Source organism: Varanus komodoensis, unplaced genomic scaffold (assembly GCF_004798865.1).
Source record: "Varanus komodoensis strain SLA01 unplaced genomic scaffold, ASM479886v1 scaffold5, whole genome shotgun sequence".
Classification (NCBI taxonomy): domain Eukaryota; kingdom Metazoa; phylum Chordata; class Lepidosauria; order Squamata; family Varanidae; genus Varanus; species Varanus komodoensis.
This window is the reverse complement of record NW_025336087.1, coordinates 43,178,111-43,321,777: the sequence shown is the minus strand read 5'-3', so window position 1 is coordinate 43,321,777 and position 143,667 is coordinate 43,178,111. Positions and strand designations below refer to the sequence as shown.

The 143,667-nt window shown below is 40.6% G+C and overlaps 2 protein-coding genes across 6 annotated transcripts; both read right to left on the bottom strand.

Annotated features, from left to right (window-relative positions):
• Positions 1-23,774: 23,774 nt before the first annotated feature.
• Positions 23,775-36,385, bottom strand: ISCA1 (iron-sulfur cluster assembly 1). Its single transcript, XM_044446374.1, has 4 exons — positions 36,213-36,385; positions 28,031-28,084; positions 26,952-27,057; positions 23,775-26,256 (listed from the first exon to the last, which is right to left on the bottom strand). Exons 1-4 carry the CDS (start codon positions 36,291-36,293, stop codon positions 26,108-26,110), a joined length of 390 nt encoding a protein of 129 aa, XP_044302309.1. The 5' UTR covers positions 36,294-36,385; the 3' UTR covers positions 23,775-26,107.
• Positions 36,386-39,475: 3,090 nt separating this feature from the next.
• TUT7 (terminal uridylyl transferase 7) lies at positions 39,476-86,263 on the bottom strand. 5 transcript variants are annotated; one of them, XM_044445935.1, is made up of 30 exons: positions 86,071-86,263; positions 85,122-85,296; positions 82,842-83,354; positions 80,275-80,453; positions 78,616-78,732; positions 76,610-76,787; positions 76,353-76,441; positions 75,830-75,881; positions 74,766-74,835; positions 73,203-73,329; positions 68,413-68,532; positions 66,621-66,755; positions 65,305-65,485; positions 61,677-62,797; positions 60,501-60,651; positions 59,651-59,737; positions 57,602-57,702; positions 56,360-56,417; positions 55,019-55,122; positions 53,566-53,655; positions 53,372-53,485; positions 53,192-53,269; positions 50,297-50,474; positions 49,103-49,150; positions 48,919-49,010; positions 47,231-47,346; positions 46,280-46,605; positions 45,318-45,391; positions 44,285-44,348; positions 41,050-42,039 (listed from the first exon to the last, which is right to left on the bottom strand). In XM_044445935.1, exons 3-30 carry the CDS (start codon positions 83,332-83,334, stop codon positions 41,972-41,974), a joined length of 4,611 nt encoding a protein of 1,536 aa, XP_044301870.1. In that variant the 5' UTR covers positions 83,335-83,354; positions 85,122-85,296; positions 86,071-86,263; the 3' UTR covers positions 41,050-41,971. The 5 variants fall into 5 exon arrangements, with proteins under 5 accessions (XP_044301872.1, XP_044301871.1, XP_044301870.1 ...); XM_044445936.1 differs by lacking the exons at positions 41,050-42,039; positions 85,122-85,296 and adding an exon at positions 40,128-40,199; XM_044445934.1 differs by lacking the exon at positions 85,122-85,296.
• Positions 86,264-143,667: the final 57,404 nt, after the last annotated feature.

Here is a 143,667-nt window from a genome sequence, read left to right as displayed (position 1 = left end):
GGCAGGGAGGGAAACTGATAAATTTAGGAAGAAATGGAAAGTATAGCAGGAGCTCTATTGATTTCCTGGTTGGTTGCACAATATCAGAAAATGCTAGCTAGTCTTCTCAGTTTTACTTATATTTTTTAAATGGTGCAAAAGTCTCAAGCCGCTAAGGCACTGTTGGACAAAAAATGATCAATGAATAACCAAAAAATGCCTTTGATGATTTAATGTTTGTAGCAATGGCGGGAAGAGTGAAGAGAGGCCAAGGTTCCCTGGAGCTGCCACAGTTTAATTATAGATTTAGACAGAGAACTGTGCCTGTGGGGCATCCCCTAGAGTTCCCAGACAAATTCAGAAATTATGCATGCCACTTGAGGCTTTCAGATAGCTGTTTCTCAACATTTTGGGCTCCTCCCTCAAACTGGAAGACCACAACTCATAGGGAGGTTTGTAGCGTGCTGATGTGGCCTTGCAGGTCAAACAGCATTCCAGGAGCTATAGAATCCAGTTTTAGGACTCAGTGAGCAGTTGATGACAGTTGGTACTGCTTTTTCTCTGGGCACAAAACGAAATGGACCTCTCTGGGAAAACACAACATAAGTTGGTTTGATTTTTTAAAGCTGCAATTAAATATAAATTATCACAAAACTGTAAAAATTCTAAATCTGTTCATTTTTTTAAAGCTTCATACTTGCTCTTCAGATGGAACACACACAGAATTGCTTTGGAAAGTTTATACCTTCAGGATATAAGGATGGGATTTCCCCCCTGCTGGATAACTACTGGCATACATTTCCTGATGGCAGGGTGTTACATTGTTTCCTCCTCCGTAGATCAGGCAAGGCTTTAGCACATAGTGTTGTGCAAAGGTTTTGACACGAATAGAAATACAGTTTGAGTGATGGTATCCACAGTGTTGAACAAGTCACCTTTTTATTTAGGCAGCCACTAGATCATCTGGCTGAGTCACCAGGAAGATTACTAGAAACTGCCTCACCCTCAGGGAAGAATACAGAAGCCAATAAAGCATCCAACAAATTAACCAGAGCAAAGCTGCTCAAAAGCCTCATGTACAGCTGATATCTGGCTTTCCAACCAATGTGCCTGTAGACACTTCCCTTCACTCATATCAGGTTCTCTGCCCTTCCTAATTTTTAAGCTTTTATTTTATTTTATTTTGAAACAACTGGGCTCATGCAGCAGAGAGTGTCCATCTCCAGAATGGTTCCATCTTTATTTCCAAGAATAAAGAGCTCCAGAGGTATTCCTACAAAATGAAAGTGAGGGATGGCTGCAGTCCAGTGTTCCCTCTGTGAAATAAATCTCAAAGCACGAAGTTGTGGGTTCAACAGATTAGTTTTGTGTTTGGAATTCAGAACCCACCTCTGCTTTCTACTTGGGTTCTTAAAGTTGGTTTTCTTTTCTCCTCATGTTTGCATTCTGGGAAATCAGTGTTGGGTGACCAGCCATCCCCAATACAGCAGTCATTTTGTGAATAGGAAGCCCCTCTCATGGCAGCCAATTTGTGAGAGTATCCATGAGATGCTCTCCACATTCCAGCTTTGCCTACGAGTTCAAACAGATTACGGACCCACACAAGCCCATGCCTGTCTACTCAGAAGCCCCATTAATTCAGTAGGGCTTGCCACCTGCAAAATGGTGATATGACTGCAATCTAAACTAGCTTTATTTTAGCAAGTTTAGGGCAGAAGGCCATGCATGTTTAGACACAAGAATCCTAAAAATCAATTCAATCATGCATAGATTGAACCCTAGAAAGCCTTCTGGCATTTTGGGGAAACAACTGTATTATTTTCATGGATTTTTTTGTGCCTGTTGTAGAATATCGCATTTAAAGAACATTATATTAGCATTGTTACCTAGCTTGTTACACAGCAGAGGTACTTCCAAGCCAACAAAACTAAACATTTTGTTTTGCTTGGTTCATACTAGTAAGTCTTTGAGGGTACAAAAACAATCTGAGTAGTATCCATTTAAAGAAAGAAGCAAAATTACTGCATGCAGGGATTACAGCAATATAGGGATTCATTTGCAAACTGGGAGGAATACAAAAGGGTTTTGTGGGATAGGTTTAGGGAACAGTGAGCTATTTGTGTAATCCTTATTTTAGAAAGGTGTATGTGGTATGTGTGGAATGTGGCTCAGCTGGAGAGCAACAGAAGTGGGATCTGCAGCAAAACTTGCAGCTCAGGGTTTTGGCCAAGGAGCCATGGCTTCTTTCAGGATCTCCTTTCCATTTCCCCCTCCTGGTTCTCCTTGTTTTTGTTTTTGTTTTTCTTTTTAAAATCCCACCCATCAGCTGAGCATCCCAAGTCTACTGTGCATGCTCCATCCTCACCGGGATGCTTTTGGGTCATCTCGGGATCCTCCCATGCCACAAGATGCTTTTGTTTGGCTTGGGCCCTTTTGTTTGTTTGTACTAATATAAATCTTTAAAAACTCCCAAACCTGATATCAGTATTTATGTACCGATTTACAAGATTATATGCCACTCCATATTCCAGTGTGGAGATTTTGGAACCATGAATGATGAAAGATTAACACAGACAAAAAAAATAAAATAAAACAAAATGTTACGAACATCAGTAAAAATGTTGTTTGGGCCTTTATGGAGAGTGTTGTTGTGATTTCCATAAAGGACAACACGTGGAAATGTGGGGCTGGTATTCACATGTAAAATCTGCCATAGCCAGACTAGGGAATTTGTGGTCTTCCAGATGGTTTCGCCCTACGGCTCCTATCATCCCTCACCATTGGCCATACTGGGTAGGACCAGGGAAGGTTGTAGTCCAAAACATAAGTTACGTCACCTTGTCCATGTCTGTGCTCACATTCCAAGCCATGTTCTAGACTTAGTGGCATATCCAGACTACTGCTGCTTGAATTCCTGCACCTGCTCTGTTTATTATTTTTAAATCTTGCCTTTTTCCTTCCAAGTCACGCAAGGGGGCTTACATAATTCTCCACCTCCTCTCAATCTTATCCTGACAGCAACAACCCTGTGAGGTAGGTTGGGCTGAGAGCCTATGACTGGCCCAGAGTCACCCAGTGAGCTCCATAGCTGATTGAGGACTAGAATCCAGATTTCCTGGATGGATATGTATTTCTGGTGGCACAGCAAGTCCCCCAGTCAAAACTGCTGAGCTTTTCTAGGTGGAGGTTTATAGAAATAAGAAAAACACTTTGCAATTTTGAACCTGACCTTGGGATAGCTCAAATAGGAGTAGGATGCTATATTAATGTATTATACAATATAATGTATAATTATATACTACTGGTAGTATGAGTATAGTCAGTCCTGTCTTTTTTCTGTCTTGTATCAGTTTCTCCTGTTTTGCCTGTCTATGGGACCCACCACTTCCCCTGTCTAAAAGGATATTCATGTAGATTCGCAGAGTTTCCTGCATGTATCTCATGACCTTTTGGAGATCCTGGAATCCAATCCTTCATACCACCTGGATTGTTTCTTTGCTTGTTTGTCTGAATGTGAATCAAACATATGTTCATGCCGGTTTGTAGTTACTCAGTGATGAGGGGAATACATGCTAGAAATCAGCTATTCCTTGTAGCAGTACAAGTCTAGATACAGACCCTGGTCTCAGGAAGGCTACTCTTGTCCCCCATATTTCTGCACTGGTTTGCACCATTCCATTTCTTATTAAAGGAAACGAAGCCACACTGACCTTGACAGTGATTTCCCCTTGCCAGTTTCAGCAGAGGGCAGGATGCTAAACATAGTGGCAAAGAAGCAGATGGGTAGGTGTTTGTTGAAAGGCATGGTTATAAATATAACTAGGCGAGGCAAACCTTCATAGCAGTGAGAGAATAGTGCCATTTCATACTAGAACATTGTGCAGCCATTGTATTGGAAGCTTTAAAAGTCAAAACAAATTAGGGTTTGAATAACATTAATGATGGATAACAAAGAAATCACAGAAATTAATATAACAGCTTGGCAGAAACAGTTTGATTCTCAAAACAAAAAATCCTTGAGGGAATGCTATGATTATCACAGAAACGGTATGGAAACATTCTTTGGATGTGTTCCCAGAACAGGTGGAATCATTAATGTGGGACTCAGTTCACTGTGAGGATCCATGCCATATCTGGATAGCCATTCCCACAGTCTTGGGAGTAGATCTATTGCTTGTGAAGGGCTCTAGCTTTGCACTTCAAACACAGACAGGCAGCTTTCCCAACTAGTGTATCTGGGAAGGAGAGAGCCAGGTCTTAGTATTTGTGCTAACAGGAAGGGAGGTTTTCCCCAGTACAGATTTGATCCTACTTTGGCACAAAGGAAACTAGTTGTCAGTTGCCTGGGTTTTAAGTTGCTATATAATGTTGTATTATTGTTATACATTTTCTGTAAACTGCCCAGAGAGCTCCCTGGGCTGTGGCATGGTATAAAAATGTAATAAATAAATAAAATAGATGTACCTTAATGCCATTTTTAAGCCAGTTCTATCCCCTGAGTCCATGTGGAACATGTTCTTCAGGCCCTCCTTCATGCTCTTGTCATCATGAGACATGGAATGGCTAAAACAATGCACAAATTTGTCTTGTCATATCAGTAGATACTCAATCCCAAAGAAGCCTGCATCTGTTGACAAAAGCATCTTGTAGGTAAGTTTGTGTGCTCAAAGAGCCTATGTGTACCCTATATAGCAGATCCTTGCCTTCTGGGGAGGCCTAGATCTACTTCCTCAGTCAAAAGCTTCAGTTTAAACATCTCACTGAAAAGGTCTGAAGCTGTGAATAACCAAATACTTTTTTGGGAATCCCTGAGATGTCTGTCCATTGACACACCAAAGGAACTCATATTAATGGAGTAATTTTAAAAATATAATTTGAGGCTTACTCTGGGGATACTAATTCTTGATGTAAATTAAACATCTCTAAAGACAAGAACCAGAATTTAAAATCCTAATCTAATCCCTTATGTACAATGCTGATGTCAAGGCATCTGCTCTGCATCCCCAGAGAAACTGATGCTTTAAGATGTTCCTTAAGATCTAAATATAATCATAGTCTTGGGCTAAGTTGCTGAGCATTTGTGATTAGATTTCATATACTATTCTGCTGAGCAGCTATACCACCTTGCTGCCACTGCTGGATTGGTTCACAGATTGTCACTGCACTGTTTGGACAACCTTAGTATTGCAAATAGCATAAGGTGTGTCTTGCATGTTTGCTTACTGGCTTTGCCGGAAAAGGGAGCAAAGGAACAGCTCACAGTTAGACACTGCTAAATTGTCCAATCATTTCGATTTAAGACAAGGTGACACTTGCTCTTTCAAGAAGGATCTATAATGGGCGGATTCCTAGCTAGTCCGCCTGTTACTTCAATTCCCTCACTTTAAAGGCATTTTGGTAGGCCGTTTCATTTCAGTTGAAGATGATAGTCAAGCCTGCTAATAAGTGTAGCTTTTGGTATTTAATGTTGAACTAGAAAAGTGGCAAAAACTATGGGAAAGAAACATTAAACTAACATTAGCAACTTCATATAAAGAAAATTTATATAAAATGTTCTATAGATGGTATTTGTCACCAAGTCGATTAGCTAAGATGTTTCCAAATATGTCAAATAGATGTTGGAAATGTAAACATAAAGTGGGTCCATTTTATCATATGTGGTGGACTTGTGATAATGTAAAAAAGTACTGGATTAAAATACATAGATGGATGGAGGAAATATTACAGAAACCCTTTGTTTTTAAACCCGAAGTTTTCTTGTTAACAGACAGGAAATGTATCTGATACTGCATCTAATCACAGCGGCGAGGACTGCATTTGCTCAATATTGGAAAAGTGAGGAGCTGCCCACCGATGGATTGATTGTAAGAAAGCTCTTGGACTGCGCAGAAATGGATAGATTGACTTTATCGTTGAAGGAGAAAGAGGATACTGATTTCTATCGAACTTGGGATTCTTTCTATAATTGGCTGGAGAAACAGGACCTGGCGTAAACTTAGAGATGTTTTTTAAACTATTATAAATTGATTTGAAATTTGACTTTAGAATGTTAAATAATATGTAGTAGGAGGTTGACCTAGTAAATCCAGTGTTTGTCATGTTTGATGTTTTTTAGTGTTAGTTTAAAATGTTAATAAAATATATTTTTTAAAAAAGTGTAGCTTTTGGTGAGAGAAACGTAGGTTGCCCTTTAGTCCAGTTGCTATAGACACTCCTTTTCATACACATGCACTCGCTTTCACTCAGACACACACACACCAGTGTTATTTGCGAAAGCATTACGTTCAGTTCAGTAAAATCATCTAATCTGCTATATGCAATGTCATTTGTAAGCATGTACACTCAAGTATGGTTAGTGCGGACGGGCATCACCCTTGCCTTAAACTCTTCTGGGACAGAACCCATCACAGCTGCTCAGGCCTGGCATCAGGTTGGCATGGGTGGATAGCAGCCAGCAGCTCAGAACCTCAGAGGACCCTGCTTGTGCCTCCAAGGCCTGCTGCCATGCTTCACCTGGCTCACCACCCTGGCAAGCAAAGGGAAGCATTGGGGCCAAGCTTATAGGCTCCATGGCATCCCATTGTAAAATAGCTATTTTAACTTAATTTTTGAGTGGTAGTGACTCAAGCCAATCAGATGCTACTTTCAGGAGTGAGAATACAGTCAATAAGGGCCAAGCTGGCTCAGATCACTGCAACTCAAAATGTAATTTAAAAATGAAATAAATCGCACTCCATGGGGCCTGCAAACTTAGCCATCTGGGTTTTGAATGGCTTTGCCAGTTGGCTGGTCAAGGAAAAGTAGCAATTGCCACCCCTGACCAGATAAAAAGACTATCACAGGAAATGTTGACTGGCTAGGTAAATGGTAGCCTTAGGCGGCTAGGCTTGGGAGGTGATGGACAGGGGTGGTCAGTTTTGACAGTGGGCAGGAGTCTTGGGCAGATGGAGGGAGTGAGGGACCCACTGGCATGCTGATGGTCTGCAGGACTATGGTATCAGCCTTGTACATAGATGGATGTGGTTGTTGCAGATGTCATCTTTGTGCCCCATTCTAAACAGGGTATTTCCCACCAACATATACTTTAGCCCACTAAGAGGAATGTGCACTGGGGATCCAAAGAACAGGATGAATTACATCCTTAGTAAAGACAAGACTGGAAATGTGGGCTGCCCAGCAGGCTCACTGCCTCTTTCACAGCCCTACATCTGTGACATATGGTGCAGGGACCGTTCTTATTCCTCAGTTTCTACTTCCACTGTGCCTTCCTGCTTGGTGCTTACCGAATTAAAAAGTCCGAAGATGAGCCAAAAAATGAAATTTGCCTAAGTGAGGAAACAGCACAGCAGCTTCTTCTAATAGGCCATAAAATCTGGCACTTGTGCTATTATTCTTCGTGCACATGTAATTACTCTGTTGCTGACTTGTTCCTCCAGTCTCTGGCATGCCCCCTCCTTGTCCTCTGAACGGTACAAGACTTTGCACCTTGTACCTTTGATAGAGTTGCAGGATCGGGAATCACTGCAGCATTCTACATATTTTGCTTCTGGCCCAATCTACTGTAGTAGGTGTGTCTCTTAGCCCACTGTGTTGGATTCAGACTTGTTCATACTTAGAATAGTCTGTTGTGGTCTATTAAGCTGATCACTTAAATCACAGTGGGTTTGCTCAAAGCATATCTAAATCTGCATCCGAGCCACAGACTTCCTTGGGCTTAGGCACCTGACTGCATATGATCAGGCTGAGTACTGAGCCATCCTGAGTACTTGTTGGAAGGACAGGATCTAAATATTTGTAATAAATAAATAAAATAGAATAAGTACTGAGCCTACAACACCATTCTAATACAAGTTAGAGCCAGTGTGGTGTAGTGGTTAAGAGCATGGGACTGGGACTCAGAGGAACTGGGTTTGAGTCCCCACTCGGCCATGGAGCCAACTGGGTGACTTTGGGCCAGTCACAGTCTCTCAGCCCAACCTACCTCACAGGGTTATTGTTGTGGGGATAAGATGGAGGAGGAGAGATAACGGAAGCTGCCTTGAGCCCTTTGTAGGAAAAAGGCAGGATATAAATTGAAAAATAAATAAATAAGTTCTTGAGAGGATACAGAACAGAAAGCTGTTTTTGCATAAGTGGCTGCTGCCATCTTTTGGCCAGTTTAATAATGCAGTTACTGAAATATGATGCCCTGAGGCATGATAGACAGACATTGGTCTGTTATGTTCCTTATTGTGTTACAGGTGTTGGTTAATTTATTTGTCCTTTTTTGCTTTGTATTTGTCCTTGGTACCCATTCCATTACATTTTATTGCCGTACAGGGTGTATTGCTAGGTAATAATACAATCACAGACATACTCACTCAGTCACTAGTAAACCCCACTGAGTTCAGAGGATTTATGCCAAAGTAACTGTGCAATAAGATTGCAGCTTGAAGCAGCGGCACATCCAAATAAAAAACCTGCCCCATTGTCAAAGCTTAACAGAGCCAGTGTGTTATGGAAGATTGGACCAGGGACCTGAGAGATCTGGATTCTAGGCTTCACTTGGCCATGAAACTCACTGGGTGACTTTGGGCCAGTCCCTCATTCTCAGCCTAACCCTACCTCACAGGGATGTTGCTGTAAGGATAAAATGGAGCTATGTAAGCCACTTCGGGTTCCTCAACAGAGGAAGAAAGGTGAGACATAAATGCATAAATAAAAATGTAAAAATACATGAAAGGCCAATTGAACCATATTTGATCATGAAAGGATGATTAAATGTTAAACCCTGGATTGTGTTAAAAGCTGAAATTTCAAGACTATAGGAGAATATTAATCAGCATACTTTAAGCATGATAAACACTGAGACATCAACATAATACAATAGTAATTTGCATGCTTCTCCATTTTCAGACCATCTGCAATATACTTGCTTGCTGTTAGTAATAAAGGAAAGCAAAACTTATGCCACCTATTCCTTTCAAATGATATGTACTATTTTTTACCAAAGTTTTTTCTTAAAAACTTGGGTGAAACAACACATTGATTACATGATCACTAGAGGAAAAGAAAGCATGGTAGCCTCTTTCCCCGCACCTACCCCCATGTGCTAGTCTCTTGCTGTTGTTGTTGTTAGTCGTGTCCGACCCATTGCGACCCCATGGACCACAATCCTCCAGGCCTTCCTGTCCTCCACCATCCCCCGGAGTCCACTTAAGCTCACACCAACTGCTTCAGTGACTCCATCTACCCACCTCATCCTCTGCCGTCCCCTTCTTCTTTTGCCATCAATTGTTCCCAGCATTAGGCTCTTCTCCAGGGAGTCCTTCCTTCTCATTAGGTGGCCAAAGTATTTGAGTTTCATCTTCAGGATCTGGCCTTCTAAAGAGCAGTCAGGGTTGATCTCCTCTAGGACTGACCGGTTTGATCGCCTTGCAGTTTAAGGGACTCACAGGAGTCTTCTCCAGCACAATTCAAAGGCCTCAATCCTTTGGCGCTCAGCCTTCCTTATGTTCCAGCTTTCACAGCCATACATTGCAACTGGGAAAACCATAGCCTTGACTATACGCACTTTTGTTGGCAGGGTGATGTCTCTGCTTTTTAGTATGCTGTCTAGATTTGCCATAGCTTTCCTCCCAGGAGCAAGTGTCTCTTCTCTTAATTTCTTGGCTGCAGTCCCCATCTGCAGTGATCTTGGAGCCCAGCAAAATAAAATCTGTCACTACCTCCATTTCTTCCCCATCTATTTGCCAGAAGTGAGAGGACCAGATGCCATGATCTTAGTTTTCTTAATGTTGAGTTTCAAGCCAACTTTTGCACTCTCCTCTTTCACCCGCATCAAGAGGCTCTTTAGTTCCTCTTCACTTTCTGCCATGAGAGTGGTGTCATCTGCATATCTGAGGTTGTTGATATTTCTCCCAGCAATCTTAATTCTAACTGGAGATTCATCTAGCCCTGCCTTTCTCATGATGTGCTCTACATATAAGTTAAATAGGCAGGACGACAGTATACAGCCTTGCCAAATTCCTATCTCAATTTTGAACCAATCAGTGGTTCAGTGTCCAGTTCTCACTGTTGCTTCTTGACCCACATATAGGTTTCTCAAGAGACAAATAAGATGGTCTGGTGCTCCCATCTCTTTAAGAACTTGCCACAATTTGTTGTGATCCACACAATCAAAGGCTTTAGCATAGTCAATGAAGCAGATGTTTTTCTGGAACTCCCTAGCTTTCTCCATGATCCAATGTATGTTGGCAATTTGATCTGTAGTTCCTCTCCCTCTTTGAAATCCTGCCTGCACTTTTGGTAATTCTCAGTCCACATAGTGCTGGAGCCTAGCTTGTAGGATTTTGAGCATAACTTTGCTAGCATGTGAAATGAGTGCAATGGTGCGGTAGTTTGAACATTCTTTGGCATTGCCCTTCTTTGGGATCGGAATATAAACTGACCTTTTCCAATCCTGAGGCCACTGCTGAGTTTTCCAAATTTGCTGGCATATTGAGTGTAGCACTTTAATTTGCCTAATAACCGTTGTAATTCAGTTTCCTGAGTTGCTGAAACCTAGCAAGGTATGTAGGAGAGTCTGGCTTTGAAACCACCCCAGAATCTTACAAGCCATGGTTGATCTTGCAAACTGAGCCCTTAGCAGTAGGCAGAACCACGCTGGACATTCCTGTTAAGCCCTCAGGACAAACCACTGCAATTCAACCCCTCTGGCTCACTAAGCTTCTGCAAAATAGAATTTGGCCCCAAGGCTGAAAGAGGTTCAACAGTCCTGGTCTACACAGGACAACTACTTATACCAGGATGAAATGGTTTTTCTTCTATACACGGCCACTGAAACTGTTCAAGTTTTACTGCCACTCAAGTGCTTTGAAAAAACCTACACTGCTTGACATTCCTGGAAGCAGTTAAATTCATGATATAGTGTTAGAACTTCATTAATATTTCTATTTAATTTTGATAACATCTTAGAATCAACATTTTTCTACCCTTCATCCAAAAAGGTCAGGACAGCATCATTAGTTCTATCCCCAAATTTATCTTCATAACAGCCCCATGAAGCAGGTCAGGCTGAAAAAGATTGATTGGTCTATGATCTCACATAAGAGGTTTCATGGCTCAGTGAGACTGTAAACATGGGTATCCCCAGTCCTAGTCCAAAACTCACACCAGTACATTACAAAAGTGTTCAGGAACCACCAAGGTAAGTATCAGCACACCAAGGCAAAGCACCTTTACCCTGGAACAAGTTGCACTGATCTCAGTGAAGCTGACTTCCAAGTAAATAGGCTTTAGGCAAAGATGATCCTTGGCAGAAATTCTGTTTCGTCCCCTCCATTGTGAAAAGCCTATTCCAATTAACATGCTTGCCTTAAAAAGGTTATTTGACCACATTCTTAATTTCTTATTCCTTTTGGGGGGGCGGTATTTCTATTTCTACCTTTTCCCTTAGAAACAGAAAAAAACACCCCACTCACAACCTGCCAAGGATCTCAGCCCTTTGGTTTCCTGATTCATGCTTCAAATACAAAACAGGACCTAATTGTGTAGGTGGGGTGCGGGGAGACCAGTGGCTATAATTCCAATCAATATTAATCCTACAACTTTATAGAGATGCCCACCAGTGATCCAGTCACTCCCCACATGTTCACTTACCACAGGAACTCTGTGGTTACTTTGAGGAAATACACTTTTATATTGCAAAATATAACTAAATACAAGGAAAATCAAAATGAAGTTGCAGTCTAAAGCACACTTAATGTTCAGACAAGTGGATGAATGTTTAGACAAAATATGCTTGGTGTAAAAACATTAATGTAACATATGTATCTTTCAGAAATCTAACATATGGGGCAAAGGTACTCTTCCCAAAACTCCCAAAAGTTAACTTAGGGCACAAACCTGCAAGTCCCAGCATCCACCTTAGGTCAACCATTCCATTCTCTGGAGGGGAATTCTCCTTTGTTGCAGCTACACTGAAGATGGATATAGCCTTACACTAAATAACCTAGAATGAGACACTTGATGATAAAAGAATGCAGTACACAAAGAGGCAGTCAGGTAGTCCAAGAGACAATTGTTAATGGAAAACCATCATAAAAGGCTTCAACAGCAAAAGCAGCAAAGGATTTACGCTTGCTCTGGGGCAGATGCCAAAAAAGCATGCAGATGCTTAATGCAAGCAAATTGCTTCTTAGCATTTTATGCTACACACCTAGCACAGCAATGATTGTTTTCCTAGAATGTCAGGCACTGCTATTTGTTCAGCAATGAGAGTTGTTTTGTAAAAGGAAATGTGCCATTTTCTCTGTAAACCTGAGAGAGTCGTCAATGATCCAGTCCTTGGGTATCAAAGGAAGAATGTATTCCTCAAACTGGGGAATCAGTACTGCTTCATTTTTAAGACATGCTACTTCTCTCCAGGTTCCTGTTGTTTTAGGTTTCCGCTTCAACAGGCCTCGGTATATCTTCCACTGTAGATCCCTTAGGCTTTCGAATGTTACATACTTTGCTTCTGGAAATCACAAAGAACATCAGGTGCAAACAATGTGTGGCACATTATATTACTGGAAAACAACAGTATGCTCAGGGGAACTCCAAGGATTTCATAGATACAATTAAAAAATTGTATTTCCAATTAATCAAGACCACTTTTAGAGCCAATTAATTGATTTCAAAATATTTTGGAACAGATAATGATTAACAAATGCCACTGATTTCAATGCCTCTACTCCAAATATGACAAAATCTGGATCCAACCCTCAGCTAGTTGCTTGGTTTTTAAAATAGATGTGAAGACATGTCTGTTTAATTTAGCCTTTTGAATTATGCTGGTGTTTTAATGTTATACTGTTTAAAACAGTCTTATTTGTATTGTTTTAATACAATACAAGCTGTGCTTGTACTGACTTCTTAACAGCGCATTATATTAATAATAAATGTATAAATGATCTGTATGTAATTAAGAATGAGCAGTAGTTTGCTGAGGACATTGAACTATTTAGAATGCTTAAAGCAAACACTCTAAGCAGATGCCTCCAAGCTGGGAGAATGGGTGACAGGATGGCAAATGCAGTTCTATGCAAGCAAGTGGAAAGTAATACCCCCTGGGGCAAAAAAAATCCCCAATTTTAATTATATGTTGATGGGATCTGAGCTAGTGGTGACTGACTAAGAAAGGGATCTTGGGGTTGTAGTTGTCAGCCTGATTAAAATATTAATTCAGTGCATGACTGCTGTGAAACTCCATTTTAGGCATAAATAAGAAAGGGATTGAAAATAAAACTGCCAAAATCCTATTTCCCTTATACAAACCTATGGTGCAATCAGGCTTTAAGAAAATTGTGTACCCTTCTGGTCTTTGCTCCTGAGAAAGAAAATTGTAGCATTGGAAAAAGTGCAGAGAAAGCAATGATCAATGGCTCGGAGCAACTTCTCTGAGGAAAAATGGCAACAGCTAAGGTTACTTAGCTTAGAAAACAAATGAATACCTGGAGACATAACTGATTTTCAAAAGTATGCATGATGTGAAGAAAGCAGAGAGGAAGACATTCTTTTCCCCCTCCTGTAATCCTAGAACCCAGGGTCATCCCATGAAGTTAACTGGTGGGAAAATTAGAATAAAACCTGGGTCCTCAAACTACGGCCCACTGGCCAGATCAGCCCGCCAGAGAAGTTTTGGACTAGCTGTGTGCACACATGCACGTGCGAGGTGAGGCAGGGCTTGCTTGTGCGGAGATAATGTTGGACTCGCTCAGAGAAAGCGATTTGGTGAGTGAGCCTCTGCCTTGCCGCATGCGCATGCAGACGCGCGCCCTCCGCCCACACCGCCTTGGCAGCCCGCGCCCATCGCTGGCACCTTTCAACGGGCCCCCTCAAAAGTATGAGGACCCCTGGAATAAAAGGAAAGGTGCATAGTTAGACTATGGAATTCACTTCCACAAGATGTGCTGATGGCCACCAATCTGGATGGCTTGAAAGGTCTTTGGACAATTCATGCTGGAGAAGGCTATGCATGGATACTAGTCTTGATGGCTACATGCTACCTCCAATATCAGTGGTAGTGCACTTCGGTAAACCTATGCTTCTTTAAACAAGTGGCAGGAGAAGACTGCTGTACTCATATTCTGCCTGCGAGATCCCTTCGTTTGCCACAGTGTGAACAGAATGCTGGACTAGATGAACGGCTCCAGCATGGCTTTTCTTATGTTGGCAGCTACTTAAGAATCCTATCACTTCTACAGCGTAATAAAAAGATGCAAATCACTTCCAGTAGTGAGATTTATATTAGTCATCTCTCCTTTTTACCCACAAGTCATCAGTGATGGATAATATTCTTGAGTAATTTTGGCATGCATTTTAAGATGTAGGCCCATAGATGTGTTCTTAAACAGAGCACACACAAACCTAGGTATGATAATTATATGGAAGCAGTGATGTTTGTAGTGCAGGGAAAATTGGAGCATCTGTTCTGCAAGCAACATGGCCAGTGACTGACACGGAAATCAAAGGTAATGTAATATACTGATAATAACTGGAAGAAAATCAAATGATGCAGTCTTTTCTTTTTAGTATGGGATGTTTCAGGCACATTCTCAAGATAATCAGTGGAAAGTCAGATATGTTTCCAACACCTCCTGAAAATGTCCTTGTTCACCCAGGTTTTATGGCTTGTAATTAATTGGATTTAAGCATATGCTGCTCCATTTTCCTTGTATTGTTACTGGAATTGTCCTTAGTAGTGTATTTTAAATGTTGTTCACAGAGAAAGATGCTGTGAGACTTACAATACTGGACAGTGGTAGGCTTTTTACAAAACTGCTTCCAAGTTGGAGCAGTCCATCTGGTTTTCTTCCCTGCTCTCACTATATATATATATATATATATATATATATGTATGTATGTATGTATGTATGTATGCTGCGTATGTACAAAGAACTGTTGACCTGCCATTGTGTGAAGGCAGACTGCAGTTGTGTTTTGAGTGCTCCAACTCACTGCATCTCTTTGCCAGCTCACCAGCTTTTGGAAAGTTTCCAAAGGGCTGTCTTTGATACTAATTTTTAGAAGATGCTCTAAGAGTCTTTTTTTGGGGGGGGGGCGCTGAAGAGCAGGCAAGAAGCAGTAATAATAGAAATTATAGAAAATAATAATAATAAATTATCAAACAACATTATATTCAACTTATGACCTATATTTGCATTCTGACGTTATACCTTTGAGTCTTAAAGGCATGGCAAGTCACAAGCTGCACATGGTGCTGGACTATTCTAGAATATCACACAAACTGACCAATAGGTCAGTTTCTCTCCCACCCGCAACAAGTCACCACAGTTGATGTTCCATTACTTCAGCATCAACATTCAAATACTCCTGAGCACCCCACCCTCAGTCAAGCCAGAGTGAACCTCTTACAACAGGCACATGCTCTGAACTGAAGCTTCCACATCAGCCATGTTCCATTTCCTATCCTGGGACATGTGCCCTGTCAACAAAGGTTACTCACCACTGAAAACAGTGCTACACTTTGCACAGATGAAACAGAATCACTCAGCGCTCCTCCACTTACTGCCATTTTTACTTTAGCTACTGACTCCTACGCAGCACTTCCCATGGTCCTATTTAGGCATTTCAAACATGATGGGACTCCGCAAGCAAGGGAGGCACACACAAGCCCCACCGCCTCCTAGCTCACCTTTATGTGGGGAGAATGATGGGAAGATGAGAGCTCCCTCTGTCCACGGAGGCTCTCCGTGAGAAAGAGGAACGGGGCTAGCACACTCCCCTACTCACTGTTTGAGTCTCGTTGCCTTTGGAATGCTTTCACAGGGTTCATATATCTGCATTTAAACAGTATCTAGAAAGCATCACAAATGCATGGATTTAAGAGGATTATTAATTGGATTGCTACCCATTCAGTATGACTCCCAACTATAGCAGCCTCATTTCTTCTAGCATAAAATGATACTTATTTCAAACTTCCTTCATAGTACACAGCTTTCAAACACAGCTGTCCTATTCTGGAACTGTTCATTTTATTAACCTGTCTGCTATCTCACTTCTAGACTAGACATGTTTACTCATTAGTATGTCCCACCAACTTCCAAGCAAATCTATTTCCTGGTAAGCATGCTTTAAATTGCACCCCCAACTACACCTAGTACAGTGACCCACTTAAGCTGCCATGCTTTCATTTAATCTCCCCCAATTTTAACAGTCTTGCTCATTCCTACTTGCACCTGAACACAATTTGCCAACCTTTTGTTGTTGGTATGGGTAGTTTTGCTGGTTCACGCTCAGGTGGTAGTTTCTTCTTCTTCTTTCTGTGCTTCAGGGTAAAATACTGTATCCTGCACAGTATCTCTCCTGTGAGACATTTTCTTTGGATGATGGGAAATGACAAGTTAATGCAATTCTTAATTAGAACCAGATAAGGAAGCAAGCCTGCTGATGGCAATTCACCAAGACTGTATTTTTTTTGCATACTAACATGAGTGCTTTTGCTTTTTGGCAGGTATGGATATTTAGAATGCACCAGTGTACTACTCTTTTTGGAATGCACAAGGGCACAGGCATCTTTGTCGTATTGTGTGTTTTTTGTTGAATCAGTAACTTCATTTACAACATCCACCTTCTGAGGGACACTGATGCAAGTATGATCAAGTTGCTTGACCTCCAAGAGTACATCTTTAGCACATTCTGCAGTCTTCCTAAACAGTTTTATGACTGAATGAACAGCATGGAAAAGGGACGCATGAGAGTCCATAAAAGCCTTCCCACCATAGTGTTTCTTCTGTACCTGTTTAAGGTTTGCATGGGCCAGTACCAGTTCTGATACCTGCATAAAAAAGACATTATACCTCTGTGGTCAAGAAGCAGCCATTAGGATTTATTAATTTACTAAATTATTTCAATCTCAGCATTTGGTCTATGGATATACACAACTTTAAGAACAAATAAACACTACAACACACAATAAAATCATATCAATAAAATGAATAATGCACAACAAGAAGTATCATACACAACAAAATTAGAACCATCAGCAATAATCGCTCAGCCTCAGAAAGAGAACCTCAGTTTCCCTGGCACCTAAAGAAAGGGAATTCCACAGCTCTGGTGCCACTGCTGAAAAAGCTCTGCTCTCCGTGGTTCCTTTAGCACACATGGCAATGGGATGCATACAGTAGCCCCTTGATGGAAGGTCTCAGTAGGTACGTTTGTATGGGAGAAGCAGTCCTAAATGTATATTGGACCCACAGCAGTATTGGTTGGACTGACTGGTTATATTCACACAGATGGTAAGCTGTCTAATTCTGCCTGGATTTTCTCATCTTCCCATAACAATAAAAACCCAGGTTGAATGGGTTTAAACCCTTGAATGACCTGTTGAATCCTTTTACAAATAAGAATTCATATGCCAAGAAGGGAGCAAATTCACTGTGTGTTCCAGCACATACAAGAGTAAGTCAGAATCCGTGTATTGTTCTGTGTGAAAATGGTCAGGCCTTCTTTCTGTGGCTTTGATGTAAAAGTAATAGTAATGCACACACAACAATAAAGATTTTTGACTAAAAAAGGCATACAGTCTTCTTGCATGTTATAGTCCCACACCACTCAATTAGATTTACACATATTGGTATAGATAAGCAGCAAACTTAAAAGTAGCTCTCAACTGCCTCACCATTTTGGTTCTCAACTGAAAATGCATAAAGCAGGTGGCATCAGCATAAGACTTCTGCAGCTGTAAGAAATGTGACTGCCATGTGATTGCTACTTCTGAAGCTGCCTTGCATAATCCACAGTTCTAGAGATAATAAGTATGCTGTTTCAGAGATGTATTATATAGGGGAACGCTTGCTCTAGAAATGTCAATGCACATTAGAAAGCCTGTGATGGCATTATTATTTGAACATTTCTAAAGCATCCAAGCCATTCTTTTCTTTCTTTCTTTTTAACTTTCATAAAACAATGCATTTTAAAAAGATGCAAGCAGTAGAAATACTACAGAATGGCTTGTCATTTTTTTCACTGTGAATCACTCACACTGCAGCTGAAGGGAAAGAACTCATTCTTCTTGCTGCTACCTGATGGTTCAGCATCTTTTGCTTGGCTCTTTGTGGCATCACTAAGCTGAAAACAAAAACAACTGTTCTGGAGGGCTGTGCTGAGGGTATAATAGAGTGTGAGGATAAAATGGAGTGGAGGTCTAGGTAAGCTAACTTGCAAGAGGAAAAAAGAGGGATAAAAATGTAATTGTTCTCATGTGTCTACCCTGTCTAGCAAAGTTTATACCCAATCCATCGTCCCATAACTCCTTCTGACATGATAAGCATGGTACATTACAAGGGGCTTTGAGTAAAAAATAGGAATTAGAGGATACTTCAGAAATAAAAAGCATGGGGGGCACACAAAATTAAGACTGGTGTGTTGAAATTTTACGTACTAAAGGAAGTAAGTTTTACTAAAACTTCTGTTCAAACCATTTCCACAAGGTTTCGCCATGAACAATACCATAAAGTAGTTTCTGTAATACATTGAATGTATGCTTTAGTTTATAAGTCATTGCTGACATTGTTTTGCACCTATAACAGTTTTCTTCACATCTGGTGGAATTAGTAACTGATAGAAAATGTTGGGAGCAAAGTAAGGACAAAGATTCAAGCAATTAAAGCTAAATGTAACATCACTGATGTACTTATCCAATTTAGTGGAGAACATTGTTAAGGGAGAAAATAAGCTTTTAATCAGTGGTAACTGGACCTCTTATGCCAATAGTTGTGTATCAGAAAATAATCAAGAATACCTTTAATTGATGAATGCTATATTTGTGCAACAGCAAACAGCAGTTCCAAAAATTTGAGGGGGTGAAAATCACATAATGTTCAACTAGGGAAAGTGTGTTTAGAATATTTTTTTCTTTTTAATATTTGTCATTTTTTTCAAGGAATCCGTAACAGTTATGTATTTTAGCCCTGAGTTTAGTACTGATCTATTTGTCCTTTTTCTATTATATATTTAAAAGAGAAAGCCACTGCAAAGTAATGCAAAATTTTGATTACCTGCAGTGAATCACTCACACTGCAGCCAAAAGGAAATAATGCATTCGTTTCGCTATCCATCTTCTTCAGCTTGACTCATGGTTTTACATTTTACTGATAATGCAGTTCTAGGGGAGAAAAAGTCAAAGAAATGTGTGGTTTTTCAAATATTCACCAGCTCAACTGTGGCCTGAGCATTCATGGGCAAGGAGGAAGGCACAGGGAAGCGTGTCGCTTTTTAGGGAACCTTACCGCTTGTAGTCCCAAAGGCAAGGCAAGAAGATTGGGAATGAGAGACAGAAGCAAAGAAAACAGGTCTTCGTTGCAAAAGAGCAAAAGAAGAAACTTGACTGATCGGGTGTGCAGAGCGCGCGATCCTGCCGACCAGCTTCATGAAGGTAACCCACTGCAAACCCTCCCTGTTGGCAGGGTTGCAACCCTGCAATAGCAGCACGCAGGCGCGGCGCGGGCTGGGTCGGCTGCCAAGCTCTAGGGCCAGGCACGGCTCAGGGCAGGTGATTTTCCTCTAGGCCAATCAGCGTTTTGCAAGTGAGCTCATTATCACCTCACAGCTTTACACCTTGGCCGATAGGCACTCCTGAAGGACGGTCCGCGTATGTGGGGAAAGAAAATAACCCGGGCCGAACCCTGCCGGGGCTGGATGCGGAGCGAGCGAGCGAGCGAGCGAGCGGCCGCGCGTGCGGGGAGGGAGGCCTCGCAGTTCTGGAAGCGGCATCGCAAAGCCGCCGCGGGCGCAATGCTTTACAGACCCGCCCAGGGCAAAGTCCGCCCCTCCGAATAGAGGGCGGCAAATGCCTGCGCCGAAGAAAGGCTGGCATTTCTCTCAGAGCAACCCGGGAGGCGGCAGCGGGCCTTCCCGGCCGGCGCAGCGAAGGAACGGCGACTTTGGATGGGCCCCTGCCTGCGGCGGGCCCGGCTGTGCCTCCACAGATTTGTCTGAAACCACTTTCCCAACTTGAAGTTTGAATTTCAACTCGCATCATTACCAGCCAGCATGGCCAGCTGCTGGCGATGGAAATTGTGATCGAGCACGTCTAAAGGGCCCCAAATGGGCGAAGGCTGGTGAAAGACCTGGTCTTGTGGCCCACCCCTCCAAACACCTTGCCAAGCAGCTGCCTTTGGGATCCCTGTGCCGCCTCCTGCTAGTAGCCAAATGCAGCTGTGCCTTTGCTTGCACCTACACCTGCTTTGCCAGAGCTTCGCACGCTTTGTGTCCTTTTTCATGCTCTGGAGCCCAGGATAAAAATCATCCTTGTCCCAACACAATAGAAGAGGAAAGTAGCATTGGCAGGAAACAAGGGGAGGGAGTACCGGCTCTTCTCTGAATCAAAAGAGATGTGCGTTCTTCGACTGCTGCAATTCAATGCAGCAAACCAGGCCAGAAGACCAACGTGGAAGTCTTTGTTTCTCTGGGCAGAACCATGTTATTCCCATAGTGCAAATTGATGGCCAATGCTTTATTTGACATGTGACACTTAAAAATGCTTTTGGGGGTCAAAACTAACAATATGAGTCTGAATTTACCAGGTGCACCAGCATCCTGTCCCATTTTAATGCTACAGAATTCAGATCGGGAGTTTGATGTGTACCAAGATGCTTTAAAGATGCAGATCAGGTCTCTTTCACCTTACTCTATGGTTGCAAACAACATCGCTGCTAGATACATGAAATGACCTTATTTGCCACAATTTATTGACACATAAGAGACAGACATATAGCCTCAAATGTGTGTGCATCAGGACTTTAAAATGAGTTGATTACTTGTGAAAAGGCAATTTCTATTTTGTAATGCATTTTTGGGGTCTCCTCAAGCACAGAACCCATTGCAATGGTTTTCTCCATCCACCTATTATTTTTTCTGCGCAGACCCCTTTGATCATTATTAACTGGTATGAATTTATAATTGGGTATTTTGTTCAGTTCCCACTCCCAGCGGCTGGTGTGATTTTTCCTTTGAAGGGCCATAGATGCAGTGTTGGTGCACACAGCAAGAAGAACCAGTGACAGAGTGATGATCATTCGGACACTGACAAGGCTTTTCGAACTTCATCGGTTTGACCAGTGTGAGTTTAAGGAACAACAGTGAAGGTAATGGGAGAGGAGTGGGTAAAATGGGTGTTTCACTGTCAGTCATCAGGATTTGATAAAATCACATATTAATCTCTATACAAGGCTGTTGGTCCACCTCCGGGGCAGGGGTGTGAGGGAAGGAAATGACACTTCGGTGAAAAAAGCATAAATTATGAGCAGTTGTAATCTACATTAATTGAAGTGGGGGAATTCCCAGTTATCATGAAAATATATAATGCCTTACAGAAATACTCATACACACCTCACCTTGATGTTTCTATATTTTGTTGTGTTACAACCTGGCATTAAGAAGGATTTAATAGACATTGTTACTACTTGATATACAACCCTGTGAATGTGTGATGCCAGCCTGGGAGAGAATAGCTTGCTTTAGATCACTTAAGCAGTGTGTGGAATGACTTTTGGGCCCATGGGCCACATTACCCATGGTAAACCTTTGCTGGTGGGGAGACACAAGCCAGTCTCAAGGCTAGGTGAGAGCAAAGCCACCATAAAGCACTGCACATGCACACACATACACTTTCTCTCCCTCACCATCTATTTCATAGAGCATTTTGGCTCTTAAAAGTGTCCATTACACCAATGAAAACTTTTAAAAGTCTAATTACTATATAAATTATAGTATATATCCCCTATATACTATATAAAGGGGATTTTCAGGAAAGGCAGTCTGCACCACCTGGGAAGCATTAGCCTTTCCACTCCCAGCCACTCAGCAGAGCTCTGTCTAGGATTGTCTGGGGCCTACTACAAGCTGGTCCCAAGGTCATCTTGAAGCTATATGAGACCTGCTGCAATATATCTGCTAGGCATTTCCAGGACAAAATCTCTTTTATCCACCAGGATGGAAGACTCCAATGTTAATTCCAGTGGAATCAGGTGAGATATCCAGAGCATAGCTTTGTCAAGTTTCTTTAGATGAGCTCCAGTTGGTGTAGCTCAAGGATGTTGACAATGTGCTTGGACAGGTTCATGTGACCACATCTGTATAGGAGTCTTGCTTCTCTTTACTAATAAAAGCTAGCAGGTAAGTGATTGATATCTCTTTGCAAGGAGTGGTCCATTGTCACTTGAAATGAACAATGGTAGAGACCATTCCTGAAGAAACCCTCCCCGGGACTGGAAGAACTCAGTAAATTGGGGCTGGCAAGGTTTTTGAGCGGGTAGTGGCCACCCAGCTCCAGACACTCTTGGATGACATTATCTGGATCCACTTCATTGGGGGTTCAGGCTTGAACTCTGTTTTAGCATAGAAACAGCTTTGGTTGCCATGTTATGTTGACCTTTGCCAGGGTGAAAGAAGCAGTGTAATCCTGTTGGTACACCTGGACCTCTTTGCAGCTTTGGATACCACCAACCATGGTATCCTTCTGCAGTGACTGACTTGAGAGTGAGGGGCACTGCCCTGAGTGGTTCTGCTCCTACTTGGACAGTAGGCTCCAGAAGATGGTGCTTGGGGGATTTTGCTCCTCTTGCCCCCTATATCCTCCAGCATGGAATCCCTCAGGGACCTGTCTTGTCCCCCATGATATTTAACATTTATATGAAACTGAGCGAGGTCACTGGAAATTGTGGAGTGCATTATGCTGACGACCGGCAGCTCTATTCTTCCTTTTTGGGTACAGCAGGTGAGCCTGGCTATAACGATTGACTAGATGAGGGCTAATAACTGAAGCTCATTCCAGACAAGACTGAGAAGCTGTTAGTGAGTGGTTCTCCTGACTGGATGGATGGAATTCAACCTGTTCTAGATGGAATTACACTCCCCTCAAAGGGGCAGGTTTGTAGCTTAGGGTGCTCCTTGAGTCATCATTGTAAAGGTCCAGGTGGCTTTGGTAGCATGGAGTAACTGCTGCCAGCTTTGGCTGGTGGCTCAGGTACACCCCTATCTGGACGGAGATAGTCTGTGATCAGTAATCTGTGCTCTGGTAATCTCTAAACTAGCTCACTGCAATGCATTCTATATGGGGCTGCCCTTGAAGTATGGTCAGAAGTGGCAGCATGTGCAAAATGTGGCAACCAGACTTCTAATTGTGACCACAGAGTCTGAGCATATTAACAGCAGTCCTGGTCTGCTTGCACTGGCTGCCCGTATACTTCTGAACCTAATTAAGGTGCTGGTTTTAGGCTATAAAGCCTTTCACACCTTGGGACCAGAATACCTGATGGAACTTGACACTACAATCAAGTTCTGGGACCTGCTCCTGACTCAACTGATAATAAGGGTTTTTTCAGTTGTGGCTCCCCAGTTATGGAACGAGCTTCCCACTGAGGCCCACCTGACACCAACCTTATTATCTTTTTGACAGCAGGTTAAGACTGTCCTCTAGTGCAGGATATTCAATTAGTTTACTAGGGCAGTGTTGTTTAATCAGGTTCTAATATTCATCTTGTTCAAGTTATTTTAAAAATGGTTTTAAATTTTGTATGGCAACTTTTTGTTTATAATGTTATTATAATGTGAAGTATTTTAGATTGTATTTTCAATGGATTGTTGTAAACCACCAAGAGAGTACTAAATAACTCAATAACTAAGATTGCTGTTTTTTTGAATTCACCAGAACTCCCAAATACAGAAATTCATACAGCATTCATGAACTCAATATTAAATTCTTAAATTCTCACTGACAATTTGCTATAGAAACTTTACAAAGTGTATTCCATGTTTACCAAAAGGTAGTTTATTACAACTTGTCTACATTACAGTATTGCACACATTATAGATGATTAATAAAGTTACACTTTCCCATAAACTATCACTAACAAAAAAAATCCTTCAGTTTTGTGCGTTAGATATTTAAATATGACATTTTATATTTTCATAGTATGGAAATGCACATTTTCACTCACAAGGGTGGTATACACAGAACATACAACCCCCTCAATTTTAAAGATTTAGTACATCTATACATAGTGCTCGCTACATTCATATCCTCCCCCTACCCATTAAGAAGCAGTCAAATCCTAGGGATGTCTTAATATGGAATTTTAGATTGCAACAGCCCAAATTTTGCAAGGAAAAAAGACCTGCAGGGTATTATATTTAGTGACACTTGGAACATTTTCAGACAGACCAAGAAGCAACTTTCTTTCCACAGCAGATTGGAATCAACATGGCAATGCTACACAGAATAATGTTTTTTTCTTCCTGCACCTGGATTAATTTTCTACTTATACTATTTTACAAGAACATAGCCCAGTATTTCTTTAAAAGTCTGCAAGACAGGGGATTCCACAGCTTGCTTAGGTAGTTTGCAGCATTGCTGAGTTGTTTTCGGAATCGGATTTATTCCTAGGGTTTCACTTAAAAGAATAAGCCTGAGTAAACCAGACTGTGGCAGCTGATCAGGTAATCTTGTAATGTAGGACATGAAGTGTCCTGATAATATAATTCTCTGTCATGCTCAGTAAAGCTAGTAGGAATGTCTGCCTACGTAAGATAAAATTGGCTGTAAAGGGCTTTGAAAACATTTTAGGCATGTTTAAGTAAATCCTACAATTCCTAGCATTTCCCAGCCTGCATCAATGGCTGGAAGATGCTGAGAGTTGCAAGACATTTTCTATCAAAAAAAGCAAAGGATTGTGTCCTTAGTTGGATGAGGAAACAGCTTTAGCTTCAAGAGATGAGAAGAAAAACAGTAACATTTTAAGATATACATTATCTTAACTGTAAGATTAGGCAAAACTAGCCTTCAAATTATTTCATTCATGATAAGAACCATGAGTTATCTTATTAAAATACAATCATACAGACTTAAGAAATTACTTCTGGCTTCCTATTTGAAGACATTAGCAGAATTCAAGTGTTTTTAAGCAGGATGTCCTGTTCTTACTCAGACCAAGCTTTAACCAATATTTATAAATTCAGACCATAAACTGTTTCTTTACTAATAAAATAGCATTTCGCAGAAAAAAACCCTTTCTTGCTTCATGACCAGAACGATCAAAATTGTCTAGACCAGAGACAATTGTACAGAGAGTCTGAATTCAGAATTGGCTTCAGGACAATTTCATAGCTGATTTAAAAAATTGTCAACAACAAAAAACTCTCATATACAATTCTGTGTTGACTCTTTCAAAATCACAGTGGCAAGACTTTCTAAAAATACTGGTAGCTTCCTAGTGCCAACCGAATCTTTCATAAGAACAGACTCAGTATGAGGGAAAGGGACCAACTGTATCCAAAAGCAGGAGAGAAATGTTCTCAAAAGCCGTAAGAATCTCTGAAATAGAGAATGCATTGGCACCATTTTGAGAGATAGACATGGGAAAAGACAAGTGGCCCTGAAGTCACGGAAATGCATCCCATTTATTAAGACTTCTTATGGCACTTGAGCACATTTTCTCTTTGGTTTTTGAACAAAACATTTATACCACTTACAAGAATTGAAAGGGTTAGGGTTAGGATTTAGGGATATGCTATATGAAATAAAGATGGACTCATCTGAAGTTATATTAATCCAAGACCCTTTCTGAATTCAAGCTTGCTTTCAAACTTACATACAAAAACTATTTCAAAAGGGAAACACTCAAAAAATTTTAATTAATGTGAACTTTACTTGTGCCTCCAATCACAAACATTCATTTTTAGGGCATAGGTATACAGTACTGAGTCTTCTTCCAATCCAATAAAAGGAAGTAGAAATATGTCTGTACAGAATACTTGTTAGGGTGTATATTGTGAAGAACTGGTAGAATGCTGAAGACAAGGGACTATTTAAAGGAAAGACTAGAATTTTCTGTAAAATCAAAGAAAATATTACTGTATCTCAGTATTCATAGTTTTTGTAGACAAATCCATTTCCATGCTATCTAACTTCAAAAAAACACAAAGGCTAGAATTTAACACAGAGATAACATTGATGAATTGTGTTTATTTTCCTGTAAAGGCAGCCATAATATACAAAGCTTAAAGACCTGAAAAACACGTGCCAAGTGTTTATTTTAGAAATGACTTGTGGTGTCAAAAACATTGCATGTGTCCTGAAATTTTAAATATTAAAGCTTTCTCCACAACCGCATGTTCCTTTGATGTTTGGATTATTGAAAACAAATTCACTGGACAGTTTGTCTTCTATATAGTCCATTTCCGTACCTAGAAGTGTGAGCTGTGCTTTCTTTTCAATAAACACTCTAACACCTTGATAAAAAGAAAGAAAAAAATACTGTAACATTGCAAAGACTTTGTAAACTCTGGATTCATTAGGTTTATGCAAAACACCCAAGAGAGGTTAAGAGAATAACTGAACATTCTACTAGCCAGTGTGATTTATCAACACAGCTTCTGGGTGCAATATTCAAATTAACAACAAACAGCTTAAGCCTGGCTCAAACCTGGCCTAAGTTACAGTTTGCAGAAAGCCTTTTTCTACTATTCAGTTTACCACAGGCTTTTAAAATTTCACTTTGTAGAACTTCTCTATGATGCTGCACTCTCCCAGCAAATAAAATGCCTTATAATTCAGCTGTCGCTGTCTGACTGGCAGGCTTCTATCAGTGATGGATTTTTTCAAAGTATAAAAACTTTCTTGATGAATTTAATTCCAGTGGATTTTTTACAGTGTCCAAATTATGAGCCTAAGCAAGTGCAGTCAAATGCACTGCTCAAGTATGAAAGACTTACTCATAAACAAGCACATTCAATGATTCAGCCTTTAATGACTAGTTGCAGAATACGTCATTCTACACAAAGAGGACATTTATTTGGAGTCATTAACACAATGAATTAGGATTACCTTCAACTTTACAGGTTCCTCCTTAGTTTAGTGCCAAGTTTCCATAATTATAATTAAATATGGATATAATTAATAAAAACATTTGTTAAAACAAACTTACCATCCTGGATTACTTCTTCATCAGAGTCCCCTTTTGATTTTGTATATTCTAGTGTATAGGAAAGTCCATTACAACCTCTTGTACGGACACCAACTTTAACTCCTACCTGAAAGGTAAAATTGAGTACTGTGGAAACAGTTTTGCATGAAGCTGAAAAAAGCATAGAATAGTTTTTTTTAAAGCACACAGTATAAACACTGCAAGGCTGGGTATTTGAAAGTCAACAAACAAGCTCCTAGAATTGTGTATCTCTGAAAAAATTCATCCAGAGAAGATCAGTAAGACTGGAATTCTACACATATTTAACATTTCCAACATTAAATGGGAAGAGTAAGCCCCACTGATCTCACTAGCACCTGCTTCTCAGTAGACATGGCCAGGACGTAGCTTCAAGTATTACTTGAACCAACTGAACAATTTGGGTAGGAAGTCAATGGAACTAAACTAACTTTTGCATGACTGAGGTTTTCAATACTCAAAACTATAAAGAGAAACCAGAGTCGTTATAAATGGCATAAGGTCCAGAAAATTCTACCATACCCTATGCTATTTATAGACATTCTTAAAATGGTCAGGAAAGAATGCATACAATCCCAATTTAATGTCTCACAATGGAAATCTGCTAGTCTGACAAAGCTTTCTTTCCCTCCTACTTGCAGCCAAACAACCTGTTTCCCAGGGTTTCTTTGCCCTCTGGAACAGGTTTTGAGGGTGCTTGGGAGGGAGAATTGCCCCCTCACAGCAGAATGATAAGAGTTAGATGGCACAAGTTTGTTAAGAAAGAATCATTAACTTGCTACTCCAGAAGTCTTTACAATATCAACACACACACAGAGACAGCTTATAATTATATGGCGGAAACAGTGGTCTCAGAGGCAGCACTTTTGCTTCCATTGTTAAACACACAGATTTGCAAAGTTTCAACCCCAGATTTAACATCTGCATGCTTTCACTTTATTTGCTCTACATATGAGTTTTCAAAATTACCATATATCACACCCCAGGGCAGCCACCAGTGTTTCATTAACAGTACATGATACTATTACACATAATGACTAATACTCTTCACCTCTACTTACATGGTCAGGTTTGTCTTTAAGCAGCTGTTTTATCTTATTCACAGCAGATGGGGTCTGAAAGACATTTTCATCAACAAATTGCATTAAATAATCAATTGTATTCTGATGTTGATTTTATTGATCTGATTATATTTTAGGGAGAAAAGTTCAAAAAGGCATGGTTTTCTGTTCCCCCAATTTGCTGTTAGTCGCGAAGTCATGTCCGACCCATCGCGACCCCATGGACCACATTCCTCCAGGCCTTTCTGTCCTGCACCATCTCCCAGAGTCCACTCAAGCTTATGGACAATTGCCAAGTTGCTCCAGGGTATCTCTGAACGGGGAGATGACCAGAGCCCACGAGATGACCTGAACGGGGAGATGACCAGAGCCCACTCTTCCCCTTGGTATACACCTGAATTGCGGGCGATGAAGCAGGTTGGGAGACGGCTAGAGCGTAGGTGGAGGAGATCACGGGATGAATCTGACTGAACACACTTGAGAGCCCATTATTGGGCCTATGCTGTGGCGGTGAGGGCAGCGAAAAAGAGTTTCTTTTCCGTTTCCATTGCCTCCTCAAAATGCCGTCCAGCGGAACTTTTTCGAGTGGTGCAAGGCCTGGTTCGTCCAGGTCCTAAGAAAGATCTGGTTCCACCCTCAAAGGCCTGCTGTGATGACTTTGCCATGCATTTCAGGGAGAAAATCGCTCAGATTCGTCACGAGCTAGACACCACTAGTGAATCAGAGGTTTCTGGGGAGACACCAATGCTGCCGTCTGGTCCAAAATTAATGAATTTCAGTTATTGCAGCCCGATGATGTGGACAAGGTACTTGGATGAGTACGTCCCACCACTTGCCTATTGGACCCTTGCCCATCTTGGTTAATAAATAATTCCAAGCATGGGATTGGGATCTGGATCTTGGAAGTGGCTAATGCCTCTCTGAGAGAGGGTTGGGTGCCTGCCCCTTTAAAGGAGGCAGTAGTCCGACCGGTCCTGAAGAAAGCGTCACTGGATCCAGAGATGGCCACTAATTATAGACCAGTGGCCAACATCCCGTTTCTGGGCAAGGTGTTAGAGTGGGTGGTGGCGGGACAACTCCAAGCTCTCTTGGATGAAACTGATTATCTGGACCCATTTCAGTCCGGCTTCAGACCCGGGTACGGTACTGAATCTGCCTTGGTCGCCCTGTACGATGACCTGTGCAGGGAGAAGGACAGGGGGAGTGCGTCCCTGTTGGTTCTTCTGGACCTCTCAGCGGCTTTCGATACCATCGACCATGGTATCCTTCTGGATAGGCTAGCGGGATTGGGGGTCGGAGGCACTCCTTTGCAGTGGTTCCGCTCCTATCTCAATGGCCGATTCCAGAAGGTGGTGCTGGGAGACTACGGCTCTGCACCATGGCAGCTATGCCATGGAGTACCACAGGGCTCCATTCTATCCCCTCTGCTGTTTAACATCTACATGAAACCGCTGGGAGAGGTCATCAGGAGGTGTGGGCTGCAGAATCATCAGTACGCTGATGATACCCAGCTCTACCTCTCGTTTTCCACCAATCCAGGTGAGGCAGTGGCTGTACTGAACCAGTGCCTGGCCGAGGTAATGGGCTGGATGAGGGCCAATAAACTGAAGCTCAATCCAGACAAGACGGAGGTCCTGTTGGTTGGCGGATCGGGCTTCGGAGAGGGTGAACTGAACTTAGTCCTGAATGGGGTTGCACTCCTTCTTAGGGACAAGGTCCGCAGCTTGGGAGTGCTCCTCGACCCAGAGCTTTCATTGGAAGCTCAGGTGATAGCAGTGGCGAGGAGTGCTTTCCTTCAGCTTCGGCTGATCCATCAGCTGCGCCCCTACCTGGAGTACGACTGCCTGGTGACAGTGACACATGTGCTGGTGACTTCCCGCCTTGACTTCTGTAATGCGCTGTACGTGGGGCCACCCTTGAAGACGGTCCGGATACTTCAATTGGTTCAAAATAGAGCTGCCAGGCTGCTGATGGGGACTGGGCGTTATGTTCACATGACTCCAGTCCTCCGTCAGCTTCACTGGCTTCCCATTGAAGTCCGGGCCCAATTCAAGATGTTGGTTATGACCTATAAAGCCCTAAACGGCTTGGGTCCTGGTTACCTGAAGGAGCGCTTACATCCATATATACCCGACCGCCCTTGAGATCTGCGGGAGAGGCCCTTCTCCGGGAAACCTCCATGAAAGAAATTAGGAGGGTAGGTACTCGGAGGAGGGCTTTCTCTGCGGTGGCACCCAATCTATGGAATGCGCTCCCCAGAGAGGTCTGCCTGGCGCCGTCATTTGTTTTTCGACGCCAGGCGAAGACCTTTTTATTTAAACGTCATTTTAATTGTTAATATTATTTGCTTATTTTATCTGGCCAGGGCGACTTATTTTATATTGTTAATTTGTTTTATATTTTTAATGTATTGTATTTTATGTTGGGAGCCGCCCCCAGGCTTTGGTGAATGGGGCAGCATAGAAATGTTTTAAATAAATAAATAAATAAATAAATCCAATACTAAGTTATTAGCATCTTTATACTACATGGTTTTTGCTCCTAGAAATTTCCACTTAGTTTTCCAACAAATGATTTTATATTTTTAAAGTGTAGGAAAAATATCCTTTTACTGTTCAATTTTAACAAATGCATTGTAAAATTCTATCTATCTATCTATCTACCTATCTATCTATCTATCTATGTATCTATTAAAAGCTTTTCTAACCTGTCCACTACAAACATCTTGGGATGGCTTACTATAAATGAGTAGAATAAAACAATAACACCACAGCATCCAACAGTTAGTATACTAAAACCGTAGTTAAAAATCAATTAAACATTAAAATAGCGAGAAGATAAAAAGGGTTTTGCTCCTAGAAAATTAACTGTCTCATCCATCAATTCTTGTCTATTCAGCCATAAGCCTCATAGTTTGCAATCAGGGCTAGCGCCAGAATCTAATGGGCCCTCGGCAGAGAGTTGCCAAACAGCCCTGCCAGCGAAGGCCCCTGTCTGCCACTACTGCAGTTTCCCAATTGCTGAACTGCCACAGCCCCTCTCCTGTCTACTGACATGCCTACTTGCTGGAGCTACACCAAAACAGCACCAGCTTGGTTCACATCAGTAATACTTGAAATGTAAACTTGACAGAAAAATGGAGAGATGCACATCATGACGGAAAAAGGTAAGGATGGTGGCACACCCCTCCCCATGCTGATATCTGTCACTGGGCCTGTTTTGAACAGACCTTATTCCCAGGTAAGTTTATTCATGATTGCTACATCTGATAACTTTAAAAACAGCAACATACCTTAAGCTAACATTTCCTGGGCTTTTGAAATGCCATTTATATGGATACTTATGCCATAAATACACCCTTAAACTTGCTTCAGGCTTGTACTCTAGAGTGATCACAGAGATCCCACAATCTTGAAACCATAGGGAAACAATGCATGTGCTGGCTTTGTTTTTCCATTACCATTTTCAGGCTACTATTGCTGCTGCTAGACCCTGATTTGCATCATGAGCAGCCCCATCCCTTTAATCCTGGATGCCTGTGCTTTTCTAATCACTATTAATATTAAATGAGATGAAAAGACAGTGCAGCCAGTGTCTTCTCTTGCTTTAAGGCACGTATTCAATCAAACAAGGGAAGGAAGGATTATGTGTACAGGCATACTGCCCTGAGCTTGTAGAAAGGTGGTGATTAAGTGACTTTAACTAATGAAAAATTGCATCAGTTGGACCAACCCTCTGTCCTGGGCAGAACATGAGAACAGGCTCAATTATGGCTCGGATGGAAAACTGTACTGTTTTTTCCATGGTAAAGAGTACATTGTTTGTGAAATTAATGACTTAATAAATGAGCACAATACCAGTTAAATTGAATAACTTCAAAATTGTAATAAACTGTTTTCAGATTACTACAGCTGATTAGTCCCCTCTCGAGTTCTTTTTGTCTTTCATCAAAAAATGCAGATGGAGTCAAGTCTATGTCTGTTGGTTTAGCCTTCTATATTTTCAGAAGATGAAGTAGGCTACATTTATTTTTTATTTAAAATATTTTTAGGGACTCTTTAGGATAAAATGCCATCTCAGTGTGGCTTACATGATAGCAGACCACAACAAAGAACAATTTCAGCAACAAATGATTTGGTATTATTTTGTTCTCTCATATTTGGATATACATTGATACTCAATGGTATCATATATTCATTATTATTCAAAGACAATAAACAGTTGTATAGTTTATCTAGAGTGTAGCTTCTCATGTTTGGCAAGATTTCCTGTTTGCCTGAAGCTTTTCAGACATTCTATGTACATAATGATCTTACTCCAGTGTGGATCTCTGGTTTACTGTAAGATCTCCCTTCTGATTGAAATATTTCCTGCACTCTGAACATATTTATTTTTATTTCCCTCCAACAGAAATCTTTCATGATTCTAAAAAGTTCCCTTATGCCCAAACACTTTCCTACACTGAGCATTTACATGCTTTCTTTCCTGGTTTGGTTCAAGCACTCCAAGGCCTGAGCTCCAAATTGTAGAGGGATAACATTTTTGGCATAATCTGGCTCTCTGCTGATCAAAGTTACATTTCACCCCAAGAAGGCTTTCATCCATTCTCTTCTCCAGAACAGTTAATCTACTTCCACATTTTGTACCTGTTTATAATTCAGGGAAAGATTACTTCCTATTGGCAATTTGCCTCTTGATTCCACTGGCTTTGGTTCTCTGACTGAACATTGTCTTAATTGTTCTCAAGGGCTTGCTTCTCCTGGCTTTCCTTCTTCATCTTGCTCCTCTTTGCAGATACGCAGCCCTATCCAGAAATCTGGTGGCTGAACCTGACCTGCCTCAAAGAACTGCAGTCATTGCTACCGCCAGAGGCTGACACAACAAAAACTGCTCGCAGTCTCTTTCTGCTTTGTTAGGACATCTTTAGCTAAGAGCATAACCTACACACCACTGTCCTGACCCAGCTTTGCATTCCCAGGGGCAGGACAGTCAAGAACTGCTCCAGGATCAGCACCTCCAGGATGTGCTCCTTGGTATGTGTCTCCACTTTTAGCTACTGACCCCAAAGCTTCTGAAGCTGGCTTCTGATGGCTCTTGGCTCCACCTGTTACTTGACAGGAGAACTGCCTAAAGAGCTGGTGCTGCCTTCCCCTGGCATTGACCTCCACTTGCATGATGGATGCCTTCACTTTACCACCCTGTCCCCTGTCTTGGATACTAAGACTGCTGAAACAGATCACCTGTTCTCACCTTCCATTGAACATGAGGGTGGGGAAGGGAGCAGCGGGCATGACCCTAATCAGATCTAACACATGGAGAGGATGTAAACAAGGGTTTATATCCAGGCAAGAACTATATCCACTGCACTGCTTTTTGGGCATACTAAAATTAATGTTAACAGTTTTCCATACATAATTGTTACTTAAAACATGAATAATATAAATCAGGCACATGCTATTATCATGTCTTAAAATGTTTACAAGTATTCCAATAAAATAATTTGCAGCTTCAAATACTTGAATATATTTTTAAACCACATGTTTTTCATGATGTTTTTCTAATTAAATATTTCAGTCTGAATATGGCTATCAGAAAAACTTCATTTATATAGCATGTTAGGTTAACATGGCATAGTTTTTAAGTGCTGTTAAACATATTGAATCATAATTCTTTTATAGCACTTGAAATTTCTTCAATTATTTTTCCCCTGGAAACTCACAGCAACAAACAGGCTATATACAAGTATGGCAGGGCACAAGTCTGAAGTCCACATTACATTTCAAAGAAATTCTCAGGTGGCACGTGCCAGTGGTGGATGGGCATGAAGGACAGAGAATAGCAAAAGTATTGGCATACTTTATTTTAAAGCATTTCTGGCCAGTAACTAAGCCTTAGGAGAGGCAGTCAACTTTTTAAAACGGAGGAAGGGAAAACAAATGCTCAATGTGAGGCGGACATAGGGAACAGAGAGAGCAAGCCATACTGGGCAACTTAGCTGAAGAAAGCCAATGGAATCCCACCCCCACCCTCGAAGAGGATTTATGCAGAATCAGAATCAAAGAAGTCTAGGCTACCAATGTTTACTTTGACCCAGAATTTATTTCTTTCACATAAAACATGTACACATAGAGAATGGGTGCCAGATGACTGAAGGAGGGCTATTGTTGTCCCTATCTTCAAAAGAGGGGAAAAGGAAGAACTTGGGAACTATGGACCAGTAAATCTGACATCAACCTCTGGGAAAATTATGGAGAAGATAATAAAGCAGTCAGTCTGTAAACACCTTCAAAACAGCACAATGATTACTAGAAGCTAACATGAATTTGTCAAGAACAAATCCTGCCAAACTAATCTGATTTCATTTTTTGATGGGCCAAACTCCCTGGAATGTTCTGGAAATGCTGTGAACACTTCACACAGCTATTGGCAAAGTGCTCTGTGATATTTTAATTAACAAACTAGTTAAAAGTGGGCAAGATGGAACATCCATCTGGTAGATCCACAGTTGGCTACAGAATCAGACTCAAAGAGTGCTCATCAACGGCACCTTCTTAAACTGGGAAGAGGTAATAAGTGGGATATTGCAGAGTTCAGTCCTGGGCCTTCAACACATTTTAATTAATGATTTGCATAAGCAGATGCAGGCATTGCTTATCAGATTTGCAGATAACACAAAATTGGGTAAGAGAATACTGTGGAAGACAAAAACACAATTCTAAGTGATCTTGATAGGCTGGAGTACTGGGCTGAAAACAACAGAATGAAAATTAATAGGGACAAATGCCAAGTTCTACCCCTGGGAAAAAGAAACTAAATGCACCATCATAAAATGGAGCATACTTGGCTAAACAATACCATATGTAACAGGGATCTTGGAAATATTATACATCACAAACTGAATATTAATCAACAATGTGATGAGGCTGCCAAAAGGGCAAGTGCTCTTTTAGACTGTGTTAACAGCAGTCCCTTCTAGTTCAGCATTGGTTAGGCCTCACCTTAAGTACTGCGTCCATTTCTGGGCACCACAGTTTAAGAAAGATGCAGATAAACTAGAAAAGGTTCAAAAGAGGGCAACAAAGATGATTATGGGCCTGGAAACAAGCTATATAAGGAGAGAATTAAAGAATTGGACATGCTTAGTCTTGAGAAAGAACATGACAGGAAATAGGATAGCATTCTTATTTGAAAAGTGGTTACACAAAGAAGAACTGAAATCTCTTATCAATGGCACTAGAGTGCAGAGCACAGAATAATGGGTTGAAGTTACAAGAAGCCAGATTTCATCAGAATAGCAGATAAAATTTCCTGACTATTAGAGCAACAGGACAATTGAACCATTTACCTAGGGAGGTTGTAGGCTCTCCCACATTGAAGACATTCAGGATTAATCTGGACAGGCATCTGTTAGGGATGCTTTTACTTGGAGTTCTGCATTGAAAGTTGTACCTGATGGCCTTATTGGCCCCTTCTAACTCTACTATTCAGAGATTACCTGACTTTAATTTCACAGCTTTTCTCCAAACCCCTTATGATTATATACATTTTGGCAACTAAGTCAACATATGTCTTGCCCAAGGAAATGTTTAAGTTCTATTAAACCAAGTCAAAAAAAAAACAGAACAGCAGAAAAAATGTATAATATGAGTTGGAAAACCGTCATGAGAAAACACCAAGCCTCTTTGGTGGCTGGGAAGACCCTTGCACAGTCTTCTCCAACTTGGTGCTTTTCAGAACTACGCTTTAACGTTTATGGCTGAATAGGTGCATGACTATATAAAAATGCATCGGAACTCAACTGGATTAACAGCTGAGGCAGAAGCACTGCAGAGCCTAATGAGCCAAAAATCGCCTCTCCAAGTGAATTCCTGCCCGCTATGCTAAATACAGGGAATATTAGCAGGGGTTAAAAAAAAAAAAAAGGAAAAACAGAGAAAAAAACGTGACACGGAGAAAACGTGACTGAGGAAGCTTCGCCAACCTGCGCAGGCCCCCCGAGGCTCCACCACACCAATCCCACCAGCCGCCCCTCCGAGTGGCGCCTGCAAGGACGCGCCATGGCGACGCCTGCGCCGCACGCTTGTTTACCAACGGGCAGAGCGCCCAGAGCCGCCTCCACGCCGCTGCTGAGGCACGGGAGAAGCCCGCGCCTCGTCGCGCCCTCCCCACACACAATACTGACCAACGTGAGTGCGGCTCTGGTAGCTTGAATCTTCCTCTTGCTCACGGCGCGGACGGTGGCCCTGACCATCGAAGAGGCCATCGCGCTCTTTCTTCCGCCGACCCCTCAGCCCCGTCCTCTGGTGTCGTCCATGGACACCGCGAACGAAGGACGCAAAGCGCGACGTCGAGGCGCGCTGCTTACGTCACCAGGGGCGGGTGCAGTTTTTGCGAATGCCCACGGCGATTGGATACTGACTATGCCCGTCGGAACTCAGGTTTGGACGTCACAGATGCAGTTTGGTTTTCTATGTAGCACGGCCAGCCAATCAGCGAAGAGGAAGGTACCGGTGGAGGGGCCCGGCAAGGATTCGAGTCTAGCTTTATGGGGTTCTGCGGGGCGCTCGCAAGTCTTGGCCGCGGCGGGCGGGCGGGCTGCAGATGTCCGGCCGCAGCGCCCTTGCCTGGGGAATTGAGCACATTACACTTGAATGGTTCCCTTCAAAGTGCAGTGCAGTTATATATAGAACTAGCCTGTCCCATTAAAACATAAACTTGGTTGTTGCCTGCTCTCCCACTTTTTCTTTTCGATCCAGTGTTCTCTAGATGAGTTGGCCTACAACTCCATGGATCCCGTAGCCTGCCTGGTGTCCTCCAATATATCTGGTGGACACCCGGTTGGACAAATTGGCTCAAACGGATACAGTCCTATCCAGCATTAGTCCCGTTCATGATTTCAATAGCTTGATTCTTAATTAGGACTAAGAGTCAAGCTAGTGGAAGAAGAGTACAGGCAGGTAGCACGGAACTGCAGGGAAGGTATCAGGAAGGCTAAAGCTAGGAATGAACTGAGGCTAGCAAGGTATGTGAAAAGGAACAAAAAGCCTTCAGAAAAAGAAGTAGAAGAAATAAGCTCAGCTGCTCAATGAGGATGGCAAAATGGTAACAGACAAAAGAAAAGGCAGAAGTACTCAATTCCTACTTTGGTTCCCTCTTCTCCCATAAGGAGATCTTTGACCATCATGATGAAGGGGAAGTACAAGCTGAGGGAGCAGGATGGCAGCTCAAGATTGATAGGCAAAAGGCCAAGGTTCTTCTGATTGGGTGGAATGAGTCCAAATCACCAGGGCCCAATGAAGTCCACCCTAGAGTCATAAAGGAGCTGGCATAAGAATTCTCAGAAACACTGTCTATGATTTTTGGGAAATCATGAATGACAGATGATGTACCAGGAGACTGGAGAAGGGCTCATGTTGTCCCTATCTTCCAGGAAGAAAAAAAATGAACCTAGGAACTACAAGCAGTTCCCAGGTTGTAGATGGGTTTTGTTCTTGAGAAAATGGAAATTTGTCTTGAAGTTAAATTTGTATGCAAGTTGGATCTTATATAGTTGGCCCTCCACATTCATGAGGGATGCAGGACCTCTGTGAAGGTGGAAAAACTGTAACTATCTTTAGTGCCCCCCCATCCCCCCAACATACCAATGCCTCCTCTTTGCTCCAAGGAAATGCCAGAGGGATTTTCCTCTCTGTATGGGTTGGGCAGGAAGGCGTGCTTTGGAGGCCTCCCTCTCTACCTCTTTGCTTCTTTTCTCTCTGTGATAATTTTCCACAGTAATTTTTTAAAATAGGTTTTGTGGCAGATTGTTCTTAAGTTGCTCGTAACTTGGATGTTTGTAACTTGGAGACTGCCTATACAAACCAGTCAGCCTGACATGTAACTCTTGGAAAAATCTATTGCAGATAGTAGTCAGTCTGCAAACACCTTGAAGACAATGCAGTGATTATTCAAAGCCAACATAGATTTGTCCAGAACAAATCCTGCCAAACTAATCTGATTTCATTTGATTGGGTAAACTCCCTGATGGACTGCGTGTCCCATGATATCCTAATTACCAAACTAGCTAAGTATGCCAGGTGGAACAACTATGAGGTGGATCCAGTCCACTACAGAATCAGACTCAAAGAGTGCTCATCAATGGCACCTTCTCCAACAGGGAAGAGGTAACAACTGGGGTACCACAGAGTTCAGTCCTGGACCCTCTGCTCTTCAACATTTTTATTATTTGGATGAAGAAGTGCAGGGAGCAATTATCAAATTCGCAGATGACCCAACTTGGATGGGACAGCTAATACCCTGGAAGACAGAAATAATATTCAAGGTGATCCTGATAGCGCTGGGCTGAAAACAACAGAAAGTTTTAATAGAGACAAATACAGTAAAACCTTGGATTGCGAGTAACTTTGTCTGCAAGTGTTTTGCAAGACAGGCAAAAATTTTTCTAAATTTTAACTTGATAAACAAGCCATGTTTTGCCATATGAGTATTATGCGTGCTTTGCCTGCCGAGCGTCACGTCACAACTGAGCACCGGTTCTTCTCTCTCACTGTGTGAGTACAGCATCATCTCCCCCTCTCACAAGCACGCCCACCTACCCCCCAAATGCATCTACAATCGTGCCCGTCTCCCCCACAGCGTGCCCGCTTCAAATTGTGATTAAAAAAAAAAAGTTACAGAACGGATTAACCGTATTTACACTGAACCTTATGGGGATATAACAAGTGCTTTGGATTACAAGTGTGTTTCTGGAACAAATTATGCTCACAATCCAAGGTTTTACTGTACCAAGATCTGCACCTGGAAAAAAAAGAAACCAAATGCATTGTTATAGGATGAGGAATATTTGGCTTAACAATACTACCAATGAGAAGACTCTCAGAATCCCTGTAAATTACAAACTGAATATGAGTCAACAATGTGGTGTAACTGCAAAAAGGGCAGATGCTATTTTAGACTGTATTAATAGTATTATCTCTTCCAAATCCTATGACGTATTAGTTCCCCTTTAGTCGGCACTGAATAGGCCTCATTTGGAGTACCGTGCACCATAGTTTATGAAAGATGCAGACAAGCTGGAAAGGGTTCAGAGAAGGGCAACAAGGAGGACCTAGGGACCGAAACAAAGCCCTGTGGCAATTCTGTGAAATAAATAGGCATGTTTAGCCTTGCAAAGAAAGATGGAGAAGGGATATGATAGCACTCTACAAGTACTTGAAAGGTTGTCATGAAGCAGGAGAAGGTCTCTTTGATCATCTCAGAGTGCAGAACATGGAATAATGGGCTCAAGATACAGGAAGTCAGATTCCAGTTGGATAGCAGGTTAAAATTTCCTGTCTGTTAAAAGTACAACAATAGAACCAATTACATGGGGAGGTTGTGGGCTCTCCCACACCAGAGGCATTTGAGATGCAACTGGAGAACCATCTGAGAGGGATGGTTTAACTTGGGAATCCTGCACTGAGCAGCGGGTTGGACCATCTGGCTGTTTCCAACTGTACTATTCTATGTTGCAACCAATAGTTCCAGTCTTCTACCTGGGAGCGCCATTCAGTTCAATGGCTCTTCCTTTTAGATAGATAAAAACAGGATTGCACTTGATGTCCCGTTAGCATTTCTGAGCAAGTCCAAAAAGTCATGAGGACTAGTTTTAGAATAAATATGTATAGAGTTGTTGCTCAGAGTCCTCGGGACTAATTTATTTGTGGATTATAAATTGACAAATGAATAAATGGACCTAAAATAAATTGTTCAAAACATGACTTGATGATAGATGTAATCCTACAGATTAATTTAATAAATAGTTGGTATGAATTCCATCACAGCATTGCTGGTATGGATTGAGTGAGGTTCTTTGTTCACTTGCATATCCTTTATTCTTCAGGTATTCTTGTACTATAATCTTAGACAACCAAATTTACTCAAGATAGTACTTCATTTCTGAGTACACCAAAAATTATACAAACAAGTAACATGCATCTACTTCTGCTCTGGCTCTATGTGCAATTCATCCTTGGGAATCCAGGTTTAGCAGGCAAGTTGACATCAATGTATCATTTTTACCTTTGAGATAATAAATTAATACATAGCTAATCTAAGCCATTTTTAAATACGGATTTATTGTGTAAATGATTTGAGGGCATTTGTCAAAGGCCTGGCCAGGATACAAGCCCTGTTAAGCAAACAAACAAAGAAATTAATATTTACTAAGAATTAAACATAGTAAGTATGTATGCAATTATACAATACTTCATTGTCGTATTTCTACTAATCTGCAAAGGTAGGCAATGTGTGGGTCTCCAGGTATTTTGGTTTACAACTTCTACCATCCTTCACCTACGGCTGAGAGCAAGGGATAATGGGACTTGTAGGCAAAATCTTCTGGAGGGCCACAAGGTTCCACCCCTGTCCATTGGAATTATCTCTGTGACTACAGTGGCCAGAAACTACATATATACACCACACACCCAATCTGCAAGAGAGCTGGTGTGGTGTTTAGAATGTTGGATTGGAACCTGTAAGTCAAGGGTCTAGTCCCCCTGTGGGCCATGAAACTCACTGACTGACTTTGAGCCAGACACTCATTCTCAGCTTAACCTACCTCACAGGGTTCTTATTGTGAAGATAAAACAGAGCTAAACAAGCCACCTTAGGTTCCTCAAAAGGAAGAAAGGTGGGATATAAATCCAGTGTAGTAGCAGTAATAATAATAGGATATTGGTACACTGTAGTGGATTTTGGACACACAAAACTAGAGAAGCAGCCAAATACAGGAATTGCTTGCCTATACTACATTGCTTCAAGTGGGATAGCTTTACCTGCATTCTGCTGGATACCGATTTACTGTCAAAGATTTGTTTTTATGAATTAGAGATTTCATTGAAATTGATCACCTAACCATTTAACCACCTTTGCAAATCCATGCCAATTTTGAAAATGTTAATTTGAACTGGAATATTGATGCATATATAGGTAAGCTATGCCTTGCCATGGCTATTTACATAATACAAAAAAGGCTGTAGAACTTTTCATTTGTCTGTTTTATTTCAGGGACATAAATAACAGTGGCTTAATTTTTTGCAATACACTTTTCCTGGAAATGGTGTATTTTACAATTTCCACAAAATCCTGACATTAAGCCTTGATGACAATATAAAATTAATTCCTTGACTAGCACATGGATTTTCTTCACTTTTCAATAAAGAAGTGCATTTTCTTTCTACTGTCAAATATACCCCTTGTTTCCTTAATGGAATTTTGCTTTGCTTTTCTCTGTTGTAAATAATGGGAAAGAATCATAGCAGCAGTAAACAGAACTAACCAGCTTCTCAGTCTTTCTGTACACAAGCACAGCAGTATATCAATCATCATAAAATAACAAGGAAGAACTCACTCAATGGCACTGCTTTCCCACAGAGATTTTACATAAAAAATTACTTAATGTCCATTCTTAGCTCCCCATAGATTAAAATATTTGCAAATACGGCAGTAGCAGCCCAGTAACATTTCAAACACTTTAACACAAGGAATCAGTAAATGTTCATCATTAATAAATACCCCTCTTATCCTTCAAAAATATATTTTGAAGGAGAAATTATATTTGGCTTGCACACCATTTAAGTGCACTCAAACATTCAGGTTGAATGTAGGAACTCTTAGAAGTGGTTTGGGTTAGGGACTTCCCTGATCTACATGTTTTACCTAGTAAATACAAACATCATGTTTTTTTTAATTAAAATGCTCAAATCTATTAAGAGCAGGGATTCATGGTATGAACATTAAAATGCATTGCTTTTTTATAATTAGCAATTTAATTAAAATGTTTTTCTTGAACTTATTTTGAAGACAGTGCTGCTGTTTTGTGAACCTGAAGCTATAAAGAAAGTAAAATTTCTTAAGGACATGGACGGCCAGTATTGCAACTTAAAAGACTGCTTCAGTCTCTCATGAATCTTGATGGGGTCTCTTCTGTGAAGTTTTTCCCTGAGTCATGTATTTACAGGAAAGACTGCCTGTGTGGGGGGAGAAAAAGCCACAACTGAGGGTAATAAATGCAAGGAAGAATCACGGTAATTTTTCATTAAGGTCTTTTTAACAGGGATGAAACCCATTCTGCACAGCTGAGAGGAAACAGGATACTGTTTAAGTTTGAACTAAAAACCTGTGAGCACCAAAGCCACTTCATGCCACCCACCATGACTTTGGCATCCCCCATTACACGTACTCTTCCAGAAGGGATTCTGTATCCTAAGGCACAATCATGCATCTTCCCAAGAAACATCTTTTTGTCATGATTGCAACATACCCAGTCATTGTAAAGATAACTAAAAACACCCATTATTACAACATTTCTCTTTTGCTGCCTCCCTGATTTCTCATGTTCTCTTATTCAATACCACTGTCCAGGTTTGATTATTTTTTCCCTTAAAGTTTCCAATACATTGCACTCAACATTCCGGTAACATCTACAGCAATACTATAGCTGTGCTATTGTCCACAAATGTATCTCTTTATCACAGGATACCAGGCACTTTCTCTTATCCATGTAATTTTGAGAGTTTTAGCATTATTCAGGTGAAGCTTGGCTATCAGCTGTTATCTGTTGGCTACAAATTTCTCTTCCTCATGCAAGGTACTTGAAGGAGTGGGCAAGGATACAAGTATGATAACCATTCCAACTAACTTAAACAACTTTTGGCAGAGCAACTATTTAGTTTACTATGATTAATGGGTTATGCCCCGAGAAAGAAGGAATTACAACTTTGCTGCTGGTTCAGCAAAGTCCTGGGTCCTAGACTTGTCAAGTAACTGTAACAGGCTTTGTGGATCAGGAATTGGAGACATAGTAGTACTGTGGTTCTGTTCTATCTAGAGATGCACTTGCAGAAGATGGTACCAGAGCAGTGATGGCGAACCTTTTAGAGACTGAGTGCCCAAACTGCAACCCGAAACTCACTTATTTATCGCAATGTGCCAACACTGCAATAAAACCTGAATACTGAGGTTTTAGTTTAGAAAAAACAACTCACAGCCAGTCCAAGCGCGTGCGTGCGTGCGTGCGTGCGTGTGTAGGCTTGGCAGTGCACTGACCGGCCATGCGAAAGCTCAGATGAGTGGCGGCTAATGAGTCGTGGCTCATGACGTCATCACCCAGTGCCACTACTGCTTTCCAAGCATGTGCATGGCCCCTATGTGCACTGTTATCCAATGCTCGGCTGCTGGGGCGATGCTGGGGTGACTTGGCTCACATGCCAACAAAGATGGCTCTGTGTGTCTGCTGCAGCACATGTGTCATAGGTTCACCACCACTGTACTAGGGAATTTCCACATCTGCTACAGATTCAGTTTTAGCTTTTTCCCTATATTTTCAAAATCTACATGAAGCCACTGCAGCAGGACAGCTGAGGATTTTTAGCAAAAAGTCCTCAACCTAGTTTCTTCTGCTCGACATTGAAGGTAGGGATAGATAATGGATGTGCTGGACCAATGTTTGGAGTTGATAATAGGCTGCATGGAGACTAACAAACTGAAACTCAGTGCCGGCACAATGGTAGCTTCTTCTAATGGTAGTTAAGCTGTCTAAGTAGATAATGTTAATCTTGTTTCAAATGGAGTTGCACACTCCCTAATTGGCTTTGAAGCTGGAAGTGTCTCTTTTCCTTTTTCATTAGAGATGCATGTAAGTTCAGTGGCACACAGTGTTTTTCGCCTGCTTAGAATCAAAGGTACTTTCCTGAATTAGGAAAGTCTAGACATAGTTATCCATACCCTGAAAATCTCCCACTGAAGACTACTGTAAAAGTAGGATTGCCCCTGAAGATGAACCAAAAACTGGAGGCAGTAGGGAATGCAACTGCTAGAGTACTAACTGGTTTGGTTAATTTGGTTTAGTTTCTTCAAAGGTTATGCTTGTTGTGACACATACATATCAAAGAAAGTTTGCTTCTTGGCTCAGAACTACTGGGTTGGAATTTAAAGACTACTCGTGCAAGAGAATGGACAGAAATGGACTTTCTTATAGCTTCTACATTGGGGTTGAGGATCCCTCTTAAATGGTGTGGCTTGGGTTGTACAAGGTGGCAGAAGGAAGAAATCACCAACTTTTAACCACTCTTCAAAGTGAAGTAGCCTTTCCAACCCACAACACTCTAGAAAGTTTGCATGTGGATCTATGGTGATATTCTAAGTTTTTTTCTGTTTCATAAATATGCACATGTACTTTTTAGGTTTTAAATATGAAGAAACCAATTCACAAACCTGACTGGGGACTCAAGAATATTTTTCCTTTCTGTTTCTTTTTTTCTTCCTGTAGAAGCAGTCCCTTAAAAACAGTTAAGATGTGCACGAACATTTGGAGTTAGGCAATACATGATGTAATAGCAGCACTTTAAGTATCTGATGGAACACTGTATTACAGGAATGTCAACTCTCTCACCTGAGGGCTGGAGGTCCCTGTCTGGCAGGCAGAGGTTGCCCTCCCACACACATCTGCAGGCCAGATTCTAGATGTGGAACCCCAGGGTTATCTCTATGTCAGGGATTCCTCCTTGTGTGCTTCTCATAAGCCCCACTGAGACAGCATAAGGAGGAATGTGATTCAGCCTGCGTATAGAGCAGCTCCCAACTGAATGATCGGTTGCATACTGCCCCCTCTGGGTATGGAAAGGCACTTTAGCTGGCCAACGCACAGAAGAGCCTCCAGCTACCAGCTGAATTCTTTAGCTTCACCTATTCCATGCCCTCCTCAATGGGCAAAGGTGCAGAGTACCAAAAGTTGGAGAGGATTCAGTGCATGCAGGCTTTCTCCAGCCATGCAAAGCTTATGTGCGCTGAAGCCAGGCATGAAGGGCTTAACTTAGCTCCTCTCAAGACTCTCTCTGCTGGAAAAAGCCTGAGCAGAGCAAACCTGAGCCAACACAATCTACTTGGTACTGAGTGAGCTCAGCTTTATGTACTCTGCTTCCTCCTTAACGGGCGAAGGCATGAGACAGATAGAGCCATCCCAGCCGAAGCACTGGGGATGTCTTCCACTTGTTGCCCCAACCAGGGTGGCTTGCATGGCTCCTCCCGGGCAAGGGAAGGTTCATGTAGCAAAGCCAGGGCTCCAGCTGGAGCTTTGTCAAGGGACCATGTCCATACCCCAGCGTGATTCGCTTTGCAGAGGGATGGGAGAGTCACCTGACCCTTCAAGCTACTACAGTTAGATTCCTTGCTCCAACTATCTCAAATGGTATCACACATACTTAGAAGAAAACAACTATTTAAAATAACATCAAAACATGCTATTTACCTGATTTAATCGACCAGAGTGTTTAACAGAACTGGATAAAGGGGACCCACATGGACTTTCTGATTTCAAAACACCTAGAAAAGTTAAAATTAAGTGGAAATATGACTGAAAAAGGAAATTTGCATTCCTATCTCAGTCAGAAAGCCTGGCAATAATTCAGCAACTAGAAGGCACTGATAAATTTTAAATGTAACAATTTCTCAAAAGATTTCTCCCTTTGGTCAGTTCAGATTCTTTTAAGAATTTAAAAATATATATACAAGGCAGATCAAATTTGAAGTGGAGGAGTTATGTATAGGAGATAGGGACTCTTAGCCCTTTTCTTCATACCCTTTTCCTATCAAAAATCCTGCCCCCAAACTATTCCCCCACTTTATGAGGAAAGGGCGCAAGTACCAAAGACAGAGTAAATCTGGGGCAGTAAGCTGGGGCAGGGTGGTGATGAGGTTCCAATAGGAGAACAGTCTGTAAGAAAGTAGTGAAATGTACCAGGAGAGTCGCTTCTATGAATTACATAAGCAAAACATTTGAAAACATTTAAATTCTTTACTGAAAACTGTTTCAGAGTAATTAGTGGGAATGCATTCCTTAAAAGGATGGAGTCCTTCCACTGGCTGAAGCCAGCTGGATCCAAGTGAGGCTCCCACCTACTCACGCTTTTCCTGCATGTGAAAAGGTAGCAATTTTCACCAATATTCCCTTTCTACACAGCACTACATTGTATGCTGGGGATCCTCCAACACTAAGAACAGATTTTTAGGGAGAGGAGGAAAAATGGCAAAAATCACCTTCCTGTCTTCCACCTCTGCTCACTTGGCAGTTTTATACCATACAACATTGGATTCAACATTGTGGCATAAGAAAAATGGGATGCAGTATGAAAGTTTGTCAGATAAACGTGTTGAACATATTTTCAATAGCATGTGCACTATCAGTGTTTGACCATTCTTAAGATTCCCTACCTGTAGCTCCTTTATTCTGTGGGCATTCTTTTTTAATGTGTCCTTCTCTTCCGCAAATAAAGCAACGCTTTTCTCTTAAGTCTCTGTCTTCTTGTCGCTTCCATTTCTCTACTGGCTGCTTGGGAGTTTTTTCTTTTCCAGTTTCCACTGTTCCCCTGCCCAACTTGTTTTTGTTAGGCGTGCATATCTGTAATTTCCCATCCTTTAGCAATACTTCTCTTTCTGTAATTTTTACTGGGATCTCTTTTTCCTCCTTACTTCTTTTTTCTTTGTTTTCTGTATATCTTTGGTTTTTAGGATCTTCACTATCTTGTCGTCTTCTCAGTCTAAGAAAACACATCAAGTACAGTCAACTTTCCTTTATGATGGCTTAAGTATGAAAGAAAGAAGAAACCGAAACAAGGTTACTTTAAAATGTACCAAACATTACACTCTCTCTTATGCTGGAACTTTTGGCAAAAATTATTTTAGTCTTGATTCTTTTGCAGTTGATCTCCAACCTTTTCAAGTTTTAATTTGTTTCTGTCCTATTTGAGTCTTCACTCCACCAGATTTAATGATTTGCTGGTCAATTTAAAGCAGTATGTTGCTGCTGGAAGTATGATTCAATTATACACAAAAGTGATCTTTGCTGGCAGTGCCTGAATTCTGTTTATTAAAGATACAGATGAATGGAATTATATTATGACTAATATCTCATATGTAATTTGATTTAATAATATTTTAATTGATACAAAACAGAGCAACATTTCCAAAATATAAAGACTCAATCAAGGTACTATAAATACTTTAGAATCACCACAGCAACACATAGTGCCCCAATACAGATGTAATGCTCTTGATGTGCTAATGATGGTTAGGAAATGGTTATTATGTCTGCAATAGAGCAATTAAAACATATATAGCACAAGAAACAGATTGTCCTTTCATGAGGGGAAAAAATAGACTTACTTTCTCCGCATGGGACAATCTTTCATGAAATGTCCAATTTTACCACAAATTCTGCAACATCTATCATTTGGGGCCAGTTCTCCTTCTGTCAGCACTTCTGGGTCAAAAAAATATTCCTAAGAAAAAACATAACAGTTGGCTTTTAACTCCTTGACATAGTTCAATAATTTCCACCCAATATAGAATAAGTAAACACTACTATTTCTCTATGGCTCTGCTAATTTCCTTGTTTCGTTGTTTTGATTTCAGTAAGGACTCTAGAAAAACAACCAACTACAAAATATCAACTTCTAGTCCAGGTTTACACCTACCAAGGTGTTTCTTCATTAAAGCATGCGAACTGTAATGTTTATCTGCATATAATTTTGAAGGAAGACTTTGCAAATGCCCTTTCCCACAGATATGAAAGCAGAGGAGTGCAAACACTTTGGATCCAGGGGTTAAACTACCTCAATCTCTGGACCAAGCCACTGAGCTGGATGATGTCAAGAGGTAGCACTTAACTCCAAAGCTCCTCTTGTTTCATGTCATTTACCCCACCTACCTTACACTTTCCTTGCCATGCAAAAGGAGGTATGGATTGCTGCGCATCTTCTCTGCATGGAGAAAGGGGCTTAGCCAAAGCTTGCATGAATCAGTCTTACAAGCACTGATCAAGTCAGGCTGCTTATTTGCAGAGTTCATGGTGCAGAAAAAGGAAAGAAACTTGACGGGGCCTTGTGGGAGCTGGCTTCTGCAAACTCTAGCTGAACTGGGCTTCCTTTTCCCATGGCAATCAAGTAGGGTGGGAATTGGTGCAGGGGAATTTCCCCAGCTTATTTCCTATATCTTATCAGAGATGGGTGTGGGGGAATCTTTTTCTTATTTCCAAACAAGAGATTGGACATAAGCTTTGGGAGGGAGTGCCATGGCTTTGGGAGGGAGAAGGGCCCACAGGGGGTGCTCAAACCTCTGCAAGGCAAATTAAAGGTTACATCTGCTGGGGTTTCCCTTACTGAAATTAATTTCATGTCCAGATTGCTTATTTTGGTCTACAGGGCAAGGATGGTGCTTGTGTGGCTAGGATGACTATATGAGACCACTAGATAAGGAACACAAACAAAAGAAGTAATCCTCATACTATAAGCAGGTGACAGCATCTTCTCTTGGGCTTTAAAATTCACTGGATACAAAAATGCAGCAATATGTCAGAGCTTAATTCTCCCTCACAAGCATATAGCATAGGTGTGTGATGTGATTTAGAATAAGAACTTTTAGCATTCTTGCAAAACTATGTTTCTTTTGTGTTCACCTCCAGAATAACTTGTATTATACAGATTACAGTATTTCATACAGGGAACTTTGCTGACACTTCACTACAGTCTAAATAAACAAAGTATTTTGACAATGCACAGTATTTTAAATCAGGTTGAACATGTGGCTCTCCAAATGTCAGGGTTCTGCAACTCCCATCAGCTCTAGGCAGCATAGCCAATGGTGAGGAACACTGGAAGTTCCAGTCTAACTATATATGGAGGGGTACACATTCTTCATTCAGTTTTAAATGAAGAGCCTTTACATTAAGATATAATCAAGTTATTTACTTTTTCTAAAGGTGAATATGCAAATGTCTACATACTGTGCAGATAATAGCCTCATAATAAAATATTTGTAACACACTTATATTAATGTAAGTTTAATATACTCACCATTTTTGAAGGATATTCTTTAGGAAGTCCTCGTATTGGTGTGCCAAATACTCTTCTGCCATTTATAAAAGCTTTCATTATGAAGTTGGTCACTAAAATAAATAGGAACAATTAAACTGCTTAAATGGAAATAAATACACTTAGATAAAAGGAAATGTTTGTAAAAAAGAATTACGAATCTTACTTTTTCTTGATAATCCAGCTCCAAGGTTATGATTCAGATCAAAAGGATCTGCAGGAAGAGAGTTACAGACTTTAGCAAGAATCTATTAACATCCACCTCATCTGTCAACTTTTTAGACAAATTAACAGACAAGAGCAGAAATGCTGCTTACATTTCTAATGTTGAATTTATATTTTCAGACAGATTTTTCCCTTCCTGTACATGTATGTACACACACACACACAGAGGGGGGACAGAAAAGGAAAACAAGACCAATGAAAAGGTTTTTGAACATGAAAAACTTTACATGAGAAAAACAGACTTTGTGAATTGCAAAACTCAGTTGAATATTTTACTGCCCAAAGTTAATTGCAAGTCAGAGTTAATCAAACAAGTGGGAGAGGATAATTTCAGTACAACAGTGATTAGTGAGAAAGGAGAAGGCAGAGTAGGAGCTATCAGGAAAGGCTATGTGTGTCTCTTTACTGACTAGTTCATTAGGGATAGAAAGATGGGCTATTCAGGTAAAGCTGCCAGGCCAGCTGGGCCGCTGTCACCATCAGCTTCCTGGAAGGCACTCAAAGGTTATGTCTGGGATAACCATAGGAAATGAGAATCAAGATAGAAAGTTGCAAAAGGAAGCTAGAATGATGCAAACATGTCCCACTGAGGGCCAGTACCCCTGTATGATTCTAACTGCCTAACAGAATTTTAGGTAGGAGCGGGGAGGGTGAATATCCCCAGAAGGCATCAGGGGAACTTTTGTGCAGGCACACAGCTACCCAGTGGATGGCAATTCTCAGCACATCAATAAGCATGCCAGACAACTACTGCTATCTCCTCAGAAGTCATGTACCTGCAAAGTGCTGAGGCAGCGGTCCTTTGCTTATTCTGGTATCATCCGCTAAGACCAGCACTCTCTCCTCTTTTCAGAGAAAATGAGTTTGCTCAGAAAACCATTGCTGGTCTGTGGTCACTTGTGAAAATCATGCATGTCATAGCTCATGAATATGGTAGCAGTAGCTTTGCCAATTTTAAAAATTTAGTTTTAAACACGTTTTTAGAATGTTACAAATGCACATTTTGATCCAAGTTTGTATTTTAATGGCCTATACTGTGGCCTAACTTTAGTTGTACCTACTGCTTCAATACAATCCTTGAAGTAAAAAATTATTCTTTACATTACAAAAAAGTTCCCATAATTTTGAGTAATACCTTCAATAACTATGTACTTTGAAGTCCATTGCTTCTTGAATGTTGTAAGCAAATTTTTCCTTCGGATGCAGATAACATGCTCTTTAAAATCGAATTCTTCAGTATAAAAACGTAGAAGTCCTAGCCATAACTCACCAATGGATTCTTTATTTTTACCAAAGTCTGGCCAAACTGTTGGCTAAAAATAAAAACATTTCTCAGTATTTCAGACAATTATTCATAACTATTTGAATATAGTTTGGCCTATCTATATATTTGGCAGTTCAACTTTTTTTCTGTAAAAATTTAACAGGGAAACAAACTGTTAAGGATACAGTCTTAAGTTTCTCCATTAGAGAAAATGTTATTTCATCTTTAATTATGGCCCAAATAAAAAAGGGCAATTTTACTAATCTCGTATGAGAATCAAAATTAAGGTGGGGAAGCACTGAGCATGACACTAGCTGCCAATATAACAATAAAACCTTTATTAAACATTTTGCTTTGGCAGCACATTATCAAAACAGGAGTCAATAATACCCCACAATAATAACCACATCAAAAGTTATAGCTGATGCTATAGCCTAATTGACACCATTTTAAAAATATAAAACACCACCTTGTTGCAAAAGGCAAAATATGCCTTGTGAATAAACTCTAACAAAATTTCCATGCATAGCACAAGCCACTCAAGCAGCCTACACACAATTATCATATTTTAGAATGGCAGGTGAGAATTCCTCTGTTTCCCATTCATGTTCCCAACCTCTGTCTCAATCAGTGACCTCCTCAGAAGTCTTGTTCAGAGTCTACTCACTGGCCCTTTCTTCTTTAGAAAGCAGTTTGTTCATGTTTCTTCTTTGTTTTATTTGCCAGAAGCAGCTAGTCAACAGGCCTTTGAATCTATGATTGCTGGGATGGTGCAAGCTACACCTCTTAGTTCTACAAAAATGTATGGACCCTACAAGTTTACTGCTGTGTTAAACAGAAATAGGTTATCACATGTCTCTTGCAGCAGAATCTAACTCCAATTTTCTGTCTCATTCTTTTTGGTGAGCTTCAAAAGGCTGGTGATGATTGTGTGCAATCTAATGGCCTATCTTGGTAAAACTTCACCAATACCCTTTGCCTGAATGTGTTAAATCTTCTGCAAACATTTAGAAAGGGTCAGGTGGTGGGTGTCAGTAAATCCTGCTATCTGAGATTTGTAGAGGTGGCTGCACAGGCTTTTGCAGACTGTGAGCTTTAAAAAAATGGCTACATACACTCAATTAAACACTACAAATTGCTATGATATTCAGGTTTTAAAAGATTCAAAAATATAAACGATACCCACACACAGATTACATTTAAGAAAACAGGTAGAATTCTACATTTTGCCATTGTGCTTTTATACAACAAAATGAAAGAAGAGATTTTGATCTATTTATAGCACGGGGAGGCAAATTTTGGACAAGCAAACACCACACCTTGTCAACATAGCCAACAATGAGTGATGTGAGCTGTGGAACAAAACATCTGGAAGGCTACAAGTTACCCATTATAGACATAAAGATTACTAAATGTTCAATCCCACTGGATATGCCCATTATGCTTGTAAGCCCCCAGGCTCTGAAGCTTACAAGCATCATGGCAGGGCAGTGGGTCCCTTTCCTCATGCTCTGCAATTTTGCTAGATGGGCTTTTTTAAAGCCTGTCTAGTGAAAGGTTTTTGATAGGAAAGAGGCTGGAGAGGCCTCAAGACAGGGTTTATACAGTGGTACCTTGGCTCACGAACTTAATCCGTTCCAGGACTCTGGTCATGACCCAAACTGGTCGTGAGCCAAGTTAAATTTCCGCATAAGGTTCAATGCAAATGAGGTTAATTCATTCTGCGACCTTTTTTTAAATCAGAAAAATGTGAAACAAAGTGACAAAGAACAACAAAGATTGTGGCCATCGCCCCCCCCGCAACACCACCCAGAGCACAAGTGTGGCCATTTCCCCACCCTCCCAGCACGACCAAGATCATGCCTGTCATCCCTGCATGCGCCTGTCATCACGGCGTACTGGGGGGGAAGAGACGTGCATGATCGCGGGCGCACTGGGGAAGGGAGAGACGGGCGCGAACGGGGAATGCTGGGGGACGAAGAGACGGGCGTGATCTTGGCCATCCTCCCCCCCACCCCCAGCACAATCGCGGCCATCTCCTCACTCAGGTTGTGGGGGGGGGGAGATGGCTGAGATGGCGCCCATCTTTCCTGCAGGAGTGCGCCCGTGATCACGCACGTCTTCCTTGCACGAACGCAACTGCGATCATGGCCAGCTCCCCACTCGGGGGGGGGGGGGCAATGGCTGCAATCTTGGTCTCCACCCAATGTGGAATTCGCGACCCATGTCAAAATTTTCATGAAATTTTTGTTCGTAACCCGATTTGATCATGAACCAAGGCGTTCGTGAGCCAAGGTACCACTGTACTGGCTTTTCCAGTCTCCTCCCCTATCCACTAATATGTCTCCTTGTACTCCTCTCTGAGATCACATTCCTGAGCTCAGATTGGGAATCCTAAGGAACCTGCAATCCCTTAGATGCTGTTCTAGGCCATGGGACTGCTTCCTAAATCATTTAAACAAGTCACCATGTCCTTAGTTCAGTAGTTTAAGTTTCAGACTCTGTAACTGAGATAAAAATGATCCCAACACCATCAGAAAATGCAGTGCAGTCTATAAAAAATTACAGTGTGGCATGAAACACCACAAGACTTGGTTGGGGCATAAAACACCTCATGAAGTTTGAGAAGACACACAGTACGGAGCTGTGGAAGACTGAATATAGAATTCAGTCCATCTCCATGCTGTTCCAGGTAGCACAATACTTCCAGGTATAAACTTCAGGATTATATACAACGTTATTTTTTTGTAATGGGCACACTCTCACCAGTTCATCTGTTCTGTCAAAGAAATAGACATTCCAGCCATCAACTAGAATTTCAGGTTTCTTTGGCTCTTTGTAGATCTAAGAAAGGAAACATTAGATTCTAAGGATAATGTTTAAAACACGATGCTTTTTAATTATTTTGAGCATACAAAGCGTGCCAAAATTAAGTATATACTGTACCTCTTGAAGAACAGGAATAACTGGTGGATTTCTTTGCTGAAGGAAATAGAGTACCATAAGAGTATATGCATAGGAGGATAGGCTACCTCTAGATGCATCACCAATGTCACACATCTGAAAAGATATGGGAAAGTTTTACAAGTAATTTGACTGGTGTGGCATTTTTTCTCATGGAACCTGGAACAATGTCTTACCTTTGTAAAGACCTTCATTGTATAACAGAGATATTTTACTCTAGGATCAATAGCTGCATAGCAGGACAAGAGTCTTGTGTTATGCAGAGCCTGTAATGAAACAAGACAGCTAAAGGTAAGAGGGATTAACATGTGGGGTTGGGATGGGTAGAAGCAGGCTTCTGGCTTGGAAAATTCTTTCAAATACAGTGGTACCTTGGCTCACAAACTTAATCCATTCTATGACTCTGGTTGTGACCCAAATCGATTGTGACCCAAGTCAAATTTCCCCATAAGATTCAATGTAAACAAGGTTAATCCATTCTGGCCCCTCCAAATGTGGTTGTGAGCCAGTTTTTGGTTGCGAGCCAAGTCAAATTTCCCCATAAGGTTCAATGTAAATAAGGTTAATCTGTTCTGTAACTTTTTTTCTTTTATCAGAAAAATTTGAAACAAAGTGACAAAGAACAACAAAGTAACAAAGTACTGTACAGTACAGTGGAGAACACTAACCTAGATGGTGGGGAGGTTATCCTTATTGAGGGAGAGTACCCCTCCATACAGACATTGGAGAGATCTCTTTCAGGGGTTTCCTCTTTTTGTCTCTTAGCTGCAGGGTCAATTTTGGTGAAAAATCTGTCTATAGTCACTTGTTTTTTCCTGTGCTGCATAACCCTCCGGAAATCAGAGACCATGTTATTGTTCATCAGATTCAACACTCTGTTCGTTACATTTATGTTGGGGTGGTCCTTCTCAAAGAAACCCTGGCATGGGCGTGCTCCTGCAGGAAAGACAGGTGCAATCTTGGCCATCCCCCCACCACCAGCATGATCGTGGCCATCTCCCCACCCCTCAACCCAAGTGGAGAGATGGCCAGAATCACAGTCGCGTTCATGCAGGGAAGATGCGCGTGACCACGGGTGTGCTCCTGCAGGAAAGACGGGCACAGCACAGCCGTGATCACGCACGTCTTCCCTGCATGAACGCGACTGTGATCGTGGCCATCTTCCCACTTGAGGGGTGGGGAGATGGCTGCGATCTTGGTCACCACCAAAAGCAGAGTTCGTGACCCAAGTCAAAATTTTCATGAAATTTTTGTGACCCAAGGCCAACCACTGTACCTTCATCTAGCACAGAGATGCGGAACCTATTTCAGTTTAGTGGCCAAATAACATTTTGGAGAAGTTCTCAAGGACCACATTTGGGGCCAAAACCCCAAAAGTATCAGTATGTTTTAGTCTAAGCTCTCTGAGGAAAGAGGTATGGACTAGGAAATCCCAGAGGGCTTGATTTGGCCTCAGGCCTGAGGTGCATCAACCCTGATCAAGCATGTTTTAGATCCATTCAAGATTGAATGGACTGAAGATTGAATCTCCATTCAAGATTGAAGTGTAGAGCCCCATTTATAAGACCCCATCCTCCTCACAATGGGTCTTTGAAAGTTCTTGCATTTCAGCCTGGAAGACGGACTTACCAATGTATTATACAAACTGATGTCTACTTCAAGACCACTTCGGACATGGAAGAACTTGACAATTGGCACTTTAGCAGTAGTTATGGGCAAGATATTTCTTAGACCTATGGAAATACAAAAACACAGGTTTACACTGACTGAACTCAAAAGCATTAGTATAATTGCAATCCAGCATCTTTAACTACACAATGATACATTGCAGCCCTATGCATGCTTGCTTGAGAATAATTCTCACCGAACTCAACACATCTTATTTTAGTGTAGCCATCTTCACTGTCTGTACTGATAGAGACTGCTTGCTCACCACTGATCTTTCTGCAATTCACAACTCCACGGGGAGTGTTCAGTGCATTTTACAGGACGCTGTTCAGTAACGGAAAGTGATGTGCCAAGATTTGAAGGCAAAAAGTGTGATTAATCACCAGCTGAGTGAATCAAATTCTCCTAGAAAGCTATAAAAAAGCAATCATAAACCTACTTTGCTAATTCCATTTATACCTTGTCTGCTAAAAAGACTTACAGATTAATAGGCTTATAGATCAGATCAATAAAAGCAAAATCATCCCTACCTTTAGGATTACACAAAAATATGTCAAAAGTATTCATCACTTTAGATTCATCAAGTGCTAATTTTCAGGCTATAATTAGAACCACTATTCTTCACCAGTTCTTACTTAATTTCATACCTCCCATTACCATTCTATGCCTACAAAAGTTATGGCAATTAATCTGAAAAGGGAACATTATCTGTTATTCCATTACTGCCCTTTTATATTATTACAAGAATAAATTTGCATAATTTATAATACTCGCTGAAAACTTGGGATTTCTATTGGGGGCTAGTAGTAACACTGAGATGCTTGCAGAGATCTAAGAGTATTAGAAATGTACTGTGATAGGAAAGTGACGAAAACTGATGGATGAATACTACAGTCATGAAGGACCAAGGGCCACATGGATTCCATAGCTACAAGGAATATTTGAATCTTTCCCTACCCAATTCTCAGGATTATGAATCAGAAATAATTTTTAAAAAGCATGCTGAATTCAAGAAAGGGATGAGAATCAGGTATAATTAAAGCCAAATGCCAGATTTCAGCATTTTACAGCAACATAAATAATACACAGAGAGAAACAAGAGGCTTAAGGAATCAAACTGCATTTATTTGCAGCTTTAAGACACATTAGAAAAAACATATGTACCTAAAGTCTGATCCTACATTTAAGTCCATTCATGAGTCAATGCAACATTTTAATATCTGTAGAATCAGAAATTGATGAACAATCACACATACTTCATATTCATGCATTTTAAAAAATCCTATTTTCAGCAATGTTTACCTGAATGTTTCTTGAGCACTCTTGCAAGTTCTTCAATGATTCCTATACAATCAAGGCCCTTAGACAGAAAAAAAAAAGATTTTGGTATACTGACAAGGTTTGTCTCTCAAGAAATGTTTCATTTCCCTTACCATCTTTGCCATTATCACATTTAATTACTATTAGCGGAGATACTTGGTAATCAATTTCACTATTTAACAGATAAATCCATATGGTTTACCATATACTTATATTCCAAAACTGTTCAAGTTATGTCTGAAACATGCTTTAGCATACGTCTTGGTACTGAACTGTGTATTGCTTTTATCACCCCTCAATTCAGAAAACCACAAGCATGTACAACTGATGTTCTCACAGAGCAATCAGTGTTGGGGAATGGAAGCATCCCATGGCCCTGTGTCTAGCTGCCTAGGTAAAGTACAGCAAAGGACTTTCAGTTGAATTTTTTATGGTGCCAATATTCTACACAGATCAGGAATGCAAGATGGAGGAAGAAAACAAATTTGCACTACTCTGCCTCCTGTTCCCACAAGAGGTATGAAGACCGACGCACTGCCATTGTAATACTGGGGGAAAGGCCTCAGGAGTGCACTCCCCTATAAACAGCTGACCAGTGTGGGTGTTTTTACTGCTGTGCAGCAGGCTACTGTATTCTGACTACAGCAGGTTCACACATTGCATCTGCTCTTTCCACATGCAAATTACTGTGGTTTATTCCTCCTCTCCCTTGACACGATTAAAGCAGCTGCCAATGATAGCTTATGCATTTTTTCCTAAGATGGATGTACTCTTCTAATATTTTAGAGCTGGGGATCTTAGGACCCACCTGTGTTTTTCAACTATAACTGCCATCATCCTGGACCATTAGCTATGCTGACTGAGTGATGGGAGTTGGGGTCCACAACAGTTGAAGGACCCCAAGTTCCGAAGCACCATTTTAGGGCTTGGTTCATTGGTATGAACAAGACTACAGCAGTGTGCATGACACTTGAACATGCATTTTGACAAAAGAACCAGATTTTAAACATTTATCTTAATACTAAGAGGGAATCTGTTCATTTAGTAATCTTACTCCCCTCTTCCCTCCCTCCCTCCCTCATTTTCTTGCAGTAGAGAATTATGTTGGCCTGGCATGTCTGTACACAAATGTAGAACATTAGTAGTTCAGGAAATTAAAAATCAATGGGAAGATATATAGCATGTATATTTCAGTTTGTCAAGTTATCCATACTGAAACCTTACCTCAGCTGTTTCCACACCATCAATTGTCATACAGATATCAAGATCACTTTGTTTGAAGCCAAATCCATTTTTTGAAGAGCCAAACAAGTTTAATTTAGTGCCTATAAAGAAATACTATTTTAATGACATAATTATACTTAACATTTAGCATGTGTGAGTATTAAATACTATAATGTTAGGCCATTGAAAAGTATAAGGAAACTGATTTGTAATATAAAAGCATACACATATTTTGTACTAGGTAACACACTGAACATGTTCATACAATTGGGTATGGAAAATAAATCACCAAAGTTTATTGTCCTGTCTTGTGTAGGCTATGGAGTTATCATAATTATGCTGATTGACTGGAGTTTGTCATATCATTTGAATCCAAAGAAGGTCTGGGTAGCTGCTTTATAAATTCACATGGTTCACATGATCACTGAGGTTAAAAAGCCAAGGTAGTGGCTTGTATAAGCTGTAGTACATGATAGACACTGTTTGACTAATCACAAGCCTAGATGTAGCTTGCACTGGGCAAACCCAGGCAGCATGGCTTGTTGGAGGAGGAAATAACCCTCAAATAACCCAGCAACCATCAATGGGTTGAAGGCCATTTCCCCCTGCATCAAGCCATGTCAGCCGGCTTTGGATGACACACGCTGTGCCTGAGAGGGTGATTAAGCAAACAGTGTCAGGTATGTACCATGGCTTGTTTAATTCAATTTGATTGTGTAAAGCAGGCCAATTTGGGCAAGTTCAGACATCACTGCAAGCCACTCTGAATAACCAGTGGTAAGGTAGTTGTTCACTGAATGAAACATGCTATGCCCAGCAGACTGTCAAGAATCCTTGGGTTGTCCACTGCCTTCCATGATTTATCCCAAGAGACTTGGCAGCTAAAGCCATCTTGTCTCTTCTCCCCTCACAAAATGAACTGTTTTGTGCTCATCACAGCTTTCCCTCTGTTCTCCATTCTGTCTCCTCTGCCACGATTGCTTTTTGCATTCTCCCTAAGTGACAATAACTAACTCCCTCCAAAGTGACTATGTGGCATGTTGCAGAGGGACTGTCAGTGGTTCACCACTTAAAAATATTTTATAGCACAAACATGCTTCTATGTATCTATATATATATATATTCATGTCAAAAACAATTGCAGAGATCTTACAAAGTTTTAAAAAAGCCTTTCTTTTGACAGCTGTCAAAAGAATGTTTGCAAGAAGGGTTCCCTCGTAATCTTCATTTTCCCAAGTAGCTGGATACTTAGGAAAGTAAGGAAAAGGTGGGGTCTTGGGAATTATGCGGTGGCATAAGGTTCTCACCAGAAAGGGGGAAAAGTTGTCACCCCTTTTCACAAGCCAAGATATCTGTCTTCTCTCAGCTTTCCATTTGACAGTTGCCAAGCAAATGTGAAGTGACATATATAATCTCTTTGTAAGTTCTCCTGGTCACTGTTGATGTTTGGTGGCTACTGCTCTTTGATGTCTGGAACTTACCAAGACACTGCCCATGTAAGGGAATGGGGAAGTGAGCTATGGCCCCTCCAGTGCACTTGGGCACACTAGAGCATCTGCCAGTGGTTGCCACTAAGGAGATCATAAAAAAGATCTTTGAAACAAAAAGCGGAGGGAAAAGCTGCATCAAGCAAAAGGCTTGTGATTGCAGCAAGGGAGAGTGAGCTTCACCCCAAAGTTCTGCTTGGGCACTTGGTGGAGTAGCAGTCAATGGCAGTGACTCAGGTGAACCCAACAAGCAGTTTTTGTTGTTCTTGCTGAATGGTTTTGATTACCATCTCCCTTTACCCACAGTGGGGATAGTCATCTGGGTTTGGATAGACACAACCCACTGTAGGTCCAACAACCCCTACAACAGACCACACTTATTGCTCACAAAGAAGCCACTCTGCAGAAAGCAGTCTGGGTTGGCACATCATAGCCACCCAGTGCAGTTTCTGTACTAACTAGATTAGACATAATAAACTAAGGACATCATAGGAAAAATCCTTCTAAACATTAATATTCTGATATTAAATATAAAGAAAGATTTTTAAATCACAAGAAACACCTGCAAATTCTTGTCTGATGAAGCTTTCAAGGTTTTGCCGTATATATTCACGAGCTTGGTCCTCTATAATATTTGGTGCAAAATCCTCTGTTGAAAAGACAAATACTTATTCTGAAACAAGATCATCAGAGCAAGTGAGAGATGCACAAAACAGATTTCTTCCAGTGGTTTTAAAGGGTATTGGACCACATCTTAATCATCTGTTAGTTTTCATATATCTAGAAAACTTCTGTAAATCAATGTATTCTTTGTATTTTTATATTTAATGGTAATTTATTATGTACTATTGTATTTCAATGTATTTTATCATGTTGTAAGCCGCCCCGAGGTTTCGGCAAGGGGCGGCATAGAAATGCTATAATAATAATAATAATAATAATAATAATAATAATAATAATAATAAATGAGAGGATAAAAACAAAATATATGATACTGTATAGCTGGTAACATGAAGTAAAGAACCAATGTCAAGCATAATTATATTTGCATACAATCATCACTAGTAAACATATACTAATTTCACTATGCATTTATTAAAAACCTGTATGTTTTAACCTACACATATGTGTATGACCTCAGATGTGGCAGATCTTAGTTTGGAAGTTCAAATTCAGAAACAGCAGCAAAGCAGTGGGGAAGGGCACACTTCGCAGCAAAGAAATGGCTGGAAGGACAGGGCACTTTCCTATAGCCACTTTTTCCTGTGACCAGCAAGCACAGACGAAAATGCCAATTGAGGGCAAGATGGCTCTTGTGAGAAAAACAGCCCCATTTGGGGAGACATAAAGAACTTTTCCTTTATAATGTTATTGCTGTGTAACATAATTAAAATTATGTTCTGCCAACTTACTGTAACATTGGATGCACACTTGATCCAAAGTACTGGAAAACTTGGGTGTTAATGGTGGCAAAGGCTCTAGCTCAATTTTCTTGAAGTCTTCTGGGCAGTCCCTCTTTAGGTGACCTTCTCGCTTACACAAGCTGCATACAACTGTAGGAGACTAGCAAGAAAGCAAGGCACATTTAGACAGTTCTCTTTTTTGAGCTCAATTACATTTTCTGGTTCCTGAACCCATACAGTGGGAGAGACTCAGTGGCAGACAGCAACCATCACCCAGCCTTAGATATTCATGGGGAGTTGCTGAGTTGGTCTCTACCAGAAATGGCCAGCTTCTGCTCTGTTTGGCAGGGAAGCACCCTGTTCTACATCTAGTGCAACCCCCAAAATAATTGGTTCAGCTCATGGATTGTGAGGATTCATAATAAAATTGACACCAGCCAGTAGTAAGCATTTCACAGGTACAGAGTACAAACAAAAGTATAAGATTAATTATTTTGTAACTCGACCCCAAATAAAATTTGATAGGTTGTGAGATCAAGATTTGGCCTGTCAATTGGCCATCTCTGCTTAACACCACAAAGAAAAAGGGAGAAAAACATTCTTAAGTTTCAAAGTAACTATATCGGGATACACATAAGGATGAGATTATGTACTATTTTTGATCCCTATAAGAGCTACACTTTGCAATTGTTAAGGAGGTTGGGGGCCAAATACAGCACTAAGAATCTATCATCCTGTAAAGTTACCCCAGTGTTGTGATGCAATCCAGTTTATATAGACAGAAATAGGTCCTACTTCCCAAGGTTTTTTCTCTCTAAACATGTACAGGATTGCAACCTTATACAAGTTTAATTATAACTTCAAATTCATACCCAAGATGCTTAAATGTCAAGCTTGCCATGCTTTTCACTTGAACCAGTGAAGATTTTGACATGTGGCAGAAGCTTACAACCAGCCAATCTGATAATGGATACAAATCAGGAGTGGTGAAAATTAGAAAGTGCCATGTAAGAGTTTGAATCATACTCGTTTCATCGAGATTCACCAATCTGGATTCAATTGTCAAACTCACAAACTCTAATGTGATAAACATGCACTGAAATTATCTGCAATCCACAAATAAGGATGCACTGGAATTAAAGAACTACATTACAAACCATTCTTTAAATATTTAGGTGTTATTACCTTGCCTTTTGTGAAAGCAGATTTATTAAACTCATAGAAGAATTCTGGTTTGCTACATTGGTCTATGGGTATGCTGCTTTCTGAAAACATTCCTTTTTCACCAGTATCTTCATTGTTTAAATCTGTCCTTGAAAGTTCATCTTCATTTTTTCTGAGTGCAGTGTCTTCATATTTAACAGATATAAATAATTCTTCCTCTTCAGACAGGGCCTCCTCAATGCCAGAACCAGTGTATGTGTTGTCCAGTTCATCTTCTGTACTGATGATGTGCTGCCTCTGATTGATGATACTGTGTTCTTCCTCTTCTTCCTCCTCTATGACTTCTTCTTCCTCCGAGTTATCCATTTCAAAAACTTGTTCCTGAGCTGGAGGTTCCAACTTAATCAAAGAATCATCCAGTTCATCAGTGCCTTCTGTGCTCTCTTCATCCATGTCAACCTTATCATCAAGCACACCACTGCATTCTAAACCAAATTCATCAAGAGCAGCAACCGTATTTTGAAAACTTTCCAAATCGGAAATGCTGTCAGTTTCAATATCATGCTCACCAGCTGGAACAGCAAGATCTCCACTTTCACTATCTTCATCCATACCTTGATTAATACTCATATGTTCCTGCCATTTTCTAACAAGTCCATGTTCTTCTTCCTCTTCATTTCCACTTTCAGTCTCTTCACAGCTTGGTTTAAATTCCTCATTGTCACCAGAAATAAATTCTTCAATTATGCAGTCTGAGTCCTCATGAGAAATTCCCAAGTGCTCTAGATTATCTGCCAATTGTTCTTTCACAAAGTTTTCAGGATCGAATACCTGAGAAAGATCAATGACATGTTCCTGAGGAAAATAAGAACTTTTCTTGGTAGAAGTCATGCTGCTACCCATTAGAGTTTTCTCTGCTTCATTCTGTGCATTCTGTATATCTGGGATGTCTTGTTTCAAAGCACTCTTGTCAGGCTCCATGGGTATTGAGGACTCTGGAGATCCCTGCTGGTTGTTTTTTGTACTCTGCTTATGTGGCAAGGCAAAATACTTGTAAGTTGCCCGTAAGCAGTGCAGAATATACTCATATACCAACTGACTGTTAAGCGTTCTTGCCACATTCCTCTTCACAGAATAAGGATCTAAGGGAAATAAAAATCAAACAAGGTCAACTTTATGGGTCACGTTATAGAAACTGTTAGAACGGGTTGAATATTATCACACAAATTATTTAACATATTTTATTCACCTTGCCACATCTTCAATGTGACCATTATAAGCATCAATAAAAATGCAGCTGAAGCCTCATAGTTGAGTATAAAAACTACAAAAGAGGCAAAGCAACCACTGCACTTAGAAGAAAGTAGCAAATACCTGAGAAAGCAAAAAGACTTTATTGTACTGTAGGGGCAGAGAGTGTGTCTGGCAAACTAAAAAACTGTCTTGGATACTACCACAAAATGGCATGCATGGGGAGCATGGCCAGTCACAAGGTAACCTGTACTGAGTAGAAGGCAGAGTTGGTGTCTTTATTCCAACACACTAAACAACTAATTTGAACCCACAATTTTCACCACCAACAGGAACTTATTTCACAGCAATCACAGCTCCCGGTAAGAAATCATGTTAATAATAATAAAAAAGAAAACTAAGAGAAGTAGGGCACCTTGTTAGGTGCCAATAAAGTGTCCAAGGCAGATCAGTGCCCAAACGCACCACACTGTTTACACCTGATATAAAGGAGGGGAACATTCTGAGCTGCCTCAAATAGGAGGCAGTTTTCGTAGCCAAAACAGCTGTCCTAATTGCCATCTGTAAGAAAGTTTACATTAGTTAAAGACAGAATACTTAACATGGGTTTGTTTGCTTATTAGAATTCTGTCATTGTGAAAAGTTAAACTAGATTTTACAATTTAATAAAGCTTGTGTATGACCTGCTCAGACATGCTCAGTGCAGATGTGTAAACAGAGAAAGCTACATTCCACATTCTCTGGAGAAGACTGGTTCAAACCGTAACATTTCTCCCTTATCTCAACCTTAGTTTGGACAGTTTGTGTTTGTTATCTTACTTTCTCTTTTGCACATTTCTTATTTTGGTTGCCTCAGAACTTCAAGCCACTTGCTACATGACTTTTACATTCTTAACCTATGGAAATGTTCACTTCATCATGGCCTTTTTGAAAGTGGCTCTCCCAGTTTACAAAAAACTATTGGAGTAATGTCACACCCAGCTCTATGTAATGTCCAGTTTGGTCCTAAGTAGGGATTTGGTGGGATCATACTAATAGCATTTTAAACAAAGTGTTCTGTAGCACCATAAAAACATATATTGTTAATCGTTTGGGACCTGTGCCTTAATTATCTTCCTTCTCTTGGATTTCATGTGACTAACCACAAATTTCACATTATTCACTTGTGGATACCATCCTGTGTTGTGTAAAATAATGCATCTGGACCTGTCTGAACATTGTGGCCATTCTAATAATGCATCTTGACCCTGAGAAATGTGGTGGATGGAGAAAGTGTTATAGGGCTTACTTCTGAATTGTCAAACATTCTGCTGCTGGAATGTCTAGCTGTCTGCCTCACTGGATGCCTTTTGGTAACAGCTTCAACATTTTGTACATATAAGCATGTTATGGAAATGGTTAACTCCAACTGCCTAGGTTTTACCGTGTTATTGCTGCTGGTAGATGAGCTAGCATTTGTTTTACCCTGGTTTTCAGGGTTTTAGACATGGCTAGTGAACTACCCTTAAAGTCCATGGAGATGGAAAGCAGGAAGTAGACACAAATCTCTAAAACAAAATGGAATATTTATAAAAATATTGAAAAAATTATTTTCTTGCATCAGTTTCTTGGGCCACTTTCTACAAACTGGTACCCTCTGGACATATGAAGCTGCAATTCCCAGCATCACTGAGCACTGGCCATATGGCTAGGACTTCTGTAACATGAAGTCCAAAGCACATAGAGGGTATCAGGTTGGGGAAGTTTGCCTTAGAAGTACCTTGGCATTAACTTTTTTTAAAGCAGCTTCTTTGAGTGAGGTATGTCAGAGAAAAAACCCCCACACAATTCACAAGGTAAGCAGTGTACACATAAGGCTTGCTACATGGAGACCACAGTCACACAGACTAATTTTAAGGAGCCTTAACCTAGCAGTTGCTCCATAAGCTAGCCTATATCAGGAATTATCACACTTCGTTGTACTAAACCCCTTTGTCAAAAAAGAACTGGCTCTGGATTTCCCTTGTTGCAGCTATAATGATGGTACCCACTTAAGATAGATAGAAAATGCAGCAGTTTAATACTACTTGCTTAGACCTTTAAGAAAGCAAAAGACTAGTGGAACACTCTCTGCCCTTCAGCTCAAAAGACAAGGCAAATATGGGGTGGGGAGGAAGAAGAAAGCAGCCCAAGGAAACAGCCCACAAGGTCTCTTGATGAGTACACAGCAGGTCAGTACGTTTTCCTTGTGCAAAGACTGCATATGTAGAAGTCAGATGAAACTTACAGCTCCTCTAAATTTTCTTACAGAGTCCCAACAAAAAATAAAAAAAATGAAGCTTTAAATCTAGAATGAGGCAAACTTCTCTGACAATCAATATAAATGGAAACCTTGTATAACTGAACTCATTTAAAATACCTTCCACAGCAATCCGCTTTTTAGGCCAGTCTTTTGATTCACGAGACACTTTTTCTTTAAGGCGTATGCTGATCACCAGGTCTGCCAAATTAAACTCCAGGGCATAGAAACGAAGCAGTTCAACCCAGAGCTGTCCAACTGGGATTGAACACTGATGATCTGAATCAAACACTAAAGGAACCTGCCAATTAAAGCAATGGATGAAGTACCACATTTGCCTAAAAACATACACCAAAGCAGAAACATATGGTAGTATCAGTTTTAATGAGGTTTTAAAGGTTCAATTTCAGTTTCAAGCAATGAAAAAAGAGCTCTAATATCACTGCATGCAAGCCATTTTGTAACTAACAAAATTATATATATATATAATATGGATTCAAAAGTTAATCCTGTTGTGTTCAATAGGACTTACTCCCAGGTAAGTATGTATAGGACCGCAACCTAATATATTAAAGAAGCTGATATGATTAGGTTATAAAGTTATTTGAAGCTCTTGAAAATAGGCAGTAGAAATTCTATCAAGCATAATCTTACACTTGAATCACAAGATTTCAAACAGAGATTATCAAAGCAGAAGCTAGTTATAAGGAAGAATATATCAAAACATTTGAGATACCTCTCCTGAAAGCACCTAGCACCACTCTCAATGGACAAGCAACAACCTTACATGTTCCATAAATAAGTTTAAGATAACATAATAAGTACAATGCCTCCTTGTTTATTCCAGATAATTTTTAAAAGAAATGTGAAGAGTTTAAATTCACATTCTTGAAGTATTAACCAGATCAAAATGATTTGGTAGATAGCAAGAGTGACTTCTCTTAATAATTGTCTCTCTTTTTAAAATTACAACATGATTAATTCTGGTTTCTTTATGCTTGCATGTCCTCAACTCTAACCTCTTAAAACTGTTACACAAAATTTTAAAAAGCAGATAAATTTGCTCAAGCTTTCTTTTAATATAAGACAAGCATATTACACATATTGCATTTAGCTCTTTAAGGCAGAGTAAATAATTCTTTATTGCAGAACGTGATAGTCATTCAGTTCTCTAGCCTGCCATGAATATCCACATAATTGATTTTAAAACTGCAATAGCTATCAAGTTCCATTGAAGTCAGTGAGAATACTATAATGTCAGACATTTTTCTAGTTCTACCCATTTTTGATTGAAGATGATAATTCCATGATTATTCAACATTGAGAATTGCAACTGAGGTATTACAGTTGTTCTATTACACAAAGAAACACCTAGCAAACTATTAATTAAAATCATTTTAAACTATTCTCTTCTTAAAATTAATATATTAAAATACCTTGCCCCTCTTAGGAGAAGATTCCTTTGAAGAATTTGGATCATCAACACCAAGACTTTGCTCCCAAACTACAGCATCATTTTCAACTTCTTTTAGATTAAAGTTCACTAATTTCTTCAATGAAAATCCTCCAATCTAGCAATATGGAAAGAGAGAATGATAAACATAATATTTGACTAAAAAATCAGTAATCAGGATGGAAGCTTTGGCTTTGGATACTGCTGCTGGGTCAAAAACCTTCTGTGGACTAAAACAGCCCTTCAGTTTACAGAAGGTAAACTTTGGAGCCATCCTATTATCCAACAGCATTGACAGAACTGTCATTAAAAGGTATAAGACATTAGAACTGCATTGCTGAGCCAGGCCAGACCAGGGTTTCTTCTATTCAGGCAATAGCTAACCACATGCTTTTGGGGGATATGATAGCAACAGAGTCTACTAATCAATTGTTGACCACAAGCTGTAGCACAAAAAAGGGACCTATATACATATATCTTTCATTCAATATGTATTCATTTTAAATAGTATACCTCACTTTCTTCCTTAAAATAGCACTCAATTCAACAACACAAATATAGTAAGTCATCTAACAGTTGCCAAAGCCCAAATAGGGTGCATTTTGTCTGGAGTGTATAAGCAAATGAACTGAATAGGGGGCAAATTATAAAAAGATCATGTTGTTAGAAGCTTACTGCCTAGCCAGTGAAGATGGTTTGATTTGAAGATCTGATTTGTTAAATCAGGTTCATATGGGGAAAGTGCTGCTTCACTTTCCCCATATGAACATTGTCATATGGAACATTGGAACATTGTCCAAAACACTTTTAAAACCTGTATCAAGTCAACTGGGATCACTCATATCAAACTGTTGACATTTTTCTTGCAGATACCATGCTGATTCTTACCTTATGCAACAATTTTTCTGTACTTAAGTCAAACCAATGTTGTCTGGTTTACTTGGGACAGAAATCAGGTGACAAGACTTTTAAGTTCTTAAATATTTGGATGAAACCATTTCATTCAATGTAAACAATCACTAAGTAAACAATCATTTAGCCCAGTCTAAACCACCATTATTTCCATTTGGTATGGTGAAGCTTTCCCTTCCTATATGGCTTTAGTTTCACAAAATTTTACTTTCACAAAATTTCTCAAGAAGACTTGGATGTTCCAGTAAAAACAAATGGAATTACCAGAGACAAACAGAAGGATTGGAAGAGGCACACTGGAAGGATTTTGTTTCATTTTTAGGCCTTGGAAAGGAATGTAATTGATTCTCATGTTCTTCAGAAAACTAACACACTGACTGAATTCAGATGATTTTCCAAATAATAATCTGAGAGACTGAGATCAAGCAACAAGCCTGAGCATTGTTCTTCTTCCCCCTATTCTTTTCCATGGCTTAAATACACTCAAATCATATCTTAGTTTGCCACTGAAGGAGGCCCCCAAACCAGGACTGCAAACCATAGTTTGATCTTACTTTCAAGACAATAATTTGCCAATTCAAATGTACAGGCAAACTTTAGTTTAATTAGACCAGGAAGTAATATATTAAAGATGTGTTCATGAGAGAGGTACCTGGAGGGAACAGGTAACACTCAAGGCTATGGATTATTAATGATCCTCCAAATCATAGTTTGCACAACTGCCTTCCATGCAGCTACTGTTGAGATAGATTGTTTCTTTCTCCTTGCCAGAAAAGAAAGAAGAATGTATTGTCTGGAATTTACATAAGATTAAAAACTTTTAATGAATGTTTAAGAAACTCTTATGTAATGTATGCACATACCCATGATCCTAAATAAACAGGTAGGAATGGTTCTTTCCTCTGTTGCAGGAAAAAAATGACCATTAGAGCAAACACATAAGGTGGTAAGCCGCCTTCTTCAGGACGATCTGCACAACATAGCTACAAAAAGAAAAAGAAACACCCTTTGAAATAATCTTTTGTCCAACATTTAAAACTGACAGGTGATAGTGATGAAACTAACCAGTCCTTCACTAGAAAGCACAATTTTAAAGCACTATTGGGGAAACTGACAACCTGAAACTATACTGTCACTTTAGCTGTGATGACACTAAGACAGGATAGTCCCAAACAACTAAAGCAGTATTCTATATAAGGCAATAGAGCACCGTCTCACCAGTCCTAACACTACTACGCAATCTGATTTTACCATACATCATCTACACACCTTTCATTAGAGTGTACGCTCTCCTGTTGAGTACAGCAAAGGGCACAACTCTCGAGAAGTAAAGTCACAAAAAGCTGAGTTTTATTAATACTGACAACTAAATTCTTACATTCTAAGAAGAGTAAAATCAAAAGTTGCACAAATGTCTTAAAAAGAATACATGAAGAAGGTATATACCAGTAGAGAACTGAAGAATAATTTACAGCAGAAGCACTGCATTGATGGTACTGCAAGGTTTTTCAAAATACATTAATTTTTATTTAGTATAATAAAATCAGAAGCAAGCAAAATCATTACTCCATGTTACATATGAAACATCCTCTTTTCAATTAGTGCTTGTAGGAGTTTCACAGAAAAAACACTAGTCCTATAATTAACTCTTCCTGTATTATTTTTAAGAAAATCACACGTTAAAGATCCATAATCATGCTACATCCAGCCTGGTGGAGATGTAATGCTGGTATAGTAAGAAGTTCAAGAGCACTATGGGGGCTCACATGCTTGAGGTCAAGAGCATCATAATGCTCCAAATTATGCTTTTCATGTGGGAATTCTTTCCCCCTCTTTCATTTTTGAAACCAACATGGTACAGTGTTATGGCTGCAATTTCATTTTCACTAATCATGGTTAGCGCAGACAATTGTTTGCAAACCCATACTTGATCAGTATGTAAAATTAACAGTTTTGAAAATGAAAAGGACAGGAAAATTAGTATGTTAGCAGAAGGACAAGAAGGTGTGACTTAGCCCACCAGGTGTTTCTAATTACCTAATCATGGTTATATGTCTGGAAACACTGTATTTGTGCTGTGCCAAAGATGGAATTTAGTATTGGGTCCTTGATCTCAGTTTCATTTTTGGGAAGGGAGGGGAGGGGGGGAGTCGTCATATTTATAAAGATATGCTTGAAAGTGTGAGCAGTGCCTGAGAAAATGGCAGAAACCAGGAGGTACAGTATTCACAATGTTTTCAGTAGTTAGACGATGTCAGTGTACTACCTAGCCTTTGCCTCTTCCTGTGATTAACAGAAACAAAACAATATTCAAAAACAAATCTATGCAACTATGTATAACTTTTATAAGCTATGGCATTGATCATTTCCCAAATGGGTGAAGCCTTACTCTTACTTGTGTTCATGGTAAGATATAGACAGCATGAACAACCCTTTTTGACCTCTAAGTGCTACCTAACAAGGCGAACATACTCCATTTTTTTCTTATCGTAAGAACTGAAGAAAAATATGGGATACAATGAAGGCAGTTGTAAGAGGGTTAAGTATTAAAGAGGCATATTTACTAAAAAGAAAAATTTTTAAGAAAAAGTAAACAAGTGGAAAATGTGGAAAAGGAAATTAAGGAATTAGAAATATATCAGAGAGAGAGAGAGAGAGAGAGAGAGAGAGAGAGAGAGAGAGAGAGACAGACACTGATTTAAAAATCCTAGCAGAAATACAAGCTAAAAGAAGAGAAGTGGGAAATGTAGAAATACAAACATACAGAAGAATTTAATATATTTGAAGAGGGAGTACTTTGAATTTAGTAATACAAATTCAAGGTCGATGGCCAATTCAGCACAACAAAATAAATTTAAAAAATCAATTGGAATAGGTAGGGACAAAAAATGAGAGAAAATGTAACTTAACAAGAGATAAATTATTATTTATTTATTTATTTATTTATTAAAACATTTTTATGCCACCCCATTCGCTGAAGCCTCGGGGCGGCTTACAACATTAGTTAAAATACAAACATTAAATTAGGAATATTTTATATTTTTTTTAACTTATATACAGGTAGAGAGCTATCATTAAGCAAGGTTAGATCATATATCAAGAAAAATATTGAGAAAAAACTACAACAGATGCATATAGACTTAATAGAACAAACAAATATAGAAGAAGAAATAGAAGAAAGTATTAATAAGTTGGAAATAAGGAAATCTCTTGGGATAGATGGATTTGGACCAGAGTACTACAAAGTTTTTTTTAAAAGTTTTTAAAACCAAAATTAAAAGCTTTATTTAATTAATGGAAGGAACAAATATGCTAGCATCTTGGAAATATTCCACAATAGTTTTGATTCCTAAGCCTAATAAGGATTTGACTGATTTAGGGTTTTATAGACCTATCGCGCTCATAAATCAAAATGCAAAAAATACAGCAATATTAACAAATAGAATGAATAATTTATTGATAAATATAATAAAGCAGATCAAACTGGCTTCATAGTAGGGAGACAGATGCAAGATTTGTCCAGAAAAGTTTTTAATAAATTAGAGGTTATAGGTAAAGTGGACATTAAAGCTGGCATAGCATCTTTATATATTTTTAAAGCTTTTGATTTTGTGGAATGGCCAGTAATACATAAAGTTAGAGAAACATTAGGATTTGGAAAATGATTTAAGTTTAATAGAGTAATTATATTCAGGTAATGTAGCAAAAGCAATAGTAAATGATGACATAACAGAGCAAATATCCCTAGGTACTAGACAAGGAAGTCCTCTTTCCCCAATATTGTTTGCTTTAGTTACAGAAATACTAGCAAACAGTATTAGGAATGATAATAAAAGGTATAGGTTTTGAGAACAGGATTAAGATTAGCCTATTTGCTGATGATACTTTATTAACAATAAGGGAACCATCAGAAGCTATATAACAGATTAGTTTACATTTGGAAGAATTTGAAGAGATAGTGGGTTTAAGAACAAACTGGGATGCATCAGAGATGATGTTATTTAATAGTGATAAAGAGGAGAAAGAAAAGATTAGAAGTAAATTTAAAGTTAAGATACCTAGAGTTATCAAGTATTTAGGTTATCAAGATACCTAGAGTTATCAAGTATTAATATTACTAAAAAATTAGACTGTTTAAAAAAGAATAATTTTGATAAATTGAAAAATAAAATAAACATGAGAATGATTGAATTCAAGAATACTGATTATCTTGGCTTCGTAAAATAGCATTATGCAAACTGAAAATACCACCTAAGATTATTTTTTATGTATGATGGTTCCGATTAAAAGAACAGATAAAGAATGTAAAGGAATGGCAAGATATGATTAATAAGTTTTGTAATGGGGATGAAAGAGTGCAGATAAATAAAAAAGTTGGTATAGATCCCAAAAGATAGAAGGACTGTATATCCCTAATGTAAAGTTATATTATATAGCAAATCAAGTGAGGCATATACTACACATTATATTGCAACCCAGTAAAGGTAATATAGCTAAAATTAGAATTTTCTGAACTAGAAGAATCCTTGATAGATCGTTTTTCAAATATGTATTAAAAAGGTAGAAAATCATTTCTTTAAAAATACATTACAAAATTGGAATAGGTATAAGAAAAAAAAATGCCACTAATCTCACCATTATGTCCAATTACTGAATTAGAAGGGTTCCATCAAATTTGAGAGTGAGTTTAGGGAAAATATTAAAGAATAAACAAATAATTAGATTAAAAGATCACTTAGAGAAGATGATTAAAAAAGCAGTATTAAGAAAGGAGAAAATTGGTATAATGTGATTCAGTTAGCTGGCCTTGAGAATGGATAAAGAGGTAAATGTGGGAATTACACAAAATTTGAAGATATGACTATAAAAGAAGGAAAAACAAAGAGAATATGTGAATTGAAGTAATAGTACTTAAAATTTATAAGATACTGTTAGAAGGAGCAATATGATTCACTTAAAGCAACATGGGAAACAGATTTGAAAAAGAACATCAGTAATGAAGATTGGGAAACTATTTAAAATATATGTCACTAAGAATAAAGGAATGTTTAAATAAAATTGTACAGAAGTGGTACCTAACTCCGGTGAAACTGAATTGCATAGGTAACAAATATTCCAATTTATGTTGGAGATGTGGTCAGGAAGTGGGAACATATTTCCATATGTGGTAGGAATGTGAATATATAGTGAAATCTTGGAAAACGGTCTTTAAAGAGTGTGGTAAAATATTAAGTTTAAATATAGAAATATGCCCCGAGATCTCATTTCAATATTTGATAAGAACCAATGGAGTTGGAATAACGAAGAATAACTAATTTAATAATTGCTACAAGATTAATCATAACAAAGAACTGGAAAGTAAAATATGATTACTAATTGGGAGCTTGGTATAGAGAAGTTTAGAATATAATTATTAATTATAAATTAACCTGGGATATTAAAGTGAGAAAAGGGCATATAAAGAAAAATAAGTTTAATGAGAATTGGGGTGTGGGCTCATCAAGGGTTAAATAAGTCACAATGGGCTGCTGTGACATGTAAACCATCCCACTGATTTCTGTCCAATATATACAGAGTGTATCTTTAAAAGTTTGAATATTTGTACAAACATGCTTTTATGTACAAGCAAGCTTTGCTACTAAATCAAACTTACCTTGGCCCAGTATCTGAATGCAATAACGAGGGATACAAGATGAGGTTCCAGTTTTCCTAGCATAGCCAAGTGATTTGTTGTCAGACAAGCATTTTCATTCCCCGCACTTACTCTGCAAACAAGGCCACTAAAATGATAAAGACAGATTTTTTAAAAACAATCTCTTAGAAAAGCAAATGGAAGATGGAACTATACATTCCTGGAAAAGAGAGGTTGCTGCTAAAAATAGCAGATTTATATTTCCTTCCTCTCTTTTCCACAATCATATAATCATAGAATAATAGAGTTGGAAGGAAAGTATAAGGCCATCAGGTTGAACCCCCTTTTCAATGCAGGACTCCAAGTTAAAGCATCCTCAACAGATGGATGTCCAACTACCTCCTGAATGCCTTCTGTGTAAGAGAACTATAATAATGTGTAGAAACAAGCATTATGAGACTTCAGAAGCATAATGTAGCTTCACATGTTCCTTCCATGAGAGAATGGGACTTTCTGTTGAGAAGAAGGGTTTTAGTTTTGCAAGGTGATGTTTGTGGAACCCCCTCACCCTATTTAACAAGATCTCCTAACTCTTTGGTCTGGGTTCACATGATTAAAACAAACCACCAGGGGTTATTTAACTGCAATATCTTGTTTTAATCTACAGTGTGTGCCAGGTGCCATATCATCAATCATTCAGTGGAGGACAGTTTGTTGCATCACCTGAATAACATGGCTCGTGGGAGAGGGAAATAGGCTTCAAATAACCCATGCCCTGGTGTTAGATTATTTAAGGGTTGTTTCCTCCTTCAACAAACTATGCTGTCCAGCTAGAAGTATCACAACAAATCATGCCTAGACAGGTAATTAAATTTTTAAAATTTAGGTCTTCATAGAGAATAAAACTGGAGAATAAAACTGTTATCGGTTACTAGTCAATAGCCTATATACTGATTATTTTCAGTATCAGAGGCATATACCTTTTAGTACCAGTTGCTGGAGACCATGAGCTGGAATACTATTGTGCTCATGGTCTATTTATGGATTTCTTGTGGACATCCAATTGGCCACATTAGGAACAGAATGCAGAACTAGATAGCCTTTTGGTAAGGATGTTGAAGAAAGGTTTTTCAAAATGGTTTCAGTCAGTGTCTATCCAATTAGAAGCCTCCAGAACCAAATGTAGGCTTTAATGCCATTTTTCATCAGAATTCCATAATGATTCCAAGTTTGTAATGTGATATAGGCAACAAAAATGTGTCTGAAAATACACTCATTAGAAAAAAGTACAAGAAAAATACACTTATGTTTAAAAATGCACACAAGCACATTGAGAAAAATTGGAGAAAACTGAAAAAATACACATCAATTTCCATACAAGAAAAAAGTTCACAACTGGACAGGGATGAGCTTTGAGGTGGAAAACATCTAATTTTCATATGTTTTAGAAATGATTTGCTTATCTTATTATTCTGTTAAGTCAAGATCACTGGAGTTATACAATACAGAAGCTAACACACTTATAGGCATGTGTAATTTACTTGGCTATACACAATAAGAACACATAAATTTGCTAACTGAGACCTTTGTTTTTCTTTGCACACCACCACAGGCACTCTAGCATGGAAATCTGCATCAACATCAATAAAAGATTCTAGGGGGGAAAAAGAAAACCAATTTAATCAAGGTACTGAGGAAAAGTCACACAGAGCAAATTAAAAGAAAATTCTCTATTTGCTTGCTTGTACTTGAAAGGATGTAGTGCATGTATTACCAGATAGAATAGCCATCTGAGTTATCATGATACCTTTTGATACAGGTAGTATATGCTAGTAGAAAAGCAAATGCAATACAATATGAATGGGAGCTTCATTTGACCATCTAAATCCATTCTTAAGATTGTAAAAATTAAACATCAAAATTAAATCTACCTGAATGAAGTCTTAACAGCTGGAGTTATCTGTGGTCAAATAGTAGGTGCATGATGCAGAGGCAATGCCCACCACTAAGCAGTCTGCACAAAAGAGTAGTTCTCAACAACTGTTTTGTCCATGCACAGCCATTATCTCTGAAGAGCAGTATAATTGACATGATTCATTCATACTTACTTCCAAAGCCTGACATAATCACAAATCCACCCATGTTGACCCCCATTTCTACCATGCAAACCCAGCATGTTCAGGGGGAAGTGGTTTCCAGCATAATGTTAATTCTCCCTTTTCTTAGCTGTTAAGGGCACGAATACATAATTGTACCTATACCAAGTAAAAACATAGGGTTGGATCTGGAGTTGTACAGAGCAGAACTCAATGAGCTGCATGATCCTCAAGGGGCAGTGGGGGAAGAGCTGATTTTGCCCAACTCCCCAACCCCCGTGTCCTTAAAAATGTGCTCTTGAGTGTTAAGTAACCTATCAGAACAGTAAGAGAGATAATGCTGGAGAAACAAGGATTGGCAAAAATTATTGCCCTGCCCCCCCCTTCCAAGTAGGAAACCTAGTTCATAAGTGGAAGAAATGTTCCATTCATGGAGGGGGAACTTTGGATCCAAACCCATTCCTTCATGCCTCAACAGATCTCAACAGTGCTACTTGCACAGAAATGCTACTCCCATCTTGTGAGAACAAAAAATGGCTAGGTATGCCTTACCACTGTTCTTCAGGCTTTCTTGTACAAGTAAGAGTACATCAGGTTGGGACATCTATGAAGAACATCAGAACAAATGTTAAAGAATTTTGACATTCCTTAGTAAAGAATTTTATCTATTACAGAGATATTTCTAAAGCTTAGTATAACACTTCACGGCATTTATTATTTATTTTTTCTGATTAGTATCTTAGATAAGCTACTTGACTGGCATTTTTTTAAAGTCTTTGGTTCTAATAGCCATAACAAATGGGAGAAAGGTCATATTATTTTTTAGATAACACCAATAGGTACTTAATGACCCAGGAGTTTTTGTGTGTGCATTTTTGCTATATAAGCAAGAAACATTTCCAATCATCTCTGCACATGTAGATTTCTTAACTTCTACCTTTCCCAAACCTGCTTTCATGGATGTCACCATTACCTTCATCTGAACTTAAAATTTGACACTAAAACTCCTAGACACCCTATGCAATATTGCCTGATGAAATATGCAATATTTCCTAATGAAAATAAATGTACTTACACTGACTGGAAATTGAATATCTAGATTTACATCAGAGTTTTTGAAACCAAATCTGCTACAGGAAGAGCCATATAGTCTTAGAGAACAGTCTACAATGAAGGAAAATGGGAAACTTTAATTCAAACTGCAGAAATGGAGGAAATCCTTTGTTCTTCACAACGTTAAGAGTCTAGCCCGGAGCTGGTCCCAGAACCAAAAGAGGCTCCACTCCTGAAATCCCTTAGTGGTTAGCCTATGTCCCATCAATGTTACAGTACCTGGCAATTTTTGATGCAATACATTTTCCATGGTAGTTTTAATTCCAAGCCTTTGTTCCAACTCTTCATTATTTAAACCAAACTCTTGTACTACTTTCTCAATGGCAACACCAATAGCTTGGATTTGCATAGGTGTTGGTGGAGGTAGGGCAGTCAGCAGTTGCTGTTCTTGCTTCTCCTTTAAAGATAATATGCAAGAGAATATAAATATATTCTCTCAGGAACATTTATGGAAATATACTCTGAAAGATATATTACTTAAATAGTAAAGCATCTTTATACTTTTTCATATTACACATGTAGGAAAAAATAAAAATCAACTCAAATGTTCCTTCAGAGAGCATTATAAGAAGTGTGTCCTCTTATTAGCTAGATTATTGATAATATACAACACAGTCACTAAAACAAGAGCAAAGCATACATTTATTTGTGACTATGACTAATATTATGTTGTAACATGGAATAACAAGTCCTTCTTTCAAGCAGTTTACAGCATAAAGTTCACTACTGAGTAGAAAGTGGCAACAGCCCCAGCACAAGCTCATTTTCTGAAGTGGAAAGCACATATGCCACCATATGGTAACCCCCCCCCCCCCACTTCATGCACTCTGCTCCATTTCCCTTCCCACAACTGCCATTTCACGTCCCCTTCCCTGTATTGTGTTCTGGACCCTAAACCCCTTCTCGGGACAGGTAATCCCCGTAACATCACTTCCACAATGCCTAGCTCTCACAGCCAGCATTTAGGCTTAGTTGGTTTTCTGAAGAGCAACAACAGCCACTTTGTTGGTCAACACAGCTTTCCAAAGGGAAGCACATTTTTGCCACTCCTGTCACTCCACTGCTTGAGGTAAGGACTTCACCCTGACTCACAGAAAGGCCAGCCCTGGCTGACAAGTGAAAGTAAACACAATCGACAAAGAACGTGGTGTAGTGGTTCAGAGTATGGACTCAAGAGTGGTGGACTGGGGTGGTGAGACTGCGGTTCTAGTTCCCACTTGGCCATGAAACTCACTGGGTGACACTGGGCCTGTCACTGATTCTCAGCCTAACCTATCTCAGCCTAACAGCCTAACAAGGTTGCTGTGATGACATAGAGAAAGAGAAGTATGCAGCCTTGGGTTCCATGGAGAAAAAGGAGGGATATAAATGTAATGTATAATAATAATAATAATAATAATAATAATAATAATAATAATAATAATAATAGAAGTAATACTATCTTTATGAGATGGTGAAAAACCTCAGAGGTGCTCAAGTGAGTTTCAAATCATACTGGCTTCCTGCTGAGCCCCAGATCCAACATAAGCTAATTGTCCTGATTTCAAAGCCTTTGCCACTGCTTCCCTTGCCACTCTCATTCCTGAATATGGGCCTGCCTACGCCCATCACTCCTCCAGTTCAACCACGCACTGTGGATTAAAGGTCTCTTGCTCCCTTAACCCTTGCAGCACTCTTTCCTATTATGTATTTGGTTCGCTGTGTTGATGGCTATTTTAACCCCCCCTTTGAAAAATGGGCTGAGCATTTTAAGTGTTTTTTAACTGAGTTTGGTGATACTGTATCATTTTAGAATTGCAGTAAGATGCTTTGACTATTTTAAATGGAAAGGTGGGGTACAAACAGTGTAATGAACTAATGAATCTGAGAGGCAGAACAAAGTTTCAAAGAAAAGAGAGATGAATTATGGCAGTAGACTTCTGGATAAAGGTGGAAGGAGTGAGGTGTGACAATGGAAAGTCAAAGTGAAGATGTAGTAGCCAGGATGCAGGAGTCCCTGGTTAGTCAGCTACTATTCCCAGGGAGCAGCAAAGAATATTCTGGCCTGAAACAGAGAAGGCTGGTATGGTACAAGTCATGCTGGACCTCCTATATTAGCTGCGGTGGTTGCTGCTACTGCTGATTTGGTACTGTGCCTGCACACAATACATTTAATGTTCCTTCTTCATCTGTACAATGAACCAGAACTGTGATGTTTTTATACTCTGGACTTGTCGTCGACTCACCTTTATGTTTTTCTTATGTCTTTTTTCTTTTATATGCTTATGTGCAGATGCCACTGACTCAATCAAAGCGTCACATAATTTGCAAATATATTTTGCTGTTGGGTAGCTTCGAAAACGCTAAAGAAAAGAAGAAATATTAAGATGTATCATTTCACAACCTTTTTTTGTCAAGAAGAGCCACTAGCACTTATAGCCATGTTATTTTCTTATTGACAATCTAGGAATATTTAAAAGCATTGATAAGTGAAAGTTTGATGCTGTAAGAAACATACAAGGGGGTAATCTTGTACCACAGTTCAAGCTGGTCAGAATCCTAATTCCAGTTGACTGTGATGGCTTAATTTTTGTTGTGTTGGTCTGACACACATACTGAGATATGCCTGCACCATATATTAAACTGGGTAGCTATCTTGACTGTAAAAATGCCCAATGACAGAGGCTGTGCCTTTCAGATCACTTTGTCCCTTGGACTGATTTGAAATGATTTTTCACATATTCTTGCCTTTAACATAAACTGAATTTTCCAGTGACCCCATTTGAGTCTGTATCTGTAGAAACAATAGAATAGAATCAAATATTAGTAGAGTTGGAAAGGGGCCTAGAATGCCATCGGATCCAACCCCTGCTGTTGAAGGTCACTAATTTACACAATCCCACCCAATGAGAATGCTATTAACAAAATTACCCAGGCATATGTTATCAACTTCATTGTTAAACTCAATCTTTAAAATACTCTACAGATATTTCAATGTCCTGGTAAACATTTCCTGTCAAAGTACAGTATTGACACTGGACACTGGCAAAGCAAGACTGCAAGTAAGTTAGAATTTTGCTTTTTCATTTACAGTTGTCAAACAGCAAGCTGTCAAAAGAAAAGCAATGACACAAGGACACTGTATCATCAACTGGTACAACTGCACTAGTATAGTTGCTGCCTTGCAATGCACACACAGAACAGCAATGAGAAATATGTGGCTCTCCTGATGCTGTAGGACTCCATCAGGACCAGACAGCACAGAAAAATCTAAGGGATGATAGGAGTTGTAGTCAAGGAACATCATGTGAGCCATTGGTTCCCCACCACAAGGTATACTGGACCATAAGGATATATCCAATTACATGTACTTAAGCCAAATGACAATGATAAGAGTAATTACATTATTGTATTTAAGATTCCAGCAAGGTCTTTTACCCATTAAGATTTTCTATGAACTGTCCACTTTATTGTATGGTAAAAAATGTAATGTAGCACTTTTACTTTGTCGAACTTGCAACTTGTGGTTCATGAAACCTAAGCATCAATTTATTTATGTTATTGCTGCCCTGAGACACTGTAAAGGGTGGGATACAAAAACTTTTAAATAAAGAAATGAGTAAAATATGACTGTCTAAACTACTGTTGCTGGTTATAACAAACAAGAATCACTATCACCCTAGTACCAATTTTCAAATTTGTCACAATAATATTATGTAGCTAAATATGTTCTATTCTCTTATGCTTTCCCAAACACTTCACTGTCTTTCTTGCTGTGGATTATCTTTACTATGGTATTCCTAATGGATGACTTTCAGTCTCAATTCACATACTCAAAAATAATATAAGAATAGTAAAAAGAAAATAGTAGAAATAGTAAATAGTAGAATTGCAGAAACAGTTACCTTCCTCAGTCTGTAAATATAGTCCCGCTTAAGTCGCTCTTCAGCCTGCTGCAGCCCTAGCAATTCTTTTGCTGTTAGTGAAGATTCATCTATAACCGGTCCATCCATATCATCATCCTGATCATTTTCTTCTTTTCTTATCCTTCTTGATCTCCTTGGCTTCCTATTTTTCTTCATTTCTTTTCAAGTCATTACAAAAAAAATATCTTAAGTACCCTGCACAAATTAAGTTTTATGAGCTCAGAGATAAACAAGCCACTGAGAAATTCTGAATGATGTAGTACTGAAGTTTTAGGAAGAATGTATAGTTGTGGAGCAAACATCCTAGAGCTGCACCCCAAACACAAAAGGTTGAGCACAAAAGGCACCTGAAGTAAAATAATATGCAACACAATTCTATGTATATTTACTCATAGTCTTATTGTACTGAATATGATTTACTCTCAAGTATGCGTGCACAGGGTTCCAACTTTCAAAATATTAGTATGTGTCAGTTTTTATCTAACACCACTTGTCTGGAACCCTTTTTAATGTGCATAAGAAAGGCCATGTTAGAGAAGACCAAAGGTCCATCTAGTCTAGCACTCTGTACACCACGGTAGCAAACCAGCTGTCCACAGGTTCCCTCAAGCAGGATGGGTACAAGACTTCCTTCTTCTCAAGCTCCTCAGCAACTGGCAGCACATAGCCAGCCAGGCTAGTAGTTACTGATAACCTCCTGCCTCATGAATCTGTCCAACTTAGTTATGGGTTTGTTTAATTTGATATGAACTAGCCTCATTTTAACTTATAGAATTCCCCAAAATATCTTCAATATTACATTCAATATTGCTTATTTGAATTATCAAAAGAAATTCAAATTTGCATCTTTAAGCTAACATATACAAACATTTATTTCCTCAAATAGAAGACAGCAAGATGCTAGGCATATCACTATCATACTATACTAATATAATGTACCACTACGAAAGAGCAAAAGAAAACCACAAAGTAACTCCTAAGGAATCCTGAGAATACAAGTTTTGGGTTAAAAGCAAGTTTCTAGTTCTTAAAAGAGCCCCAGGGCAGAGGCAAGGCAGGGAACCTCCAGCCTTTCTACTTAATACAGCACAATGAGAGCTGGGCACATTTCCCAAGTACCATTCCTGGAACAGGAAAGGAATCTGCATGGTATTTCTAATCTGTGTTTTCTTTGCCCTTCTGATGGGAGACAGGCAGCACACAGGACAATCCCTTCATTACTTCTCATCATAGAGATTCCCCTGGCACTTCCTTACTTTCTTTTCTGCACCAGGCAAAGACCTTCCTTTTTAAAAAACATTGTAATAACTAATTGCCATAGACCTTTGTTTTGTATTTTTACTGTATTTTGTTGTTTTTAATTATGTTATAGTTTTTATGTTTTATTGTGTTTTTATCTTGTGCTGTGAGCAGCCCAGAAGTGCTGTGGCACAATTGGGTGGCACACAAATGTTTTAAATAAATAGACTGGAAATTCTTTCCTTCATGTAATGCCTGTTTCTCAACTGGAACATGAATAGCACATGAAAGACATGAGGCACTTGGCATGTGCTTGCAGAATGAAATCTTTTAAGTGGCTGCCAAATCCCTTTGCTTCTCATACTCCAGTTGGGATATAAGCAGTACATGCAGGTGGTAAGGGACCTAGAAGCAGACTGGCTCCTGCAAGAATTGCTAAGTCCCTTTCTCCATACAGAAAGAAAAGTGAGCAAGGTGAGATGACATCACAAAGGAGGGACTTAAGGGATAGCCTCACCTCTTTGGTCTACCAGCTTGGTTTGGGGAATAAGGGCAATCTGGTTCCTGGACCAGAACAGGTTGCCCAACCCTGCCCTAAGATTTGGGAGCAGCCATATGCCTCTGGCACTACTGTAGATCTGAGCAGGTTAGAAGTAGCTACTTAAGACACTGAAGGTTCTGGCTGGGCAAATGGGAGGTAACCAGAACCCTAAAACAAGAACTTGGAGGACAACATGTTAGGAGAGGCTGCCCTGGAGCTCTGATACTACGAGGTCCCAACAGACAGCTACCTGGCCATTCTGTGAACAAAATACAAATTAAATGGGACTCTGATCTGATCTGGCATGACTTTTATGATCCTATGATATTGATACTTGAAACTTTCTCTGTGATATTGTGCCAGGATAAGGGTCTGCAAGACTTAAGTCATTCCTAAAATATTCAGACTTATGATCATGAATTTTAAGCATTTTTCCAGCTCTAACTGGAGGGTCTTGAGACTGGCTAGGTAGTGGGGATAAAAAGAAGCAGTATTTACTTGTTTACCTTACACAGCATACTGCTTTAAGTATTACCAGGAAAACCCACTTCTGCCAGAACACCTACAGCACAAAATTGGATGGGGTGTGATCTATCAACCCAACATTTATTTGGTAGTTTTAGGAACAACGAATGAAATGACAATATTGCTTGCAATGTCATAGCACAGCATACTTAACATTTGTTCTGAGTTCAAAGATAACAGAAGAGTATAGCCACCAGAAAAACTGTCGTAACAGAACATTATCTGCAGAAGTGTATATTACCAGAATTTCCTTTTCTATCTGATACATCTTCATTTGTTAGGATACTCGGATGCTGCCTTCGTACATTTCTGCTTCCTAGGCTCTCACCCTCATGAAAAGAATCCTTCCTTGGCCTGATAAGCACAGGTATCCAGGCTGAAGGTTTGTACTCTCTCCAACTGTCTGGATTAGCATGATGGTTGTCAGATACCCACTTCTTAATTTGGTCTTTTGAGGCATCATTTATCTTTGCCCCTTGATTGTAAACAATGTTTTTAGCATTCGGACTGCTCAAAGCACAATGTGCTCCCTTTCTGGGACCTGTTCCATAATAACCCAGTGCACCCTTTCTTTTCTCAAGTCCTATGTCCATTTTGTTGCTGTGTCCATTTCCATAATCATCCATTGCTTGGTAATCATGATGCAGAGCGCACTTCTGGAAATCCTCCTCATTTAAAATTCCCCGCTCTTTATTATGTCTGGCAAAGCAAGGTTTTGTAGTATCTCCCATCATAGTGGCTGTTCACTCTTTCCCTGTGGGATGATGAGAAGGAAAAAATAAGTCAGGTAGGAAGGGGGCAGAGCAAAGTTTAAACATGTTTCACTCAGGTTCAGGTTGCCTTCTAGTTTACCAGGGATATCCAAGCAAGCTACTACCTCTCTGTCTACTCTAGCTTTTACTAGTTAACAAAAATGCATCACTTCTAGAAAAAGCAATACATGTAATCCAGTAATTGATTATAGTATAAGATTTGTGACTGAAGGATGCCATCAAAACAGAATGAATATTATTACAAATACATTGATCATCCAAAGTAATTGCTGTAATACTACATGCATTTTGTACAAACTGGAATGGAACAGAAACTCCAGAAAGGCTACTTCCTTTTTGAAGGGTGTGTGTGTTCGTATAGTCAACATTCCACAACCTCTTTCATTCCAAGAATGACCTAGACAACATATGCAACACCCAATTCAAAACACTGAACTCAATCAAATAAGATACTGACTGGTGAGACAACTACATGACTGGTGTCATTTTGTACTTAATTGGACAGGCCTTGCCTCTTAAATATACTCTTGTATGAACAGGAGTGGCATCAGTCAAATTCTTGCAAGTCACACTACATACCTGACTAAATAAGATTTCATCACCATAGAAGATTACACAAATAAGCCTAAATATTACCACACTTGACAGAATATGGATTCAAATGGCAAACTGAAAGAGTAAACAGAAGTTGGCAGTAGCCAGCCAAAAACAAGTGCATCCAGACTAGAAGAAAGATCTATTTCATGTCCAGTCTATCTTCCACTGCCAAGGAAAGATTTACTCACAGAATATATTATGCATACAACAGACAACTATATATTTAGAGGTGTAATTTGAAGAGGAGTGAATAAAAGTGACAGAAATGATAGGGTTATTTTCTTTATAAGAAAAACAAGAGCTCCCTCTCTCATCTTAAGCTGATACATCAAGTCAATGTCTTTTTACTCAGAAATGAATCCCCCTGGGAAAAAAGGCACACTGGACACAAACCTATTACTAAGTTTTGTGCTTTGATTTCCTTCTTATTGAGTTTGCCACTAGCCTTTAAAGCATATCTTTGAATATAAATATGTTAAGCAGTCAAAAGCTATAATCTTAGACAGCCTTCTTAGAAAACCATAAAGTCCTATTGAATACAGTGAAACATTTTAATATAAACATGTCTAGGATTGCATGAAATGCAAAAGGTTTAGATTACTATCATCTGGTTTCTGAATATATGATCCACATGAATCATGGGGGAGGTTTGCAACCTCCAAAAACACCCTTCAAAACAATCACTGTATTAGTAAAACACAAATTCTATCCTTACTCTCAATTCTATATTCACACAAAGGCAAATTGTATCAGCTATTCCTTTAAAACACTGTGTTTTACTTCTGTATTGCTCAGGTACTTTTTATGGCTATTTACAAATTCACCACAAAAGGGGCATATACAATGAAGTCACACGAGGACATCCACAGTTGTTCCCTGCTTTCTTGAGAGAAACAGTTCTACCTGTGGTGTAAAGCAATATTCTCGCAAAGGATGAGGCAATCCCTACCCAATCACATCTGTATATATACCCAAAGTAACAAATGTATTTTGGCAGAAGCATGCACGACAGGCAGTGCAAAATAAATATTAAATGTGTTAAACTTTAAGCTACTACAAAACTCTTTGTTGTTTCTGACTATTCTAGGAATGTTCACATTAAGAACAAAACACATTTCAGCAAGAGGTTCATATTTCTGTCCCATCCTCACCTTGAATCCAAGGAAATCATTTTCCCTGAAAAGTGCTGGTGTTTACAATTTGCAAGCAGTGACAATTATTAGTACATATGACGTCTGAAGGCGTCCACCAAACACTCACAAGACCATTGTTCATGGGATCCCATCAAACACTTGTATCCCATGATGAAGCATGTAAATGCTGTCTCTGCAAGAATATGAGTTAACACATAAACAAACAACTTTTTAACACAAGACTCTCAAGAGCACCTCTGAAGCTCTTATCTCCATTTTATCCCACATGTGAACACTAATGCAGAGCAGAAAGCTGCGAAGGTCATAATTTAATCACATTTACATTGGGGCCTACATAATTGTGTTGTGCACATGTGTGTCTATTATGTACATGCATGTCTGCATGCCTGTAGATATTCCCAAATCCAAACTGATCTAAACTTCATCTGGGAAGTTAGAGCAAGGCTGATAAGCATCTTAAAAATCTTGTCTGGTATTATGCTAACGATAAGTAAACTGTGGATGAGGCGGCCAAAGATAAATTGCAACCGGGCAGCACTACTGAAGCCAAAGCCGGAATAAACCTCAAGAAACAACGCCTCAGCCCCTGGGGGCATCTTGTGGGCCACTTCTTCAAGGAGTGGCGGGGGGGAGGCTGTTGCTACATCGTCAAGACACTGGAAGGCGAGCACGAAGAAAGCTGCGGGGGTACTCTCTTAGGCCCCGGAAGGAAGAGAGCCTCCTTCCCTTTCTCGGGTGCCAGGGCAGCAGGCAGGTACGCTCGCTCATTCGGCGGCCGCTTCTACCGCCTCCCCGCCCGGAAGCTGGCGGCGGCGGGTCCGCGCTGCCCCCTCCCCAAATGGGGGGCACATGGACGGCGGGGCAGGAGGAAGAGCGGCTGCCACAATCTCCCCTCCCCCATATCCCGCCCACGGGGGCAGAGAAGGAGCGACGAGCGTGAACTTACGCGGCAACCGAATTAACCGACACACGCGCGTGCCGCTGCTTCTGCCTTCTTGTCCTCGTCCCGTCGTCACAGCCGCCGCCGCCGCCGGCTCCTTCGTCACTCCGTTACTGTCCTCGCTCCATTGTACCAAGGCGGAAGCCTCCGCCAGCAGCAGGAGCCCCCGTCCGTTGCCTCCCCGTCCTCCCTCGCCCCTCCCACAGCCCAGCGCCAGTCGCACCGCCTCTGCTCCATCCGGCACTTTGTGTTTACCTCACGGGCGGCGGCCGCCATGACGGTAGAGGCGGAGGCGCCCGCACGCGCTCGCTCTCCCTCTTTCTCCCTCTCTCCTCTGGACGGGTCCAGCCCTCAGTAGAAGAATCGGGGCGTCAGGAAAGTACGAAAGAGCCGTACGAAAGAAAAGCAACCCTGGCTCTAAACTGCAGAAGAAAACAGTTTTTTGTTTTTCTTTTTCTGGAGGGGGAGTCTTCAGTGTAGCCAACTATGTCTCCTCGTTATTTCTTTGGAAAAACGTTTTGGTTTCAGACGGTACGTGTGGTTCCTACTATTTCTGCCAGGAGTTCATGGCAGCTTGCATAGCTCTTACTCCGAGCGGTTTTATCCATTAAACTGTTGCCGGACTTCCCGGCCCCGATTACCGGCCTGGCAGACAAGCTGAGAGGACCCTAGACTCGCGACTGTGAGCTAGGTGTAAGCTTTATTTCAGTGCACTGAAGAAAACATAGACAAAAGGGGTGCGTGCCCAAAGCAGTGTCTCGTTAATTGTCCCCCACAACAAGCATCATATATGTACGTAAGCAATCGGGTTACCTAATACACATTCGATACATTGCTCCTCTGCAGAGTTCAAAGGCTCCTTTCTTCAAAGTCTGTACACTTGCTGTGTCTATCCTTTATCACCCTGTTAATCACGCCAGCCCGGGCTAGTCTACTCCCTATCATTAACGGAGCATATTGCAACTTTAAGAGCGACGCTCTTGCTGGCCCTTTGAACGTTAGTTCCAGGCCATTACGAGATGTTGATTACGCAAAGAGTATTGTTCTACTAATGCCCCTCTTTCTGGAACCTGAAGCCCATCATGACTCCTACTAAGGCTCTAGGGTCTTAAACTGTGGTGGCAGCAAGGGAAAATCTAGGCAGTGGTGGGTTTTGCAACACAACTATTCTTGTGGCCTCAGGACTCCCCAACATTTCTGCATCTGTGGACATTTTTGGAATTTTTAATGACTGTTGCAGGTACTCTCACAAAATGGCAGCCGGCAGGGCCATGGGCTGTGCCTTGTTTCCAATAAGGCAAACTGAGGACACAAGAAATACAAAGTAACTTGCTCAGCTAAGTACAAGGCACAGGTTGTGGTTGGAGCTCCAAAACACAAAAACACTCATTTCAGCCCAAGTAAAAATGGCACTGGATTGGCAATGTTTGCTCACAGCTGGCAATGTCCTGGTTTGTATATTACAAGAAATAAAATAATCAGAAATGCCCAGCAGGCTCCAAGAGAAATGTCTTTGGGCATCTTGTTGGAGACTACAGTGTGCGGCAGAGAGTGTGTGACCACTTTATATCAGTGTGTGCTGTGGGTCAGTCTCTCCAGTCCAGTGCTCAGTTAAAGAACATATTTTAATAGCCTTAGCCCATGAACAAGTGAAAGTAATAATACACAGGTACCTTTACTGCACTACTGAATATATGTGCACTCATTCCACATTTACATTAGGTTGAAGTGTTTATAATTTTATAATATAAAGCACAGATACATGTCTGTATCTCTAATCTTGGGAATTGGAATTTGATTCATTACTGTAGTTATTTTATACAAATAATAGTTATTATTTCATTGTGCATATCAACTGGAGCTATATCTCAGGAGTGTTTTTTTTTTCTTTTTTATAGGAAGGGTTTACAAAATCAATTTCCCAGCACTCTGATATATTCAAACTGATACAGGTTTGTAAGGATCCTATATATGAGATCCTATAAACCTTTACCAGGGGAAAAGGCCCCATTAAAGACAAGTTATTTTCAAGTAAACATGATAGGAGTGTGCTACAAAGTGGGGATGGAGATTAGTGTACTGTTATGGTTATTTTTAGCCTCAAAATGTCCAATAAAAATAAAAAAAATGCATGTGGTCTGAAATATGGGATAGCAACTGCCCTACCAATATCATTCAAAAGTTTGGCAATTGTGTACTGGTGAAACCCTATTCAGGCATTTTTCTCCTTTTGTTGGCACTGCATGCGATGGCAAAAGTGGGGCCATAGATATTAGTCCTATCCCTAAGGCCATATATAAGGCCCCTAAGATCCACATATTCGACAGAATGGCTAAAAATGGGGACCTAAATTTGTAGGCTTCTTTTACAGATATTTCTTCAAATGTGTGGGTTTTGGGGGCACATGTCACTTCTACTTTTAGTGACAACATGTGAAAGGAAATGGCTGCATCCAACATTATGGATAATTGAATTTCTACATACTGGCTGCCCAGAGAATATAATGCTAATGGGATGGCTTTTATGCAAATTTAATAAACAAACCACCAAGGATATAGATAGGAGAGGAGTTTGTTAAATTTATCTTGCTGATTTTACAGGCATGATTCAATAGGTAATGTTTCATTAGTGCAAGCACAATCCATGTAACTTTAATTATATGCCTGGGAATGGGGTGAAAACACTTTTTGTGCAGGGAAAAATGCAATTCCCCAAGAAGGAATGCACTTATTTTGGTAAGGTAATTAGTGTTTCTGTTCAACAAATGAGCCTCAACTGCATATTTGGCATGCAAAAATAAGTTTATCTAGAAAGGTTCTAAAGTAAATTCCATTCAGCTAGTTTTTGATGGGATAGTCTGATGCTTTGGAAGATTTAGTGGTTCCTCATCTATATATTCAGGTAGAAATTAATATAATCACTTCCTAAAAATACTGGCTTCTGTGATGCATCACCACACCCTGTCAAAAACTAGGCCAAGCTAGCAAAGCAATACTAGGGATTACTCTATACCTTGCACTGTGGACTGATTGAAAGGACTTGTTGTATTGGCTAGATGTGGCAGTGTCTCTTTTGATTTAATTGCCAAAATTGCTTCTAAAACATCACTTGCTCAAGGCATGTTTATGGTTTAGTTTTCCTTTATATATACTGTCAAAATAAGTAAATGAGTAAAGGATGTTGACTCACATTCTGCTATTCAAAGGTGTAAGCTGGAGCATAGAGAGAGCCAGCTTTCGGCTCCTAATTTATGTTCATGATAGCCTGAATGCCTATTTGCATGATTAAAGCTTCTTCTGCACTGTCTTTCTCCTTTGTTCCCTTTCAAAGACAGAAAACAAGAGACCTATGTTAGATCATCCTTAGGAGAGTATACCACATTCAGAAGATTTTGAGCCTGCTAGGGGGAAATAACCAGTCTGCTGACTAAATTTGTGGACAAGCTAGCTAGGGGCAGGATAACCAATCTGCTGACTAAATTTTTGGACAATACCAAAGTGGGGGCAGTGGCCACAACTGAAGAGCAGGTGATCCAGATCCAGAAGGATTTGGACAGGCTGTGGAAGTGGATGGGGGAAACAGGATAGTATTCAATGTGGATAAGTGCAAGGTCTTGAACTTTGGACACAGTCACAGTTTCAGGATAAGGAACAAGTGACTGGAGAGCAGCACTTAAAGGGATCTCAGGATACTTGTCAACAGCAGGCTGAGCATGATCCAGCAGTGTGATGCAGCAGTTAAGAAGGCAAACACCATCCTTGGATGTATGGCCAGAAATGTGGCTTTCAGATCGAGGGAGATGTTGATACCATTCTACATGACTCAGGTGCATCCACTACTGGAGTACCGCATCCAGTTCTGAGCTCCACATTATAGGAGAGACATAGTTAGGTTAGAATCAGTTCAGTGTAGGGTCACAAGAATGGTAGCTGCGTTGAGAGGGATGGCATATGATGAGAGATTGAAGGAACTGAGTCTTTTCAGCTTGGAGAATAAGAGACTCTGAGGGGATCTTCTACTGACTTAAAGGTATGTGAGTGGATGTCATGTGGAGGAGGGTTGTGACCTGTTCTTCCCTGCAGTGGAGGGCAGGATGTGTTCCAATGGGGCAAAGCTCAAGGAACCAAGCTTCAGGTTGGATGTCAGGAAGTGCTTCCTGACGGTTAGGATCCCTAGGATATGGCATGGGCTTCCAAGGGAGGTGGGTTGAGAATCCATCAGTGAGGGTTGAAGGAAAGATTGGACAACCACATGTTGGGGATTACATGAGCAGAGCTGGCTGGAGTTGGGGGTCAGACTAGATGGAGTGTGAAGCCCCTTCTGACTTGCTTTGTTTCTATGTTTCTATTGAAAATAATCAGCCAACAATCTCCCTATCAAAAGGGCAGCCATATAGACAGGTCTGGTCACAAGTATGACCAACTTTAAGCAGTCCTTCTGACTCCATTAATCTCCTCCTCCATAATGAGATGAAAATAACTTGCTGAATATCTCACTATCATATAACTCTTTAAGGGCACATTAGGTTCTGTCAGCAAGAGTTGCCAGTCACAGGGCAGATTAATGTTGGGATACATATGACAATGATAGTTGGCATATGTGAGGGTACAGCAGATGGGGAAGCTCCCCTGGAAAGCAACAGTAGGGTAGTGCAGCAACCAAGCAGAAATTACTCTTCTCTTTACAGCTCTTTTTATCTTAATTCAAGTTTGGAATATGAAACATAGTAAGGAACCAAGTTTGTAGAAGGTCACTTTCCTGCCCTGCAACTTTTCTCGTTTTTCTTCTGAGTGGTAGAGGACCCTCTTGTCTTGAATGTGGTGGGCTGTGGCACAGCAGTTGAAAGGAATGGGGGTGTTTTTCCAGGAGACACAGGGCATTTCATTTGGATTGAGAAGGTGATCCCAGTCCCTTCTCTTAGTCTTTGTACCCCAACTTACCCAATATTCCAGTTTTTTTTTTCTGGGAGTAACAGGAAGCACAAAAATAATCTGCCAAGCCCTTTCTGGAAATCCTTGGGAAGGATACAAGCTTTGCTGGAGCAGGGGGGAACATCAGTAAAACACCTTTTTTTTTACAACCTGCAGTTAGTGACAAGTCCTGTTGCTTCCCCTTGTAGATAACAGAGCAAGCTGACAGAAAGCCTTTGCCTCTGCATTGTAATTGTTGCTGCCCATTCAAGGAAGATTACCTTGAGGTTAGCAAAGTGATACTCATCTGCAGTGTTCTTAATTTCCAAAGTAGAGTAGTGCTGGGACTAAATCCTGCTGACAGGCAGATATTCAGTCTTAAAGGGAACTTACTAGGTTAACCCATTGCAGGTAATTAACCTTAGTGAATTGTTGAGTGCATTCATACCACATGTATTGTATATGAATCCACTGTGCTTCACCGCAGCAAACCATGGTTTATAGGCAGGTTTTTTCCCCACAACTCAGCTTTCTGTGTTGTTATAAGAATATAAAAACTTAAGAAAAGGCATTCTGGATCAGACCAATGCTCCATCTAGTCCAGCACTCCAGTCACACAGTGGCAAACCAGCTGCCTACAGGATCCCTCATGAAATGGGTAGAGGAGTTCTGCTTGTCTAAGCTCTTCAGCAACTTGTGTATGCAGGCATGCCAGAAACCCAGGCAGTTCAACAAGCACAAGTAGCCTGAGATGTGAGAGAACCAATTGGCAAGAACTCCAGAAATGTTATAATAATAATAACTGCTGATTATAATTCGTATTATTACATTACATTGATATCCCACCCTGTTCCTCTTGTGAGGAACCCAAGGTGGCTTACATCATTCCATCTTATCCTCACAACAACAGTTGGACTAAGAATCTGTGACTGGCCCAAAGTGACCCAATGAGCTGCATGGCTAAGTGAGCACTAGAACGCAGATCTCCCAGGTTCCCAATTCAGCACTCTAACCACCACATTACATTGGCTGATCTGGCCAAGCAGCTCTGAAAGGTGCACCAAAGTGCCTAAGTGGCACTTGGTATAGCTGTCTGCAAAAAGAGCTGGTAGCTAAGGCAGTGAGGGATAAGTCATACCCTGACTAGCCTCCTTCAAAGAAGGACCAGCAGAACACAGGTCAGGTTCTAGCAGTGAGGGGTTACTTGCAAGCAGATCAGCTGTTTTAGCCTGGTAGCAGTAATAAAGAGGCTTTTCCCACTGGTGTAGCCAGCATTCTCGTGAGTAGGCCAAAATGATAGGCATGAACACTTACCCAGCACTCCTGTGATGTGGCAGTGGTGGGGGAGAGGAACACTGGTGTTCTTGTGGTGATTAGGATACTTATGTGAGGTCCAAGAAGGGGAAGGCGGCTCTGGAGCCATTATGGGCCTGATCATCTGTCAGGTACATTGCAAACAAGACTGTGGAGCTTTCCATGCTGTGGACTGCTGTATTATCCAAACTCACCCACTGTGTTGCATAAACCTGGGCTGCTTAAGACAGGATGGCTTGTTCATGGGTGAAAAGTGAACCTGACAACCCAAGGGTTGTTCTTGCTTTTGTTGTAAACCAAGAGGGGTTGCCTTTTCATCCAAACTTGGGTGATCAACCCCACCATGTGTCCAGGGAAGAAATGAGCAAGATGCTCAGAGTGGCAACCTCTCTTTGCTGCTGTTGCTGAGATAACCAGGACCAATTATGTCAGATGCCAAAACAGCATAGTGGAGCAGCTGTTACTGCTGTTTTTCGCTTAACATGGCTCCCCCAGCTTTTCTTTCAGAGATTGATTTTGGTAATCTGTGAAGGGCCAGCAGTGCCGCCCTCTCCAAGATATCCAACTAACACATGAGAGGCAGTCACTGGTTCACCACCTCTTTCTAAAAAAATATTTTTAACTGAAAGAAACTGCATGAATAGTTTCATTATTTTTAGTTGATTCTTATTGGAACTTGCACAAATGCACACTTGTGAGATTCTGAAATGGGAAACCTCAAATGGGAAATGTCCTGGGAAGCATCTGCTGGCAGAGTGCAAAGGGGGCCGACCATGAATATTGACCCGGAAAAGCTGCTTGTAATTTTCCCCCCACTTTGTATTCTCTTGAGAACTGGTAAGGAAAAGCAAAGGCGTGAGGGGGTCTATGTTTGCAAAAGGGGATGGCAAGTAGATAAACTTTTCAGTGCTTGGAAATATGGAAAGGTGTGTGTCACTTGATGCTCCTGTAAATGGGTGGTGGGAAGATGTTAGATAATGCCTCTGAAACTTTTGGAATGCTTGAAAGTGCCAGTCAAATATTAATTGTTGCTGTTGTTTATCAGAAAGGCTTTATTCTTTAGTATTATGCAGATGCTTCCAGACCTAGTATGATTGGGAGGGTTGAAATTAGATCCTTTGGCTTCTGTTGCCAGGATAAAATGTAGCTTCATATACTTTCCAGAACTGTTCCAAATAGGAGCTGGATTGATTCTAAATATGAGATGGATTAATTTCATAAAGGAAGCACAACCTTCAGTTTATAAGAGCTGAACAAGAAGGCTGTGCAGGACAGGACACTTTGGAGGGCATTCATTCATAGGGTCACATTATGTTAGTGACAATTTGACAGCATATAATAACAAAAAAGATAAGACGCCAGAAGATGAGCCCCTCAGGTCGGAAGGTGTTCAATATGCTACTGAGGAAGAGGGCTAATACTAGTAGCACCAGAAAGAATGAAGCGACTGGGTCAAAGCCGAAAGGACACTCAGTTGCAGATGTATCTGGTGGTGAAAGGAGAGTCTGATGCTGTAAAGATCTATACTCCATAGGAACCTGGAATGTAAGATCCATGAATCAAGGCAAGCTGGATGTGGTAAAGCAAGAGATGACAAGACTGAACATCGACATCTTAGGAATCAGTGAACTAAAATGGACAGGAATGGGTTAATTTAATTCAGACAACCATCAGATATACTACTGTGGGCAAGAATCCCTCAGAAAAAACGGAGTATCCTTCATAGTTAATAAAAGAGTATGAAAAGCAGTACTGGGATACAATCTCCAAAATGACAGAATGATCTCAGTTCGAATCCAAGGCAAAGCATTCAACATCACAGTAGTCCAAGTCTATGCCTCAACCACTGGTGCTGAAGAGGCTGAAGTTGACCGGTTCTATGAAGGCCTACAACACCAAAAAATGATGTCCTTATCATCATGGGGGATTGGAATGCTAAAGTAGGAAGCCAAAAGATAACCGGAATAACAGGCAAGTTTGGCCTTGGAGTACAAAATGAAGCAGGGCACAGGCTGGTAGAATTTTGTCAAAAGAATACGATGGTCATAGCAAACACTCTTTTCCAACAACCCAAGAGACTTAACTGAGAAAAATTCTAAATCAGTTCAGATTAGGTTTAGCTAAAATCTGGTTTAGAATGGCAATGGTTAAGAATAGCTCTTCATTCTCACTAGATGGCAGCAGATTCAAAATGATACATCCAAAGATCTTGTACAATAAGTAAATGACATAATTATCCAGGTGTTTTGTGATGTGCAATATCCACATTTATACACCAAAACTGCTAATAGCACCCTACTTAGGGGAAACATCATGTGGACAGTGATAGATATCCATCTTAAAGACTTGTAAATAAGTAGGTTTGAAAGCTGCTCTTAGCCAGATGTTCCCACCAAGTACACCTTCTGATTTACTTCTGTGTAAAATCATCACATATTAAATCCATGTGTGGGAGTCACACAAATTCCTATCAGATGGTATTTTCATGTATTTTTTAAAATATGTGAAGTCCCCCTTTCTCCTTGGTATCCAATGAGACACAGAGATCATTATGAATGTTTTGTAAATGGAAAATAAATGGTGGCTTTAATTAATTGGTAATTGGATTCTATTCCCCTGCTACTCTGACATTAAGTTATACTAGGACTATTTTCATGCATAATAACAAGCCATGGTAGGAATGGCTTGTTATGTGTGCATACTGGAAGCATAGTGAGATGTGGTATGTATGGTTACCCTGAATCACCACAGAGAACCAATGGTCTGTTCCAAGGTTTCCACAATTCCACATTGCTTCTTTTCATGTGTGAAGCTGGTTATAATGTTTTTCTGCTTTTTCCCTGTTTTGGCAGCAAAAGTGTCTGTGGCTGTTCCAGACGCTATTTTTTCACTGCACTGTTTGCCTGAAAGTGGCTGAGTTGGCAGTGGACAGGGCACTGATCAGCTGCCTGCGCACTCCCCAGTGCTCAGCCACCATGTCTACCACCTTGTCACCATGTCCACCACTACTCTGCTATGTCCACTGCCTGACCAGTTGTTCACCTGCTACCTGGCCCACCTGGTACAGCCTAATGCACAAGTGTGGTGTTCCCTTTCACACGAGTCAACTGTCCCTTCTTGCAGAGCAGCAGGGGAAAAAAGCAGTGTTTGGTTGAGAACATGTTGAGCATGTGGGGCAATGGGGGAGAAGTAGGTGATTCAGGCCGGAATGGTGCATGGTGGGATTTGGTTTCAGTCACAGGGGCTGTTGGGATATGTGCCACCATTTGGAGGAAAGGTAGAGGCACATGGAGACTCATAAGTAGTTACCTTGTGAATGTGTGAACACAGGACACAAGGTAAGAAAGGTGACTGTGCAGTAACCATTCATGTTACATGTGAGCAGCCCTTAGGACTTAACTCTCATTCTTTGCAGAATGTCACTTAAAAGATGGGGCAGCCCGTGTAGTGCAATGTTACAGTGCTGAACTAGGGCTCTGGAAATTTGCATTCTAGATCTCTCTTGGCCATAAAGCTCACTGGGTGACTGGGGCCAGTCTCTCACTTTCAACCTAGCCTATCTCACAGGATTGTCATGGAGATAAATTGGAGAGGAGGAAGATTATGGTTTAGGTTCCATACAAGTTGAAAAAGGATGTTTTATTGTATTGGGGTTTTATTGTAATTTATTGATGTTTTGTGAGCCGCCCTGAGGCTTTATTGCGATGGGGCGGCATAGAAATGTTTTAAATAAATAAATAAATAAATAAATGGTTATTAAATGTTTTAAAGTGTGTGCTCACAAACACAACTTACTTTTACAAAAAGCAGTCATCTGGGTCTCTAATTTCATCTGGACTGTAGCACAGGGAGAAGAATTTCTCCTGCTTTAATTTGCAGCAAATAGCACCAAATAGCAGTGTTGGAGGTAATTTTCAGAAAGAAAACAGCATGGGAAGCATCCTTAGAAGAATGTGTGTTCCAGGTGAGCCTGACTGTTGATGGAGTAGAAATATAGAGGTGTAGTCCTTGGGGCACAAAATGGTAGACTGAAATCTCATTACCACTGAAGTTTCAAATAAGGAGATAATTGACTGTTATTAGATACTGTAAGGTCTGTAATAGCTGAACTATTATTTGGCTGAATGCTTGAAAACTATTGTGAAGTATTGCTAACTAGTGCTCTTGCTTTTCTCCAGGATATTGTATGTGGATTCAAATTTCCTTGCTGACATTGGTACTGGGAGAGAAGGCCTTAGGCAACTTTAAAAGCTGGAACCATGGTCTGTAGTTTTGATTACCTACTGTCAGTAGAAGACTAAATAGAGTATAGCCATTTGTTGAGCCTGTAAGAAAAGGGAGCCAGTGTGGTAGAGTGGTTAAGAGTGTAGGATGGAGGCTTAGACGATCTGGATTCTAGTCCATAGAGCTGACTGGGTGTCTTTGGCCAGTCACAGACTCTTAGCCCAACCTTCCTCACAGGGTTGTTGCCATGTGGATAAGAGTGAGAGGAGGAGGAGAACGATGTAAACTGACTTGAGTTCCTTGTAAGGGAGAAAGATAGGTAAATAAATAGATAGCCTCCTTGATTACAGTGTACTGAATCCTACCTCAGGTGTAGAACTGTTCATTTAAAATGCTACAATAGTAGTAGGAAGTTGGTGGTAGAACAAATGCTTTGCCTGCAAAAGGTCCTGAGCTCTCAAGTAAGGCTGGAAAAGCTTGAAACCTATGTGAAGTACTGCTGCATTCAGTGAGATTGCTTGGGATTTAAGCTGTTCATTTTTATGCAGGATTGCCATTTATAACAGTGTGGTGATAAACTCCTTATAGTGGGAAGAGTTGGATACATGTTGCACCAAGGGCAAGGGGTTTACTGATTCTGGTGGAGGTTCTGACACTGGCAATGTATCCTAAGAGAATTTTCAAGATATGTGTTCATCTATAAAACCTACCTCTCCTTGGCTTACATCAGCCATTACTTTTATGGGAAGTTGCAGCTGTTATGGAAAACCTTGAGTAATAATTCCATCCACCCATCTGACTTAAGCACATATGTATAAATTAGTTGAAATAGTTTATTACTGTTTTATTTTGCTAGACAGTTTCACAGCCCTCAGGGGTTTTTTTTTTTTTTTGGTGGTGGGGGGTTGCCAGTTGCCAGGCTATTTGATTTCTCCCAAAATATGGCAAGTTAAACATAAAGCATGAAAAATAGAGTTGAGAAAGTTGGAATTTTTTTATATATAAAAATTATACAACTGGAGTGTGGGTAAAAAGCTAATTAAATGAAAATATTTCTAATGTTTATACAGAGCTAGTGTTAATTAGTGCTGCAATGGGTTGTGTCCCTTTATACAGGTCAAGAATCTGACCAATTATTAATTATCCTTTTTGCAGTAGAGTCAGAATAATTATTATGGATAAGCATATGGTTGATTGCTGGAAAGATACACAGTCACACCATTGAGTGTAAAATGTTTGGGGTCTGACCCTGTCATGCATAACAAAGCCCCAGTGAAAGCAAAGGAAACAGTCATTACTAACTTTCAGTGGGATATACAGAACAACTTTATAGTTGAAAATATGTCTGTCGAGGTCAACACTCCTGAATAAGACTGCATTAGCTTGCAGGCCATGCATGTTTACTCAGAGTTAAGTCCCACTGATTTCAGTGCGCTTATTTCCAAGTGCACTTTCTTCCAAGTATAGGCAGAATTGATTCCAAAATAACGTTGGTTCTGGCCTTTGTATTCAACCTTGTCTAAGCTGGAATTCAATTCTGCACATTTTGCGTCTTACATTAACTTGATGGTTGTTGCTACAGTCACTGAATGATTTGTTGGGGAAGGAGGGAATACATGTTTTTTCTTCCTGGTGCAGCTGAATTGGCCACCCAGGGTGTGGTTAGGAGCAGATCTGGTTTATGCTTAGCAGGTAGTGCTGTCATATTATTGTTGTGTAGAGGCCTACAATAGCTTGCAAAGATGTAAATCTACCATGTTACTGTTTGCAGGCCATCCTGGACCTCTGTGCTGAATCAGATGCAGCTTTATCATACCTGCACAGTGCAAACTTAGTCTGTCTTCCTTGCATTGCTCTTTGGTGGTGGCTGGGGATTACAACATGCATTACCGTATAGGTCACTGACTAGCTTCTCTTCACAGATGTCTTCTGAAACAAGTCCATGAGGATGACAAATCACATTACAGTGTTTTCCACAGGAATCTTTCCAAATATAATCTCATGAAGGAAAATATTTTATTGGAAGATCTCACCATGTTCCATTACTTCTAAAAAGTAGGAGAACATTTGAGAGGTCCAGGACTTGAATAGCTTGCTGTAATGCTCCACTTGAAAGATGCAATTTGTAGAATAATCCTGCACAACCAGAGACCTATCAAACCAAGCACAGTCCTGCAGGGACTCAGTAAATCCTGTGTTTGCTACATGTGGGTGGCTGTAGAAACAGAGTGTTTCCAAGCACTTGGCACAGTGCCTAGAGTTTAGGCTCAGGCTACAAACTGTGCAGGCCCATATTAGACCAGTGTCAAGAAATCCACTTCCTTCTTTGTGTCAGCAACTTGGAAAGTTCCAGTCTGTAAGGCTGAGCCTGCAAGTGTTTGTTGGGTCATATTTGGGTTGAACCATTTGGAGCTTCAGTGCCACAGCAGCACCCCTGCTAGTAGAGCTGAATGAGTTCCGGTATTTGTGGGGTTTCCCCACCTACCAAGCCCGAGAAGATTGTTTTGATTGATTTATGATTGACTAATCGGAATTATTTTACATTTTGCCAGAGGCTTGAGGATATAGTCCACAAGGCCATAGCTACTCTGAGTATTTCTTCATTTTATTGTTGGGTTTCAGTTGTCTCCACTTGGTCCTGTTCTGTTGAAGACCTTATGTTGAAGACCCATGTGTGGGTACATAGAGGCAGGTCCTAACGGTTGTTAGTTTGCCTAGTTACTGTTTCTAAATAGTACTCTGCTATATGCTACCCCTTTTGCTTTTTTACTAGCAATCATATCTGAAAATATGTGCTTTATTCTAATAAATTCTTGGTACTAAGACTAGAATGTTCTTGATTATTACTACTCTTTGTGCTTTCGGGCTTCAGAGTTTGAAATGGAGGCTTCAGTTTAGGAGCTTATTTCATAAGCCTTAGGAGCTGAGTTGGATCTAAGGGGTGGTCACAGCCAACTTTACTAGATGGTTGTTAAGTCCAAGCAACCTTTTGTCCCTGCCAGCACTACTGGGAGTTAGGGCACCTCCTTCCATACCCATCTATCATTTTTAACCAAATGCAAACCACTCTATTTGATCCATTTATCAAGCCAATATGACAGGACCAACCAACACAATTTATTAGAAATAGGAAATAGGAAGCAGTAGCTCCACTTGGAAAACCAAATTTACAGTAAGATATTTCTGTTACTTTGGGCACTTCCAGACAAAAGGTTTCTAGGTGTACCAATCAAAAGCACTGGTCAATTCTGTCTTCTCCTCCTCATTAGGGTTTTTTTTCTTGTCAGAAAAAAGGTAGAAGTGGTGGTAGAAAGCACAGGATGAGTCCACTTGAAAGCCATCATCATCAAGAGCCCCTGAAAAATTTGGTGAATGAAGCAGGGCAATTGCATAATAAAAACTTCATCTGGAAAGAGCTCTTATGTCATCCTGCTAAGAGGTAAAATTATGATAGTGCTGGATCACTGATCATGAAGTTGGAGTGCTTATCTCTTTCTCTCACTCAACATTTCCTATAAACAAAGAGATTGTGGGCTATTATTAAGAAAACCCTAACCCTAACCCTGTCTCTTTCTTGGCAAAGGTCAAGCTAAGATGCAACCAAGGCAGTCTCGATACCAATACCTGGCCTGCAACCCTGTATGACCTAGGGTTCCATCAGCATGGAAAGAACTAAGCAGGTTGCTCTCTATGGTTGGGAAAATGACCTTGAAGGGGGGAGAAGGATGCATTCCAGCAGGTAGGGAAGAGTCTGGTGAAGCCAGAATACAAGTCATCCTGAGACCCCTCCAGCCCCCTTCCCTCCCTTTCTGAAGTTCTTGAAGCAGTGGTGAAGTTTTCCAATGCTCCTAACCTGCATAGGATGAGCATAAGCCTATGAGTTTGGGGGCTTACAATCATCTCAACAGGACTTTGTTCTTAGAAAATGCTGCTTTGCATGATTCATAGTCTCACTCTTTACTGCATCCACTGCACCATTGCTTGTTTGCTTCTACATTATTCTAGTAGGCACTGCATTTTGAGGCAAGTTATGTGAGAATATTGTCAGAACTTCCATTTCACGAGGCACTTAGAAACTTTTACTGTACAACACAAAACTGTAGAGCTTATAATAGATTCATTACTTAAATATTGGCTATGTTCCAGAGTCAGTGCAGGCCAGTAAAACAGGAGAAGCTAGAGAAGAGAAGCTAGACCTATTTGGTCTTCCATAAACTGGATGTGGCTTGCTTGAAAAAGAGAGAAGGTAAAAATATTTAGGATTAAAAAGAATTCAAAAAGTAGGTTCTGTATTGTAGACAGGTTTAAAGGTGGAGTTGGAAATGGTTAGCATGGCCATGTGTCTTACTTTATAGAGGGCAATTCTCTGTTTGAAGGCATGCCAGAAGACAGTTCTTTATTTGATGGTATTCTATAACCTCACCAAGCCTGGTTTACAGCTAAAGAACCATAGGAAAGGAGATAAAGTTGCTTATTAACAGTTAGTCCATTGATAGCAGAGGGAATAGACACACAGCTTTCCCCACGATGCTGAGATGCATTGTATTTCTAGTCTGATTATAGCCATTGTTTTAAAATTTTCACTGAGACTTATAAATGAGCATGTTCAGCTTACATGCAAATCTGCATCCTCCTCCTGTGAGTCTAAGTGGTTACCCTAGGAATACTTTGTCAGGGCCCTAATGTTTGGGACATTAAATTAACTATTAACCCTGCAAAACCTCACTGATCTTTGTAAGAAGTAAACCTTAATTTAGGTTGTTTTCTAAGGTTTCCATTGCACAAAAACATCAGGTATTCTGAAAAGATGATGGAGAAGTGGGTTGGATATGATAAGGGTTCGTATAAAGGAGAAAAGGAGACTTAAAAGAATGAACCAGGTTTCCAAAGAAGAATTGAGAACATGTGGATCACAGGAGGGAACTGAGTAAATGAAGACTTTTTTGGCTGAATATGCACTTCCAGTTCACATGCCCTCTGATTTGTTGTTTGGCATGGGAAACTTGAGTTTGGGTTCAAGGACAATTAAGCACATAACAGTTGGAATCAAATGAAAATGTAATGCTTCTGTTCATTTTTTCCGTTTAGCTTTTATGGTTCACATCTGTTCTGGCCAAATGTAGCTATGCCTTCATTAAGTGGCGCAGCTCAGGAAAACAATGTGTACATAAAGAGGAAAACCATTTACACCAGGCACCAGTGGCCTGGGTCTCACTGGAAAGAACTAGATTTCTAAGTAACCTGAAGTTAATGCAAGGTAACAAGTGTTACATTTAATTTTCAGAGCATGTTGACATTTTTCATGTGGGTGTACATTAGCTGCTGATCTAAACCACAAAATGACAAACCAAGTGCTAATAGGACCTGTTTAGGCAAAGCTTTCAGGGTATCTGCATGCACTGATTTAAATGGTGATGGTTTGGAACAACAAATGACAAATATTTAGCATTGTTTGTGTTCTCCCAAGCAAAATCACCTATGGGAAGATGGAAGCTTTAGGCAGGAATTAAGCCTACTTAACCCTCTCTTTGCTAACCATTTATTCAGGATGTCCCCCAACCAGCTATTATCCCATCCATAAAGGAAACAAATTGCTGTCTCTGGCTGTAGAAAAATCAGGAGACCTAAATTTAGACCACTGGAGGGAGCACAAGACTCAAAACTATGTTTCTGTTATGCTATGTATTTAAAGATGGAACTCAAAGCAAACAAAAACATTTTGGGCTGAATTCCATGTAGCTAATTACCTAAAGTTTATCAATAAAACCAGTGTATGTGGGGGTAGGGGGCAGGAAAATGAAGAACTCCTGGATTATCAAGCTGATACCCAAGAACATCCTTGTATTATTGCCACAGTTTTGTAGTATGCTGATCAAATCTTTATTCAGCCATGAAGACTAACCTGGAATCTCTTACATGGTTAGGAAGTAACACCTGACTTGTTTTGGTCAATCAGTTCAAGAAAGCTGCCTTTCCTAGTGATGGATATTCCTTGCTATTCTGCTCTTTGATCTTAGTGTGGTGATATATCCTAGAGTAAAAGCTGACCTGCTATCCTTGTTTTGAGTTTGAATCCAGACAGAGACTAATACATCATTCAGGATTGTTGTGAGAATGAGACGGTTTCCTTGTATGTTGCCACCAGGCTGGCTTCCTTGTATGTTGCCACCAGGTTTTCATGGGCCCTTTGGCAGTGACTGGGTTCACACAACACAACAAGCCATCATGGGTTGTTACAGTGGAGTATTGTCTTGTGTGGACTCTGACCAGTTTTCCCAGTGGCTTGTTTGTAGGCAGCAAGCCACCCTAACAACCCACAGTTGCTCTGGTTTTGTTATGCCCTTGATGAGTTGTCATGATCGCCATATACAATGACTGACCCCATTGTGGATATGAGGAATCCGCTTCTGCATTGCTTAGGAAGAGCAGTAAAAACCCCTTGGTCCTGGGCAAGTGCCCTTGTCAGCCACTCCAAAAGTGCCCAAGCAGCACATAGGGACAGCTGGCAGTAGCTTCTCCTTTCCCTGCTGCAATTTCATTCACTTCCCAGCCATTAAATTTATGTATATTTTCCTTTTACTTGCATGCCAGTCTTAAATAAATAAAAGAATGTTAAAATGCAGAAATATTCTCAAATGGAACATCACCAGCTGCAGTACTTACATGCGCCCCCAGACCTTGTGCCCCACTCACACCATCCTATTTAGCTATCTCCTCAGAGTTTCAGTAAAAACAAAACAAAATGAACTGTTAGGGAACCACAGAAATTGCAACAAAAAGTGCTCTGAAAAGAAGCCATGAAAAGTGGTGATGGAGTTAATATCTCCCTTTTCTGAACTAAGGGCATGTTAAAAAGGGTGAGGACACTGAGAAGTGTCAGTTAAGTACTGAAAGGCAAAGGATCAACATTGCTGAGGGGGGAAAGTTGGCCTTCCCTTTTCGTGTACATATTCCTTTGACTCCCCCATTCTGACTGGTACTTGTCCTTTGGGCCATTCGCAAACTCTCAGCCCCACCTACCTCACAGAGTTGTTGTTCTGAGGATAAGGCAGGATATAAATATAATAAAAATGTCTGCACTGACAGTGCTAAAAAGGCAGCCAAAAGGTTGTCACCCGTGGCTTCTCAGCAACCAGGAAATTGACATTTCCTCAGAGAACCCTGCATCTATGTAGGAGACATGGGATGAACTCTCTGGGAAAACCCTTTCCCAAAGAGAAAAGTGACTGGAAGAGCACTTTCTCTGCCCCGCCTTTTTGTGGCAGGGCTGGGGGAACATGAGACAATCACTGTTCCATTTCCTTTCGCACTGGGAAATGGGTGTTCACCCTAGAAGACATAGTAATCTCACAAGGGTCTTTAGATAGACCTCCTATTTCCAGATGGGACAGCACCTGAAGACATTAAAGCACAATTCTTGCATCCTCCGAGGAGCTAGTGAGGCTTAAAGGAGTGCTAGTAGCTGTTCTGCTTCTTTGAGTCTTTGTCCTACTAGGACATAGAAAATCACCCCATTATCATATGGGCCTCTGCGGGGATTTCCCATTTCTGAATGGGATGAGTGCCTAGAAGTCCTGACAATGGACTGTAATTTGCAGCAGCTCTGCCCCACTGCTGTGAGGAACTTCTCTTACAAAAATGAGATATTGCTCCAGTGCCTCAGGTTGATGGTGCCCCCTGTGCTGGCCGATGGGTCCCAGCAGGTGTCCAAGCATGGCAGCCTTACAGCTGTAAGCTGTGTGGATATAAATGCAATAAATACATTTGAATCTGATGTTCTACATGGCTGCTTTCATGGACCTACAGATATTTTGATCGTAAATGTAGGGAGAAAGACCTTACCGAACTGCACTTTGCATTATACATTTAGCTTTAGATGTTTTTCTTTCTTACAGTTTCTAATGTGATAGATTACAAACAGGCTACCACACTTGTGTTGAAACATTTTAATAAGGCAAAAGAATATCTATAAAAACTGAATTTGTCTCCAAAGCCTTATTAAGAGTAATTGGCTCTTAATGACCAGCTGTATTACTGAAGCCAGTATGAGTATACCTCCTGTTGACTTCTTCCTATATAAAAATGCTCACTTTGAGGAACAGAGTGTGGCATGAACATTCATTCTGCTGCATAATTTAAGGAACAGCTTCAGTCTGTTGCAGAAGAAAATGTATTAAGGAGGCTCACAGGTGTGGCTCAAATTCAAGGCTTGTACTGCTGGTTGGCCCCCCTTGGATAGATCTTATGCTGCAGAAAAGGCAGGAAATCTGGTTGTATCAGGCTTGTGTGAACAAGACTGAATCCATTCATGTATTTCTGTACCTTTCAGTGTCATTCAAAAGCAGAAACAAGCTTTCCAAAAAAGTTGAGGTAGAAGCAGGAAATGTTTTGCATCAATACAGTAATTTTGGCTGTAATCCTATGCAACTTACTTGGGAGTAAGTCTCACTAAACTTGGTGGGACTTTTTTCTGAGTAAACTACATAGGATTGGGCTGTTTATTCCAAATCCACCCTCCAACCCCCTTATTTAATTTTTTTGGCCAAGCATAGAATAAATAATCATATATGATGCAAAACAACCTCCTGGTGGGTACAAAGACCATTAAAGTTATTAAATGAGTAATCAGTAAGGAAACTGTCTTCTCTACAGGCGTAAGTATACATTTTATTAAATGCATGGTGTGCAGCTTCATCAGTGCTTCTCTCCTTTATAGTAAGTCTGGGGAGGATTTTCATTTGGACTGCAGTGTGTGGTGAAGGGACTTTTAACCTTCCCCTCCCCAGCAGCAATCCTGGTGAAAATGGCCTTCCCACATTACAGGTAGGCTTATCCGTACCAACAGGAACTTCTCTTCGAAGAATAATAGCTGGACACGGGGCGGGGGGAGGAGGGGAATGTTTGTGCATGTATTTGGGGCTATGAAGGGAAGGATACCAGTGCCTTGTAGTCCTGTTCAATGCATAAGAGCTGAATCAAACCAGTATATTCCGTTCATATAGGCATCTGGTGGCCAAAAGCAGGACATGAGCACAATAACACTCTCACACTTACGTTTTCCTGCAACTGGTATAGATAGGCATAGAGAGATGTGGGTGAAAATACATAGCCATCAGGACTAAGTCATTGATGAAAAATGCCAATACTTCTCTTCTTGTATTAAAAATGAAGGCATATACAATGTGGCATGTTACACAATTGTGTTGTGAGGCCCTTTCTCCAGCCCTTCAGGTAAGACCTCAGGACAAGCCTTCAGCTTCCCTGTGAGAAGGCAGCCTTCAGAATTTTGAAGAGTCAGAATCTGGTTGTTATCAGGGTGTTACTATAGAACGAGACCATAGCTAAACAACAACAGCTTTTGTGATCAGTACAACTGTTTCTTATTTGTAAGCCTGACATTTCAACTCTTCAAGCAAGTAGGAATTCTGTTTTACAAATGGGGGATCTATATAGGACATCTAGCTTACAGTGATAAATGCTAATAGGAAAAAAGCTTCTCTCCCCACCACTTTTTTTCTCCTGCTTTTTCTGGCAGCAGTGGAACATACACTGACAACACACCTTCCATTACCAGTATTTTGAAACCCCAAACAGGAGAGTGCCTCACACAACAGCCCTCTAATGTAATGAAAATTCACACAGCTGCAGTAACAACCATGTAATGATTTAATTAGTTTTTGACAGCTTCAAGTGGCACATGCAAAGGAATGCCTGAACCACATTTGGAAAGCAGCCCATAAAGCTTTTCTTTCCATGCAGGTGACTTTTGCAATAGTAAATGTAAAATGTTGAAATGTTTTGCTATGGAGACTTTAAAAATATATATTTTGCTTTTTGCTTAAGTAGATGACTGTGTTCATTTTATTTGTGAATTTTCAAACCTGGTACATGAAGACCAAAATATCTGACATGCTGTCTTTTCCTGTCTCCTTTGGTAAATGAAATAATTAGGTCTGTCAGTATTCATTAACATAGTACTTCATATCTTCCAGAGGTTACAATTCAGCACATCATTTTATTAGTGCTTTTGGATTATGAGGTATTTGGATACTAATTATACAGAAAGCAATGGACATTTAAAGACAACATTTATATTTTCCATCACTGTATCTCTATGCAGATCAAGATGGGAGAGTGGCATTGTTCAGTACTGGTGCATATGTTATGTGCCTATTTTAGGGATTTTATGTTCAGGGCTGAAATGGCAAACAGTAGACTGTTAAGGTTGGCCATTCAGCAATTCATTATAGGAGGATGTATAAAATGCTATAGTCTAACATTTATGTATTTGAAGCATTCCTCAGCTGAAAAGGCTCCCGGAGTGGCTTATGTATAATCAATCTGGTAAATGTCAACTTTCACTGCAACAGATACAGCTGTTGGAATCTGCCTCCCACATAAGGATGGTGGCATTATTCTTCCTTTTTCATTCAGTCAGTGAGTGCCCACTCTCTGTCACTGCAGCTCCCACCATCCTCAGCCAGCAACACTCATGCTGGCTGGGAATGATGAGATGTATGGTTCAACATATCTGGAGGGTGCCAGATGGAGAAGGCTGAGCAAGGGTTTTCTCTCAAGTGCAAAGCACAAATGAGAGAGACTGCAGCTGGAGAAAAAGCCTGTCCAGGCAGTATGACAGACAGCAGCGCCCAGTTTGGAATTATAGTTACTGAGGGAAACTGCCAGTCTTGCTCTTCCATTTCAGATGACTGTCACAGAGTTCTTGGAAAGAATAACTGAAATGTTAACAACTGCCTTTCCACCACTGGTTGCTTTTAGAATGTATGTCAAACTGGATTTGGCAGTGGTGGTAGCAAGTTGTGCTGAATTAGAAACAAGCCCAGTATGTGCTTGCAGTCAGTCTAATGAACATGGAAAAGGTAAGGCAGGATGAGATGAAGAGGCTAGGCAAAATGAAAAGTTTCCTTAGAATAAGCTGATTAGTCACCTCAGTCGGCTCTTGCATCATTGGCCCTTGCACTGCTCCCTCTAATTGGCTGGATTACATTAATGTAAGCGCCAGGCTGAATCAGACCAAGGGTCCATCTTGCGCAGCTTTCTGTTCACACAGCTGCCAACCAGCTGTCAGTGGGAAGCCTGGTAGTAAAACATGAGTACACAATAGCAACCTCCCCCCCCCCCCAAGTTCCCCAGCAATGGGTGTACATAGGTATGCTGGCTCTGATGCTGGAGTTAGCATAGAGCCATTGGGACTAGCCACTACACTTTCTTGGCAATGAATGCCTTTTCTCAATCCTAGGGCAATGACAGCTTGTCACAGGCTGGGTCCCTAGAGTGACTAGGGAACAGTATTACTGGGTGGCATATAAATGTCATAAATGCATAAATAAGCAAGCCACTGACCAAGGATGAGCCTGTTGTTATTCAGCCTACCTCAGGGCATTTGAAGTTGCTCTCTGAAATGGCAGGCTTGTATTCTAGTACTTTATACATCTAATATAGTAGGTGGTGAGATACTAGATGTGCTGATGATTTGCGATAAATCAGCCATCAGAAAGCAAGAGGCAGCCACCTGAAGCAGCTCCTTGGGACTTTTATGAAAGGGTAGTGAATTGTTATTTAAATTGTTATTGTACTGTGAAGGAGGGAGAGAGGGTTTTTTGAGCTTCTTTGCCTCAAGTGCCAAAATAACTTCATTGGCCTTGGATGGTAGCTTCCTGACTGAGCAGTCTGTGTGTGATTTGCTGTTCCATCTCAGGCTGCAAAATATTCTGGACTAACCTTGTGTTATTGCACCTCTACCCCATGTACTTGCAAAAATTAGTTTTCCTCAATGCTGTAAGACTAGAAAATGTAGCAAAAGCACAAAGCAAGTGGCACATGCATGTCATATTTGTAAGAAATGCAAAACTAAGAACAGGTTTGTGGAAAAGTTAAACAAAGTTTGAGAAATGTTTTGAGTTATAATATGGCTAATTTTGAGCCAACCAGGGCTGGCTCATGGCTTGAAATGGAACCCACATACAATTTGTGGTTTGGCAGGAGTATAGATGAAATCTAGTAGTTCCCTATGAGCTTCATAGTTGGGGTTTATCACAAAGAACAATCTTGCTAACCCTTTAATAAATCCATATATTTTGATGCTGTGTAATAATTGTGGTTTAAAATAGTGGTTTGGAAAGGCATTCTTATTATTCCAGGTAGAAAACCCGGTTTTGCTTATATTACTAGTTCAGGCATTACAGAGGCTGAAGGGATGTATCGTACTGGCCAAATATTTCAAGACTTTGCGTAACATATATATGGTGTATATATATGGTAACTCATGCAATCCACAGCTAATTTCATGCTCTGACCTACTTTGCATTCCACTTCTGTGTTTATTACATGCCAATTGGGGAATAATAAAATAATAACTTTTCTGTGGCTTTCTTTAAAGCTAGACATGTTTAGGAAATAGGCCAATCACAATCAGGCAGTCAATCACTGAGCGCTAATGTTTTTTAGCTACTTGAATTGAAATCAGTGGGACTTACACCCCATCAGTTTCAGTTGGTCTGTACCACATCTGGCTACATTTGGATCCAACCCAGCATCTAAAGAGCATAGTGAACTTGTGCATAATTAGTATGCACCATAGTGAGTGCAAAGTTGATTTTCAGGATCAATGCTGATAATACCAGTTACAGACCTGGAATGAACCAGAGATGTGGTCCCCACAGTGTATCAAGGAACTAACACTAGATCCCAAGATTAAGGATTTAGTAATATGTAGAGTAAACCCACTGAAATTATTGGGCAAGTTATAATTAATCATAATCAAGCAAAACACCCTGTTGTGAATCACCCCAAAATCTTCCATTAGATCTGCTCTCTATCCACTGTTTATTGAATGCAATATATGATGTGCATCAATTATGCATGTGTATACTATTCTTTAGGACCCAGAGGTCCACAAAGGATGCATCGGTATGCTGATGACATCCAGCAATATTCCTTTGTGACATCTGAATCAAGGCAACCTATAAGTATATGGTTCTCTACTGTGGACAACATAATGAACAGCAGGGCTTTGGTAAGACATGTACAGAGGGTAAACCACCAATGATTCATTAGGCGATTGACTCTCCATGGTTATATTTGCAAGGAATTAGTCAAGATTAAGGACTAAGTGAGGTTGTTGCAGGAACATGATTTAAACTAGAACATTTTCTACTGTTTGCCAAAAATGTTTCTCTGCAGGGCTGTCCCACCCAGTGTTTTGGCTCTGTAGTGGTGTTCATACATGACTTGGGGGCAGAGGGAGGGAAGGAGAAAAAGTTATATGAGTTGTAGGAAGGAAGCAGGAATATGGAAAGACAGCAGATATCAGAAAAGACAGAGTGAAGAAAGCCCATGGAAATGGGAGAGTAAGAAGAAGGCAAAGAGGACATTGAAAACCAGAAGATAGCGCCCTTGGTGGGGGGGAGTGTCTGAAATACCAGGGTCAGGCTTGGACTTCATTGGCTTTGCAAGAATAGACTGAAATATTGTTTAAAACTGCCCAACAATGATACTTCAGTTGATTTCATTGAAACAAAGTGCCATCGAAACCTTTTGCTAATTGTTACATTTTTATTTCATGTTTCCTTTCAGAAGTTAAGGGTAGCAAAAATCTCCCCCTCCCCCCAATTTGTTCATCACATATAGTAGAGAGACAAGTCCAAGTCACACAATATAATGTGACCCATCACTCATAAAATTAAATGAGTTTAATTTTATTGCCAAACATTTCATCTCATCTTCATTCTGATTATATTGATGATTATCGCTTTGATAGTTCACTGAAAACTAATATATAAATCTTTGATCCAGATCCATGATCTTCCATACATCTTGGATCCAGTCCATGGTCTTCTCACACAGCAGCTGTCATCCTAGCTTCCTTGTATGTTTGGAGAAAACTATAATTGGTTCTAAATGGTTAATATGAATATGGTGGTTAAAAAATTGTTTATCTCTGTGTTGACCATCAAGTGACCCACACCAGATGGATATGGTAAGGGGGATCAGTGGGTGGAGAGCAGATCAAGATGTGAACGTTGTGTGTATGGAACATGGATCTGTAGCAAGGAGAATATAGTGAAGGTTCTAGTAATCATCATTGCTCTTGTCATTTTTCCCCAAGCAAAGATGATAGATTGTTCAAATTGTGGTCACAAACAGTCAGCTTCTTGTAATAGCTGTTGGTCACAGTTGCTAAATGGAACTTTTTTGTCCAAAGGCAGTATATCTAATAAATACCAAATGCTGGGAACAGATAGTCTTCCCATTCTGTTTGTAAGCATCTGCATAGCCAGTGCTGGTAGAAATTGATGAATTAAATTGCTTAATCCAGTTTGGTCACTCTTCCATTCTGCTTCCTATAGTTAGAATGAGAAGATAAAACATGATTCTGTTAGCCCAGCAAGAGAACAGCTTACAGCAGTAAGCAGGCAAACACAGTGTTACCAGTCAAAACGAAGAGTTTCAAGAAATTCCAAACATAACTAAGCAGTCCAATACAAACACAGTCCAAAGAACAGAATTAGTAGGAATCTGAAGGTCAGCAGCACAGGGAATGGCTGCATTCACACAGCACAACAAGCAACCCTGCATGATCACCACGATCCATGGTCTTTTTATTATGATCTGTTTGACAGACAATCAAGTGGTTTCTACTCTACTGTGGTTTCTAACCTCTGGCATGTATCCCTTCACGCACTGTGCCTGAAATTCAGACCCAAAGTCCATCACTCCATGGTTATGTTACCTTCCTCTCTCTCATTGGTCCATACATGGAAGCAGGATATTTGGAGTGGCCTCTGCAGTTGCTGGTCTTTCCAGAGGACTCTGGTATTTGCATATCAGGCCCATGGAAACTATGATCCTGCATTCAGACAATTTGACCAGCCATGGTGGTACAGAGAAACCACAGAGCAAACTGTTGTTATCATGCCTTCTAAAGACCAAACTTAACATAGTGAAATATCACGACTGGGTTCAGACAAAATGACAGACCAACAGCGGCAAAAAACTGCCATGGTTTGTCATACTGTCTTAGCCCAGTGATTCAGTCACAAACAAGACGTGGAAGATAAGTGTTTGATGTGTTAGAGCTGATAGAAATTTCAAAAGCTAACATGTCCTAATTGAAAGTTAATATTGCTAGATCTTCCAGAGCCCCACCCAAGGCTCAGCTGCTAGTCATAAGCACTTTGCCAAGAGTCTTAATTATGAAGACAAACTTTACTCCAAAAGAGGATTTTACCCATGTGAAACCCAGTCCTTATTTGCCTGCATCTTCTGGAGCTCGTACTGTTCAGGCAGGGCTGTAGTTTGTTTTCCTCACTTGGTGCCATGGATGAGGCACATTACTCAGGGCCAACCACTGTTGAAGGACCCAATTCATTTTCTCTACAGATGCTAGAGAAGCCTGGGGTAGCATTCGTGCCAGGGGCTCCACATGGCCATTAGTATCTGCACTCTCAGGTTCTTCATCTGAACTGCCATCTTGGCTTGAGTCTGAGTCAGGCATGACACAATCTATGTTCATAGTCACATCTGGAAAATCTTGCATTACGTCTATCCTGTGTTTCTATATGACAGGTATTGACTTAAATATTGACTCTGGCCAAATCAGTTAAGTATGATGATGGAAATCACTGGAGCTGACAGTTTATTTAATGTCTGCCAAATTTCTGCAATTGCAAAGCTAGCTTGTCTTGCAATGGTTGGAAAAGTTCGTATACCGGAGGGAATACCTTTCAAGGTCTCTGTTATTAAAGAACAGCAACAAAAACAAAAATCACTTGGTTTAATCCACACCTGGGTTGAATCCAGATTTTTCTTAATTAGCTACAAACAGGTTTTACCATTACTAAGTTTTCACTAAATGTGCTGGTTTAATTCTAGTGCTGTTAAAGCTGTCAAAATCAGAACAATGTTTACCTGTTTGGGGAGGAGCAAGCTGTAGGGTGTGTCTGGTCATCTTATTGTACCTAGAACTCTTGATTTCAGTCTGTTTCGTTTCATTTTTTGTGACCGTCTTGAGGCTTGTGCAAAGGATGGGGTAAAATTTTTTTTTAAATAAATAAATTTCCATCCAGATAATATGCAACTTGGGCATATTATTGGACAAAGGATGAGCCAGAGGGTGAAATGCCACTGGGCTATATTTTGTTCACCATCCTGTTTGATATCTATATGAAATTGCTAGTGGGGGTTATCTGAAGATATGAAACATGGTATCACCAGTATGCAGATGGCACCATCTCTTGTTTTTATCAAATGCAGCTGAGGCTACGGACATTGTGAACAAGTGATTGGATATAGTAATGAACTGGATGAGGATCCATAAACTATCCATAAACTAGTCTCAGTCTAGGCACTATGGAGGTATTGTTAGTGGATGGGTCATCACCCAAGTGAAATGATGTTCAAAATGTTTTGAAGGGGGTGCACTCCCAGTAAAGGATTTGTGTTGTAGTTTGGACTGCTCTTGGATTCAGCATTCTCGTCAGAGTCACAGGTGGACTTGGTGGCATGGAGCACCCATTATCAGTTTAGGCTGAAATACCAACTACATCCTTATCTGAAATAGTTCAGCAATTGTTTTCTGTGCTCTGATAATCTCTTATCTGGATTGCTGTAATGCATTATATGTGAAGTTGTCTTTGTAAGGCCTGCTGCTGACAAGAAAACATATATATTTATTTATCTAATATATTACTTTATTTACTCCCAGTATTATATTCCCCTAAACAAACCAGAGAAGCTTCCAGAAGTTAAAGCAAAGAGCACAGGCAACATAAAACAATGCATGATTAAAAAGAATAAAACTTCAGAATAGAGAGAAAATTAAAAGTTTGATTAACCAAAAATGATTTGGTTCTTTCATTTTTGTTAAATGAAAGTGAAAAATATAAACATTTCAGTGAAAGAAATACTGTAGTATTGGAGCAAATAACAGTGTAGTAGTAGTAGTAGTAGTAGTAGTAGTAGTAATTTAAAATTATTCATGTTGTTTTTCTCCCAAAGAGGAACCCTTGGTGCTCAAAAGAATAACTATCATACTGAATTAAGAATTCTACACTGTTTGCTTGTTCCCACCTGATATATATTGCCAACCCTGATCATTAACTGGACAACAAGCCTCAGGTTTTGTCAGGTTTTCCTCCCACTTAGCAAACAATAAGCAGTCATTGATGAAACTAGAGCCTGATCCATTGCAAATTAAGTTTACTCAAAGGCATTGTAGCACGTAATGAATAGGTTGCACAATCACCATAGTTCATCATGGCTTATTTAAGCCATGGTGGTTTGGGTCATGTGCCAGACACCATTTTGAATATGAAAGCCACAGTATGCAACGTAGCGTGGCATGTCATATGAATCCATATGGCATGGATTTTTTGAGGTCTAAATAAGGTGGCAAACCACTCCATAGTTTTCATGATTGAGTTCCCCAGCTGAATATGTTCCAGATAGCTGCATTTTACAAACAAAAGAGTCTCGCTCGCTCTCTCTCTCTCTCTCTCTCTCTCTCTCTCTCTCTCATACACACACACCCCCTAAGTGATGCTTCTTATAAGTAATCTATATTGCGATTCTGATATTTGGATGCAGCATATATAGGTATGTCAGTCATTTAAATGGTATATTAGCATATACTACACCTTTTCCCTTGAAAATATATATATCATTGAATAAAGATCAGGCCCTTGCTTTTCAATGTTTTTGAAAGAAAGAGTCATAATTTTCATAATTATTATGCTTATAATAATTGTTCCAATAAATAAGGATTTATAAATAAGTAAAGGACTATGAATGTACCTCAATATGACTTGTGATAGTTGTTATTCTATACATTGCTGCCTTCTCAGTCCATCTTCCATCTAATGAGTAAGTAGGTTTCTCCTATGAAAAATGTCTAAAGTGATGCAACTTTTTTAGTCTAATAGAGAAGCACACCACTTTTCTGTAAAACTGATAGAGATCAAATGTTTTAGCCATCTCTATTCCAAAATAGCTCTCAGGAACTGGACATGAGATGAAAAAGAACTGGAATGATTTGATGGAAATCTCTCTCTCCCTCTCCTTCCTCAGCTTGCTTCTTCATGTAAAATTTTCTGTACTTGTGCCAGCCAGGAGTGCAAATAAACTGACTGCCTCAAGGAAGTTTGCAAAAGGTTGTCAAAATTGTTCCGTTCAATTTGTTCTCAAGACACAAGCATGAGTTATGCTTGCTTGTTGCTACCTGTGAATGTTTCATAGCTCATGGCAGGATCCATCAACTGAAGTGCCAAGTGGGCAGCTTTACAACACTGTCAGGTTAGTAGCTTCATTTGCTGGTTCCGAGAATTTCATGAAGTGAGACAAACCACTAATGCAACTAGGGCACAATTCTTTACTAACCTCTGGTGTCCCAATCAAGCCAGATTTTGTGCAGTAACTCAGGCTGGGATTCAGGGCTGGGATATGCTAGAGTATTATAGGAAAGAGTCTTCCATTTATATGGGTCAGTATGCTCTACATTGATTGGCAGCACTTCTCCCAGACCTGCCTTGAAAAGCATGTCCTCCATCCCTGAGCTTCAGCTCTTCCCATGTAAGCAAAACCTGTTTCTAAAAATGTTTCTGGAATCAGCTTGACAAGGGATCACAAAGGATCCAAGATGGTAAACATGTTCTGTATATACCAGCAGATAAGGCAACTCGCATAGAAAACAAAGTTGATTATTTAGGGCTGTTTTTCTGGTGTTTGTCATGTGTTGGGCATATAAGATGACCCCCAATTTTCACGTCACTATTTTCCATTTCAAGGGGTTCTTATGCACTGGTATATAGAGGAATTTGTCAGCCAGAAGCTTCTAGACTCTCATGACTGTATTCTAGCTAATAGTTTAGAATACTGTATTACTGTATTCCAGCTAATAGTTTCATTCCCTCTCCCATTTCACTCGAGAAGGCTTTGGAAAGTTGGGATCTGATGGCAGCACACAAGGAGGCTGGCTGGCTGGCTGGAGCTGGCTGGGGAGGATGGCTGGTGCCAGTGGTGTGGGTAGAGGCAGTGAGAGGAGGCCCTCGCTGGCAGTGCTGTGTCTCTGCACAGTCAGGTCTGCAGGGAACACTGCCTTTCCCAGCTGCCTCCACAGCTGACTAGGAATGCTGCATTGCTGCCTCCCCCAGCAAGGGTGGGGTGGGCACTGGACATGGGATCGGGCCTCGCAACAGAACACAAGGCAAGACGAGCTCCTTCCGTACTAGTGAGAAGGGTTTAAAATGATTATTAATAAAAACTAACCTGCTGATACAATTGTCTTTATTATCTATCTTTTTTAAAATGATATTTTTTTAACCTGGCCTATAAGATGAATTTTGCCTCGCTGTTTCTGCTTTCAAGAGTTATCTTATATGCCAGTATATACAGTAATTAATTGTTCAAAGGAAAGTGAATAGTTGAAAGCAACAATTGCTTTGAGAATAGCATAATCATAACATTCTCTCACTTGGTATGTGATGGATGAAATGTTCTTGCCAACAGATTCCAAGTTCTGTATTGGCAGTTGCTTCTGACAGTTAAAAATACCCTGGAGATCTGTCTTCTGTTCATCCTGCTCAGTCTGCACTTAGTCAATGGGTAGTATAAAAATGTAGTAGTAGTAGTAGTAGTAGTAGTAGTAGTAAAGGGACTGAGTACTCATGGGCAACTTCAAGGCCTCTGCTCTCTCTCATTTGCTCTTTGACTTCATGGACTGGACAAACAATAGAGAACACCTTCAAATAGAGGACTGTCCTCTGACAGCTCTCCAAAATAGAGGGTTATCCTTTGGTCTCTATAAGATAGTCATGCCCCTTTCTCCAGGCACATCTTTTTTACCCCACTGAAGCTCTGACACTAGCAGAGCTGGTGTAGATGCATGATATGCTCAGTGCTTAGTGAATTAAACAATCTGTAATCTAATAAATGTGAAAGAAAGGAAAGTTGTCAGGTTGGCTGGGACTAAATTCCTAACATCTGATACAGGTGTAGGGTGCAGACTGGAAAGAGGTCCTGGAGTAGAGGGGAGATAAAGGATGGACAAGCTAAAGGCAAGAAGGCTGAAAGACATAAGCAATGGTGGCAGTGCACTCTGAAAGAGGCCTCTGAAGGAAAGCTAGATGGCTTGAAGGAAAGGGCAAGAAAAATAGAACTGAAAGAAGAAGTAGTTGATCTAAGATGCCTCACCAGGGAGACAGAACAGTGAGGCTTAATGAAGAAACTGTTGAGGCTTTAAGAAATTACATATTGATTAAATTCAGGAAGGCTTGCTGTAAGAGGGGAGCATAACTACTAGGAATGGAGGGAAGGATAAGTACTGGGGAAGTTGGAGAGGCTGGCCATAGCAGTAGGATTTTGGACATTCTGAGAGAGCAGCAAATTGTTAAATTATTGTATTTTTACCCCTAGGGATGCATGTTGGATTCTTGCCTCAGGTGCCAAAATACGTACTACACATGTGAATATAGTCTATGGTCAGTGTTAATGGAGCCTATAGTCAAAAAACATCTGGAGAGTTTCACAATGGGAAAGCCAGCTGTTTTTTCATGAGAAGGAATAGGTTGATGCCTGAGTCTGTAAAGAAAATAAAAAGTCCATAACTTTTGCTTCCACAAGGTGGCAGAACATCCATTCCTTTGTGGTTGCATAGGTGAAGTACCTTGGAAAGTGCTACCAAGTGCCAATCCATTTAGTTTATCTGTATGAAACTAAATGGATTGGCACTTGGTAGCAGTTTCCAAGGTACTTCACTTACAATGTCAGTAATGCATTGAGAAGGGACATGAAAGCCATGAATTGTGGGTTTGGAGAAACCAGCTATGCAACACAGGTTAGGAATTCCATCGAAGGTTGTCTGCCAGGATTTCTGCAACTCACTCTAAGGCAGAAGTGGGCAACTTGTAGTCTTCCAGATGTTTTGGCCTACAGCTCCCATGATCCTTCACCATTGGTTAAATTGGCTAGGGCTGATGGGAGCTATAGGTCAAGACATCTGGAGATTCACAAATTGCCCTTCCCCACTCTAAAGGCCAGTTACAACTCCCACTAAATGTCACTTAAGGGAAGTTTGAGGCGAATCTGGAGTTTTGTGTAGAAACAAAGCCTCCAGTAAATTTTGAGGGAAGCACTAGCAAATGAAAACTTTTGATAAGATCAGCAAAATTCCACAATGGTTCTGCAAATCCCTAAGAATGACTTCTCTAGGCGGAAAAATTGCATAAAGCAAAGTGACTGGACGATACATTTTTGGAAGACACGGTTGAATGTGTGAGCTGCAGATTTCCCCCCCACTGGAAAAACTCACTGGCCATGTAAAGCTAGCATGGCAGGAATACTGCTGCTAGCCTTGCTTCCTCCCTGGCATGCTACTGTTCAATAAGGAGGAAGTGACCCCCAGGGACCACCCAAGACATTTTGCAGCCTGAGGCAAGGAACAGGGTGGTTCCCGTTTCTGTTCCTCCTTCAAAAGCTGGCTTGACTAGCGGAATAATCTGTTCTCAGCACTGACAATCGGACAGCATCCTGCACTGAAGGAAGCAAGGTAAGCTTGGGGTGCAGAACAGGCTGCATGTCAAAGTTTATGCGTTACCACCATTGGTCAAAACTCTCTGGCAGTTCACAGAACAAAGCTTGTATAGCAACCAGTCATTCATTTATTAAATTTCTATATTGCCCAACTTCCAAAGCTCTCTTTTGAAGATAAAAACCTTTAAAATGCATTATAAAAACCATATACATTCCAAAAATAAATATGCAATACAAAGAGAGAGACACAGTTATCTAAAATAGTTTGTTCAGTGAACAACTTGATCAGTTCAAGATGTGATTAAAACCTCCTCATGCTCTACCAGGTGTCTGAGACCTTAACCTGGCCCTGAAAAGTTAACAAAGTTGGTGCAAAATGGGTCTCATTGAAGAGATTATTCCACAATTGGGGGGCCACCACTGAGAGGACCTTCTCCCGCATTGCTGTTTTCTGAGCCTTCCTCAAAGGAAGCACATGGGAAAGGGCCTGAGCCTGTAAGATTGTATAGTGCATGTGGGTGGTGGGGTTGTATATTTGAAGGCTCCCTTACTGATGGAGAGGGCACCAGGGCTAGCCCCTTCATTAGGCAGAGTGAAAGCGTTTGCTCAGGTGGCGAATGTGAGGAGGTGGCAGCAAGCAGTTCTCTTCTTCCATTCTTGCTGCTGCCTACCAACATTTTCATAAGTTCCTCTGAAAAACAGAAAGTTACAAACTGATATGAACTTGAGATGGGAACATTGGGAAACTGTTCTTGAGATTCATTCCATCTCTAGTTTCAGCAACAGCTGTTCATTCTCTGACATGGAACTTGGGACTGAAAGGTTGTGGATGAGATCACTATCCCATTAGTTCTGAAACCACTGGAAGGATTTGATTTGACATTGTGGATGAACACTGATCCTCTGAATTCAATATGGTGAAGACCACATAATGGTGTCAGCATAGGCACGATTTTGCTTGCTGTCTTTTTGGTCCTTGAAGAAAGATTTCTTCCAGGACACTGTAGAAAAAGGGTTAGATGACCTGCACAGCCACTTAAACAAAAAGCAGAACACTTTCTTCTTTTGTTGTGACTTAAAATAGTTATTCCTATTTGACCCAAATGCCATGATTCTTAAAAATGCTCCAGTCACAAATATGTTTATTTCCTACTGCCAAGGTTTGTCAACTGCTTTCATTAAACCACTAAGGTATTTTCCTGCTAGAAAACCACACGTGTGCATGCACACATGCATGCACACACACAGGTTTGTCATTGCAATAAGCGATAAAGGATTAACACTTTCCTTCAAATCGATGTAAGAAAAAGAGACTTATTTGGTGTTAACTCCTCATGGGTCAATTATTCACGGTCAGTTTCAAGAATCAGAATGGATATGCACAGAGCCTAGGGAGAGTTGGCATGGCATTTCCAAAATGTTCTGTTTTCTCTCTCGTGCCATGAAGACTGTGTCTTTGAACTATAGGCTTATAGGGATAACTCGTTCTGGAAGCTTTGGGAATGAGTAATTCATTTGACCACTCATTAAAAAGTATAATACCTGGAGCAGCAACACACAGGATCCTTTCGACGGGATCCATCTGTTCCAAAATGGATTTGAAAAACATAAGTCTACCTGCAAACGATGTGTGTGACCACATTGCACATTACTTTCTTGCAGGTATACAAGTAGTTTCTGCAAATGTGAATGCATAGCATACTTTTAAAAAGGGAATCTACCAATGAGCTTCCAGAGTAGTGATTCAAAACAGAAGTTTTAACCATGCAGACAAATTTATACTTCAGAACAAATATTTTGCTTATAACTTTAATTTTGCACTTATACAACTGATGGAATTGTTTGAGGAAGTATAAATACAGCATGTATACACCTTTCCTATGTCTTCTCTGTGTTACTTGGCTTTTCTTGCTGTGTCTGTAAGAAGAAATTATGCCATTGGTTGGACAACTGGAGTATAGAATTTACCATCTTTTTATTATACGGAACATACAACCAAATGTTGCTGTGTATCATCACCTCCCAGTAGGAATGGTCCTACTAAGAGCATAAGAGGAGCCATGCCACATCAGATCAAAGGCCTGTTCTCTTCACACAGTAGCCAGCCAACCAAATGCCTAGGCAAAACCCATGAGCAGGATCTGTGTGTTCCCCAGCAAGTGGTATTTAAAAGCATATGATTCTGATACTGGGGGTAATATACAGCCATCAGGTCTAGCAGCAATTGATAGCTTTATCCTCCATGAACATCAGTGCATGTTGGGGCAGCTGTCATGTTTCCTGCCTGTGCATCATGCCCCCACTCAGTGGACAGAGCTCTAGCAGGGCATTCTTCCCTCTCCTTATGTTCTAACCATGGGAGCCTGGTGCAGCCAAGGCACCCTCCTTTGAGGATGCTTAGAAAGGCACCTGCTTCAAGGATGATAGATAGCTTATTGAATGCAGTAATAGAATATGGATGCACAATATTAATATCTATGTAAAAGAAAGCTTGCACTCCCTTTTCTCTGTTGCTTATTGGTTTCCTGAATGGGCCTATGGATGCTCTGTGGTCATCCAAAGGTGCCTTGGTAGCAGTACATCAGTCCTTTCCCACAACCTGAGAATAACAGAACACAGTTCTTGCCACAGATTTTATAAGGTTCCTTTCTCACACTTTTGCAGAGCCTGTCAGGATGCACCCATGTTCCCATTTTATTGGGAATGAAACTGTTTAGTTAAGGTAAACAGCTTCATGCTCACTGCAAGGCATGCCTTATCTATTTAATGATTGGGAAGATCGCTTCAAGGCCACTGTCTCTCATTTTTTTTTTCCAGTGGAATGCTTTGAGGCCTTGGTATGCTTTCAGGAAAATATTTGGGTTTTTGGGCACTCAGAAAGTTCACTAGAGTTCTGTGTTCTTTTTCTGTATGATTAATCTTCACCGGGTTGTTTGCCTGCTTAGGCTAATAGAAACAGCAGTGGTACTTTGGACACTATTGTATTTTATGAGTTGTTGTACACTTCTCAGAGTGCTTCAACTATTAGGCAGTATAATTATTAATAATATGCAACATAATTATATGCTGACAATGCACCAGTGGTGCCTGCTGCTATTGCAATGAGGAGATTGCAGTCCTGAAAGCAATCAGAAATGAGGGGAATTATTCATCTCTGAAATAGGACAGGGCAGCAGAGTTCACAAGGAAGGGGCTCTGCTGACATGCCCTGATCTGGACATTTCCATTCTTTGCATGGTCACTTTAGGAAAGCAGGTCCCACTGGTGAATTGGAATGAGTGTGAGCACCATGACAGTACTGTCTACTGACTCTTTTACATGTCTAAGGGAGTCATGTCAGGCATGTCATGAGTGGAGCCGGCTGGAGCCGGGGGTCAGACTAGATGGCCGAGGAGATCCCTTCTGACTCGCTCTGTTTCTATGTCTCAAGCTGATATCTCCCTTTTGATTTTCAGTGCACCTTTTAGCTCTATTTCTTTTGGCACTCACCACCTGAATTTGCCATTAGATTCCTTGAAGTGATAGAGTGAGCCTTTTCCAAATCTATCTCATTGACTTAACCGTTCAGAGTCCAGGGCTGAAGCTTAATCGGATTTAAGTGTTAATGTGTTCACTCTACCAGTTCAGAGTATTATAAAGAACATGACTGCTGGAATATGGGAGTCCAACAGGTTGTATCCAAAGTTCTACTTTGAGGAGAGTCTAATGTACCCCTTTCCTCTGTTCACTGCTGCCTCCACACTCTTTCCTCGTCCGCCTGCCTTTACAGCATGGCACAACAATTTGCTGTGGCTTGCATGCCATGCTGATAAGTGCGGACAGTAACAGCAAGAGACCATCTGAGCTGGGTCAGGAAGTGGGTCATTGTAGATCCCCCAGTCGGGCATGTGAGTACAAGGGTGGTGAATTTAGTTTAGCAAGACATAAATAATCCACCTCTCATTGGGCTGCTGTAATCTTGATGTGCAGATTTAAGCTGTTTGCATTGGATGTATCTCCAGTTAAGGAAAAGAAGATCAGTTGAAACAGATGTACAAAGACCCCAAGCATTTTCTGGTTAGCAATTTACATTGTTGCCAGAACCAGTCTTTATAGATGCAGCAAATATAACCACTCTTCTTCCTGCAGGACTTTTGCGCTGTTTACGCTAGGAAACATTATGGTTTCCTGACACTGAGAAGTAATCATTTTGGTTAAGTCTCTGGGCAAGACCTCATCATCATCAAGTCTGCCTTAGCAGGCGGGAAACCAAGGAGATGGCTATGGGTAGCTAGCAGGAAATGTTGGCAAAACCTATATAAGGTTTGCCTTTAGCACGACAGTGAGAAATTTAGCAAAAATGTAGCAGATAAAGCTTTTTTCCCAGCCTGGTGGAATCTGCTGTTAAAGCTAAGATGGGGTGAAGGGGTGGCCAAGATTAATCCAAGTGACACTGGATCTCGATAAACTGAGACCGAAAGCTGGTGCAGCAAATGATGTGCCAGGAAATTTGGGTGTAACAGGAAATAATCTCTGTATTTAAAGCATGTGGGATCTATCCATGAAAGTAAAACAAGCTGGTAACCTTATACTCAAAATCAGTATAATAGAAACATTATCATAATTGTAATCAAACCTCATGCCAATTGCCTATTCATTCATTAAATTCCAGAAAGTAGGCTAGTGGCACTTCCAGCCAAAAGACACTGAACAGCTATTCTGTTTTTTCCCTCCCTAACAGGTTTTTTGTGGAAGGAAAGAAGAAAGAAGAAGCAGTGGGAAGACCTGGGGAAGGTTGCAAGTACTAAACCCCCTGCGAAATTCAGTGAACAAAGCACAATGGTAGCCTCATCTAGAATGTCCCTTGTCTCATGCTGTTTAGGTCCATCAAAAGGTATGTACAGGCTGCTCAGATTATAGCTTAGCAGCTTTGAGTGATTAGAGTGGCTGGGGACGACCATTACCTCAATCTATTTCCCGACTTCAGCCTAGTTCCTACCTGGCTCACTTCCAGCATCCTCCTCCTGCTGTAAAGCCTTTGACTACCTAGTTAGAGTCCTTGCCTCTCCTCCATGAGACACTTCTGTTCAAGAGGATAACCTTCTCCAACCTGGTAACCTCCAGACTTTTTGGAATTCCACTCCCATGGCCAATACTCGGGAGTGCTGGGAGCTGCAGTCCAAAACATCTTGGCAAGCACAAGGTTGAAGAGGTCTATGGTTGGCTGTGCAGAGTGACTGGAGTTTCTTATTCTAAACTATCTGAATGGGTGTCCACCAACAGGGGGATTGGGTAAATACATGAAAGAATCTTGTGCATAGTTAACTGACCCATGTGTGAACAGTGTGCAGGAGTAGACAGACCCTTATTCTGATCCAGCATAGCTTATCTTACGTTGTTATGAATATAGGAAGAGGATGGTTTGAAGAGTAATACTCACCTTGATTTGGACCCAGAAATGGATCAGAAGCCACCATACCTATGAAGTGAATACCATATTTCAAAAACTTGTCTCCGGTCAAAACTCTTACGGCTTCACTAGCTGAAATTTCCCAACAGTCTTGGTAGGTAACCCTACTAATATTAATCATACTTTTTGCGAGTTGTGTAGTAGCTTTTGCTGATATGTCAGCCAAACTTGTTCTAGTCTCAAGGCAACTAGGAAAGTTAAGGTAAACATGCCCTGCATTTCTTTTCTCAGGGAATTTCTTGTGCCAATGAATGACAGGAAATCAAACAGTCTGGTGATCCAGTTGTTTCTGTTCCATTGTAAAACAACCATTATCTTCTGAACTGGATAAAGTAAATGTCATGGGATAGATTCAAACTTAGTCATGCATAGCGTTGGCCCATTGCAATCGGTGATCTCCTCTAATCATCACAAATTTGAATCCAACTCCCTGTGAAAATTCCTACACAATGGAATTACTGGAGTGTTAAGGTAACATGCTGGCATTATTAGTTCAAAATAACACCCCTGGGAAAACTTTATGGGCAACTGTTGATGCCATCTATGTGAATGGACAAGGGTTCCAGCTTGTGTAAAAGTCTTGCCAAAACTGAACATATGAATGTGCTCTAAGCTGTAGCGGTTTTAAGTTAAACAGGGACACTTGTGGTATTTCTTCCAGCTGTTTGTGTATCTGTGAATCAAGAACAGTGCAAGTTAAAATAATTCTAGGATATACATTTTTGTGGCAAAGCTAGCCATTCCCTGATGGAATGGCTCCATCATTCCACACTAACCAACAGCACTATATTGAAACCAGTTGGAGTAATAGGTTTGAAGGGGTTTTTTAATGCATTTTCTCTGTGTGAAAAGAGTATGAACAATACAGTTTTGGCGCACACACACACACACCCCACCCATCACTCATGCCTTGTTTGCTTAGATTGTTCCTTCAAAGAGCAAGAGCATGACACAGGATAACAAGAACAGATTTTCTTTTGTTTAAATCCTGTTGCAGTCTTTCAGGACTTTCTTGAACTGTGGAAGTGAACCCCTCATTTTCTTCCACATCACCCTCTGTAATACAGACATGACACTTACTTGAGAGGCAGCAATTTCTCCACTGTATCCGTGGCATGACCATAATATGTGCTTTGAAGGCCTTGTTCTCAGATAATATATGTACGGTAACATCAGAAAACTAGACACTTTCACTCTACTTATAAAACATATGATCTAATGGAAATATTCTGGATAGTCTATTTTGTCTGTGTTGAAGAGCTGAAGCCAAATCAGAACCAGATGAGCCTGGCCAAATTGACAAAATTGCAGGCTCAGTCATAAGTTTTTAGAGATACAAGTAAATACAACATCCATCTCACCAGGGTATACAGGCCCACCATCCATCATGGCTATGAGGCCATCAGAACTCTAGGTCCCAGATTTTTATGGGAGAACTGGGCAGTATGCAACACCATAGGAATTACACAGCCATAGCCTCTTAGTACCACAGTTTGCCTGGGATTGTCATCATTGTGGGCACAAATTCCTGAACAGATCAAGAACCTGGAATTATCTAGGTTGAGTATTTTAGAAAAGTTTTGTAAATCACCATCATCAAAACATTGCATTGTGTATTTAATTCTATAGTTCTTTCAGTCATCATCAAACATGTAAAATCAGCATATGTGTGAGGCTACCTGAGTAGCTCCATCCCAAGGTCTGTGCTGCAAATTAGGGCTTCCTCCAACATCTACACCTGGCATATGGATGTCTTGAAGGAGATGATCATTGGTGGCACAGTTGTGCTGTGCTGTAGGTATGAATGCAGGCTGAATATGTACAGAGCACATCAAAGGCAGAGCTACTGGGCACACCTGCATTCACATCTTGCTTCTACCACTTTGTCTAACAATGGAGTGTGGCTTCTCAGTGGTCCAAAATTTTGTGTCTGAATTTGCTTTGAAGCTGGGTGCACTGAGGCTTGTCCTTCACTTTCATTAGTTAGTATTTCATCTGTCTGGAATGGAGGGAACAACATACCCATTTGCTGGTCTGTTGGATGATGTGGATGGTATTGGAGTGGGTGGCTGGGAGTCAAGCCCTTGTGTCTTGGCCCAAGAGTGTTGTGGTTAGTTGTGGTTATTCAGTGGTGAAGAAATGACAACTCGGACAGGTTGCAGGTTATTATTACTGCAACAAGTTCCCATCTTGGTCCTGGCACTCTTGTGCTCACATACCTGGCTTCTTGCCAGGTGCTTTCCTTGCCCCCAGACATGTTGGGATTCAACCATTACTGAAAATAACAACCACTCTGTTCCCACTGCAGTGTTAGTCCCACCTGGAGTAGACCCTTTGTAATGAATGGTATTTGTGTTAGATTAACACTGGATACAACCCCTTATTTTTATTTTTAAACTGTTGACAACAGCACTATGCATCACTACCAGAATCACTGAAAAAGTATGCATTGAAGGTCAGTCTACCAGTCCAAGTTATGGGCATAATATGAAGAGGCTCACTTCTTAGATTTCCATACATCCAATGCTGTTGCTTATATCAATTATGCCTGTTCAGTGTAATTAACTTGAAAAGGTGCTGAGATGTTGATGGAGCAATTGAATTCTTGAGACAGGGTTGTTGTTGTTGTTGTTTTTTGCCTTGTAGCTGAACACAGTGAGAAAATAATCATTTTGTAACATTGTAAAAATTAAATTTGTCCAAGAGGGATTCAACTAAGTTGAAAATAAAGTCCAGTAGTGGTAAGGAGTTAGAGTAGTCTTGAAATAGTTACTTTTTGGGGTGAGGATGTATGTGTGTGTGTGTGTGTGTGTGTGTGAGAGAGAGAGAGAGAGAGACAGAGAGAGAGAAATAGCCACCTTTTTAACATTTGAAATATCCCTCCCCAGATGTTATCTGTGTAGTTGTCAGTTGGATTTTCTGAGGAGAAAATAGTTAGAAAAAGCCATTCTTTTAACCTCTCTCTTTCCTCTGTTCTTATGTAGCCTCATGCAGCTGCTGTTAATTACAAAATAAAACATAAGAAACCCCAGTGGGTCTATTTTGCATGCAGCTGAGTGTATTATGTAGCTTAGGTTAGAAAGCCAATATTTTAAGGATGCACTTCTATGCAAGTGGAGGGAAAGCAAAAGTCCTCCAACTCTTAGCATGCCCAAACCTGCTGGTTGGGGCATGCTGGGAGTTGGATGCCTTTTCAGGGCTGTCTTATCACATGGGCCTGATGGGCACTTGCCCGTGGGCCCCATACTAATCTGTGTATGTTAACCCTTGGAAAATTGGAAAAATTCCAAAATTACCTGTAGTTGTAGTTGTCGTAGGGGCCCCAGTACACTGCTTTGCCCGGGGCCCATAATGCTGTTAAGACGGCCCTGTGCCTTTTTGTTTTTTGTCTCAACATGCATAGAATTGCAACTTCAATGAAAGATTTTTTTCCTTATTATTTACAAATTCATGCACAATAGAAAGAGTCAGTCAGATATATCTGCTAAAAACAATTGGTCATCACAAACACAGAGATACACATTTTGATGCAAATAGTTCTGAAGCTTATTTTGCATGGTAATTGTATATCTAATCATTTAAAGCACCATGGCCAACAAAGCACCGTTATAAGTAATATAATTATCCCTATCATCCAATAAGTAACATTTTCTCCATAATAATCAGAAAAGAAGCCAGATTAAGAATATTTTTCAAAAACCTATGCTTAGGGGAAATACAGAGGTAATGATACAAATACCTCTCCCGGGCCACCAATGCATAAATGACAGTTTACAGGTGTTTCAGCATATCTCCACTCTAAATATGCTATTGGCAATTTTAAATATGGAGGTAGCAAATGCTTTTTGCATCAAATCAGCAGAAATTATAAAAACAGATCTATTTGGCCACAATCAAATGTAAAAGAAAAATGGTGAAAATTGCGTCATTTGAAGACAACAGGCTGAATCTAGATTTATGCTGGATCTACTGTGCTGATATAAGTGAATATCCGCACCCCTTCTTTCCCATGGCATCCCCTCCAACCTTCTAAAAATCACTCCAAGTGGAGGGCTACTGATCAAAAGACTTCTGCAGTTATTCCATCTTTTCTTCCTTAATGTTTTCTTTTCTTTTTCCTGGCAGGAAAAATGAAGAAAGAAGCACTGGGAAAGCATGGAAGGGCTATAAATTAAAGAGCATGGGTTGGATCCAGATTTAAGCTGGACCCAATACTTTGGCAAAAGTAGGCTTTCCCACCCCCTCCTTCCCTCAGCAACCTCACTGCCCCCAGAAAATGCTACACAAATATTTAGGAGACCATGCTGCTGAGGTGGCCTGGAGTGTGAGGTGATTGCCCCAAACTGAAAGGTCCTGTAGATAGAACTCCCATGGCTCTTGAGGAAGGTATGGATCCAGCCTATCATATAGTTAGTAGTTAGCAAAACCTCCTGCTCTTTAACCGCCTTCCAAATACATGCTTGTGCAGTTGTACTGTAACAGGATTTTTAAAGAATTATAAATCTTAAGCAAGCAGACCCCCTGCTTAATAGAGGCAGGCCATTACTTCCTGTCTGCTTGGCTTTCGCTAAGAGATGTGGTTTGTCTCAGTTCAAGGAATCACCAAAACATTCCATCAATGATTTGAACTAGGAAATACTTGTTAATACCATTCATGCACACCACCCAGGCCTTAATATAGAAACAGAAGAAGAAGGGGACTAATTTACTATATTCACCACTGAAGGTTCTGTTTCCTTCAAAGACCCTCTGAAGGAGACCCCAGGAATCTTGAATGAAGGCAGCACATAGCATTGGTTGCATAGCCAGAAGTGTGGCTTCTAGATCAAGAGAAGTATTACTACCACTCTACATGACTCTGGTGCGCCTGCAATTGGAGTATTGTGTTCAGTTTTGGGCCCCTCATTACAGAAAGGATATAGCCAGGTTGGAGTCAGTGCAGCGTAGGGCCACAAGGTTGGTGGCCGGTTTGCAGGGGATGCTGTATGAGGCGAGACTGAGGGAACTGGGTCTCTTCAGCCTGGAGAAGAGGAGACTCAGGGGATATGTTGGCGACATACAGGTATGTGAGGGGATGTCACATGGAGATGGGTAGAGACCTGTTCTCCCCTGCAGAGGAAGGCAGGAGGTGCTCCAATGGAGCAAAGCTCAGGGAGCCAAGGTTCCATTTGGATGCCAGGAAGCACTTCCTGACATTCAGGACCCCGAGGGTGTGGAATGGGCTTCCACGAGAGGTCATTGAGGCCCCATCGGTGCGGGTGTTCAAGGATAGTCTGGACGTCCACATGGTGGGCATGTCGTGAGCGGAGCCGGCTGGTGCTGGAGGTCAGACTAGGTGGCCTGGGAGGCCCCTTCTGATTCGCTCTGTTTCTATGTTTCTATCTGAGCCAAAGGTTTGCTTTTTTGTGATTTGCCAATAATTGTGTCCATTGCCATAAATAGACATTCTAAAGTTTTAAACTTGCTGCTTGGTTACAATAGGGAGTTCTAGCACCTTCAAGGTTCCCCCTTCAACTCGGGGTAAAGCTCTCTTGCTTGTGGATTTTTCTACAGGGGACATTTATTGTGCACTCAGTCCCTAAACATGGTTGCCTCTGGGATCTTAACATGATCCTGTGACTCTCCAGTTCCACTGCTGCTTCTAATGAGCATTTTTGGTGAGGTTTTATTTTGTTTTGCTGTTTTAGGAGCAGGAAAACGGTGACATTTAATGGAAAAAGTGAAAGAAAATGTGTATTGGTGCATTTTCACTTGTGTATTTATGCTATACCACTACACCACAGAGCCATCTGGTGGAAAAGCAGGAAAGAAGTGTAATACTTAGAGCTCAATTTTGTGACAAAATCTAAAGTAGATATAACTGATTAACAGCCCTATATAGAAAAACATTCAGTCTTTTCTGAAGCATCTTTTTCACGCTACAGAGACTACAGATTCATATACAAATTGGGGCTCCAGGAGGGCCAGATTCAGCCTATGGGCCAGAGGTTGCCTACCTCTGACTTAAAGGGCCTTATGGATTTCACATGTCCTCTCCTGGCTCTGACTGGACTGAATTTCTAGACAATTCAGGATGTAATCCTATGCAGATTTAGACAGGAAAAAGGTCTGACAACTCCACACTGTTCCCAGGACAGCATGACTTGCTGGGGAATGTCAGGAGTGGCATGATTTTTTTTTTCTGTCTACACATGCATTAGATTATGCTCTAAAATATTTATTTTAGGGGCATGGGACCTCAGCAAAAGTGGAAAAACTGCAAATATCTCTGCAGAAAACCCTTGAATCTCTCTAGGGACTGTGTTTGGGGATACCATGCCTTTTGTCTCAGTACTAGACAGCCTCTCTCACATGTTTTGTCTCTCAGTGGGCATGAAGAATCTAGAGATATTCCCATTTTTTTCTAGAGATATACACAGTTTTTCCACTTTCATGGAGGTCTTGTACCCCTAATCCCTGTGAATGTGGGCAGTCATGGTCAACTGTGGTTAAATGAAACCACAGTAACTGAGACAGCATTTATGGGGGTCCTACAGTAGTCACTTCTGGTGTTTCAAAAAAAATGCTTGCTGACATTTCTTAAGGATTCTTTGCTAGTATCAGCCATTAATGCAAAAATAAACATGGTATTTCTCCTTACTGCCACATAAAGATGTTGACCTTTTACAGATGCACGTTTAGTAATCTGATGAGCCAAGCCAAGATATTGGTATAGGACATGGGTCCTCAAACTATGGCCCGCCATGCCCATTTATCCGGCCCGCCTCAGAGGTTTTGGACTCGCCACGTGCGCTGAGATCGTTTTGGACTCGATCAGAGAAAACGATCTCTGTGCCTCACCGGGCATGTGCTCAGCGGCGGCTTGCTCGTGGGGAGATCATTTTGGACTCACTCCGAGAAAACTATCTCCACGTGAGCAAGCCTCTGCCTCGCCACGTGTGCCCCCCCACCCCGCCTCACCTCACCATGTGTGCCTCCGCCTTGCCTTGCATGCGTGCGCGCGCCCCTCACCCTGCCCACTCACCGGCCCGTGCCCCCCACCTGCACTGCCTTGGTGGCCCGCACCCACCACCGGCACCTTTCAGTTGGCCCCCTGTTGAAAAAGTTTGAGGACCCCTGGTATAGGACCTGTTCATGCCATCCCTGTTAACCCCAGCCTAATTGGAAACAGTCCTTTGCCTCAAGGACAGGAAGGTCAGACTAACAGGAGAGCTGTCCAGCAGGGAGCCAGGAAAGATGGTATTGGTTCAGCCAGGGCTAGGCTCTAATGGAGTGGTTTCACAGGAAATGTTGGTGCCCCATGCCAAAGCACACTTCCTTTTCACTAATAGTGTTCCACGTAGTACCAGATGGGCACTGCATCTCCAGCTTTGGGCTTTTGCCTGTGGCTGCTTTTGGTTCTGGTTTTCCTAGGGAATAAGGGGTGCGGGGTGGTATGAGACCAACCTTCTTATGCCACAGCCTTCTCAAGTGGGGCCCTGTTCCTCATGGTGGTCATGGAAGCCCTGTCAGCAACCACTGACTTTCCTTGGTCTTTTCATATATTAGGATCATCAACAGGATCTGCTTCTCTTCCAAGGTCCCTTCAGGTTCCAGGGTTCCTTTGACAGAAAAGTGGTGGGACATGACAGTCATCTGTTGACTTTTCCCCCTTCAAAATCTATGTTCTGCTTATATATGGCATGGCATGGCATAAAATATTCCAGTCATCTGTTCAAGTTCCTAATTTCAGCCGGGGCCCACCAGTCAATATTCTGTTTGTACTTTTACTTTTTTGTACATTTTCTCCTGGAACTTTATTATTTGGAAGGCTCTAAGTAAGCTTTCTAACTTCATCCTCTGAAACTGGAGGCAATAAAAGTCTGTTCTTAATGATAAACAAAGTTACTGGTAGACATCTTATCACTAGGCCATCACAAGGTTAATTCAGCATACAATAAAAATGCTCTTCCCGTCAGTCTGCTTTCTTCTTCAGTGGAATAGTTGGCTTCCCTCATTCCATATGGCAAAATTGGGAAGAAAGACAGAATAGCTGCACAATGTCTTTTGACTGGAAGTGCCAGGAGCCATTCTGCTGGAAATTTAGTGTATGACCAAGCAAGTACTATGGTAGTCTGCCAGATAAACCTGAAAACCCTATTTTTTAAATTTAAGTTTTAAAAATGAACATCGTGAATAGCAGTGATCTGAACCAATTAGATGTTGCCCTTGTGGGACACAGCCAGTGAGGGCACAGAAATGATGAAAAGATTGTCCTTTTCATGTCCCTATGCCCTCATTGTCCATGCCCACCCCCCTGCCCCAGACAGTGACTGATTGGTTCAGATTGCTGCTACTCAAAAAGGTCTAGACTTCAGAATGGTGCATTTGGTTAGGGAGAAAAGCTGCTGCCATTTATAATTATTTTTAAAGGGAACCAAACACTGATTGGTGTTACCAGTGGGGAGAATTCAGTAGTGGTGATGTTGGAGTGGTTTGGTGGCACTGTGTGGGGTGTGTTCGTGGCGGTGGCAGGGCCCAGGAGGGGAGTATGGGTGGGCAACCTCTCCAAAGACAGCAATTTACTCAGGGGCTCCACACCTGTCCCTAGTGCCTGGCAGACACATCCAGTCTCTGCAGTGAAGGCACTGCCACTTTCATGCGAGTGCATGCAAGTGGCAGGTGCTAGATGGCTCTGTGTCTATGAATGTGCATGAGAATGAGTGGTGGGGAAGGACAAGTTGGTCAGGCCCACTGCTGCCTTCACGTACCACCACCATGTGGCCTCCAACACCCTGACCATTGCTTTATCCATGCCTCTGGGATTGGACAAAAAGGTTGTTTATCCCTGCTCTGATCCTAACCACTGGTGGTATCATCATCATCATCATCATCTGTTACTGGTGAGTGCCAGCTTTGATGGAGATCTACTCTTACCCTTAAATTTGCTGGTTCAACCTCTCTGCCACTAATCAGCCCAATCAGAATTGTCACAGAGACTATGCAGCTAGCTTATGCAATTTGTCCAAGCGAAATGTTGCCAGATTTCAGCATATATTTGCAAACATGATCAAGAGAGTTGCCTCATGTTTCCAGAACAAAGGCAGTTGAAATGTATGAGAAACAAGAAGAAACCTTCATATCAGTTACGATAGCTACCCTAATTGTATGTAATTATGTTTCCTGCTACACTGCATGTATGTGAAAGTCATTTGTGGCTTCCCTCTGCCTGACCTGGGATTCAGATGCTTCACACATGAACCATGAACTTTAACATCTGGAGTCAGAGGAGTTCTCCAAATGCTACTGACATCCTTGAATTTGTGACAGCTTGATATAATTCATTAGCAATTCCAAGAAGCTAACAGCATGTAGAATGTGTTCAAAGCTATTGCTGTGAGTACAGATTTGGCAGGTAGCAGGGGATGGTCCCCTACCAAGGTTATATAAATTAACATGTCAACATAAGTGCCCCTGCGGAGTGAGAACCACCATGTTGTGATCAATGCTATAGTTAAGGCTGGTGAGTTAAATGGTAATCAGGGAGGTGCGTTCTAACTTTTATAAAATCAGCATGGTTTTACTAATCTTTCTAAAATGAACTGATACCACAAAGAAGTGTTGGATTTACACTTCAGGAAATTTCAGGAAGATTTATGATAGTCTGAAAGAGAAAACTTCCCTCTCCCAGGTACTGCAAGGACTTCAGCTAAGCTCAGAGGAAACAGGGAAGTCTGAAGAGGCAGTGGCAGATGGCATTCGTATCTCAGCTAACAAAAAGAGTGCTGCCAGAACATCACTACCAGCCCTGGTTGCACTGTATGGATGATTTTACAGCGGAAGCAGATCAAGTGCAAATTGGCAATGCTTTCAAACTGCTTCTTTTGTTTTCCTTACCACAAAAAACAAGAACAAAAAAACCACACAAAAAGAATCAAACAGAAACCATGAAAGAGATAAACCTGGAAATGCTGCACAATGCCTTTTGATTGGTAGTACAAGAAGTCCTCCACCGAGAAGCATCCTTTGTTTTAAATGTGGGATTAAGAAATGTAAATTGGAAATGTATAAAGAAATATAAACAATGAAATCCTATGTTGCATTTTAAAAACATTAATTTATATCTTATTTATAAGTGCTAACAGAGACCTGCAGATTATTGTTGTTGTTGTTGTTGTTGTTGTTATTGGCTTTGCATGGTTGTGTTGAAATCGAAGCCATACCAGGCTTGTCTTTGAAAAATTGTTTTGCTATATTAAAATCTGAAAATCAAACATCCCAACTACATCTGAGTGGAAAAATACCTAAAGGGATAAAAAAAAAAAAAAAAGTGGAGAAAGTGTAGGGGAAAGAAATTTCAGAAACATATACCAGATGCTTATGCTATAGAATGCTGGAGTGCTTTTGAAAAAATTGAGTATTATATTGAATATTCAAATTATATATTTAAAATAATGATTTAGAATATCCTTGGCCAAGTACAGTATTTTTGCCAAAGCTCTTTCAGCCTTCCTTAAACTGGCGATTTGGACTGCAGTTCCCTCATTCTCAGTGTGGACAGGCCTGTGGGATACTTGTAGTTTTTTCTTTACTAGAAGCCCAGGGTCCACCAGCTGGAGCGAGATGCAAAACAGTGGCTCAAGCAGACGGTTTAAGCTTAGCATTATGAAGTAGGGTGCCTGCAGAACATATTCCCCCTACCCCAGGAATGTTTTTGGTACCAGAACTGAGTTCATAGTTCTTTCACACAACGCCTGAACTGATCTATAGGCTGCTTACTCTCCTTATTCTGTCATGCTGCTTCCAGAGCACATGCACCCACACACACTGCAAAGATACTGTGTCATAAAGAGAAATAAATTAAAATGCATTTATTTATTAAATTTATAACCTATCTCTCTGGCCAAATTGGCATTCTAAATGTCCAGAAGTAATAAAATACAGATAAAAAAAACATTGAGTGCAACGTGCAGACAAATGACTTTGCTGTGGATCTTTGGACTCTTCTTGATTATTTTCATGGAGTCAGTTTGCATAGTCAGCTGCCATCCATCAGGGTGATGTATATGCATGTGCGAACCAATACATAGCCTTGCAAAGATCAAGGACAAAGATCAAGTGCTGTAGCTTTAACCGAGCCCTAAAAATAATTTTAAAAGCTTGTATAAAGTCTTTCTTTTGTAGCAGGTGAAACCTTGCAATGTTTGTCTGGGCTGTACTTCTTGTGGAAATTTCATCACGGATCCTGTTCTCAAGGTGAATATCCATGCATGAACTTTGATGTGGGGGGAGGCAAGAAGATATGCTTTGCCCCTTACTCTTATATTCATTGAACTGTCTACAAATCTCAAGTATGTACAAATGGTACATACAATTTTCTTTGCTCTGGGACCATTTGCCTGCTAAATTGACATCCGTATTGTAGTCAACCCTAAATTTGCCTGGCAAAGATCCAGGTCCAGTTAGAGCAGGACAGTACCTTCTGGATATGTTGGATTACACTCCTCTATCGCTCCCAGCCAGGCTTGGGGTGAGGGAGCAGTCGTCCAACCCATCCAGAGGTTGACTGGTAGGGGAAGACACCATGGATGCAGCAAGGCTAGTGTTGGTCCGGGTTTTTCTTGAGAGTCCTTGAGCAAGACACTCTTGATGGGTCCCCTTCTTCAGTGAATCTATCTTTGCATCATCACTCTTACCAGCAGCTATTTCTCCTCATCACCTGCAGATAGGCAAAGAACCAGTGGACAAGGGGGCAGTGACATCTGAAGCTGCTCTTTCTCCACCACTGTCTGGTCTTGAGTGAGAGTCAGATGAACAAGAATGTTGCAGCGGTGAACAGGAAGTGCATGACTTGTCAGTGGGCCCTTGCAGGTGCCCAATTGTGCCGATTGCTGACACCCACCCCAGCTGAGGCTATATATTAATAGATAAGCATTTCAGGTGGTGGTTTTTTAAAGCAACAGTTCGTTGAGTTTAGCAACATATTGTCAGAGAACCATTTGTGCTATTTCTTGACATGATGCTGTATCCATTATGAAAGCTCACAGATCGGGCCTCCCCCCTCCTTTATAGAATTGCCATCCAGGTTCTGTTGGTTTTTGGTGGAGCTCTGCCAAAATGTCCTGCTCTGTTGCTTGCTCCTGTGCAAGCCCTGAAAGTGTGCTTTTCATGGGCCGTCTGTGATTAGACAGTAGGGCCTCTGTAAGTGTGGTCTCCCATGAACAGCTGTATGGGTCTCCCCCCCGCCCCGCCACTCTTTCTGTAGAGGGAACTTGTCGTTAAAGTACTGAGAAGATGAGTGGGTGGTACCTTGGGCTGTTTTTCTTTTGCTTTAGAGGCTATGACGGAGTTTGCACTCGTTGACGGTGCCCACAATTCACTTGTGCCGATGAAGGGCTGCTTGACAGCTGCATAAATCACACTGCTAGATGCCCCCGAATAGATCGCTGCATAAGAATTTGTACCAGACCACCCAAGCGCAGCTCAGGGGCGACTCACAGCCATGCTAGGCTTGCACAGAGGTACAGTAATGCAGTTCTCTTTAACCCTTTCCCCTTTTTTTGTTCACACTTCACGTCCTTTCCCTTGCCGGGCCCTTTTTCCCCTCATCCCATTTTGGCTTTCACGAACTGATATGCAAAGAAGTACAGTTGTTTTGAACACTTTTTTTCTGGCTGTTATCAATACTCATGGCTTGTCATTTACTCATCTCAGAGCAGGGTTGTTAAGCATTTGATTCTGACAAAAACCAGGCTGTGTAAGAAAGGGAAAACCCTGCCTATCTGAGCAGCACAACTAAGTTTTATTTTTTTAAGAAACTTGCGAAAGAATGTATAAAAAGTTGCAATGCACTGTTTGTTCAGCGTTGAGGAATCTTCCCCATCTTGTGCAACTGTGATAGGGATGAGTGAATTGCCCTAGTTTTGGTTTGTCTACCATGGGGGTGGGGGACCTCTGGCCTTCCTGATGTTGTTGAACTAGCAGGGCAGTGTGGTACAGTTGTTACAATATTATACTGGGGCTCAGGAATTCCAGGTTTTAGTTCCCACTCAATCATGAAACCCATTGGATGATTTTGAGCCAGTTCCTATGAGCCTAATTTACCCCACAATGTTGTCTGAGGATAAAATGAGAGGAGACACATGCAAGCCACCCTTGCAGTAGGAAAAAAAAACCCTGGGGGATAAATGTAACATTACATAAATAAAGTTATGTCATGCCTGACTATTGGACATCAGTGTTGGGGCTCATGAGCAATGGCACCAAACAAAGTCTGAAAGGTTGCAAGTTCTTTACTGCTGGACTTTTGTTTCCTTGATCCCTTCTCCTGAATTATGGTTTAACTAAAAACATTGCTAAAATTATCTTCCTCTCAAAGCAGCTTATATATTAAAAACCCAATAAAATTCTAAAACAGTAACAACCTTTCTGTGATATTAGTAAAAGCCAGTAAATAAAAGAGCAATTATCTGGCTCAAGGGATACTAAATGATTACAATGATGAACCTGTCTAGACAAAACACAATTCTGGAGAAAGCCCAGTGTGTGGGGGTGGGGGGTGGGGGTGGGGGGGACAGGCTTTCCCAAAGACTTGCAAAGCTGGGGCCTGATGGACCCTGGGTAGCAACTCGATTCAGAGCTGTGGGGCTACTGCAGAGAAGGCTTTTCTTCCTTGTTAGCTGAACTGCTCTTGTGTCCCACAAGTGAGAAGAGCCTCAGCTGGTGACCTCAAGTTCTTTCTTTGGTGAGAAACCTGAGATCCACCAACCAGAACCTAGCTGAAAAGACATGTACTTCGAATTTTGAGCCCAGCGATTTGTTTTGAATAACAACTAAAAGGTGCTCACAATTCATTCTCTAAAAAAAAACTACTCCCAGAGTGTTCCCAGATGAGGTTTTTATCTAAATCTTTCACCCAGTTTTACTGGGGTTCTAGGTACCATCCTCTTCCACCTGGAATCCAGCTGTGTTTCTCTTCTGTCTTTTTCCTTTTCACATGCATACACATTAAGTCCATGGTGGAAAAGGTAGAATAGCTGCACAGTGTCTCTTGATTGGAAGCAGTACGTGCTATTTGAAAGCACCCCTGGTCATCCTAACCTTACTTAATTCCAGTAGAATCTTTTAGGAAAGAGTGGGGTTGTCTTATTGCTATTGCTATTAAACAATTGAGCATCAGAAATCTTTGCTGATTTATTGCAAGGATGAAGGGATATACCAGTAGATCTATATTCTACACAGATCCCTGTCTTAAACTGTGCTCAGGGTAAAATGAGGGAAACTTGCTGAAAATGTAACACTCTGTGATTTAATTGTAAGAAATGATCTGTAGATTAACTTTCCCATAGCTGGTATCTTTCAGACCATTCCCTATATTCCCTGACAATTGGCCATAATGGCTGGGCTGCTGGGAATTGAAATCCAAAATTTCAGGAAGACACCAGGTTAGAAACATCTGCTGTAAGAAATCTTCATGATTATTCAGCCCATAATTCCCCCACCTTCAGTCTCTGCTCTCTTTTCATGGGTATAAAAGCAAATGGGCATATCATTTATGGTTAAGTGATCATCAAACTTGCAAAATGATTACTGAATGAGAATATGGAGATTTCAAAGAAGGTGATTGAATTAATTACACTGAACAGCTAGCAGTTATTAGCCAAACATCTGTAGTTGAACCGCTTGTGTTGCAGGGGTTAAGGTGCTATCCAAAGCAGTGACAATGCCGTCCCCATGTTCCTGCATCCATTTGCTGTTTGTAAAAGTATGGGACCTATTTTAAAGGGCTGGGATATAAAACTCACAGGTAGTTCTCTACACTGCTCCTAGATGGTCAAGAGCCATGGTTTCCCCAGAAGAAAGTGTGTCATTGCTGCTTTGGTGAGGATGGAGGTGGGGGGATGGTTAAAAAAAAAATCAATTGGCATCTAAGGAGAGTTCTAGATTTTGTTTTCAAGTCTCTCCCCACGATATAGTGCAGGGGCAGGGTGTAGTGGATTTCAGGATGCAGGGAACAGAAAGGAAGATTTAACCTTCCCCTCCCAGAACATGATGGCTGCAATAGTAGACAGAAATGTTTCCATTTCTCTTATAAATATAGAACCTTGGGTCATCCAACAAGGCTGATGGGCTTTGGATTTTGGGCAACCAAAAATATTTTTTTTCCAGTGATACATAGTTAAATGAAGGAATGCTTTCAAAATATGAGACGATGGCTTGAAAGGAGGTGGGAGGTTAGATAAACCACCAGAGAGCAAGTGCATCCACCAGTTATAACTATGTAAGTGAAATGTAAGTGAGTCGGAGTACCTCTTCGTGTGTGTTATGGGGTAGAGGCAAATGGCAGGGTTGAACTTCTGATGAAAAGTTGTGGAGACTGGTGGCTGGATTAGATGTCCTCCAATCTCATCCATCAGGGCTCCTTTTATGTTCTTATACCTAATGCAGACTTCACCAATCTGATGCTTTCCAGACGCAGTAGCTCTCAGCAAGCCCCAGCTAGCCATCCTGCTGGGCATACTGGGAATTGTCATCCAATGCATCTGGAGGGCACCATGTTGGAGAAGCCTTATGTAATGGCAAAAGACCTTTAAAATAATTCATTGTGCCTTCCTACGTGGCACCAATTGGTACAAATTTCTTATTACAAAACACCAAACATTCTCAATTGTATGGTGATTGTAATGGTCGTAACACTACAGCTTCACTTAGTTTTGTTACAATATTTGTCATCATTACATTGTATACAAAGAAGAATTACACATTATTCAAAGAATGATAAAATAGAAAAGGGAAGCTGTGAGTGCTCATCTCTGCAAAATCTTTATTGGTTAAAAACCAGGTGTTACTTAATCACTTTAAGACGCTAATTGTCAAGTAGCAAATACCACTGAAAAGACTGCATACATTTAACAGCCTATTTAATTCATACTTTTGAAATTTGTTTGTTTACAATAAGGTATAAAGTGCTAAGACAATTAATGGTGAGATGATCCGGATAAGGATGGTTGTTTTCATTGAATTCCCTTTGGTTTATGTTCCTTTGTCACTGAAGCTCTACTAATCTCTTGCATCATGGTGCCAATTCCTGTGGAGAGAGTGTAAGACATCAAAACTTCCACTGTCTTAGGGATAAGTTATCCAAAGAAAGATCATGGCTTACACAAACTTTCTCTGTTGATCTTCCTGAATGTTTTGAACTTTGAAGGGCTTAAAAAAAGCAGAGAGGAACTCTCTCCTTAACCCTTTCCTCTACCACAAATTTGATACAGTGAAGAGTTCTGTGGGTAGATCAGATTTCTAATTTAAGTGGCTATCATCCAAGAATGGCTTTAGCTGAGTAGGTAGACCTATATTCATGACCCCCCTACTTCAGGAGTTCACTTCGGACTGTGTGAAGGGTCCTGTAGGAATGTGTGGGGCTGGCTCCACTTCTCAATGAAACCCCCCTCCCCCACAAGAAACACTGCAGGGATGAAGCCAGCAGTCATAGGAAAGGATCGTAACATGCTTTGCTCATACAAGTGGAGTCTATGACAACATCCTATTACATAACAGAAGTTAACCACACACACACACACACACATCCCCCAAATTATCAGTTCAGCCAGCCACTCATTATCCGACCTCTTCATGCATGTTATGAGATACAGGCAGATGATGGGGTTGACCTTCTGACAACAAGTTCTGGAGACTGGTGGCTGGATTAGATGACCTTCAATCTCATCCGTCAGATCCCTTTTATGTTCTTATCCATCATCAGACAACATTAGAGTAGATGCCCTCTGTGAAGCAGAACACCTGGCTACCTTTCCTCTGTTGAATACCTTCCCAAACCGGTGGACTTTTCTACATGACATCTCATCTGTAGCTGCTGCTTGCTTTTAAAAGAAAAAGCCAGCCCTAATATCATATAGCTCTATGAAGCCTTAAAAAGCTTGCAATTAGGAGAGCTGAAAGTTCGTGTATTCCCATGTGTGGGATTAGTGGGAAGATGGTAGACTTGGAGTTTGTCCTACTCATGTTCCAAACAGGTGTCAAGGCTGCCAGATCTAATTTAATGGTGGATGCAGGTTGTAGAAGCACTACAGGTGAATGACCAGGTGCTGAGTGCAGTTAAGGAGGAACAAAATCTGACAATTTTGGATTTCGTTCAGTTTATGAAGTTTCCGGTCTTAACTTTAGTTTGCCTTGGACTTTGAGAATTGGTCCAGCTATCAGTTTGGCTAATCCTAAATGCTGAGACTTTTTTTAAAGTTTGCAACAAAACACAAACATTTTTGTGCACATTTCTCTCAATATATTAATTTTGTATGCATTTTGCATGGTAGTTTTTGTATTTTGAATGCATTTTTCACAAGTACCTTGTCCTAATATAATGGACATTTACCTGTTATTTCCTCTGATACAAACATTTTTAAATACAGACATGTGCTTTTTTGACTGAAATACTCCTTTGCACATTTCTGAAGGGTAACTATGCTATGGTTTGCAAGTTTTTGTTCAAAAGCATTAAATTAGATAAGTTCACACTGAATTGTGAACTGAACAATCTTCTTATTCCTTGGTAAACACACAAACACTCTTGCTGTGCCTTGCACCATTGCAGATCTAGGACACCTTTTCTAATTCTGAGTGAATGGTATACTCATTCATAATAATAGCTTAGAAAATTAAATCCATGACTGCAACATCAGAGGAGATCAACAGAGCAAAAACAATAGACTCAGGAGAGAAAACCCAAGAGGAACTCAAATAGTAACCCCTCTGAGATGTGACAAAATGTTCTGAGAACTCACTTTGTTCATGTAGCCCATTGTCCTTGAAGGCCTTTTTCAGCTTTCTTTGGACTTTCTTGTTGTTGTTCTTCCCGCTAGAATTGCATTAAAAAGGAATATCCAAATAAAAAAAGAATTTTGTTATTTGGTATTCAGGCCAAAGCCTACACACAAAAGGAAGTTGGATTGTCTTGAGAAGTAGTAATAGATAGAGCCAAATCTGACAACATCAAAGTAAGATCACAACTCTTTTCTTCAAAAAACAAACAATAATACCTTACCTGAAAGAAAAACCATATTTCATTTTAAGAACTCTCATTTCCTCACAAGAATATTTGTACTCCTTCCAAGTTATAATACTTTCAAAGATGGTGCTTCATCTGAATGTATTCCTATGGGTCAAACTGCCACCCTGCACAAATGAGTAGATATGCACTTTTCTGACTCACCACAAGAAAGAGAGATTGTTATCATTAGATTTTTATTTTAAAGGGGAATATTTGACTCTCTTTACAATAAACCTCTCCTTGCCATACTTGAAATCTCAGGAAGTAGCATCAGTAGTGACCGAATGATTTATTAGAAAATACTGAAAATAGTTTGTGTCCTGTATCCCATTTTGCTGAAAGTTACAAGCCTTTATTTCTACTTAAACTTGCACAAAATGGCACTTTTAGCATGGCAATAGGAATGTAGTGCATTGCTGTTAATATAAGTAAAATCTATTCCAGTGTAGATTGCATAAAATTGCTTTCTTCCAGGTTTTGCAATTACTCAAAGTGCAAAGATAAGAACACTGTCTGGCACACAGCAGTCAGCAAGCGAACTTTGGTTGAAGGACTGATAGAATTAAAATTAACCAGTTAAAATAAATCAGCATCTTGTCACACATGGATCTGCCTAACTTTTAAATTATCCATGCCCCCTTTTTGAGAACAGAGATCATGTTCAACTCTAGTCTGTAAAGCAGAGGCTAATAACTGATTTGGCCTTTTTTTGAAACCACAATTAAAGTTTTGACCTTTTTTTTTTTTTTGCTGTGCTTTGGTTTTTAGGATATATTTTTATGATAATAGCAAAAGTGATGGCAGCAGCAGAACTGTTTTGTTCCAGTGAAAGGATCATGTATCAGGTCACTATGTTGTCCTCTCATCACATGCCATACCACCATATTAACATACTAATCTTTGCGATTCTGACAGCTGCTAGCAAGGGTGCATATAGGTGGCTTTGGGGGCAAATGGCATCAGATGATTGATTGATTGATTGATTGATTGCATTTGTATGTAACTGCACATTCCAGGTGCTCTATGGACAGCTCACAAGCAATATTCTGGGCGGCTCATCAGACGGCATGCATTAGATGTTGGGGGCTGTGGCAAGTTGCAACACACTGCAAAAAGAAGTCCATGGTTCCAGCTGCCTACCACCTTCATTTCCCCTGAATGGCTCTGGGTTCACAAGTATTGAGCTCACAGGAAATGCCTCTGGGCTTGCAGGAAATGCAGATGGTGATCAGAAAGAACCTCAGCCAGTTTTGCATCATGCTGAAGCTTGGCTTAACTGGAAGGAAGGAAGGAAGGAAGGAAGGAAGGAAGGAAGGAAGGAAGGAAGGAAGGAAGGGGGAGAGAAAGAGAATTTCCTTAGAATGGCCTAGTAGAGTTAGTGTGAAGGAGGAATTGAACATCCAGGACAGAGGGGGAGGAGGAAGAAGAGAAGAAAGCTTCTAGGGGAAGAAGGACAGAAAAGTATCCACACAACATAAAGGAGGGAAGAGCGTACCTTGTCCAGGGCTCTCCCAAGCATGGGAACAGTACTGATCAGTAGGCACAGAAAGAGATTTCACAGGAAGCATAGGCAGCCACAGGCCATATGCTCCTTTGCCACTGAAAGAGGGGTTGAGGAAAGAATGTACATTCTGCAGATGTATGGAAAAATTTTCGCTGAGCCCAGGTCCCCCTCTCAAGAATGAAGAATAGTTGAGTCCCATTTTGAAGCTGAAGAGGTTATGGGGAGGAGGTAAGAACTGGGGCCTGAAGATGCACTGCTGTGAGTGCATGTCTGTACTTTGGTAACTGTTTGTGGTAATGGGGCAGTCCCTGTTTGCTACTGAGATAAGTTTTGTCAAGGAATGGATGGGCAAAAGGATCCTAGGGGTGGCACAACATCCTGGGGGAATCTTGGGAAAAGATTCTTTGAGTCAATACAGTTAAACTGACCCACCTCCATGTTTCCAGGGCCCCATATTCCTCATGCCACAGCAGCACGAGGGAAACACACAGGCCCGATCCAAATTAGAGTTGGTGCTGAGGCTCTGAGAAGGAGCCATTTCGCTAATGATCCTTTTCCTTTAGGGTAGTGCGTCACTGTTATGAGTAGAGATCCCACTCCAAATTTGCCAACA

Bases quoted from the DNA above. Each gene is read 5' to 3' on its own strand.
- ISCA1 (XM_044446374.1), bottom strand. From the start codon at position 36,293: ATGGCCTCTTCGATGGTCAGGGCCACCGTCCGCGCCGTGAGCAAGAGG. The intron at 27,058-28,030 runs GTAAGTAGAGGT...TTTACCTTTCAG, and splicing joins TTAAAGACAAACCTGACCAT to GTAGGAGTTAAAGTTGGTGT. The intron at 26,257-26,951 runs GTAAGTTTGTTT...CTTTTTATCAAG, and splicing joins TGAAGAAGTAATCCAGGATG to GTGTTAGAGTGTTTATTGAA.
- TUT7 (XM_044445935.1), bottom strand. From the start codon at position 83,334: ATGATGGGAGATACTACAAAACCTTGCTTTGCCAGACATAATAAAGAG. The intron at 73,330-74,765 runs GTCTCAGTTAGC...TTATCATTTTAG, and splicing joins GTGTGCAAAGAAAAACAAAG to TGGCCTTGTTTGCAGAGTAA. The intron at 50,475-53,191 runs GTGAGAGTGTGC...TTTTATTTTTAG, and splicing joins TTGACAGAACAGATGAACTG to CCAACAGTTTGGCCAGACTT.